This window comes from Gavia stellata, chromosome 28 (genome assembly GCF_030936135.1).
Source record: "Gavia stellata isolate bGavSte3 chromosome 28, bGavSte3.hap2, whole genome shotgun sequence".
NCBI lineage: Eukaryota > Metazoa > Chordata > Aves > Gaviiformes > Gaviidae > Gavia > Gavia stellata.
In genome coordinates, this window is record NC_082621.1 from 1,506,922 (window position 1) to 1,642,257 (window position 135,336).

General features: G+C 59.4%; 12 protein-coding genes across 12 annotated transcripts in view; 4 read left to right on the forward strand and 8 right to left on the reverse strand.

Moving 5' to 3' along the window:
- The window catches only part of ZPBP2 (zona pellucida binding protein 2), a 6,161-nt gene extending 5,610 nt beyond the window's left edge, over window positions 1-551 (reverse strand). The window contains exon 1 of the mRNA XM_059830448.1: window positions 473-551. Coding sequence (XP_059686431.1) covers window positions 473-551 — 79 coding nt within the window. The remainder of the gene's footprint in view (window positions 1-472) is intronic.
- Window positions 552-5,608: 5,057 nt separating this feature from the next.
- Window positions 5,609-40,623, forward strand: IKZF3 (IKAROS family zinc finger 3). The gene is given in 11 exon segments (XM_059830160.1): window positions 5,609-5,615; window positions 7,861-7,890; window positions 7,893-8,040; window positions 8,042-8,073; window positions 10,882-10,935; window positions 12,185-12,295; window positions 25,357-25,617; window positions 26,299-26,466; window positions 28,100-28,216; window positions 34,584-34,700; window positions 39,920-40,623. Coding segments are annotated over 11 exon segments (1,749 nt in total).
- Window positions 40,624-48,308: 7,685 nt separating this feature from the next.
- Window positions 48,309-50,315, reverse strand: LOC132319493 (retinol dehydrogenase 8-like). The gene is made up of 6 exons (XM_059830449.1): window positions 50,219-50,315; window positions 49,986-50,147; window positions 49,419-49,598; window positions 49,253-49,346; window positions 48,979-49,162; window positions 48,309-48,548 (listed from the first exon to the last, which is right to left on the reverse strand). Exons 1-6 carry the CDS (start codon window positions 50,313-50,315, stop codon window positions 48,309-48,311), a joined length of 957 nt encoding a protein of 318 aa, XP_059686432.1.
- An 898-nt stretch (window positions 50,316-51,213) lies between these two features.
- GRB7 (growth factor receptor bound protein 7) lies at window positions 51,214-54,976 on the reverse strand. The gene is made up of 14 exons (XM_059830443.1): window positions 54,831-54,976; window positions 54,543-54,687; window positions 54,282-54,438; window positions 54,077-54,198; window positions 53,865-53,942; window positions 53,448-53,585; window positions 53,266-53,376; window positions 53,035-53,133; window positions 52,446-52,526; window positions 52,257-52,373; window positions 52,119-52,179; window positions 51,921-52,008; window positions 51,438-51,531; window positions 51,214-51,360 (listed from the first exon to the last, which is right to left on the reverse strand). The coding sequence occupies exons 1-14, from the start codon at window positions 54,974-54,976 to the stop codon at window positions 51,214-51,216; spliced, it is 1,584 nt and encodes a 527-aa protein (XP_059686426.1).
- Window positions 54,977-59,205: 4,229 nt separating this feature from the next.
- MIEN1 (migration and invasion enhancer 1) lies at window positions 59,206-62,140 on the forward strand. The gene is given in 5 exon segments (XM_059830161.1): window positions 59,206-59,426; window positions 59,428-59,514; window positions 60,190-60,287; window positions 60,784-60,860; window positions 61,306-62,140. Coding segments are annotated over 5 exon segments (567 nt in total). The 3' UTR covers window positions 61,390-62,140.
- Window positions 62,141-66,233: 4,093 nt separating this feature from the next.
- On the reverse strand, window positions 66,234-69,674 carry ERBB2 (erb-b2 receptor tyrosine kinase 2). The gene is made up of 14 exons (XM_059830439.1): window positions 69,535-69,674; window positions 69,270-69,456; window positions 68,922-69,059; window positions 68,743-68,811; window positions 68,220-68,332; window positions 68,002-68,143; window positions 67,809-67,925; window positions 67,506-67,632; window positions 67,337-67,410; window positions 67,175-67,265; window positions 66,883-67,082; window positions 66,668-66,800; window positions 66,475-66,565; window positions 66,234-66,398 (listed from the first exon to the last, which is right to left on the reverse strand). Exons 1-14 carry the CDS (start codon window positions 69,667-69,669, stop codon window positions 66,234-66,236), a joined length of 1,782 nt encoding a protein of 593 aa, XP_059686422.1. The 5' UTR covers window positions 69,670-69,674.
- Window positions 69,675-73,887: 4,213 nt separating this feature from the next.
- Window positions 73,888-77,402, forward strand: PGAP3 (post-GPI attachment to proteins phospholipase 3; the record flags this gene model as incomplete). Its single annotated transcript, XM_059830455.1, has 8 exons — window positions 73,888-74,074; window positions 74,908-75,005; window positions 75,078-75,230; window positions 75,679-75,741; window positions 75,913-75,974; window positions 76,092-76,228; window positions 76,319-76,523; window positions 77,119-77,402. Coding segments are annotated over 8 exons (969 nt in total), but the record flags the coding sequence as incomplete, so codon positions are not given.
- An 806-nt stretch (window positions 77,403-78,208) lies between these two features.
- On the reverse strand, window positions 78,209-80,500 carry PNMT (phenylethanolamine N-methyltransferase). The gene is made up of 3 exons (XM_059830451.1): window positions 80,347-80,500; window positions 79,931-80,138; window positions 78,209-78,644 (listed from the first exon to the last, which is right to left on the reverse strand). Exons 1-3 carry the CDS (start codon window positions 80,498-80,500, stop codon window positions 78,209-78,211), a joined length of 798 nt encoding a protein of 265 aa, XP_059686434.1.
- Window positions 80,501-81,958: 1,458 nt separating this feature from the next.
- Window positions 81,959-83,019, reverse strand: TCAP (titin-cap). The gene is made up of 2 exons (XM_059830454.1): window positions 82,871-83,019; window positions 81,959-82,253 (listed from the first exon to the last, which is right to left on the reverse strand). The coding sequence occupies exons 1-2, from the start codon at window positions 83,017-83,019 to the stop codon at window positions 81,998-82,000; spliced, it is 405 nt and encodes a 134-aa protein (XP_059686437.1). The 3' UTR covers window positions 81,959-81,997.
- A 1,153-nt stretch (window positions 83,020-84,172) lies between these two features.
- On the reverse strand, window positions 84,173-104,913 carry STARD3 (StAR related lipid transfer domain containing 3). Its single transcript, XM_059830442.1, has 15 exons — window positions 104,881-104,913; window positions 98,936-99,215; window positions 95,932-96,009; window positions 95,564-95,641; window positions 95,419-95,472; window positions 95,199-95,316; window positions 93,982-94,080; window positions 93,145-93,197; window positions 92,203-92,295; window positions 90,677-90,739; window positions 89,519-89,614; window positions 88,875-88,954; window positions 88,370-88,474; window positions 86,935-87,028; window positions 84,173-85,030 (listed from the first exon to the last, which is right to left on the reverse strand). The coding sequence occupies exons 2-15, from the start codon at window positions 99,149-99,151 to the stop codon at window positions 84,926-84,928; spliced, it is 1,332 nt and encodes a 443-aa protein (XP_059686425.1). The 5' UTR covers window positions 99,152-99,215; window positions 104,881-104,913; the 3' UTR covers window positions 84,173-84,925.
- Window positions 104,914-105,702: 789 nt separating this feature from the next.
- Window positions 105,703-109,485, reverse strand: PPP1R1B (protein phosphatase 1 regulatory inhibitor subunit 1B). The gene is made up of 8 exons (XM_059830452.1): window positions 109,405-109,485; window positions 108,290-108,350; window positions 107,776-107,798; window positions 107,214-107,289; window positions 106,901-107,029; window positions 106,234-106,302; window positions 105,878-106,027; window positions 105,703-105,791 (listed from the first exon to the last, which is right to left on the reverse strand). Exons 1-8 carry the CDS (start codon window positions 109,483-109,485, stop codon window positions 105,703-105,705), a joined length of 678 nt encoding a protein of 225 aa, XP_059686435.1.
- Window positions 109,486-122,984: 13,499 nt separating this feature from the next.
- NEUROD2 (neuronal differentiation 2) lies at window positions 122,985-124,060 on the forward strand. Its single transcript, XM_059830447.1, is given in 3 exon segments — window positions 122,985-123,685; window positions 123,687-123,855; window positions 123,857-124,060. Coding segments are annotated over 3 exon segments (1,074 nt in total).
- Window positions 124,061-135,336: the final 11,276 nt, after the last annotated feature.

The window sequence follows — 135,336 nt, forward strand, 5'->3', positions numbered from 1 at the left end:
GGTGGGTGCAAGGTGGTGGCTGTGGGAGGGTATTGAGTCTGCAAGCCTTTTGCCCTTTGGGAAACTGTGGGCAGATGTCTAGGCACAAGGGTTTCTGTTATGAGAGCCCCCAGGAGATGTGAAAATCGTTATAATACGTATTTTCTGCTGCTCTTTCGGGCCGCGGCGGGAGACTGCGGCGGCCCTGTCTGACCGCTGCTGTCCCGGCCTCAGGCCGGGAGGGAGAAGGGCGCTGCGGGGACCAGCACCTTCCCACCCAAAAGGGGCTTTGTCGTCATCTGCTGAAGGGAGGTCCTGCTCCCCACAGCTGCTCCCCACAGCTGCTCCCCACAGGCGGCCGCGCCCCGAGCAGAGGGGTGCCCCCCGCCCCGTCCCGCGGCGGCCCCGGCCGCACAGCCGCCCTCTGAGGAGACCGTGCCTCGGAGAGGGCACCCGCTGCCGCTCCCTCCCTCGGTACCTCCACTCAGGGCACCCAAGCCCGCCACCACCGCCGCCGCCATCCCCAGCAGGGCCCCCGGGGCGGAGCGCGGCCGCCCGCCGCCCCCGGCCATGCCGCCGCGCCGCCCTCCCCGCCTCCCCCGCGCCAACGGCCGCCGCGCGGCGCCAACCGCCCTCCGCGGGGCGGGGGGGCGCTAACGGCACTGCCCGCCCTTCGCGCGCGCCCGGCGCTTCCCGCCCTTTCCTCCCCTCAGCGCCGCCGGGGGCCGGCGAGGCGGGGGCGGGCGGCCTCTCCTCGCCTCACCGCAGCGCTTCAGGCAGGAAGGGGGGTCCCCAGCTCCTCGCCCGGACGCCTCTTTTCTTCCTCACCCACACCCTGTGCTCTTTAAAGATTCTTTTGTTATTATTTTTTTGTTGTTTTTTGCTTCACGGGCCTGCGAGGCCTGTGGGCCGCTTGGCTAGCGAAGGATGGCCCTGCTCCCCAGGTGCTAGCCGCCCCCCTGGGCTCCTGTCACACCTCAGCCCCATGCTTGAGAAACTACCTCTTCCACAGTGCGTAGTGAAATTTATTTTTGACTCTAAGGTGGTGTTTCCAGCTGTGTGGGCAAGGATAGGAAACTAGGGGGGGGGGAGGAGGGAATAGGCTCGGGCATGGGCTGTGGTCTGTCTGCTGGGTGCGCTGAACCGGCCCGGTAACCGCAGGGACGGCCGGGCTGGCGGCTCCGGATCCACGGTTTGAGGTAACTGCAAGGTTTGCACGCCAGGCTGTTCTTCAGCTGCAGGTTTCTGGAGCAAGTCATTATGGGACACAGTACTTTCAGCTTAAAAACAAAAAACATTCCTGCCCCTTGCTGTGAGAAAGACTGAAAATAAGAGCCGGGCATATCCTGTTGGCTTGAAAATAAAGCCGAATGCCACATTATTACTTCAAGTGCTCGGTGGTTTTTAAGTCAGTTACATGTTTTGGAAGACTTGCTTATGACTTATAGACTTGTAAAAGTAGAAATACTTTGTTTCTAGAGTGAGTGTTATAAAAATACTCAGGAAACACAGCTGAAAGGGGAGAGGAGGGTACTTGCATTTGACCACACCGCACATCATGAGACACTCAAGAGCAGGAACTGTGGCCAAGCCTCTGGTAGTTGGCTAAATCGTATTTATCGTGCAGCCCCAGACCATGCCAGTGTCCAAAAATGATGTAATAGTATTTGCATAACAAATATGGAACCAGCCAACACAGGAATGATAGTTATTTTTGTAGACAGCTGTAAAAGTTTTAATTCACTGCTTCCATGTAAAAAAAGCACTTAAGTTACGAGTTTTCTTTAATAAAGCATACTGAAAAAATAAGTGTGAAAAAGAAGGTATCAAATTATTGATGGAAAATGCTTTTACTCAAGGCTGGTGGCATTTTAAGGTAGTGTCCCTCTCATTTCATGTCTTGCAAAACTCATTGCTCTACTAAATGTGTGCACTGCCTCATTATTTCACTTCTCCCTCTTTGCAGGGAAGCGGCCACCCTTTCTTCTTCCTTAGACCAAGATACTGACTCTCAAGTGGTTGGTTAAGGTATAAGAACTATGTCAGGGTTTTCATTTTTAATTTCCTTGAGCTGCTGAACAGGTCATAATTAGGACCACCTCAAAAGATCCAGCGTTCCCATGTGTTGAATGTTTTCAGTTTTACTCAAAGTTAACATTTCACGCTTATGCCGTATAGGCAAAATGATTCAGTTTTTAACGTGTCTGCTATAAACTAGTCATATTTCAGTCTGAACATCCTCTGTTCCTAAGGATGTTTATACCCTTTTGTCATGTAACTGTCCTACACAGCCCTTCACTCTCCAGCTTGTTAATTATTATAGAAGAGTATCTTTACTATAAAGCTTTGTCTGCAGTTTTGAGTCTTTATAAGCTTAGGCTCCTGGTCTGTGTCTTTAGTCAAATGACTCATTCCTTTTCAAGTCTATAGTATTTCTGAGTTACAGACTGGTAAGTTGTCGTTACAGATTTGTAAGCTGAGGGGAAAGAAAAGCTGGTTATCTTTAAGAACAGGGTAATGGCGGGGGGAGGATTTAATGGGACCAAGTGTGAAGTCATGTATTTATGAATTACTAGGTATTTTTGCTAACAGCCAGAAGCTCTGTCAGTAGGAAATGATGGGAAAAAAAATCTATTGTAAACTTGATCATGGTGTGAGTAGATATTAAAAAGGCAAATATTTTATCCTAGGAAATATGTAGAGGTATTTCCAGGAGTACAGGGTCATGTGAATGACCTGTGCGAGGCTCGGGAGAGATGTCACCTGGGATGCAGAAGAGAAGTTTTGTCTCTAATCTTTAAGGTGGGCGATCTAACGCAGCGATGATGCGAAGGAGGGCCATGATGAATAGAGTGGCATTTTTTCTAGGCTGGCAAACCCAGGCTCTTCTAATTTCTGCCCTTGAAATAAAAGCAGAGAGAAGACATGACTGAGTATCTGATGGTAAATGTGAGGGAAAGTGAAGATTTGAATTAGAGAACAAATCTGGCAGTAAGAGAAAATGGCTGTGAATAATCCTGGGATGGAAAACAGAAGGAGGTTTCTGATCATCACACAGTAGATTCCAGGGCTTTCTTAAAGTTCATAAGAGCGAGAAACCTTCCTAATTATTAAATGGTTCTGGAAGGGGAATACAGGATTGTCTGGAATAGCACGGAATTGGGCTTGATTATCCCAGGTATCTCTTTTTAACATTGTTTTTCCAGAACCTTTTTCCAAGTGATGAGAAAGCGTCCATTTAAGAAGCAGTCGTTGACACAACGCAAAGTAAGTAGGAGAACCACGTTTCCATGTTGTCTTGTTATCACACCCCTGAGCTACGGTAATTCGCACTTGCTGTCTTTGGTTTTATGTCTGAGTGATCAGGTCAGATCACAATTTCATTTGCCACTTAATTCACTTCCAGATTCTCAAGTTGCATGAGTATTATTACTGATTTCTGGACCCCTTTGTGGAAAACACATGTGAAGGAACAAAAATGCATTAAGCCTCCATCAATCTTCTTACCCCAAAACATTCATTCCTCAGTTTTAAAATACAGCTGAATTGCAGGGCCAAAAAAACCCAACCCAACCCAAGAGCACAATGTGATGAAATAAGTATAAAACCGTAATAAACAGCAGCTTGGGTTTACGTTTTCCTTTTTCTCTCTCTGCTGTCTCTCTGGCTCATCAGAGCTCGAAGCTGCGAACACGAACTCTGTGTTGATGCCAAAGTGCGCCAGGTACAGCCTGTTCTGCGCTGATGTTCTGTGCTGATTGGAGATCGAGGCCAACCATTACCTTTCTAGGCCTTTTCTTGGTAAATAGCTCTGGGTGAAGCAAAATGCCGTGAGTAGTGCTTGGCTTGCACGTGAAGTCAAGGCTGTGTTGGCCTGGCACAGCTCGTGCTTCCTCATGAATCGTAGAAGGGTTTGGGTCGGAGGGGACCCATCAAGGTCATTGGTGCCACCCCCTGCCGTGGGCAGGGACATCTGCGCTAGGTCGGGTTGCTCAAAGCCCCGTCCGAGCGCTGTGTGGAGTGAGCCTCCTTTCAGACTTCTGTCTCAAATGTACAAAAATTAATCGTGTAACCACCCCCGAATGAAACTGATCTTTGCTTTAATTTATTAAACAATTTTGTAACTTGATTTTCTGCTAAATAGCAATGCTATTTTGTTAAGAAAAACAGCTAACTCGACATAAGTTTTATTTTACTCTTATCTCAGTCATTTAACTTCCACATGCAGTCCGAGGGGTGTGATCTGTTAACCAATAATGCAAAGAAAGCAGCATTTCTTTAACAGTTGAGGCTGCCTTACCATGTTTACGTGATGTGTAAACAGTGCCAGGACAAACTGCACACAAAGGAAATTAACTATGTAGAAAAGAAGTTGCTCTTTCATGTGTGTGGGCATCACAGCGCACAATTGCCACACCAGTTCTAATAAAGGCTTAGACTACTTGGCTCTAAAATAAAATGAGTCAGAAGTCTGCCAACGCAAAATAGCTCTGTGTCGCCCTGCTAAACTCTCTGTATGAATAGCTGTTGTCCCCTGAGTGACCTAACCCAAGTCATGGCAAGCTTCCCCATGCTGTTTTGGGTGCTAACGCTTGCTGCAGGCTTTAAAGATGGAGAGCTCCCTAAAATGCTAAAGTATTTTTGACTGGCCATCCATAATGGGTTCCGGATCCGTTCGCAGAATGCCTTCCCACCTGGCAGCACTGAGGGAGCTGGGGGGAAACAGAGCGCGCTTCTTGTCAGATACACTTCCGAGTGGAGAGGCGAGTTGTTGACCTAGCTTGAGAGGTGGTGGGTAGCTGGGGATCTGCGTGATCGCCTGCCTGCCTTGGCCCTGAACGCGGGAGTGTGTCTAAGCCCTCTGGGTAGTGTTGGTTGCTGATTGCTCCTAGAGCTGCTCCCCTTGGTCCCGCTCCTGATGGTATCCCTGCCTAAGGACCTGCCGTGGCTCCTTTACCTGTGGAGCCAGCTCTGATGGTTATCTCCTGTGGAGTGGAGAGGGGCGTTTTCTCTAAAGCAGAGGGTTCCCAGTGTTTGGTCTTGGCCCCTCAGTGTGTTGTGCGAGAGCGGGGCTGCTCCTGGCTCTGCCTCCACGGCGTTCACCGCTGGCCCATGCCGTCTTCGAGCCCGCTGCACGCTGGCCATCGCCTCTGGACGATCTGCTGGAGGACGGCCGGGCCGGCAGCCTTCGCCAGGCAGCTGGAGGAGAGCGGGGCGCTCGGGCTGGTGTCAGCCCCCCGCTCTGGAGATGCTCTTCGCAGTCTGATGCTATTTGTCCCACGAAGATGTCTGGGGCCTCCCTCAGCCCCCCAAAACACGCGCGTCGCCCGCAGCCACCCGTGCCCCGCCGCTTTCCCTCCCGAGGGGGGCCGATCGTGCCGCTGTCCCCGCCGCGCAGCCATCGCTTAGCACCAGCGGCGAGCTCCAAGGCAGGCAAGTCGCCGGGGCCGGGGCTGGGACCGGGTCGGCTCCGCTCGCCGCCGCCCGGCGCCGCTCTCCGCCCGCCCAGCACCGCCGCGCCGGGCCGGATGTCGCGGTGCCCGCGGCGGGCGGGAGGCGAGGCCGGTGAGCTCCGCTGACAGTCCCCGAGCCCGGGCGGGCAGGTGGAGCCGGGAGCCGCGGCCGGAGCATGGAAGGTGAGAAATGACCCCGCTCTTTCCCCGGACCGGGGGGGGGGGAAGGCGCCGCCGCTCCCCCCTCTTCCCCGCCGACCCCGCCTGGGGCGCCCGCGCCGTGCTCCACCTCCCGTTTACTGCCGAGCGGCTTCTTCAGCGCTTTCTGCAAGCAGATTACAGCCTCTGGAGGAGAAATCTAATCGCGTGTTGCAATTAAACAGGAAACGAACGGGGCTTTTTTCCCCCCTCTCTGTTTAATTTCGGAAACATCGCAGCACGTTTGATAAAGTTGGGTTTTACAGCCGGCTGTATCTACTGTTCGTATTCTAGGTTTGAACGAATTCAAGGGCGTGTTGGTTTCTTTTCGCTTGTAAAACATGCATGTAACTTTCAGAGCCAGCAAAAACCAAGTTGCAAGTTAATCATGGGCTGCAGTGTAATTCGCTTTTGAAGAAAAGCAAAATTACCAGTGTTTTTAACAAGCCTGGCAAAGAAACATTGCGAAGCATCACTTGCTTTATTAGTTCAGAGGTGGATAGTCTTACTAGACTATTTCAACTCATTGTTTTAAGGGCTTGAGTTTGGATTCCACTGTGTCTCAATGACTTGAGGTTTTTGGTTATTTTAAGTTAGATGCAGTTGTCCATTTAAACATGTATTTTCCTTTGCTAAAGGTTTTTAAAGAGTTTGTATTTAAATATTTGCTGTCATAGAATCTGATTCAGTTGAGACTACTGCTGCTTGAGAGATGTAACTAATGTTTTCAAAGAATGGGTCTGGTGGCACTTTGGCACTTAAAAATGCAGCCTCATTTTCTTGATCAAGTCGGCTCCACTGTATGTCTTTGGTGGCAGAAGAAAGCTCTTTAGGTATGTCAGTAATTTTAGCCTCTGATTAGAAAATGAGCATGTTTTTGCCACTACAACTGAGATTATTTAAGAAGTCTCTTTTTTCTGTTCCTATTTCTTGTACACTTAAAAGTTAACATGCAAATAATCCTTCACGTTTTAGTTCTGTATGTGGGGATTATGAGGATCAGTTAAAAGTGCCTGAACTTGTTATCTTTGGGATGAAGTTGATGTAAAAGTGTTATACTGTGTTATCTCTGGATACAGTAACTGCCCCGTGTCTCTGTTGTCATGGGTCTTGGGAAAAATCTCAGTTCCACGGGAGCCGATGGGAAATTTGCCACTGAGGACCAAGGGGTGACACTTCTGTCCTCGGGTTTCTGTGCTCAGTACGGTCACTGACAGGGAGATGGGCACTGGCAAGTGTAGGTATCTGAGACCTGGGTCCAGGAAGCCAAAATCTGCAACCTTTACTTGGTTGCATCTCTTCATGACTAGTTTGTTTTTGCAGAGATCACAAGAACTGACCTTGTGCTGTCATTTCCATTTGCTGTACTGGGATGAACATGTTGAATTACTGGAAGATATTCTGCTGTTTTCAGAAAGTCATATGCTACAATATGAGAAAGATATTATCCTTAGTTACACATTGCTGATCAGGATTTCTTCCCAAAATGACATGTGCACTTAAAATGCCTGTGTAATTTCAAACATTACATGGCACTTAAGAGCAGCGAGGTGTTAGAGACCCTGTTACTAAAAGTGCAAAGAGTTTATTTGGTCCAGGTGCCGCCTTCAGAAAGCCGTGGAGACTGTAAATGTTGAAGAAGGCCATTCAGCGGGGAAATTAGGTAGGCTTTCTCTCTTTAATGGTACAGGGTGGGTTGAAGGTGAAAAACGTGCTGGAGTGAAGGAGGGTGACTGCTGTACAGAGCAAAGGCACTGGCTCCGCTGCGAGCATTTAGGGATAAGGCTGGGGGTGTCTACCTGTAGGGCAGGGGCCAAGGTTGGTGTGGTTTTTATTTTGGCTTGCTTGTGCCTCTCAAGACATGCAAAGACAAGGAGACAAGCTGCGTTTTCTCCATATGCTGTGATAGAAGGACTAAGAGCGTATGGGATTTAAAAAGATGTCCCCTTCGCAATGCCGTTGGGTTGAAAACTGCAGCTGGCAGTAAAAAGGCAATGTTCTGGTTTTCACTTTGGAGGGAAACAGGTAAGATTATAACAATTCAAGACGTACCTCCTGTTCTGTTGCCTACAGCTGTATTGATGATAGAAGGGTATTAGTGTTATCATTTATTTGAAAACCATCAATTTTAGGGGGGGTTAAAATACAGGTAGGCTGTTTTGTTGCTTCTATTAACTGGTCAAATACCAGGATAAAACATTAATACAGTTCTGTATTAAAACGCCGTAAGGCTTTTTTAGCAAGCTATTTGAATATTTTTGCTCACTTTGGCTATTGGCGTAGAACGCAGGATGGCTAAGGATTGGTTTCAAAGGCACATGAATTTTACTTCTGCTTTGTAAATGAGCATCGTGCGTCAGCTGCAACACACACAACGCAAGCGTCTCCTTTCCATGCACCCTAGTCAGTGGATCTCTGAAGCTTGGGAAGACTAACGTGTTCTGTAAGTGATTTCCTGTGTTGTGCTTTTCTGAACGTTAGGTAGAAATACGGTCTTGTTTGTACAGAATTGGGGATGGAAGCTTCCTAGACCTTCTTCTAGCACACTTATGGGACACAGTGAAGGATCTGGCTTAAAATACTTTGCTCGGAAAGAGACCTGAGGTTAAATATTAAGAGAGCACTAAGGCTGTAAGAAGCTGCTTGAGACTAATATCACAAAGAAACCAGGTACTGATGAGTGGATGTTGGAGGCTTGAAAGTGATAGAAAGGCTGGGATATTTCTCAACAGGAAAGAGAAATGTTATACGGTATGTCGTTGTTCTTATCTCTTCAGAAGCATTGTACTGCCCAGCAGTACATCATCGACATCATCATCGACAAGAACCTGTTATGCTCAACAAAATATAAATAAATACGCAGAGATGATTTCAGAATTAATTAGATGAGTGTCGGAGGACTGGCTGAACAGGTCCCGCTAGGCTGTCATGGTTCAGGCAGTACTGCTCTCCAGCGAGTTACCTGTAGCTGCAGTTCAGAAGTGCTCAGAACAGTTGACTGTTTGGGGTGTTGCGCTGAGCCCTATATACAGAAGCTGGCGCTGATGCGATTTACCCAACAAGCTGTAGCAATGTATGCATCCTTGGTGGAGTGACTGTGCGCTCGGGAGATGTCCCACGGAATACAGTGGTTTCTAAAGCAATATATTTATACAGGGATACAGAATTACCTGATTTGAAGCAGCCGCGTAGGGTCTATAGTTCTTCCTTTCAAGACCTCTGGGCAAACCTGGGGGAAGGCAGAATTGCTGCCATTTCCAAGCCACACCTTCCCCCCCCCGCCCCCGGCAGGCACCCTTGTTGCTTAATCCTGGGGCTTTGACCAGTTCGGTGCTTTATCACCCAAATGGGGCAACTGCACAGGATTTCTGAATGCAATTAAAATCGAAATCAAGTATTACAGAATACAGAATGGGGATTTCATTGTCTTGCCCAAAGCTTAATTATTTGCACAATTACAACAGTTTGTGTAATTTAAGTATCTATATTATTGCAGTGTAAAATTAAAATCAATATTAGAGAGTATTTTGTTCACGTACCGCGTATTTACTGATGTTTCCCCACCATTATTTGCAGTGTAAATTGGTCCGTTTGCTTCTTTGTATCTCTCTTTTCCTGGTACGACAAAATGAAACAAAGACAAATTAAGAGCTGTAACTGTGGATTTCCTTAATTTTATTTGTTTATTTTAAAAATACAGATTTAGTAAATATTTGAACTTTTTGTTATTTAGTTCCCGTGACTCTGTTTATGACACAAGGCAACGTTCTTAGCCCTAATAGAAGACACTTAATGAGAAGCTTGCATTCATGCTAAATTTGCATGAAAGGATAGGAGCTCTGATTTAATTTTAGGATACATTTCATAAGTGCTAATAGCTTAACAACTTTTTCCAGTCAGGATTTACACCCTGAAGAGCTCAGGCCGCTGCTGGATGCCTTGAACTATTAAGAAGTCCATCCTTACATGCGTTGTTTTTTTTTTTGCTGCTCTTTGCTAATAGCTAGTTACGAGTAATGGGAACTACGTGCATAACGTAACTCTTAGACCCATTATTGAGAAATGGGAGCCGAAGGCTTTCATTTAGGAGACAACAGAACCAAACATTTAAAACAGATTTGCTGGGTAGTTCTATTGTTGCTTTTTTCCCTTCCCTGAGTTTGCCTTTATTTTGTTGGACGCATCAGCCCATCCTCTATTCATGCAGTTTTTTGGATAGCCTCATCTGATCCTAGGCTTCTTTGCTGTAGAGTTAACAGAGCTTTATATTTTGACGTTGCAGAGACCACAAAAATGTTCCATATGCAGTGGTGGTAAAGATAGATAATTACGGGGTAAATGTCACTAGTGGTTAACACCTCATGGCCACTGCATGTGTATTTCTGTTATGTAACTACCAGGAATGAATTTTATGAGTCCTGGAGCTATTATTTTTTATGTTCAAAGATGATAAAAGACTTTCTGGTATGTAAAAGAAAAAAAAGAGGAAAAAAAGCTAGAGGAAAGAAAGGAGGAAGGAAGCAGGTAGCTGTGATACTTAAGAAAATCAACCCCCATACCAATGAAATCTCAAGACAGCGAGGCATTTGAGTGAATACTTATCTGGACAGGTCAGATCTGTGTCTCTGGTTAAACTCGCCAGCCTAAACTTGGGCACTGGAGTGGGAGACGTAAATACCTGCAGCTTATCTTGTGTTCAGAGCGGTCTGCTGAGTACTCAGCACTCTTGGAAACCAGGCCACATATGTAGTCCTCTAAATTTTTTTTTAAATTCCTGACATGTGATCCTGATCAGAATTTCTAAATGGGAATTAGATTTGCATTCCCAAGAAAACCAACTAAATCTTGTGAAGATTATAGGGTTTTCCTTTTTTTTTTTGGAAAAGGAATATAAAAATACCTTGTAATTTGTGCTTTATAGAAATTAACTTCATATAGAGTTACTACCACTATGCTGTGCTCACAGGGTGCAAAATGAGATGTTAAATCGAAAGTGTAAGTTATTCTGTTCTGTAATTTTTTGAAGTTAGAAAATAATACTTAATCCCTTTTCTGGGCACATGACAGTACTCAAGATATAAAGAAGTTGTGCAATGAAGCATAACAATTACTTGATATTTATTTCTTTGAGACTTTTGCTTTTTCAATTTTGCTTTCAGTCAAGAAAATGGGAATTTATAAGATTATAACAACTGTGTCATGAATGGTTCTAAATATTAAGCAACTCAGACTGCTTTTCTGTCTTTTGCAGATTCACAGGCAGGCATGGACCTAAGTAATTCTCAGGAACAGCCTATGGCTGCAGGTACTGTGCTGTTCAAGTTACGTTCTTTCACCCTCTCTTGAAAATTTTAAATTCAAATGGAGAAAAATACATGAATTGCAGCTTGTTTAGATTCTCAGGACACTGAATAGCACAGTCACAAATACAAAGATGGGCATTAAAGGCAAAAAGTAAATTCTAGAGTTGAAATAAAACTGTGGAAATTCAATATAACATTGGAAAATGATACTAAATAGAAAAAAAGACTGTGTAGTAGGAAAGGAAATGTTTTCAGAAGAAAGCTGGAAGTTTTGATTAGGGAAGCAAGAATAATGTGATTCTTTTGGTTGACTGCATTTCTGAAAATATGAAAACAAACCTCTTATGTGAGTTGGACAAGTGTTTTACTTTCTTGTTAATCAAAAAATAAAACTCTCTTCAGATCCAATGTAATATTTAGCTTGAGAAGGATTGGTTTTTTTACTATCCAACTATTAGTAAGTTAAACAATTTTAACAGCAATTTCACAATGTTGCTGTGAACCTTAAAAATTCACAGGATTGTTGAAAGAAAACACTGTCAGTTTTTTAAACAGAATACTGATCTGAAATTTACAGAAATACACATAATACTGAGTTAGTGTGTATTATGGATTTTATGAAAGAGCCTTTAGTTGAAAAACTTCACCCAAATAAATTTCACTATAGTTAAAAATTTGGCTTTATTTCAGAGAAGAGAGGCTTGGATTTTTGGGACATACTGCTGCCACAGTGATCCGCAGAAAACTTTCTGATAATGTTGATGTTTAAAAAGACGTATGTGAAATAAGCAGAGAAGTGCAGCTGGGTTCAAAGAGGCTTCCCATTAAACATGCTTGAGCAGTTTCCTGGCCCAGGGCCAGAATGATTAATATTTTGCCCAAATGAACAAAGTAGAGCTATGATTCCTTTTCCATGCTCTGAAGAGCCTGCTTGCTTACCTGCTGGCAGCAGTTGTCAGAATACATATGATATATAGAGTTACATATACTGGATTTTATTCCTGTTTTGTTGTCATTTAGAACAACCTCCAGAATAGTTAAATCTGAGCAAAAGCTTAAGACTTAGTTAAAGCTGTGCACTCTGTGTGGGAGTTTGCGTATGACTTCGGGAAGCAAATCTGTTCAACCAAGCTGCAGCTAATGCATCTATAGCAAGAACGTTGTGGGCATTTTGTGAGCAGTATTGGGAGTTTGCAGATACTGTGAGGTATTGGAGCATAAATAGTTAATTATTGGGTTTGTTTTTTTCAGAAGGACAGGAGGTTTTGACAGACTGTAGTCTGAACAAATCCCAGGAAATAGAAAGTATGGACAACACAGAAGACATGAAGGAACACAATCAATCTAATGAAGAAGCAGGAGGTAAAGTGGTGATTGAATTCTGAAAAATAATAGTTATATTTTGTCTTTTTATTCATCTGATTATGCTATGAGAGTGATTACAAAGTTTATTCTGGATCATGGCTGTGGTTTTTCTGCATGTCTGTAAAAGGAATAACAGTACAATTAGTTTAGAGCGTTTCAATGTGCTCTAAAGGAGGAGCAACTGTTTTCCATCAGGGAACCTCACATGTGTTTTATAAAGGTCACTTTTACAGGATCTATGAAATGGGGATAGCAAGATAAAAAAGCACGTGCATATGGTGAGCTCTTCTAACGTGTGTTGCAGCATAGAAATTCTTAAAAGTAGTTTGGATATGACAAATGCATGTGTTAGGACTGCACTTTTTATTAATGTTGCTAAGCTACTCTGGTATCTGAAAAATAACTTGGCAATTTTTTTTTTTGAAAGAAAGGACAAGTTACCTCAAATTCATAGGACAACTCAGCCCTGTAGAATTTAAAACTGTAGCAGTAATCCTGTGCTGTAAACTGTGGGTGAACAGAAGGTTGGTCAGTTTACCATGTTTATTGTTTAATTTGAACAGTGAACCCTTTCTATACAACTCTGAAGGAAGACACAGGTGTGAATAAAATATTGAAACAACATGTACTATTTTTTATTTAAGAGGTCCTATATAAATGTGTATTTCTGTGTATCTTTAAAAACTAGTAGGCCCTCTTCACTTAATAGATGACAAGATAAAAGAAGCAGCTCCTGGACTCAGCAATCTTACAGGCCCTCAGAGTTCAGGGTTTATATATGTGTATATGACAGAGATGTAGAGCAGGAGCCTTTGAATTTCTTCCTTCACCTGGAAGCACATAAACTGAAATCACAGCATTAATAAACATTCCTGCCAGTGAGCTGAACGTGTTCATTTATGCCAGTTCTCAACCACAAACAGTGAAAAATGCTGCCTGGTAGAGGATGTGGTATACATATACTGGGGAAAAGACATAGATTGTTTTACCAGTTTCTTGTTGCCTTTCAAGTACTGCATGTCCATGGCAGTACAGCAGTGTCAAGACAAATTATGTCTGTGGCTTTGGTTAAGAGTTTTGAGGTAGCGTTTGCGTATCACATGAATCAAGTAAATCACTAAAGAATTGTCTCTGTTTTGGTTGCCCAAGTAGCCTCGATTGTTCCCTGTAACACAAATGCTATGGCTTTATTTTGGACTAAAATTAAATGTTCAGAGGTTAAACTTTTGCATTATTAAAGATTAAACTTGTATCTATTTATTAACAAAGTACAAACCAACATAAAATACTCAAGGGAGTGCTGCACTAGCAAAAGAATCCACGAGGAGGATGAAATTAATCTCTCTTAGGTATCTACAGCACCGGTCTCTAGAACTGTACTGGTGCCTGGCCTTTCTTGACAGTCGATGGAGAGAGAGCATGCAGGTTTTCTGACCAAATTTGGGTGTCTACCTTCAGTTGAAATGCCTCGTGTCCCCAAAGTAGGTGCTTCTGAGCAGGACTGCATTTATAGTCAGTGGAGAGTAGCTTAGTATAGATGTCTGCGGTGTATAATCTAGCTTGGGCAGGTGAGTTCTGCTCTGCTTGCCCTAAAAAGAGAAGTTTAATGTTTTTATCCACAGAACATGGAAGGCTTGAGCCTTTTATACATCCAAGGCATCTGATCTCTCTTTCAGATCCCGCAGCACATAAAATATTCACAGCCATATTCCAGCTATTTGTCCAGCCCTTATGCCATTTCCACTCGCACTAAGCTCACTTCTTTCACCTCTGCTGTCCCAGCGTCCCAGCCCTTTGCTCCTCCTTGTCCCTAAGCTGTGGATACAGGAAGCCAGGGCAGGGTTGCTTTCACAAATCCAAGAGGAATTGCTCTAGCTTCTCCCCACCTCCCCATTCCAGGAGCCCTGTCTATACCGCTTGCATGCACAGCATCATGGCATCTAGCAAGTCCTTTTTCCGTTCCTTGACTGTGCCCTTCAGCTTCAGTACCATTTCTCAGGCTCTTTTCCATACATTTAAGTCAGGTACAACTTAAACACTTGTGAGAGAATGTTTATATTGATACTGCTCTTACGTACCATTCACTTTTTATATTGCTGATGATCTCTTAAGGTCTCTTTACAATTTGTTCTGGAATGCAAATACTGAAAACTTATGTCTCAAAGATAATGCTGTAAATATCAATAAAACATCAGGTCACTCTGACAGACTGCCTTACCATTAGAGCATTCATTCATTATAAAGTGAGTACAAACCTACTCAGAACGACAGTGCTCTATTCTTTGATTCTCACTGTAGGAATGAAGAGATGATTGCTGGGAGAAAGCTGTTTTAAATGTACAAAAAAGATAGCTACAGTATCTCAGTGTAAAATGGCACAAAATACATATATTGTGTTTACTTCATTGCTTCACGTACAGTTCTCTACTGTCATTCTGATACCGGAAGCAAAATAAATCTTAAATATTTAAGCACGCTGTGCGAGAAGTCTAGGCTGTGCAAGTATCAGTAGGTGCACTTAAATTTCTTCCTAACAACGCCAGTTCAGTTGCTGTTGGATACTAAAATTCAGAAATAATCTTAGCTTTCATGTCATGCCTACTGTATAAATTGCAGGTCAACGGTAGCAGCTACGTTAGTCACTGAGCAGTCCTCGCGGGTCAATAACTATCTGTCTTACTTCTAGATAAGTGAAACCACATTCTGACAGTGCTGCCCTGGTGGGAGTATTATCGTTCGGGGATCACTAACCCTGGTAAAAATGAATATGTAGTATTCTCCAGAATCACAGAATAGAAATATCGTCAGTATCGGTGATGGCTCTTGGGAAATGGATTATGTCCTGCCTACACCTGAAAAGTCTATCTGTTTTTTGTTTTTTAAAAAAAAGCTCTATTTGGCACCTTTCCAGGTGTGATCACTAATACCCTCACTGCATATCAAACTTAGAGAGAAATAATGAAAAACGTTTGTGTCGTTCTCATAAATGTTAATCGTGGTATTTGTGATCCACCCCTTTGTGAGTGAGCCATTCCACTTCAGTATCTTCGCAATTCATCGTTGATGATAGCCTGCATCACAGAAGACTCTCCTTTTCTTTTTAATCCTAAACCCCTGCATGATCCATGCCCACAGGGTTTGTTCCATCTGCTGAAGGCCGTCATAAGAACATGAGGCCACTGACTCGTAGAGTGAGATCAAGCGTTTGATAGCCTGCTTTCCACTGCCTTAATATGTCTGTAACATGTTTTTCTTCAGTACAATTATGTCTGTTTTTTCCATGTTTCGTCCAGCATTCATAGCAAGTAGTAACCTTCCAGTTTCTTGGGCTATATGTTTTTTGTGATTCTTGCATTATTAATGGGTGATGCTCTAAATGCATCCTGGGGACTTACTCTGAGACTTTGAGCAGAAGCTGGAGCCTGCTCAGATCTAGATGTTGTCTAACTCTAGCTTGGTGGAGCCTTTTATGTTCGATCTGCAGAAAGTGGTACTGTGATCCTTTCAAAAGGCTACAGGAACTTCATGAAGGCACTAAATAAACTAGCGTATAGGGCTGAAACATCATCACAACTGGTGCTCTTTTGGTATAAGAAAATCCACTTTTCCAGCAAACAATTCCATATTTGTACTTGTCCGAGCACTGGCTGATATGTTGTTCATTCTGTGTCATAACTGACGAAGGTGAGACGCCACTCAATGAAAACAATTCAACCTGCCCTATTATACACCCCTTTTAAAAGGGCTTCAACTATGATGATTGCTAAGTGTAGGGCAAACAATCAGGCAGAAGGCTATAGGAATATGTTAATTACAAGCTTGATGGAGAACAAGAGAAAAAAAAGAAGGAAAAACCCTTTTTTTGCCTCAAGGGAATGGAAGCTGCATGCTGTGGTGCACATGGTGTATGCTTGCCTGCAACCATAAAAATACACTGTTCCCATGGTGCTTCCTGTATTTAGTCTGAAAAGAGACGAGCAGCGAGACAGAGAGGGGAGGAAGCACTTGATTTCCCTTGTTTCTTTATGCACCCCCAACACTGTTACCTTTGGTGGCCAAAGTTGAGGCGTCCTTAATTTAAAAATTAAATTAAAAAAGCCACGTTCTTTCCTATGGGAGTCACAGTCAAGCACAAGTGTTTAATTATGTCTTAATTCCCTCATCTGTTGAGGCAGACAACTTTTTGGGTGTTATGAATGTTAGCTAGCTTTCATGGTTGTGAAATAAAAAGAAATAGAAGCCGCATTTGTGGTTTATGGATGCTAATTGCTGCTGCATTTAGGTGTGTGAAAGGGGGCGGTTAAAAGGCTGGAGTGAGACAGGAGAGGATGACAAACCCTCGCTTAGGCGCGTACTGAGGTTCCAGTGGTGCTGCTAGCACACGCACTTATCTGCTCGAAAAGGAAGTGCCGTTTTTTATCAGAATATTACATCTCCCAAGCCCAGATCGAGCCCTGCCGCTCATGGGACTCAGGGGTTATCTCACAACATCAGCAGTACTGTGCGGCAGAAGTTCACTTAACAGGGGATTTCTGTAAGTGTTAAAAGCAGGCAAGGAGTCTGTGCTGCTTAACCGTGTCAGGGCTCTCTGCTTTGGTGGCTATGCACAAACTGAAAGTTGCACCTGAGTGTTCTCAACAAAAGATCCTCCTGGCTTTGTTTTAGCTCTGCAGTACTGTACTATCAGCGGCAGGAATGCTGCCAAGCACGTTCAGTGACATCAACACAGTCAGTTGTGTCACCACAGCCTGTAAATGATTGACATCAGCTTGGACTACCCTGCACAATGGGTAGCCCAGAGCACCCAGGGCTGATGCAGAAACTCGGATATTCTGATTGCCTTAAAACAATCAGAAAACTGCAGCCATTTCTTATTCTAATCAACCCATTATAGTTAGCAGAAAATAGAATTTGCTTTTGACATATCCTATCGGTGTAAGCTATCAGACGAGGTCTGGAAGGAGAATGGATGCACAGTGTTATTCAGTAGATGATGGAGTCCTTTCCCTAACTTTTTAAACTGCATTTTAATTCGCTTGTTCTGCAATGTGTATCTCGGATTCATAGAGAACAATTCCTTGAAATTAAAAGCGAGCAAAATACTTATTCCTTTGGCATCAAAATAAAGTCTAGTCCAGAGTAGATGGGTTGTGGTGTGCTCCCTCCCCACACCCCCCCAGCAGGAAGTAAGTGAAGATGAAGAAAATGGCCCTAGGAACTCAAATCACATGTCATTGTAGAAAATAATCCATTTTTAGAAATAGGGGTTGGTGGAAAGGAAATCAGTTAATTAGGATGACTCACGTTTTGCCCCCAAACTAGGCTGTTCATTTGGCACAAAATGTGTGAGTTTAAGGGGCAGGCTTACTGCTGTTTGTGCTGCTGCAAAGGTATCGGAAAGCAGAAATAAATCCACACCAGTCAAAACTTTGCTAAAACGTAGCAAATAGTTCCATGAGCATTGGAATTGATGAAGCTCGGTTTCCAGTCGGGTTGTGTCTTGTTGCTGGCTGACTTTTAATTGAATTATGCAAAGTTTGCATCATGTGCCTGACACCGTATTTTACTTCTGGTACCTGAGGCTAGCTTTGCCGTATTCTCGACACCGTTTCCCATCACACTGCATTCAGGTGCTCCAGTTCTTGTTCCTGTTTTTGTTCCTTCTGCTGCTCTGCGGGAGCTGTTACAAACTTTGTTTAATTGAGAGCTCAATTCCATGTATTCTTGTTGAACAGTCTGCTGCTGCGCCTCACCTGCCAAGGGGGCCAGACACACCGACTGTTTCTCCTGATGCAGGAGCACCACCTCCAGGAGTGGTTTTGGGAGATGCAGGTGCTCCTGGGCCGACTGTTGAACAGGCCAAGTGTCAGGATAGAGCAGTTCTGAGAAGCCTTCCTCTCTGCCAGGTAGGACTGGATTCGGTGCAGAGGTCTGAACATTAACTAGGGGAACACAGAGTAGATGTATACGCTTCTATAGAAGACCAGGCTAAAAGTAGAACATAAGTATTTAATTATAAAAACCTCAATTTGGAAGAGAATGTACTTGTAATCTAAAATTCGAGTCTTGGAATCTAGATTATTTACTACTGGAAAATGTTTTATAGTCGGATCAAATCAATACACTTAGTTTTGTGAAGATCATGGTGTTCAAGCGTTTTGAGTAACATCTTAACCAAGCTCCTGTCTTCAGTTTATAGGTGTTAGAATTCCATTGATACTTATCACGTATTTCCTGTTCTTCATATTACATTATATTTTCTCTTTATATTATATTTTTCTAGTATAAAACACAAGAGTATATTGCATTGTAAGAAGGACTTTTGGGAGATGAATTAAAAAAGGCTAAAGGAAACTACACTTTCAACTTCTCGGATTTGAAGTTCATTTGAAAAAGCAGTTGACCAGAGACGATCATGCCTCAGTGGTCGTATTAGTAATAGGTCCCTTGATATAACTAATGAAGGCGATTATCTGAATTTAACATGTGGCCTTTTTCAGTCTGACTGTTAGGTCCAGATGTTCTCTGATTAACTGTCTAATTGAAGTCTGATTTAACGGTTGTGATTGTATCTGGCTTTCTGGACTTTAGGAATTGTAATTTTAGAAATGTTTTCTATGAGTGTTATCTTAACTGTAACAGAAGGGAAGAACTTGTACAGTTTCATCTTTTTCCGTGTTTTTTTTTTTTTAAAGAGGGAGACTTTAAAGATAATCAAGGTTTGAAAGGATAATGTTAACAGGTGTCATAAATGAAACAAAATTCATCTGGGATAGGCTCTGGAAAATCTGGGCACTGTAGGCCCGGGGATGTGGGATGGCATTCCTTCTGAGTCTCTGTGCAACACAGGGGGGATAGGCAGGTGAGGAGAACCGGCAAGCTATTGACACTTTTTTAAATTAAAAAAAAAAAAAAACAAAACCAAAAAAAACCCCCGTGATCGTTTTAGCATAGTACTAACCATAGTTTTCTAGCCCCCAGTCATATTGTCTCAGGTAATAACATTCTGCTTCCCCAAATTCTGTTTGTAGTGTCAGTTAAATGCATTATTTTTCATTTCCTTTCCTAAACCATGGCCTAGTGCTGCCTGGTGTTGCTGTGCAGTTGTCCTGTTTAATTCCAGCTTTGGTAGCACTCAGTTTTGGATAACATTTTTACTTCATCACTATTTCTGTAGTATAACTTCAACATATTTTGGAAACCTTTTGAATTAACATCCTAAAAAACCCACTAGGTTATTATTAGGCAGAAATTGGTAATAGATGGGAAATACCAGGTATGAAATTATAGATTTACCCAGGACTATACATCTTTATACGAAAAACCCTTGTATTTGAATAAGATCCTTTAAGAACCAGTTACATAATTCAAGTTTCCTGGCTCACATGAGCTTGCCGATGACATGTGTTTGATTTTTTTTTTTTTTGCTTGTAATTAATTGTACAACTAGATAAATTATACTGTGGTTTAATGGTAGAAAGACACTGATATTAATGAAGTAGAAAATACACATCCGAGTGCTTGGAAAATGATGCCTGGTTTGGGGTTTTTTTTCTTTCTTTCCAATTCTCAGTGCTGCATTTCAATTTGATTTGTTTCTATTTTTGTCTCAAGTCACAATAAAAACAAGGAAACTCATTACCATAGAGCATGCACTCCGCAAAGGGGAATTATGAAAGTTTCTCTCCTATTTTTAGAAGTGAAATTTCCACCAGGTGCATACTGCGCTGGTTCATTTAGGAATTACCACTCAAGTATGCTTTATACAGTATCTCAACAAAATAGATGCTTGTTTTTTGTACAAAACCGGATGCTGAACAACAGTACTAAGAAAATACTGGAAGGCACAAAGATAAAATAAAATCAAAGCCAATATGTCCAAGTAATAATTTTTAGTAAGTCAAGGAAGTGAAATCTGTGGATTTCCAACGTGCTGTAGAACAGAAGTACTGAATGTGGTACTTGGGATTTTTAGTGCAGAAGACTCTGCTTTGGCCTGTAGCGGCACAAAAAGGGCCCTTCAGCTGGGGGACGCCCGAGGGGGACACGTCCAGCGGCCTACGCGCTGGACGAGGGAGCATACGTTTATTGCCACTACATCTTCATTACTGGTGTTGCCGCTGCTGTCTAGCTGAAAGCTGATACGGCTTCTAGGTGATTGCTCCTTCCTTTGTTGGCAAACAATGATCTCATAAAAGCATGGCTGCTGTTGTAAAAAAGGGAGCTTATCACTGGAGTCAGTGGAAGAAACAAAGCCAGCTTGGGCCAAAAAGTCTTGAACTCCCTTCCCTAGAACGGATGTCTGCAGAGGTGTAGAAGACAGACGTGGAGAAAAGTTGCCTTATGTCTGACTGTGTTGCCTCTATTACAAAAAAGAAAAGACATCTCATGTTGCTACTGTGCCAATTCACATTTTATAATTCCCCATTACTGATAGTCTCCCAATTTGCAATATATACACGTATGTCATATGTAACTGTTTTCTTCTTGTTATTTAAGGAAAAAACCTTCGATATAGCATTGATTCCCCCCCCCCTCCCCCAGTTTATAATTTTGATGGGATATACTGCAAACCTCTCTTTATTCATTAAGGAATATGGGTGTTTTTTTCTTCATGACATATCTTCCCCCACAGTGCGTTAATTCCATTTTAGAGGTGTTTTTCATAAACATGCAGGATTCTGACTTTAATTTGGAAACTCCGCTGACTTTTTCAGTTTCACCACGTATGTCTGTTCCGTTTCAAGCTGGTTTAGGTAAAGGAATCTCGCGTTCTGGGAGGGGACCAACTCTGGTATGTGTACGCTAGGTTTTGGCTTTATACTGCTATTTCTGGGGACAATTTGCGGCGATAACGGTGATGAATCATCAGTTAATACCTGTCAAATCCAGGTAGTCACAAGAATCCTTCAATATGCACACGTATAGACTCCCTTCTTGTTCTTTGGCATCTGAATCCTATTAACAGCTGTCAAAACCTGGTAAACTATTTATATGCTTTCACAATTTGTTTAATTGGATAGTTAGGAAATGGCATACAAGAAAAGCTTTTCTTTTTTCTTTTTTTTCTTTAGTCTGGCTGAACATCTGTAGCATTAGGGGCTCATTATCTCTGAATTGGCATAGCAAATCAGCAGCATCATTAAAATGCCACATTAAGATGATTAAGTTTCTTTGTTATCCAGTTGACTTTTTGCATGTGCTGAGGATTTCATGATTATGACCCCACTCCTTGTAAAACACTTGAGCAACATCACCCTTTTGTGCCGTTGTCTTTAATAGCTTCTGGGTTTTATTCTTTGTGCTTTTCATAACACTACTGGCAAACTTTGCTTAACAACAGTACAAAACTTACGCTCTTTTCTCTATATTTGATGCCAAGGTCTTGGATTAAATATAGTAATTGGGGGGTTTTCCTTCTGAGACTTCCTCCTAGAGACAATGGCTAAGATAACACTCTAGCTTGTCCTAATTGTTTGCTGCTATTGACTTCTTTTTTTATTCATGCATTTTATAGAACATACACAAGCACTGTTCATGTGGTGACTCAGTCTGAAGTTGCCACCACTGCTTTATTTTGGATTTTTTCCAGAACCCATTGTTTTTACAGTGTTTCAGGTGAAACAAAAATATTACTCTGGAGTATGTCTTTCATCTTGTAATCATCTCCCCAGGAAATGAAACCATGTGCATCAGCCTTAACGCATCACACTGGTACTTTGTTGTGTAAAATCTACAACATTTTTTTCTGCAGTGTATATTACCTTCATGAAGTGCCTTAAGAAAAATAGTTACCTGGGTTGGACACCATGAATGTTTTTTTCCTCTTACAACCTCTTTACTTTCCTAAGCATACAAGAGATGATAGCACTTCTTTTTTCAGCTGGGGGAACTTTGTTAGTGTTGTTAGGGATAATCGTGTTTTTCCTCAGTTAAATTTCCCTTTTCTACTTGAAGTTACAGCTGCCTTCCTCTTGGTTAAGGCGGACCAGTCTGGAAACTCCCTAATCTCATTAAAATATGTTGATATGATTTTTAAGTGACAGATACAAACCTTTTCCGCACAGCTGCCAATCTCCTGATCTCACAGTATTCCCTGTGCGTGCCAGTACACAGAGCAAAAGTCAGGGCTGAAAAAGTAATTTGGTTGCTTCAGATCTCTGCAACCACTTACTTAATTTTAGGCTGACCTGTCCTGAGCCATCTTTTCCTCAGACTCCTTTGAACCAAAGCTTTCTTCTGTATTGCTGTCAGGAGGGCAGAGTAGACTCTAAACAGTAACAGGTGTGTTAGGATGGAAAAATTCCACCCCTTCTAACATGTATTTGGTTAAAAAAACCCTCTTCCCTAGTGGCTTCTGCTGTCTGTTGTTCTCAGTCATCAGAAGGTGACTTTTTCCGTGGAGGTTCTTCAAAGGCCTACGTGCAAACCGAAAAGCACGCGCACTTTGGTGGGATATCAGTGACAGCTGGAGTGGCGGGGATGTTTGTTGGGGGCGAGGCAGCGGTGGAAAAGCCTTGATCAGAACTCAGGTGCAGCCTTCTCTGCTGCTATAAGAAAACCCAAGTATTGCAAGCAGTCAGCATGCAATATGGAAAATGCAGAGGTAATTATTTTCCGCAGTGGAACCATAGGATGGCTTGCCTGGTTTGTGCCAGTCAGCAAGTGCTTGCCATGGGGAACTCAAACCGGCGTTCATGCATGAACCCTGGCATAACTCTGTAGAAGAGTGAAAAGCTGTGAGCCATGAACTTGTGGTGAGAAACAGTAGAAAACAGTAAAGAAGTCTTCTCAGTTGGAGCTTACAACTAGTCCTCCACTGCTAAGCAATTGCATTTGATGCAGACGAAAGGTGAGACGTTAAGTAGAAAGTGGGAATTGAAATTGTTTCTGAAAGTACCAACAAGGTGCAGCTGCGATGTGTACTTCCTTTTACCATGCTGTGCAGGATGTAGCAAATTATTTTGGAACTGCCTCCTTTTGAGAGGGAAAAAAACCAACCAACCAACCAACAAACCTTTTTTTTTTTTTTTTGAAAAGTTGAAAGCTGCTTTAAGCAACTGGCAATAATTTTTCCTTAGAGTGATGGAAATGGATGCATAAACTAATCTTGAAGGAGTCTTGATAGCAGCATCACCCTTGCACCCTCAGACATGAAGTTGGGAGCAGAAGGTAGCTGCAGAGGAAACGCTGTTTCAGTGGAAGTAGGAATCCCCGGGATGTGAAGCAGAGCTAGTACTGAAGAAGGTGCAGAGAAAAATGGCCCATTTGTAGGTGAATCTAGACCTCCCTGTGACCCTCCGAGCAAACACCCAAATGTGCGTGAGCTCCCCAGGTACCAGGGCAGTCAGTCCCAATACCAAACTCTAAAGAACATCTAGGATAGGGGGATAAAAACACACAAGATGGGGGAAAAGCCATCCTTCTGTGGATATCATCATCTAGGGAGAGCACCAAGAGGAATCGCGGAGTCTTCCACGCTACTGTGGATTCTTGCAGAGGATGAAGAAATTGTCACCCACCTGTTTCTCCCACCTAACTTCAGCCCAAAGTAAGCTAGATTGGCTGGGCTTAGTGCAAATGTTTAGGATAGAGGAGTAATTATTATCACTAAAATATAGTTGAAAATTTTGATTTCATGAAAGTATTGGTTGCCAGATCTTTATTTTTCAGTGCTGCTTTTATGTTGCCACCTCATTTTCGTTGTCACCCATTGTTTGTTCTCGGCATTTGATGTGGTTTATTACTCAGAACCAGAGCTAATACATATTCAGCAGTCCATGTTCCGTACTTTGGAGAAAGGACAAGTGATTAAGTGCCATATTTAACTGTCTAACCCTCAGTTTGAAAGAGGAGCAGGTGGCCATGAGAACAATACTTTCAAACAGGAAACTATGTATTTTATCTCTTGGTGCTTTTCTTCACTTGGTAGCTTGAGGCATAACTCAAGTTTCAGCCATAGCCTGGCTCTCATCTGATGGAAAAGTCAGCTTCAAGCAGATAAAAGCTGTCCTGTCAGTAAGGATTTTAATGCAAGTGGTGGTAGTGCTGGAGTTAATAGTGGAAAGGAAATCCAGCAACATAAGTTAGGAATCATCAGCTGTTTATATAGTGTGACCAATTTGCTTATATTTTTACATGGGAGCATTATTGTTAGTAAATTATTAGCTACTTGTTACGTTCTCCCCTTCTCATGAAATTGTGCTCATTTAAGGCAATGTCTTTGGTTTTCTCAGGACGTGGCTACAGGTCCAGGAACCTATTCAGAGGCTATAGATGCCGATCTTCATGAGTCTTTGGGTTCTTTGCCACATACTTGCAATATGACCTCGGACAAATCTTTTAACGTTTCTGGGATACATCTATTTATCAGGAAATCTGTACCCTGCTTCTGCTAGTTTTACTCACATTAGTAACCTTACGATACAGGTATCAAGATTATCGGATGCTCCTCACACATTTGAGATCTTTGGATAAAAATTGCAATTTGCAAGTGAAAATTAGGATTCTTGATTAGGCTTAACTGATGAGTATCTATACCATGGGAGCACTGGAAGTCTTATACTGGATCAGACATATTTCTTAGGCATGTTTCAAGCACCAGAGGTTCCACAGGAAGATAGAAATATCCTTTTTAATTTGTGTCTATCTGCATTTCCAGTTCACAGGAACAGCCTGAGACATTAATTTCTATAGGCCAATTGTGACTTGTGGGAATAAGTATTTTCTTCTGAATCCTGAATAGTACCCTGTAATTGCAGGAGAAGTTTGTACTGTATTATACTTTTATAATCTGTAGAAGAAAATTATCCGTCAAAGGTAATTAACAGGCAGGTCAATATTTTTAAAGGTTATCTTGCTCTGAGTATCATTAAGTGTACACAACCCATGAAGATTCAAGTCTCAACTGCATTTCTTCATCTTTGGGTATTTAAGTAAAACTTTTAGGAAGATTGATAGTGTAATTTTATGTAATTTTTGGTGATTTTTTTTCCTAAGATACTTCATTGTGCCTAAGATGAACATTTTTTCACTTTTGTGCTTTGTTTTACCTGCAGATGATGTGGTTAAAGTGAAAGGTGAATACAGTGAAAGAGAGGAGAGTGCTTTAAATTCAGAGCCTATGGAAAATCCAGAAGAATCTGAAATGCCTTACATCTATCCCAGAGAATATAATGAATACGAAAGCATTAAACTGGAAAGACATTCTGGTTCATATGACAACGTCAGGCCAGCTAGTGGAAAAATGAATTGTGATATCTGTGGATTAGCCTGCATTAGCCTCAATGTCTTGATGGTTCATAAGCGTAGCCACACTGGTAAATATCCCTATATTATTCTTGTAAGAGCTGAATACTGAAAGGATAATAATTTGTAATCTAGATTACTTATTTTTAAAAAGGATACCAAAATCAGGATTTCCTTGTTCTGTCCTTGACGCCACATGTGATCTCTAGCAAGTTACTCACTTTTCTGTGCCTCACTTTACCCACCTTTCTTCTTATCAGGATTAATGTTAGCAAAAACATGTTTGTGAGGCATTTTAAGAATTTTGGATGAAAGGCACTATGTGATTTAAGTATTTCAGCACAAAACACCAGTTAGATTGGTTTTGTGCTGCCATTTCCAGTCTGTATACGTATTTCTCTTTGTGCTACACTTTGGCAACAAACCAATAAGCAACTTGGGTTTCGACCTGCAGTAAGATAAGACCTTTTCTTTTTCTAAAAATTGCTAGGTTGTTGGAATCAGCCTCCTCCAGAACACTTCTTTCCATGGAAAAACTGTACAGTGTTTTCCATAATCGTACACGTTACAAGAAGCTCTGACACCAGAGCTGCATGTAACTCCCACTGAAGTCAACGGAAGGGCTGTGTGTGTTTCTATAGAAAGAAATTGATCCAGTATCTCATTCTTTCCTCTTCCAAAAAGGAAAGGGTATGAGGATAGCATGATACCCACATAACCATTAAATGTCCTTTTTTGTATGTCATTTTAAGGTGAACGGCCATTCCAGTGTAATCAGTGCGGAGCTTCCTTTACTCAGAAGGGTAACCTCCTCCGCCACATTAAACTACATACAGGGGAAAAACCTTTTAAATGTCATCTTTGCAGTTATGCCTGCCAAAGGAGGGATGCGCTAACAGGTCACTTAAGGACACATTCTGGTAAGTGACTTCAAAGACACTTCATGTGTTTTAGATGTGTGTCACTAGGACACTAGGCGTGGAAAATAAAGTCAGTCAGCAAAGTTTGCTCAGCTGCTCTAGTTTTGAAGAGCCGACAGATAGCGGTGACCGCTCACTCTGCCTGCTGTGCTGACAGAACCATCTCGGGACTCGGCTCCGCTCTTAATGCAGAAAGAGGGAAACCCGCTGTCATGGCTGCTTGCACAAAAGAACTCCTTGCTATTTTCAAATGAGTGGAGCTAGCTGTGCCAGCAAGCTCTGAATTGGAGGAGTGGCGCAAAGATATGCTTTGCTGGGTCTTCCTTCCATTCCTATCCTGAGCTGTTGGGATAGCTCTAGGAGCATACTCCAGGACAGCATGACTCTGTTGCCAGTTAACACCTCGCTGTTGTGTAGTGCCTTTCATCTGAATGTCTTAACATGCTCAACAAATGCCAGTGTTTTTTCTCAAGACTGGTAGGGTGTTCCATCCATTTTACAGATGGGAGAAATGGAGGCACAGAGCTGAGGTGACTTGAGTAACAAGCCAGGTACAAATTGATGAATCTTAGTTCCCCCAGTTCTGCAAGAGCCAGGTTGTGCTTACTCTTTGATTTGTGTATATCCTGTGTTATACAGGGGCCTAGAAAGAAAATGTTTATTCTAAATGATAGATGTTATCTCTGCACTGCACTTCACAGGAAAAAAAAAAGTTCAAAGTTAAAAATGAGATTATCTGACATGGATAAATGAGATTCTGATTTAATCAAGACCCAGCACAGTGGTGGTGGCTGTCCCCCACCAGCACAATGCTAAAAACATCATGCTTCAAACACATCATGTGTTTATTGTGACTGAAGTTTTAAAGTGCTGGCTTATTAAACAGTATAAAGAAAATCTCTTCAAGTGGATCACATAAATAAGTGAACAATTGCATTAGCAGTAGGGGGTATGGGCTTTTTGCACAGTATACAATGCAAGGCAAGTTATATTTGCGCTGTATGGGGATGATATTTTGCCTGGGTGTGTTAGAGGATGTCTGTTCACGAAACAGTAATGAGATAATTCAGGAAATGCTTCCAGTGCTTGTGTATGAAGCACTGGGAAAGGCTGTGTGGATATCTTGAGTTACAAACAGGTTTGCCTTAGCTTAAATGAATTAGGAATGTAATTTGCTTTACAATAAATGCCTTTGGAAATGAAATGAAATTCACATATGGTTTTGGTTTGGTTTGACTTCATTGGTTTCATGAAATTGTTGAAAAATTCTGTATGGACAGGACCTAGGGCAGGCAGTTAGGACAGTTGCAGTCTGGTTTAGCAGCGGTACAGTTGATCTTCCCTAGGGAAGTTATGTCAAGAAAAGTTGTCAGCTAGAGCGGGGCTTTAGGAACCTAACGGTAAGTCCTCTCCTTTACTGGCACTGAGCTCAGGGGATGAAGAGGAACTCTGTGTGTCCAGTGGGTTTCACCCTTATTTTGTGATGATTACAGTGCTCATAAACTTAGGAGAAATTTAAAGCATTCTCCATGAGCTGAATATATGCTGTTAGTAACAATATACTTGAATGTCAGGGATACAGTGTAGTAGTAGTCTCTTTTGGTTATTTTATACTTTACTCTTATTTTTCTAGTGGAGAAGCCATACAAATGTGAGTTTTGCGGAAGGAGCTACAAGCAAAGGAGCTCATTAGAGGAGCACAAGGAGCGGTGCCGTACTTTTTTGCAGAACGCTGGCATGTGCGAGGCTGGTGAGTTTATCACATTATGGTGGTTTGGGGGTTTTGGTACATTACAGTGCTTAAAAAAGGGTATCTGGTAAGTTGTTAATTCACAGCCTGAGAACAGTTTTTACTACAGTCATTTTCAGTAACCTAAGGGACCGTAACATCTTACAAAAGGGTCTGGTTTAATGCATCCCTCAGGCAACTAGTTAAAGAATACTTTTACTTTAATCTCTTTTTTATTTCACAGTTACTTTTAATAAAACATCTAAAATACCTTGTACGCAGCATTTCTGTAGGTGACACTCACAGTAAGTTAAATTATTCCACTTTAATGCTATTATGTGGCTTATTTTACTGGACGAATTGATGCCCATGGTTGTTGACAACAGCTGTTCACCTGTCTCTGTCTGTTTGATGCTTCCTTTTCTTTAGAATAAGAACTGTTGGCCAGAATTGGTTAGAATTTGCAGACGTTTTAGTGGCATGGATCTAGGGCATGGAAATGGGATGGTATCCCAAAGATCACTGATAGGTCAGCTTAGGAGTTAGTGAGAGGTAAGGGACGTTTTTAAGTATAGAGCTGTCTTTGAAAAAAGCTGAAGGTAAAATGTATCAAAACACAGTTTTTTCTTATTTTCATTTTGACAGTCTCAGTGCTACAGTTCTGAAAATACTTTGGTGAAAAATAACTGCCGTAATCTTTGAGCCTGCTTCACTTGAATATTTCAAATCCTAAAATGAACTTGTGTGATTTAAGTCCCACAATACGCCAGTAAGTCAGGAAAGAATTACTTTTCCCGTTCAGAGTCAGGGAGTGGTCGTGACCTCCCAAAAGATGATACGACTGATCTGGAGCAGAGCTGAGGCTACAGCTTCAGAATTCAGGTTCCCATTCTTTTGCTATGCAGCCTTAAAAAAAAACAACAAACAATAACTTCAAGGAGTCGAGCTTCCTAGATTTGATTGTGAATTTCAAGTAGAATTTTCTTTTCAAGGAAAAGGTTAAACTGAGTTTTCAGAGAAGAAAACTAAAATGTAAAAATATACTTAGAGAGATGACAATATTTACCAAGGCCCTTTAATAATTAAAAAAAAAAAATGTATTTAGTGGAATGATTATCAAGCAGAGATTCTGCAGGCATCATCACAAGCTGGGCTTGCAAAGCAGTGTGAAGACCCGTTGATAGATGATGATAACTATATGGGTACAAGAGTCCTTACCCTGTGCAGAGTGAGTAGACTGGTGTATCAGGCTTTATGACACACGCACACACAAAAACCGCCATAAAGAAACAATGATTTAACAAAGTTAGAGTTTTATAGTTTTTTGTGGGCTATCTTCTTTTCAGCAAATGACATGGGTTTTAGACCATTAGTAAAAGTAACTGGTTATCAGAACGTCAGCAAGTTTGGGGTTTCATGAGAACCCATACATATTGTAACTGTGGTTTTATGTTACAGTACGTACTCCCATGATGGCAATCACTCCGAGATGTCCACCACGTGAAAATGGAAAACATGATACCTATTATGGATTTCTGCTTTTAAATGATTCTCATGGTTTATATTCATTTCAGAATAGCAACATTTCACTTATCCAGAATCTGTTATGTAGTACTTACTGCAGTAGTACAGTATGCCTTAAATTGGTCACAGAGGAAATGTAAATTTCCAGTACGACATGATGTGGCTGTACCCTATGCCTTTAAGACCTTCGCGCTTTTAAAAATCTTGCAGTGTTTTTAGTGGAGTAGTAAGTTTTATGAAAAACAGGAACTCCAGTCTTGCTGAGGCATTTCCATTCAATTCTCTGGTATCAGCACTATGGTAGTTGACAGAATCAGAGAGAGGGAAGGCTGGAAAGGACCTCGGGAGGAAATTTAGTACATTTGATTTGTTTTTTTCCCCTAAGTGTAGCATTTTGCATTTGCGTTTAGTGAACATCGTTTTTTGATTTCTGACTATTTTCCTACTTATCCGCATCACTTTGAGTTTTGGTACCCTTCTGAAGTCCTTGCAACCTTCTCAGATGGAGCCATCTTTAAGCGCAAGCATGCTCTACATGCCATCATCCAATAATTAAAACATTGAAAAGCATCAGGACCGTAGTGACCATTCTGGTTGCTTTTTAGTACAAGGTTTGCATGTTCCAAATGTAGCAGTGTGGAAATATTTCTGAAAGAAAGGTTTTATGTAACAATATTGTTAAGAGTGTTGCTCAGTCCCTGATAACAATCTCTGGTCACATTGTTCTCATTGCACAATAACCCACCTCTCTGTTCCACTCTCCATTATTTAGTGACCACATAGAGATGCTACAGGAAGCAATGCCTCTAATTTGAGCTCTGCTTTATACTTTAGGGTTTTGTTAATGATGCCCACATGTTCTAAAAATTATACTCACGTTTACGGTGTGACAGAAACCACACTATGGAAACAATTCAGTGCAGGCTAAATGATCGTGTATTCACGCTCTGGGCTGGAAGAAGAGTATCCGCTCTCTGTACGTCTACAGAATGACACGATGGCTAAGTGACAGCACTGTTTTAGAGAGGTGGCTCGTCACCCAGCGATTACAAGAAAACATAAGTAGTGATTCATAATGGATAAATCGCATTTGCACAAAAATTTTCCTCTGGAAGTGTTTTATAAACATAAGATCACAACTGAAACATACACAGGTAGGCAACAGTGCTCAGAAGCACCACAGAGGCATCTCAGGTGGTGATCAGGGAAGGCCGTAATCAGTCGGTAGTGTTGGCTAAGTAGGAGAGAGATGGTCACCCAAGTTCAAAGGTGGTCAGGACATTGGAGCTAAACCCCATCCTACTACTGTGTAAAATACTGTTGTTTGGAGCTTGACTTTCCATGTAATTCCAGAGGCACATGCAAGAGCACTGATCATATCTGAGCAAGAGGGAAGAGGGTGATTTATTTGGTCTGCAGAGTTTCTTTCAGCATCCTTAGAGTTTTTGTTGTTTTCTGGCCATGCAGTTGAACCATCAGAAGTATTTAGCTTGCAGGACATTTCAAGAATCACAGGCTGAAACAGGTTAAGTGCTTTGGAAGTCTAGATTTTCTTTGTAACTATTCGTTTTTTCTCAGTGTAACTTTGAGCAAAGCACTTGACCGTTTCTGTCAGTCCAGCCTGACATTTATTTCCAGATACATGTTCTAGTTGGATAATTAGTTCTTTAAACTGATGTCACGATGTGCAGTGGAATCATCCAGTGGGTAAGGTAATTGAAGAGGGAGACAGGACATGATTATTTTTCTCTGTTTGAGAAGTCTTTTAGAGAATTTTGAGTGATTAAAAAAAATGTTTCCCAAATACTACATATTATTCTTGGATTGTTTAATAAGTGATCCAGAAGAAAGAGGTGGATTAGATAATTTTAAGTTAGCTTTTGGGTAGAAAGAGCAGTGTTGTGGGAGAGAACCAGTGTAACCACCTGTGTCTCAGTGGGAGCAGATACTGTTTCCCTAAGGCTGTATTATGAAGACATTGTCAAAGACCTTTTGTAGCCCATAAATAGAGATTTTTTTTTCTTTATGAAAAAATGGCCATTAGCAAGGAGTAGAAAATCTTAATGTGAAAGAAAAGACCCTCAGCGTTAAAATAAAATGGCAGACAGACATCAAGCTGGAAGATTGATGCTTACACATGTCCCAGCACTTATTATGTAGGTCAATAGTTACTGTCTCTTCAGCAATCTTATCTGAGTAAAGACTATTGTTACCTCTGCAGGAAGCCACTTGTCTGCCCTCTTGACACTAATTTAATAAAGTTCCCTTGGTGGCACATAAATAACATTGACAAGACAAGTAGTCACTGATATGCTACGTGTAGCTTCCAGTGTGCTTCTAGGGCTGGCTAAGAGGACTTACAGAACTCAGAGTGAAGTTTCTGTCAGAAGATAGAGAAAAAGATTCTGAAAATGTGAAATGAAAGCTTTGATAGAACATGAGAGCAACTCATGAAGTTAAAGATTGAGAAAAAGAGGAACTAGAATAACAAAATAAGAAAAATGAAGAAATGGTAGGGACCAGGGAGCTACTTTTATGACATGGATGAATTGTGTTTTCTTTCTTTTTTGCTTTCTTTATGACGTAAATTTTTGAATATGCAGCACTGTTTGTATTACTATCTTGTTCAGGGTAGGTATGGGCTGTTGGGGTTTTTAAAATTTAAATTACTATTATTAATGACTCGTGCAATGATCTTGTCAAGATTACAAGCTTTCTGGGTTGGGGATAGTTCAAACCTTGAACTGCAGTTATCTAAAGATGATATAAAGAGCTCAGAAAGCATATTCCTGGTTTTGGAGCATGAGAGTTAAACAGAAGTTCTGAAATTAAAAATCCCATAATGTTATTCTCAAGAATTAACTAGAGCTTCTGGCCAAAATCCAACCGGATGATTATGTTCTGCCTACCTAACTTTCCCTTATAGTTTCAACTTAATCTGGTGTTTTGTCTCACTTCATGTAAACTGTTACGTAGCATCTTGGTATTTTATGCTGGAAGCAGGTACATTTTAGCAGTTGATGAATATATTTATGTAAGTCTGTAAACATACCAGAGTCATCTGGAATAAAAAGCAGACTAGAAAAGCAGTCTGTTATTACCTTTAAGGCATTGTGTATGCATGCCCTCTGTGGGGCTGGTTATCATGTATATCACGGGGTTGCAGCCTGGTGAAACAGGACTAAGGTAGTGCTGAGTTGAGCCCCATTATCCCATCCATCCTGAGTCATATTCGTAGTTAGTATTTGTGGCATCGAGTACTTATGAAGCACTTTACATCTTCAAAATGCTGAACAAACATTAACAAATAGTTCTGGCTGAGGTTTGGTGAGTCATGGTTTGTGCTGAGTGAAACTCATATGATATCGATAACAGCAATAATAAACAAGTAAGGAGTGACTGACTTTGAAATTTATAGGGAAATGGTGCACACTAAGCTACAGAAGGATGATACGGCATTTTTGTCACTTGCTTTACTTAGCAAACTGCAATTTAAGTCCAATACTTAATAAAACTGCATTTAGCAGGACTGAAGTGATACCGAAGTGCATGCTTGTTTTCCTCCGGCATTACTTCTCTCTTTCATAGCTTATGCTTCATGTATTTAGGTATGCTAGTGCAACAGTACAATAACACAGCAGCCAGGATTCTTTCACGGTGAGATCTGACTTTTTGTATTACCATGGGAAAGTAAATCACCCTTCCTTGTCTTCATTTTCCTCTACTTAGATACCAACTCTCAAAGGCATGGGCAATCTCTTAAAACGTGTCTAGTTTTCACCACAGTGGTCCCCGATGCTGAAACTCTTAGTGCCACTTTTTAATATAAAAGTACCACTACCGATACTTGTTCTTCAGGCGAGAGCAAGCTTTTTGGGGGGAAGCCGCAGCAGTTATGTTCAGTATTAGTCTGGCGGTAGTGATATGAGGTGGCAGTCCTTCAGCTTGGCTGATCCAGCTCAAAAGCCTGTGCAGCCTCTGTGAGGTGAGAGCAAGCAGTAATTTCCGTGAAATGATGGGCACTGGTTAGCACGGCTAAAGCAGAACTCTGGAAAACGGTAAGATCCTTAAAACAGCCAGTGGCCCAGTCTCAAGGGAGTGATTGTAGGGTACATGTACTTTTCTTAAAATTAGAAATTCTGGAGGTTGTAATGAGCTTTGAAACACCTAATGCTTACAAGTGTGCCAAAGAGAAAACATTCTTAATGAGTTTTAGCTGTAGCATTTAGGAAAAAAAATAAAGTGATAATGACACCTGGGAAAAAATGAGTGAGAAGTGAATATTGAATGGTTATATTGTTTTTATTTTAGTGGAACATTGATATATTTCATACAAGTTTCTTAGTGATTAGTTAAGAAGACATCTACATATGACTGATACCTAAAAAGTGTAGCAGGAGGACTGAATGTCTTGCAGTGAAGTTTTGAAGCGCTGTGTCTGTCTGCAGGTGCCACACAGTCTTACTCAGAATAAAAAAGAAAGGTTAACACAGGTTATATCTCCATCTACGTTTTGTAACCAACCCTTCCAGCCAGTTTATTTTACACTTCCTCTTGCTAATGAAGATACTGGGTTTGTATGGTTTACGCTCTCCTTGCATGAGCTCAGGACTGCAAGATCAGTGGCTGCTTCTGTGCTTGGTTCCACTGACCGCAACTGGTGCCCAAGACACAAAGAGCAAGGACGGCAGAAAAAGCAAAACAAGTTTACATCAGATCTCCAAACTGTTTCCTCCCAGTTACTGTGGCAAACTCCGGAGATTAAACCATTCATCTCTTCCTTTTTTTTCTTTTTTTTTTTTTTACCTTTTCACCTACGTGTTTTTGTTTGTTTTTTTTTTTCTTTTCACATTTTCCAAACTAGCGAGCGTGGAGGCAAGGCACATCAAGGCAGAGATGGGGAGTGAAAGAGCCCTTGTGCTGGACAGGCTAGCAAGCAACGTGGCAAAGCGAAAAAGCTCAATGCCTCAGAAATTTATTGGTAAGAACAAAAAACCTTTTCATGTGCAACAGTTAAATATGTGCAAGTTGGTAACCTAGAGTACAATGCCTCTGCTTATTTTAAATAGCCTTCTCAAGTTTATAATCTAATCTAATACAAGAGGATATAAATAAAGTAACTTTGATTATTCTGATGTGTTTTTAGTGATCTGTTGTAGGTTTTTGATTAAAATAAAAATAATATATTCTACTAGATACTTAAACTGGATTGAAGCTACTATTGTGCTTTGTGTCTATTTGTGTAGGCAATTTATAAATATATTTTATGAGCTTCCATGTGTTGTTTTCTGTACCTGCGCATTTGAAATGTTCCCTGCTAGGTTCTTTACAGGAAAAGAACAGGAAAGCTTAATGTTGTTAAGAGTCGGGTGCTCTTTCTAGTCAGCAGGAGCTGAAGATACTTGCAGGATGCATGTGCGGAATAAGGCCTAAAGACAGAAAAGTACTGGATTTCTGTTAGTCATCCTGCTGAATTTGAATATGATTAAAAAATATCAAATCCCTTTCTTGTGGTAATTTAAGCAACAAGATGTTTCCATAGCATTTTCTTTGCATTTAATTTTATATGATCAGAGTTTTGCATGCTGGTGATCTTAAATACTAGTTTGGCAGGTTCTGTGTTTCAGTGAACGCCTGATCCTCTTGGCTAGTCTTATTTCATTAACTTGCCTTTTAAGAAAATAAAATGCAACTCTTGTGTCCTGAGTAAAGACCCGACTTAGTCAGCAGTTATATAACAGTAGTACTAGCAATGCCTTATTTGTTGTATTCTGTGTGGTTATATAAGGTACTGAGTGCTTATTTTTCTGAAAATAAACTTTACCCTCAGAATAGAGGCCTGTGTGGTGGCTGGTGTTCCCACACACGACTGGGGAGGGGAGAGGTGTGGGGCTGCGTGTGCAGGCAGGGACCGGCTGCTCTCAGACAGACCCACCTGGCAGAGGGAGGTTCTGAGGACCTGTCCCGAGCGGCTCGGACTAAGGTCCAAGCCTAGGTAAAGGTATGCTGCTAAACCATATATACATAAAAGCAACTGGATTTTTTAAGGTAATGTAGCTCTTACTGGATGTGGTGGGTAGCACTGGACTTTTGTCTATGAAAACTGGTAACTTCTGTTTAGACAGTTTAGTATGGCTTTAAAAAGGTCACGTTTTTATACAGGAGTGAAGTAACGCCAGCACACGCCATCTGAGTGCCCTTGGGTACTTAATACTGAAACTGTTGACTGTGTGACTTGGACCGTACATGTCATGCTGTGATTCAAAAAGTAATACTAATGCAAATGTTTTTAAAAATCTTTAGCTTCTTTTTTCTTTTAGCACTGAGATCAGCTTCACCCTGTCTTGTTTTATAATCGCTGCCAATTCAATCTTTATATATTTTATTAAACACATCTGCAGCAGGACGCAAACACTCAGCATACACTTAAAGTTAAGTACTAGTGTTTTTCTGGTTTGTTTTACCAGCTTACTTGTTACCGTATGGAACAGACCCTTTTTTGATTTGTGATTGTGCTCAGTAACGCAGTGGTCTGCAGATGGCATGAACTGATGCTGCGTCATGCAAGGGTTTTTGTGGAGTAGTCGGAGGACCCAGGGCAGTTCACCTAAAGGAACAAAATAACCAATTTCTGAAACTTACTGGTTTTCTAGAACCTATGTGATTGCCGTGTTCTTGTTAAGTAATGTGTGAAAAAATTACTCACTTCGGTCCCTTTTATCCCTGAGAAATACGTTTGCAAGAGCATTCTGTCCGACCTTGATTTGACTTTTGTGACTTTCTGAACTTTATGTGTAGGAGTGCAAATCTGCCAGGACAGCTTTGTGATTTCCTGGGAAATGGCGTTCTCTGAACGGGTGCTGATTTTTCATTTTGTCAGGAAGAAGGGATAGAGATGTATACTAACAAGGCATCTTTGTTTGGCTCATTTCTGTGAATGAAGTCTATTGATCAGAAAAAAACCCACCTTTATTATTATTTGAGGGCTCTACAGAGATTCATACAAGCACCAGGAGCCTTGCCCTCTTTATTTTTTCAGATCTTCATCTTCAGTAGCTACCTCGTCTGCACAAGTACAAGTCTCAAATAAGGACGCGGATCAGCAGACCGTATACTTGACTCTTAACCTCTGCACTAGGCCCCTCTTCAAAGGCTTCTCCTGCAAAGATTTTGTCCTCAGCTTTTCCTTTAGTTATAAGGGAACAAGGATTTGAATGGGAGTTTATGATTTTGTGTTTCCTATTTTGCTGTGGATTTCTATTTTGCATGTATAGGGACCAAATCTACAAACACTGGCTTTTTGTACTTCCTGGTTTGATTAATGAAGAGATATTAAAAATATATATATATATTTAAAAAATAGCCCAGCAGAATCGATAGATACCTGCACTGGTGGTAATTCACTGCTGTATAAAACACTCAGGGGTCTGTATCGTCAGCTGATGCCAGTTGAAGTAACCAGTGCAGTCAATGCGTTTCTGCCACTTTACGCCAGCCGAACATCTTGGCCCACAGACTTCTATTTCTTCCTTTTAAAAACAAGTTCTCTCTGAGACCAGGAGTAAAAATGTATTTCTCATAGTGGTAGAAGTGCTAGTGCAGTTCTGACACAGTAACAAACACCATTATCCCCCAGCGTGCGAAGTCTAATGAGAAATTGCCTGCTTTGGTTAACGCAGCGGCAGGAAGCAGGTTCACTCCCTGTTTCCAGTGTCCGCACCTCGTCAGGCTGCAAAGATCTACGTACATTTTAGAGTAAGTGAAGCACCGCTGAGCAGCACATGAGAATGTGTCATATGCTATGGCTCATGTGTGAATGTTGGAGAGGAAAGCTTTTGCATTGCACTGAGACAAAAAAAAAAGAGGAAAGATCTTCTGCTAACCAGTGGCTGCTTTGTAAATGAACAGTGGAGAACCTGTAAATTTAATTTTTAATGCAGTGTTTTCCAATAACTTTGTGGCACTTCTCCTGGTGCAGATGGCAGCTTAACTCAGAATAATCTGTTACCTTGTCCTGCTGGCTGCAAAGATAAAGCATGAACTGCTTTAGGCACAGTCCATCTTCTTCGTCCCTCGGTCCCCATATACTCCTTTCTCTTTTTCTAAATCATTGATACCAACTTTCTCCTGACTGATTACTGTTGTTTTTGAGTGAAGCACTGATCCGGCTTTTTGTCTCTTTTTGGGGAGATTTTTGCTGTATTTGACTAAGGAGAAAAAAAATAATTTCACGAGTGGCTCCCCATCCACTTGATTGCGATATGGTGCCATAGCTGACATTCTGGATGTGCGATTCGCATTTTCTGTGGCACTTCCATGCAGATTCAGCCTACCTAAATATAGGCATCTTATTGAGGTATTGAAATCAGACGCGTGCTTGCCTTGGGGTGTCTGCTGAGACAGTGTAGAGAGAGAGAGAGAAGCCATTCTTTACGTGATGCCTTTTCCTCACAGAGTATCTCAGAAATGTCGCAGTCTGGTTTACAGCCTAATTTCTTGCCCTCCTGTGTAAGGAGTCCACTTCTGATGTGCCATGGCCTTTTAAAAATGTACGGCGACATGACATGTTAACGTACATCAGACGAGCATTTGGGTATTTGCATTTCATTTGATATAACTGGTAATTTAAGGGAGACAGAATGGGCTATTGTGGGGACTTCAAAAAGCCACCAGGATAGTGGAATAACAGAATACTGTGAGAGCCTCCGTGATCATACGTTGCGTATTTTGTGTTTTACCTTATGACAGTGAATCCTAACCCAAAATTTATAGGGAGTCCTGTCTGGTTTTGCTTTTATTGCTCTCTTTTTTTTTTTTTTTTTTAATTGCAATTTGTTCACATCTTTCACTTGGTTTTATGAGTCATACAAATGTGCTATATCGTTCTGTTTCCTTCTGTGTAAAGTTGGATAGCAAGTTTTGTTGAGGGCTGGAAGCAGTTACACTCTTGTGGTTCACTAACCTTTTTGAGTGTTTTATAAGAGAAACGTGAGCTCCTGGTTTTCTGCCTCTGCAGTGAAACCTAATGAGTTTCATATACATTGAGTCATGGTGTTGACAGGTGACTGATAAACATCTGCACTATTCGAGTTACTGTAACTAAAAGATTAGTGGATCTGATGTTTGCAAGCCACTTACACATGAAACATTTGGTCTGGTCCATTTTTTTTAAAGCTATGAATGTTTTTATGTTTTATGTAACCACAGAATTCGGTTACTTATTTCTAGACATTCACCAAAAAAGTGACTGTAGTCCTTTTGGGGTGCAGTTTTATTTTGCCCTTGCACCTGGCATAGAGAAAACTAGTTGCAGTGTGTTGCCCAGCCCGCCCTCCCTTCCCTTAGTCCTTGGTAGAAGAGGTGTGAGCAGAATTTCAGGTACGCTCTCTTAGCTCTCCTCCCGTTCTGTCTAATCTAGAGCTTTCAAAGCCCTAGCACACCCAGGGAGTGTGGGTTTCACTCCCCTTTCACCAGCCCCATAGCAAGTGACCATCAATGTGGTGTTCTAGACATATATACATAGCTGCCGGTGTTAGATTATCAGAAAACCTGTGCAGAGTTCAAAGAAACCAGGCGTGATGCAGAGGAAGCTGTAGTTGCCAGAGGACAGTGGGGAAAATTGACTTCAGTGTCCCAGGACATATAAAAGAAGACTCTATCAGATGGGTGAAAGTAATGAAAAGTGTGTCAAATCTCGGCCGGCACTTGTCTTCGCTTTTTCTGTTAGAAGGGGTACGCTTCCTGGGGAACAAGTCATGAGCAGAAGGTTGCAGTCTTGGTACTGAAAATGGAGTATTTTGGTTCATTATCCATTAGCTCTTTTACAAGTATTTTCTGTAATGATTATTTACCTTTTTCTAGAAAAAAGGTGAGAGGTTAATCTATGGAAGCTTTGATAATATTCTTCCCCTTAAATCCCAGAATAATTTAAAAAATGTAATGATGATTTGTCCAGTAAGTATCTTCACCACTTCCTCTATTAAATTTTTGCTTCCAAGGCTGGACTTCAAAAAATACATTAAAAAAAACCAAAAACCCCCCTCACGCAGAAGCTACTTGTGTATATGAATGGCCTCTTTCCGCAGAGAACATTTCGTGCCTCTTTACTTTCCAGAGACTAGTGCCATTTAGAAAAGGCATCACGGAGTTTAAATACTTCTTTACCCACCCAGGTAATTTAATACCTCTCTTCTCTTGCAGGCGAGAAACGACATAGTTTTGATGTTAATTATAATACAAGTTTCATGTACGAAAAGGAAAGCGACATAATGCAGGGACGCATGATGGACCAGGCCATAAACAATGCCATCACCTACCTTGGGGCTGAAGCCTTGCGCCCTCTTGTGCAGACGCCACCGGCTCCCACCTCCGAAATGGTCCCCGTCATAAGCAGTCTGTACCCCATACCTCTGACCCGCACCGACATGCCGAACGGCAGCTCGCAGGATGCAGAGAAGAGCCATGCCCACCTAAGGGACAAAAGCCTGTCTTCCGACAGAGGCCTTTCCCCCAACAACAGCGGCCAAGACTCCACAGACACTGACAGCAACCACGAGGAGCGGCAGAATCCCACCCTCCATCAAAGCCAGATGATCCCCGCTCCGGCCCGCAACGGCCTCCAGTCCTTGAAGGATTTCCCAAGGCCGTATGACATAATCAAGCCACCTGCCATATGCCCTCGCGATGCCTTTAAGGTCATCAACAAGGAAGGGGAAGCCATCGGGGTCTACCGGTGCGACCATTGCCGCGTCCTCTTTTTGGATTATGTGATGTTCACCATCCACATGGGCTGCCACGGCTTCCGCGATCCCTTCGAGTGCAACGTCTGCGGGTACAGAAGCCATGACCGATACGAATTTTCCTCACACATAGCACGAGGAGAGCACAGAGTAGTACTCAAATAAAAGGACGGGTTTTCCAAGCTCAAAGGCTTTGTTTTAGATCGGAGCAGAGGCTTGTTTGTTTGGTTTTAATTAGTATAGAGAAATTTCTTGAGTATTTTCCTAGGCCAGTTTTTAAACGAGCGTCACAGGCAGGTGACACCTTTTTAAATTTTTTTTTTACAAATAATTCAGTGTTCTGTAGCATCTGTGCCTAGCTGCTGTGGTGAGTGGTACTGTATACAATACCAGGAGCAGAGACCGATTTTTATATGAACTTTATTTTTGTGGAAATTAAGAGCCATTTCAGATGTTTTTATTTTTTAACGTGCATTTGTTTTTATAATGTGTGCTTTAACTCAGCGCAAAAGGTTTTTATGCCCCGCTGCCAGTTTCCCCGCTTGGTCAGATGTATAGTCAGAGGTATATAGGAGGAGCTTTTTTTAGCTGTTACAATTCCGACGGTCTTCAAATGGCTAATCACCGAAACGAGGAAAATGCGCGTCTGGGAGGGATTATTAATTCCTTTTTAAAGGTTTTCCCCTAAGTCTTAAAGAGCATGGGGCCCCACCACACTTTCATTTTTCTTACCCCTCTGTTCACTTTCTTTAAAGTCACTCCCACATGATCTTACTCAGTAATAACAAAATAAGAAATGAGACCTCTTTTGGGGTTGGGGTTTTTTAACAGTATGCATTTTTGGGATACCCAGTGAGATCATTGGTAGGCTCATCCCTGCAGCCTGGGGGAAATCCTGATTTCCATTGATGGAAAGTCCTCCTTTCTGATGGGTGCCAAGAACAAGGACGAAACCACGCTGTGTGTTGTGCCCCCGCCTCGCTCCTGCTCAGCTCCAGCAGCAGAACTCCCAGCCGTGCCGCTGGGTCCGCGGCCAGCCCCAGCACGCGACGTCCCTGCGGAGGGCGTGGGGCTCGGAGCGGGAGTCACCCTGTCCTGGCAGCAGACACCGTGAGAATCTGCATACGTGAATGTGTGGGAGCTGACAGCTCAGTCGCTCTGTCTGGTTTTACGTGGGGATATCCCTCGGAGTGAAATGTGCTGTTTTGCAAAATGAGTATTTACCATTACTTTGAAGCTGGTTTTTAAAATAGTTCTTTTAATCTAATCATTGCTCTGCAGCTGTATTATTAGTCACTGAAGATATGAATTTGATAACAGTTTTGCTGAGTGAATGTTTATTCTTTGCAAAGTATTTTTGTATAATGTAGAGTTAGGTGTGTTCTGATGGGCTTTTTGCATCCATTGTATGGTTTGATATCCACATTGCTTTTGTGCTTTTCAACGTTGCCGTGCCAATATCCATGGTGATCCATCCGTTTCCGTGAGGGAAGGCTGGTGCACAGAGACCTAGGTGGAGTGCCGAGGGTCAAGAAATACAGAATTTATTCCTCCCTTTGGCCCGGGCTCGCTCTTTTGGCCTAAATACTTTCTCCCTCCCTGAATTTTAAGGTACAAAAAATAAAATTATATTCATTTTCCCCAATAAGTGTACACCTGAAGAAGGATAAATCAGTCTGCAGAGTGCTTGAGTATCTAAAGTGCTGTAGAAGTGCTAGATCCTAGATCCTGCTTGTCATTGGGGGTAAGGAGAACTCTTTTGCTACCTTGTGTGACGTTATGTGCGTAGTTATAAAAGAGGTTTAGGATCATTTCCGATAACCACTTTCCCATCGCGAGGCACGTACAGTGAGCGGGTGGATTCCCCGACGAATATCCCCTGTCATGGTGGGACAAACGATGCTGCTGTGAGCGAGGCTGCAGTTCCACCGAGGGCTTAACCCAATCGTCTGCAGACGGCCTTCTGGGCCGCAGCCTGGACTTGGAAAGGCTTCAGCCCATTCCCCACTTCAGTTAATGTAAATCGTTCAATAACTCCATCTCTCCCACTGCGTTTTCGTGGGGGAAGCGACCGAGTTACACGCGCATCGTGGCTGATGAAAACGCTCCTCACGGTTCAACAGAAATGAATAAGATTGTGCATAGTAAAACGTAACTTGTCGTTTGCACAGGAAGCTCCTCAGATTGCCGAACGTGTGACACGCAGCACCGCCAGTTTCTTTTTCATGCCGCTACCCAATCCTTGAAAACACCCTTCAGATTACTCTCCCACTCTTCGCTTACCGCCAGGCAGGGCTGCAGCCACCTACCCTTCCTTCCCAGATAAGGTGAGCAATCAACCACTGCGCCTCTGAGCAGCTCGGCCTGAGCGACGCTGCCAGGTTTTCGAAAGGAAGGAGGGAGGTTTTCGCAGTGCCTGGCCTAGACGGCACCGTTTTCCCACCGCTGCTCGGGCAGAGTCGTGATTTCAAGATAGGCTGAACCCAAAGAAGTTCCCTGCCCTGTCTGGAGTTGACGTGCGGTAACCTCGTTACAGCTCTGCTGTTGAACAATCGCATGTTGTGGAATTTCAACCCAGTCATTTATTAAAAAATACGTATATTTTTATGAGTACCGTTTATCTGCTGTGTGGTGCTCGCCAAGCGCGTGCCTGCGACTCCCTGAACCGGGGCCAGAGCCTGTCCTCGCTGCGTCCTGGGAGCGGGGCTGCAGAGCTGGACGCGCCAGCCCCGTGCGGTGCCGGGATGAGCCCCCTCCCTGTGCCTCCCCTTGCGCCAGGGCACCCCACTGGTGCAGCAGACCCCCGCCCCACGGTGCCACCCCGAGCACCCTCCCTCAGGGGCCAAGCCCCGGCTGCGCTGGCGTGGGAGGCAGGCAGCCCTGTGGGCCGTGCCCGTACGTTGAAGGGCTGCGCTCACTCTCGGGCAACTCTCCGAGCTCAGAGGAGCTTTGCAAATCGCCTCAGCTGGGAAAACGGAGGGGGAAAAAACGCTGGTATTTGCTGTGAGCCTGATCTGTTCTCCTGGTTTGGTTATTCTGGTACAAAACAGATTTCTGTTTGGACCGTTCTCTGTGAACACGCTCCAGCCAGCTGTTCCATGTGTCTTGTTTCTTGATTACTGGTGAATTATACCTAAACAGTGGGCAGCACAGTTTCTTAATGCTTTTAGTATTAAGAAACGAGCCTCTTGTGCTTGAAAGTTTATTGAATTTTTTTAAAATTTCAGTAAACTCTGGTGTACGTGAAGGGACCCCGGGTGCTGCGCTGCTTCGCTGCTCTCCCATGCCAAAGCTCGTTCCTTACAGCCATGAAGGCAGAGGCGATCGCAATGCTCAGAGCTGGGAAGCGCATGGCAAGCGCTGGCTGATGAGCAGGAGTGAGCCCAGGAGCGCCGGCCCTCAGTGGCGGGGCTGGAGCTGCTCGCGTCTATCGCCTCTGGGATCTCTAAATCACAAAGATATCATGAAGCCTGTGACCAGCCTGTAGCCGTGGTGCTTCCAGTTGGGGCTGCCGAGCTGATGGCGATGGCTGTGGTTAGCAGAACACCGACTAGTTACTCAGTGGAGTGCCGATACGCTCTGAGATGTAAAGATAATGTAGTCTGCTCCTCTAACTGCTGAAAAGTGGTATCGGTTTTCAGTTTTGGTTAATAGGTGAACAATATGGTCCAAGGAAACGTGCCCTTCTCTGACCTGGGGCTGCCGCCAGCTTTCTTTGTCTCCCCAGCAAGCTCAGGCCAAGCATTTGAGGGAGGGGAACGGCCCAAATTTGGCCCGGTAGAGCAGAAGCGATTCCCGCGGGATCCTCGAGACCCCTGCCTGAGCGTGCAGGCAGGCAGCCACTCCCAGCCTCGGGACTCACTCCCTGATGTGTCACGAAGCGCCGTCCTCACCCTGGTGTTACCGAGCGCAGTCATAGCGAAACCGGGCTCTGGTAGAAGTGCGGAGGAGCCCTGACGCGCGTGTCGGCGGTGGCCTTGGCCGGGAGCTGAGCTGCGGCGCTGGCAAATGCTTGCGGCCAGGTTTGCGCTTGGGATGCCAGGCGTCTGCAGGTGATGCCGGGGTGTGTGTGAGTGACGCTGCCCTCTCGCAGGCACGCAGGGCGTCCTCCCCCCTTGCAGGCAGCACGGGGGAGAGGAGTGTTTGGGAAGGGGACGGTGAAAGGGGCACGCGCCCCTCAAATTTCTCTCCATGCAGCCACGCTCTTGCCGCTCTTCCCGGCAACGCCTGTGGCGATCACCGGTGTCCCCCGTAATCTGCTCCCCCTGCAGAAGCGCGGGGTGACAGCAACGCTCAGCCCCATGTGCCTGGACCCACTCCCGTGGCTGTTCCAGCAGGTGTGGGGTGGGCTCAGGGTTTCCGTGGGGTGACGGAGGCTGCGCCCACCGTGCCGGAGCACATCAGTCAGATGGAAACATCCCAGCAGGCGGGGAGGGTGGAGGCTCACGCCAACCCTCCCACAGCCCTTTTTTAGCAGCTGTTTTAGCAGGTTGATGTTCACACTTGTTTCATGCTCTCCTGACACCTTCTACCACAAGAAGCTGGACACACTTGAAACACAGAAAAGGAAAAAAAAAAAAAAGAAGAAAGTCAGAGGATCCTTTTTTTCTTTTACCTTCACTTCCTCCCTAGCCTGGGTGAAACACAAGCACCAAGAGTTCTTTTCCCCTCGCTGTGACGTGCCAGGTAGCTCTGAAGGACTGGGTGAAACACTGCTCACGGCCCCGGGCCAGCGGAGGGGGCTCGGGGCTGGGGGGCAGCGAATCCCACAGCGTATCCCCAGACTGGCTTTTCCCTGACTAAGAGCTGTTTTGATGCTAAAAACCCGCTCAGCCCTCTTCTACCTGGAACCGAAACACCTTTAAAGCACCAGGCTTATAAAAACGTTCAGTTGGTGTTATGACAGAGAGATCCTTATCTGCTGATATGCTGTAATTATGATAGAGCAGAGAGGAACTCGTTTCCCCCGTCGTGTTGAAACACGCTTTGTAACGCACGAAAAATCCTATAAAACTCCGGCGGGTGCTGAACTGCATCCTCTGAGCATCCCAGCCGGCTCCTGCTCCGGCACCCGAAGACCAGCAGTGCCGGGAGGGGAGAACGGATGAGGGAGAACTGAGTCACCGCCGCCACCTCCTCCTTGTCCCAATTCTCCAGCCTTTCACTGAGTCACGCTCCTCCGCGCCATCCCGCCGAGGACCCAACGGTGTTTCGCAGCCCTCCGCGTGGGCTGGGTGGGCTGGGCGCGCGCCGGCGGCTCTGCCGGGTTCCCGCTGCCCCCGGGAGGGTGCAGGGTTCCCACTGCTCCCAACAGCCGGGGGGCAAGGCATGAGCTGGGTGTGGGGCCACCTCTGTGCTTCCTTGGGGGGCTGAGCAACAGCAGGATAGGGGCTACTGGGTGCCCCCTGCGCAGAGCCGCGTGCCCAACCGCTGGCAGCCCCGCGGCTCCCGCCCGCACGCCCTGTGGGACAGGCGGGTGCAGGCAGCAAAGCAGGGACAGGGCCGCGGCTGTCACCGGGGCACCACGACGGGGGCACCTGGTTCACGTCACGCCTGATGCTCCCCTCGCTTCGCCGGGAGGGAAGTGAAGCCCCGGGGGAGCCGCGTGCTCCTGTGCCACCGAGCCATTCCCTCCGGCGGGGTTATATCTGGCGCCACATTTGCATCGCAGCAAGCCGGCGCACCTGGGTGGCAAGCGAAATCCTCGGGGGAGCGAGAGAGCGGGGAGCGGCTGACAATTGTCACACGCAGGCTTGCCGGGGAAAGGAAAGTCCCGGCAGACAATTGTTTTTAGAAGAACCTGCTTCCGACCCGAGCGGCTTCAGCCCCTCGGGCAGAGCCTCCACCCCGGCACCTGGCGGGGCTGCAGCAAAGGGTGGGATGGGGATGATGCTCCTGGGATCCGCAGTGGTGCTCCGTGACCAGGGAGGATGCTCCCAGGCTGGAGATATGATCCTCAGCCGGTAGCACGGCCCAGGTTCCCCCCCACCGATGGAGGAGCCCCCCACCCAGCCCAGGCCACAGCAGCTCCCTGTCTCCCCCTCGCTTTGCGTGGGACCCCCTTCCCACCGCGGGCGTTGGTGAGACGGGCTGTGAGCGGGGCTGTGGCCATCGCAGCGCTGCTGCCCCCGGACACCCACTGCCCACTGCTCTGCTGAGTGTTGGGCATGATCCTGCTCCCCCCCTGCTTCCCCCGGCAGCAGCCCCATTGCTTCTTCCCTGGGGACTGGGGGACATCGTGGGGCTGGGGGTGTCTGGGGGGTCCTGTCCTCCCTCGGCCCCATTTCCCACTGCTGTGGCTCTGTGCTGGGGGGCTGAGCCACAGCCAGGGCCCCCCCCATTGCTCCCCGGGGCTGGGTGCAGCCCCGCCGTCCCTGCCCCCCGGAGCGGAGAAAGTTAGTCAAATCTGCAGAAACCGCAGCAGGGAGGGGAGGCTGCATCTCCGACGCCGCTTTGATGTCACCCCTGCCTGTCCCGCAGGTGCTGCGCCGTTGCCACGGTCCCCACCGCCGCTTTGCCATTAACTCGTGCGAGAAGGGGGGATAATGCAAAAATATTTCCTCTCCCCCCCTCCCCATCCTGTCCCCAAGGTGCCTGGAGCCAGCCGGGCCCGGGGAGGCCACGTGCGTGGCACGGGCGGGTGCACGCTGCACAGTGCACGGTGCTGCAGCCGCCATCCAACCCCTCGCATGTGGGGCTGGGGGTCCTGGCAGGGGTTTGGGGGGGCTGCACCGGGGACCCCTCATCCATGCCACACGTGCATCCCTGCACCCTCCATCGTGGGCACTGGCGAGGCTGCGGGGTGTCCCTGGCTCCGGTGCAGCCGCGCTGGGAAGCGCGGTGGGAGCCAGGAAGGTTTCTGAGAAACGGCCCCGCGGCGTTGATTCATGCCGGGCCTCCCTGCGGTTTCCCCCTGCTCTCACCTCCGGGGCACAGTCACGCCAGGCACCCACATGCGAGCGCCCTGCGCCCAGCCTGGGGGCGGCACGGGCTGCACCCCCCACACCATCACCCCCCCCCGAGCCGGAGGGGAGCCCCTGGAGCAGCGCAGGGTGCTGGGGTCCCCCGGACATGCCTGCTCCTGGTGCATGGCCTGCACCCATCCTGCATGCACCGTTCACGCTGCACCCAGCACCCCTGCAGCCCTGCACCCAGCTTTCACCATGCAACCCACACCCACTCTGCACCAGAACCTGCAGCCCCTTTCCAGCCACTGTGCACCCGCGCACCCCCCGTGCACCCTCTCGACACACCGCGTGCCCTTTGCACCCTGCTCCCATCCCTGCACCACCTCCTGCACCTCTGCACCCAGCGCTGCACCCGAGCCGCCTGCGCGGTGCCCTGTAGCCCCTCGTGCTGCCCCAGTGCTGTGGGGCTCGGTGCTTGGGGGGGGGTGACACGGTCCATCATGCAGGACCCCCCCCACCACGGGGCATTGCTGACCCCGCAGCACAGCCCCGAGGGGAAGGGGACACACACGTCGCTGGCAGCCGGGGAGGACACGGGACCAGGGCCCCGGGGTGCTGCATGGCCACGGGTGCAGGAGCCCGGGGGGAGTCTGGTGCCCCCAGGGAGCGGGAGGCAGGCGGGGGGCAGCTGCCAGCCCTTCCCAGCCCCGTCACGGCCGCTGCACTCTCGGAGGAAGCCGCTCTGCTTTTTCACCCGGCGCTGGTTAAAAATACCACTCCCGATTTTAATAGAGCGGCGGCGGGTGCTATTTCGGGCCGGGAGCAGGAAGCGAAACCCCGCGCGGGTCTCAGCCCTGCTCACCCCCCGCCTCCGAGCAGCCCCCCGAGGTGAGCCAGGCGCCCGGGCGGCTGCGCCGGCGCGGTGCCCCGAGCTGCTGGGGGCTATTTGAAGCCCAGCAGCCGGGCGCCCTCCTTCACCTTCTGGGCCTTCCAGCGGAGCAGGCGGATGGTGCGGAGGCTGAGCCGCAGCACCGCGTCGTACTTGAACACCAGCTTGTAGAAAGTGTTGGTCATGAGGGCGCCGCTGGGGTCGGCGTGCTTCAGCGCGGCCATCGGTGTGTACGCCACGTTGGTCTGGTGCCGGAAGGGCGGCCGGGCTGCCTCGATCACCCGCAGCGTGTGCTGCACGTGGGGACATTACTGTCCCCTTCCCGTTCCCGTCCCCTCCTCATCCCCATCCCGTTTCCATCCCCGTTCCCATTCCCATCCCCATTTTCATTGCATTCCCATCACCATCTGATTCCCTTCCCACACCCATCTCCATCCCACCCCATCCCATCCTACCCCCATCCCCTTCCCATCCTCATTCCCATTCCATTCCCATTCCCATTCTCCTCCCATCCCCATCCCCAGACGGGCTCAGCCCCATCAGGATGGAGCTTGGGGGGGAGAAGTTGTTGGGGCAGGACCCCTGCCCTGGTGCCAGCGGGGGGGTCACTGCTCCTCGTTAGGGCTAATTGAGGCTTCTCTAGACAGCCCAGCCCTGCCAGCCAAGGGGGGGGTGGGAAGAGGGCAGCCCCCAGCCCGGCGGGGCCACCCGCCCGCCCGTCACCTCCGCGATGTCCTCGGGGGTCTGGCCCAGGCTGGCGAAGACGTCCTTGGAGTTCTTCAGGTAGAGGTTGGTGAAGATTTCAGCTGTCTCAGGGTCGGTCTGCGAGTAGTCGGCGCGTTCAGCTTCCTCGTACAACTTCGCCTCAAACTCCGTCGTCACCGGCCCCGGCTCCACCAGGCTGATCCTGCCCAGGGATGGGGTGCTGGGGGCCCTGGCACCCCCAAACCCCCCCTGCCCCAGGGGGCCGTGCTGGCTGCCAGCCCCCCGCACTCACGCCACGTTGAAGCGCAGCGCCTGCACCACCAGGCTCTCGCAGAAACCCTCCACCGCGAACTTGGAGGCCGCATAGATGTCGTTGAAGACGATGCCTGGGCGGGTGGGGGGGCCCGGTCAGGGTTGGGGGGGGGCTGGTCCCGCCGGGGCACCCCGTCCCCCCGTACCCTGCAGGCCCATGATGCTGCTGATGACCACGATGTGGCCCCCGCGGCGCCGCTTCATGTCGGGCAGCACCTCCTTGACCAGGCGGACGAGACCGAAGAAGTTGGTGTCCATGAGGCTCTGCATGGCCGCCAGGCTCTGGCACTCCAGGGGACCCGCCATGCCCACCCCGGCGTTGCTGACTGCGGGCACGGGGTGTCAGCGGGGCATCCCCTGGGCAGGGGGGGTCCTGTGCCCCCTGCTCAGAGGGTCCCCGGTGCACAGAGGGTCGCTGGTGCAGGGTGTCCCTGGCATGGAGGGTCCCCGGTGCACGGGGTCGGGGGGTCCCTGGTGCACAGGGTGTCCCTGACATGGAGGGTCCCCAGCACTGGGTGCACAGGGGGTCCCCAGCATGGGGCATGCTTGGCATGGACAGTCCCCAGTGCATGGGGTGCCCCTGGTGCAGGGGGGGTCCCTGGTGCGGGGGGTCCCTGGTGCACAGGGGTCCCCAGCACGGAGGGTCCCTGGCACGGGGCTCGCTGACGCAGGACAGCACGGGGACGCGGTGGGAGGGGGGCCCTGGGGCTCACCCAGGATATCGACGTGGCGCTCGGGGATGCTGTCAAGGCAGGCGCGGATGGAGCCCTCGTCGCAGACGTCCAGCTGCTTGATCTCCAGCGTCCGGCCCAGCGCCGGCCCCGCCGCCGCCGCCAGTGCCCCACTCCTGCCCACGTTCCTCATGGTGGCGATGACTGGGGGCAGAGGCGGCTCAGCCCCGCAGGGGGTCTCCCCCGGGAATGGGGGGTACCCCCACCCCGCTCACCTCGGAAGCGGCGCTGCTTGTCCCGTGCCAGCCGGACGGCCAGCGCCAGCCCGATGCCGGAGGAGCAGCCGGTGATCAGCACTGTCTTGGGAGCCATGGCACAGCCGTGGCCCTGCTCCCCGGCCCCCGCCTTTAATAGCAGCTGGCCTGGTCCCAGCCCCCCCAAATCCGGGCCCTTAATTCCCCCCCCCACTAATCCCACCAGGATTTGCTGGCGGCCGCGTGGCTGAGCCGCACGTGGTGCCCGGGGCGCACAGAGGGGCCTTTGTGCAGGACCTGGGGCACTGCGGGGACACGGCGGGACACGGGGACGCTGCCAGCTGCGCGCGCTGCTGCTGGGGGGGCTGTGTGGACGGATCCCCCCACAGCCCGGCTTTTTCTTTCAAGAGGGCAAGGCGGGAGCTCTGAAAAAATAACCTTTATTCTCCTTGGTATAAAACATGTCACAGTTCGACTGGCCTCATGGGGACGTGGGGGGCGCGGTGGTGGGTGCCCTCCCCACCCCCCCAGGACCCCGCCTCTGGGGCTGGGGACCCCCAACCCGCCTGGCCCGGGGGTGAGGAGTGTCCCGCGGGGACACTCGGGGCCGGTGCTGCAGCGGGGGGAGAAAGTGCTTGAGTGGGGGGGAGCCCGGTGGCGCCGGCACCCCGGGACCCCGCGGGCAGAGCCGGCACCCGGGGTGCGGGGCAGGCGGCTGGCGGTGGAGGAGCCGTCCTTGACCCTGTGCTTGCTGCGCCAGGCTGGCCCCAGTCCTGCCGCCCCGTGCCAGGCTCTGCCAAGCCGTGCCGGGCTGTGCCAAGCCATGCCGGCAGTGCCAGGCTGTGCCAAGCCATGCCGGGCTGTGCCAAGCCGTGCCGGCAGTGCCAGGCTGTGCCAAGCCATGCCGGGCTGTGCCAAGCTGTGCCGGCAGTGCCAGGCTGTGCCAAGCCATGTCATGCCGGCAGTGCTGGGCTGTGCCGAGCCGGCCATGCCACATGGTGCCGGTGGTGCCGGGCTCAGAGGGCCACGCAGGTGCAGTAGTGCCGCAGCTTGCAGGGCAGGATGCCGCGGTTGATCTGGTGGAACTCCACGAGCTGGATGAGGTCGGCGAAGCGCGTCTGCCCGTCGTCCATCGTGAAGTAGAGCCGTCCCTCCTCCTCGCTCTGCCGGGGGGCACGGGTCAGGCCCTCGCACCCCCGGCACTCCCCGGCCCCCCCGCGCCCCCGCCGCTGGCACTCACCGGCAGGATGAGATAGTGTTTGACTCTCTGCAGGTGGCACAGGGACAGGACGAAGCCCTTGGGGTTGCGCTGGCTCTCCCGCACCAGGAAGACGCTGTGAGCCCCGGGGGGGTGTCACCGCTGGCCCCGGGCCCCCTCTGCTGCCCCTGTGTCCCCCCCCGGGTCCCAGGTACCCCCCCAAGGGCTGGGGTCCTGCACCCCCTGGAGCGCTGTATCCCCCTGGGAGCCCCAGGGACCTGTCCCCCCACCCACAAACCCCACTCTCCTGCACCCCTGGGGGCTGCAGATCCCCTGCAAACCCTGGGGGGTCCCAACCCCCCTGGGATCCCATGGCCCCCCAACAAGTCTCCTCCCATCTCCCAGGGGTCCTGCATCACCCCATGAACCGCAGGGCCCTATAACTCCCAGGGACATGTACCCACAGGGGTCCCATGCCCCCCCCATGAGCCCCAGGGACCTCGACCCCCCCTGGGGTCCCCGTACCCGTCCACCAAGCCCTGACGGCCGATGAGCTGCTGGGTGTCCTCTCGGGAGATGCGCCCGTGGAACCAGGGCTGGGTGCGGTGGATGGCTGCGGGGAGACGGGCGTCAGGCTTGGGGGGAACCCCCGCCTGGGGCAGGGACCCCCCCGGGCACAACCCGACTCTGCCGGCTGGGACCCCGTGGCTGGGCGCTGCTCACCGGCGCTGAGCGGGGAGCTCTGGCAGGCTGCTGGCAGGCTGTACCGGTGTGTCGTCTTCTTCTGGCCGTGCAAAGCAAGGAGCGGGCGTTAGCCTGGGCTTGGGGGACCCCCCCTCACACCCCTGCACCCCAACTCACCCTCCAGGCCTGTGCCTCCTCCAGGGCCACCGTCAGCACCTCGCTGGGGTTCTCAATCACCCGACCCGTGCACCCCGAGAAGTCCATGGCCACCAGCGCATTGTCCGAGACGCTTCGCTGCGGGGACGGTGAGAATGGGGGTGACCGGGGGGCTCCCTGTGGGACGGGGGCTGGGGGGGTGGCACTCACCAGGGGTGTGGGGCCGATCCAGGGGGGCTGGTTCAGCCGTGCCTGCGCTTGCTGGTAGTTGCGGTAGAGCTGCATGCCATACTGGGGGGAACAGCCCCGTGAGCTGGGGGGGTCCTGTGGGGCCTCCGTCCCACAGCGGGGTGGGGGAGCACCCGCCTGGTGTGGGGATGGGGACCTCTGCCCCCACCCAGTGCGGGGACGGAGACCTCTACATCTACCCCGCATGGGGATGGGGACACCCATTCCGCATCTATGCTGGCACAGGGATCGGGACATCCCTCTGGCACCCCCCAGCACAGGGATGTGAGCATCCCCCCAGCATCCCCCCAGCATCCCCCCAGCATCCCCCCAGCATCCCTCCGGCATCCCCCCAGCATCCCTCCAGCATCCCTCCAGCATCCCTCCGGCATCCCCCCAGCATCCCCCCAGCATCCCCCCAGCATCCCTCCGGCATCCCCCCAGCATCCCTCCAGCATCCCTCCGGCATCCCCCCAGCATCCCCCCAGCATCTCTCCAGCATCCCTCCAGCATCCCTCTAACATCCCTCCTGCACAGGGACCGGTAACACCCGGGCGGGGCCGGGGCCCACCTTGAAGAGGCGGAAAGCCGCCATCCAGCAGCTCCGGCTCTGCTCATCCTCGCTGCAGAGCAGCTTCAGGCCCTTCACGCCGCTCCGCACCTTGTAGGGCTGCGGGGAGAGGCCGGAGCCGTCACGGGGCAGCCCCGGCCGGCTCTCGGGGGGCAGAGACCCCTTGGCAGGGGAAGGCACGCAGAAGGGCTGGGAGCCCCAGCCCTGCCCGCCGGGCAGGGACGTCCCCACCTTGATGCAGAAGCCGAACTCTGTGGGTGTCCCGTAGTGCTTCTTGCCCTGCGTCACGTAGTAGATGTTGGACTCGGTGAGGTCGGCGAAGTACTGGAGGTGCCGGGGGTCCTGGGGCAAGGTGGGGTGTCAGGGCCGGCCCCACCGCACCCCCCCGGCCGTACCCCCACCCGCCCCCTCACCTTGGAGGTGCCTTTGGTGGAGTAGTAGAGCCCCGAGCGGCGCAGGGAGAAATAGAAACGCTTCCAGACCTTGCGCCCGGCCTCCCGCAGCTGCAGGAAGCCCTGGACCTCGGGGCAGCTCCCGGAGTTGAGGAAGTTCTGGGGGGAGACGAGGGCTGAGGGGCACGGCGGGGTCCCCATGTCATGGCGGGGTCCCCACGGCACAGCGGGGTCCCCATGGCATGGCAGGGTGCCCATGGCACGGCGGGGTCCCCATGGCATAGCGGGGTCCCCATGGCATGGCAGGGTCCCCATGGCACGGCAGGGTCCCCACGGCACGACGGGGTCCCCACGGCACAGCGGGGTCCCCACGGCACGGCAGGGTCCCCATGGCACGACGGGGTCCCCACGGCACGGCCAGGCTCGGTGGCCCCATACCTGGATGAGCTCGGAGTGTGCCATGCTCTTATTCGCTTCCAGGCAGCTGGACACCATCACCTCGGGGAAGAGGGACTGCTGGGGGGACAGGGGTGTCAGGGGAGACCCACGGGGTGCCCAGGGGCTCCATGGGGCGTACGGGTCCCTGTGGGGCACCCAGGTCCCCGTGGGACACCCGGGTCCCTGTGGGCTTTGCTCTGGCGGCCACGTACCGCGTTGCTCTTGAAGAGCTCGTACTTGGCGAAGTTCTTGCGGAAGACGAAGCGGCTGTCGGCGCCCGGGGGCCAGGAGCTCTGCACCTCCACCACCGACTCGTGGTCCTCCAGGCACCGCTCTGCGGGGGGACGGGGCTCAGCGGGGCGGCCGGGGGGGGCCCAGTGCCGCGCCGTGCCGTGCCACGCCACGCCGGTGGCTCACCCAGGGCCAGGTGCTGGTGCAGCTCGACCAGGGCCCAGCTGTGGTCCTGCAGCGCCCGCGTCCTCCGCACCAGCGTCTCGCAGAGCTGCCGCGCCGTCGTCCCTGCTGACGCCTCCAGCGAGCGGCACGCGCCGTCCTCACCGAACACCTTCACCACCTGCCGGCACGCACCGGGGCAGGCGTCAGGGCTGCCGGCGGGTGAGGACCCCATGTCCCCAGGGGCTGAGCCCCCCTTCCCCAGCCCCCTGCCCCCCGACTCACGTGGGAGGTGCCTTCGCGGGGGGGCCCCTGCCCCAGGGCCGGGCTGCTGAGGATGGGCGAGTTGGAGGGGCTGCAGAGCTCGGGGAAGGGGTTGGGGATGCTGGGCAGCGACGAGGCGCGCGGCTCCTCCTCCGGCAGCTGCCGGCTGCGGGCAGAGAGGGGCTGAGCTTCCCCGGACCCCCCAGCACCAGGTCCTGTGCCCCCATCCCCACACCCGTGCCCCCCCTCAATCCACTGGACCCCCCCCAGCCTCTGCGGGAGACCCTCAGCATCCGCCCCCCCACCCACCTGCTGCCGTGGATGAAGAGGGGCTGGGAGCGCTTGACCTCGGGTGGCCCCTCGCCCCTGTCCCACTCGCCGGGGACCCCCTCCTGCTCCACGCCGCCCAGCCCGGGGGGCTCCCGGAGGCTGCTCTGCTGAGCCCCCCCGTCCATGGCATTATCTGGGGGGAGAGAGTGCATCCTGCACCACACGAGGCTCCAGGTCCTTGTCCCCGGAGCAGCGGGGCCGGGGGTCCGTGGCCACGTGTGGGCAGCCCCCCTGGGACACTGCGCTGGGCTCCACGTGGGCCGCACACTGCCAGCCGCCGCCGTCGCCGCGCCTGCGCCCGCAGCCAGTGCCACGGTGCTGCCAGGGGCTGCCCACCCTTGGCACCTGCCCAGGTGGTGTTTTGCCGGCGCCCAGACAAGCAGTGAGTCAGTGCGCGGTGGCGTGAGTCAGCACCGCCCCGCCTGCCCCCGGTCCCCCGCACCCCGCGGGGGTCCAGCCAAGCCCCACACGGCTGCCGAGGGTCGGGATGTCCCCGTCCCTCCAGCCCCATCCCAATGCAGGAGCTGGGGGACAGGAGCGTGAGCCCAGCGGTGAGCACAGCCCCCTACAAGACAACCGAGAATCCCCCAGTGCTGCCACGTCGCCACTGAGAGTCTGCTGGCACCGGGAGACACTGACTGAGCCGGGCTGGGGCCGGTGGAGCCAAGTTGGGCTGAGCTGAATTGGGCCAAAGTGAGCTGGGCTGAGCCGGGCTGAGCTTTACCCAGCTGAGCTTTGCCAGGCTGAGCTGTGCCGGGCTGAGCCGCGGCAGGCGAGCGCGGCGCTGGCAGGAGCAGGAAGCGGAGCGTGGCGAGGGCCCAGCCCAGACACCTCCTCGAGTCCGGCCAAACCAGTTCTGGCGGCCGCTCCCAGCTCCACCTCACCGCGCTGGCATCCGGGCCGGGGCGGCCGCGCCGGCAGGCTGGGGGCGAGGGAGCGGGCGCCCGCGCCCACCGTGGGAACTGCCCCGAGCCCGCCCGCCAGCACGGCCCCCCGTGCTGCGGCGTCACCCCTCGCCCCCGCCCAGCCGCCGGTGGCCAGTGCCAGCGCCCACGCGGTGCCGCAGCGCTCGGGGGGCGCATGGACACCGGCCAGCGCTCCGGTTTCGGCCCCAAAATGATTTGCAACAGGGCTGTGGCATGTGCACAGGCCAGCCCTGCCACGGCACACCTTGGCACGGCATGGCACGGCTCGGCACGGCTCGGCACTGCCGGTCGCCTGGCCCAGGCAGGGGCAGGTGCAGCCCAGCCATGGCGGCACGGGGCTGTCCAGCACGCGGCACACGTAACACACGCGCGGCACCCACGGCTGCGCCAGCGGCACTCGGTGGCTGCGGGCACGCGCACGCCAGGCCCCCTATTCCCGGGATGCCACGCGGGGCCGGGTTAATCATTCACCCACCGCCCGTCCCCGTCCCGATCCCTGTCCCCCGCCTCCCGGCCAGCTCGGGGTCCAAGTCCATGGCCAGGCAGGACCGGTGCCATGACACGGCTGCCACCACCGTCCCCATCTCATCCCCGTCTCCGCCACGTCCCCATCCCTGCCCCGGCCGTCCCACCGGTGCGGACCTTCTGCTCCATCCCCGCTCCCCTGCCCTGGCTGTGCCGGAGGGGCTGGGCCGGGGTCTCCCTGCCTGGCCGGGCCCCGGGGCGAGCCTGGGGACACGGGGGACGGCCAGGGGTCACGTGGGGTGACACTACTACCCACGGTGGGACACAGTGCAGGGCCACCCCAAGCCATGCAGGGGACACTGGAGGGGCTGACGGGGGATGTGAGAGATGGGGAACCCACAGGGCCCTGGGACAGTGGCGCAGGCCTACCAGCAACCCGCCAGCCCATCACCGTGGCCTCAGGTCACCCCGATGCCAGCCCTGTCCTGGTGGCCGTGATGGGGCTCTGATGGGGTGATAATGATGGTGAGGGGACACAGGGTGTCCCTGGGGTCTGGGACAAACAGGGGGACTGGGGCCTTGGGGCTATGGGACAAGGGGAGCAGGGCCACCAGAGTTATGGAGCAGGGGGACCAGGGCCACCGGGTTTAGGGGACAGCATCCTAGGGCCACCAACATTAAGGAACAGGGTCCCAGGGCCACCAAGTTTAAGGGACAGGTTCCCAGGGTCACCAACATTAAGGGATGGGGTCCCAGGGCCACCAGAGCTATGGGAAAGGTCCCAGAGCCACCAGGGTTATGGGATGGGGTCCCAGGGCCCCCAGCTTAGGGGACAGGGTCCCAGGGCCACCAGAGCTGTATGGTAGGGTTCCCAGGGCCACCAGGGCTATAGGATGGGGTCCCAGGGCCACCAGGGCTATAGGATAGGGTCCCAGGGCCACCAGGGCTATAGGATGGGATCCTGGGGACACAGGATTAGGGGACAGGGTCCCAGGGCCATCAGGGCTAAGGGTTGGGGTCCCAGGGCCACCAGGGCTATAGGATGGGGACCCAGGGCCATCAGGGCTAAGGGTTGGGGTCCCAGGGCCACCAGGGTTATAGGATGGGGACCCAGGGCCACTAGGGCTATAGGGCAGGTTCCCAGGGCCACCAGGATTAGGGGACAGGGTCCCAGGGCCACCAGGGCTATAGGATGGGGTCCCAGGGCCACCAGGGCTATAGGATAGGGTCCCAGGGCCATCAGGGCTATAGGATGGGATCCCGGGGACGCCAGGATTAGGGGACAGGGTCCCAGGGCCACCAGGGCTAAGGGTTGGGGTACCAGGGCCACCAGAGCTATGGAACGGGGTCCCAGGGCCCCCAGCTGTGGGCAGGGGTCCCACGGGGTGCTGAGGCAGTGGGACAGGGCTCCCCGGGCCACGGCGACTGCAGGGCCGGGGCTGCGGAGGCTGCGGGGCAGCGGCGGCGGCAAGGCCATGCCGGGGCGGCAGAGGAGGAGGAAGAGCCGGGAGGAAGGTGGGAAGGAAAGGGCGGGGGCGCAGCGGGGGGCCGGGGTCATGCCGACGGGATGGGGCCGACATCCTGGGATGGCCAGCGGCCCCACGGCATGGGGGGCCCCCACCCCGGCCCCGCTCCTACCTGCAGACGCCCGCCGCGTCCCGCCACCCTCCCGCCGGACCGGGGATTCCTGTTCTCCCCGGCTTTATCTACCTGCGCCAGCTCCCGCCCCCGCCTGACATCATGCCGCCCCGGGCCGGCCGCCCGGCATCCGGCCCCCCCACACCACCCAGGGGTGCCCCCCAGCCCCCCGGCCCCGGGATGGGGCATCCAGCCTGGCCCCGTGCCAGCACGGGGGGTCTGAGCCCCCCGGCACCCGCATCCCGCGACCCCGCGGTGGTGATGGGGAGTTTCCCACAATGCACTGGGGTGACCCCACCAGTGGCCGAGCTATGGGGCAGAGCCCGGGGGGGACCCAGGGCCCTGTGGCTCTCCTGGGGGTGTGGGTCTGGCACGGACCAGCCCGGCCCCCCCGGGTCCCTGGCCCCAGGCCCTGGCGTTTGGGTTGGGGGTCCCCTGGGACCCCACACGTGGGGGGCTGGAAGGGCCCCATGGGTTGGGGGGGTCCCACGGGGTCAGCCCAGGGACTGGGGCAGGTAGGGACCCCGTGGGGTGTGGGGGGTCTCATGTGGGTCTCACGCAGGTGGCAGGGTCCCCTGGGGTTTGGAGGGGTGGGGGGGGCCGGGGGGGGGGGGCGTATGGGATGGGGGGGCAGTGGGAGATGTGGGGGTCCCATGGGGGCAGAGGGTGGGGTCCCTTGAGGATCTCCATGGGTGCTATGGGGGGGTCTCCATGGGGCTATGGGGGGCCCTGTGGGGGAATGAGTGTCCCCATGGGTGCTGTGGGGGTATCCATGGGGCGGTGGCAGCCCCGTGGGGCCTGTGGGTGTCCCCATGGAGCGGGGGGGCTGTCTCCATGGGGTGCGTGGGGCCACAGAGTCCCCAGAGGGGTCCCCATGGGCAGTTCGGGGGCTCCATGGGGGGCTGCTGAGGGCCCCATGGGCTCCATGGGGGTCCCGTGGCTCCGTGGGTGGGGTCTCTGTGGGTCCCAAGGCCCTATAGGACTCCCACGGGGGAGTTGTGGGGGGTAAGTGGGGGGTCCCACGAGGGGCAGTGGGGGACCTATGGGTCTGCGGGGATCCCCATGGGACTACAGAGTCCCCGCGGGGGTACATGGGGGTCCCACGGGGGTCGGTGCGGGTCCCAGGGGGGTCCATGGGGGTCCCACGGGGGTCGGTGCGGGTCCCCACGGGGGTCCATGGGGGTCCATGAGGTCCCCACGGGGGTCGGTGCGGGTCCCCACGGGGGTCCATGGGGGTCCCACGGGGGTCGGTGCGGGTCCCCACGGGGGTCCATGGGGGTCCATGAGGTCCCCACGGGGGTCGGTGCGGGTCCCCACGGGGGTCCATGGGGGTCCCACGGGGGTCGGTGCGGGTCCCCACGGGGGTCCATGGGGGTCCCACGGGGGTCGGTGCGGGTCCGCGCGCGCTCCGCCGGGACTCGGCGGACGGGGCTGCACGCTCCTCCCGCCAGCAGGTGGCGCTGCGCGGCCCGCCCAGAGCAGACGAGAGGCGCAGTGCTGCGCGGCCGGAAGCGCCGCGTCACGTGACGACACCCGGAAGCGGCGGGACGGGTGGCGATGAGCGGCGGGTCCGAGGTGGCGGCGGCGGCCGAGGCCGAGGGCGAGCGGCGGGTCCGCATCGTGGTGGAGTACTGGTGAGCGCCGCGCCGGGCCCGGGCTCCTTCCCCCGCTGCCGCTCCGCCGCCTGCGGGGGGTCGCGGCGGCGCCGGGAGCGAAGAACCGGGGGAATGGGGGGGGGGGGGGGCGAGGGCCCTTCAGGGGTGTGAGGGCCCTTCAGGGGTGTGAGGGCCCTTCAGGGGTGTGGGGGACCCGGAGGGGGCGGTGGGGTGGGAGGGTCTGGGGAAGGGGATACCGGGACAGCAAATGGGGGAACTGGGACGGGACGTGCGGGGTGCTGGGGGTGCTTTCAGGCATGTGGGGGAGCGGGGGGGGCGATGGGGGGCTGATGGGGGGCCGGGGGCCTTGGCGGGGGGAGTTGGAGTGCACGGGAGTAGGCGGGTTGTAGGGGAATGGGATATGGGGGGGCTGAGGGGCGTCAGGAGCTGGGTGGTGTCGGAGCTGGGGGGCTTGTGGGGAGGAGTGAGGAGGTGCAGAGGAGTAGGAGGGTTTTGGGGGTGGGGGTTTGGGGGCGCAGGGGGTGGGGGGCTGTTGTGGAGGATGTGGGGGTACAGGCAGCAGCAGGGGAGGCTGATGCTGGGGGGCTCCTTAGTTTGGGGCAGGGTTGAACGGGGATTGTCTGGGCGAGGGGTGCTGGCGGGGGGCTCCCTGCGACGAGGCCCCAGCTCTCACCCGCCTTTCCCCACACCCAGCGAGCCCTGCGGCTTCGAGCCCACCTACCAGGAGCTGGCGAGCGCTGTGAAGGAGGAGTACCCCGACATCGAGATCGAGTCCAGGCTGGGGGGCACAGGTAAGGGTCCACAACAGCCCTGCTGCGTCCGGTGCCTTGCAAGGGTCATTTTTGGGGTGTGCTGCAATTGGGGTGACCCCAGACTGCCCCTGATGCGGTGCTGGGTGTCAGCCCTCTCTTTGGGGAGGGCAGGGGGGCTGAGCTGCTGTAAACCTTGCGGTGAGGCTGGGGGCGGTTGTGCCTCGCTTGCCTGAGCGCTGCGTATCGCAGGGGCTGCCCCCCACCAAGGTCTCGGGGGGTGCAGAGACTCTGGATCCTGGGAGTCTGCCAGGAGCCCCCCGAACTCTCCAGGACTGCACTGTGTGCTCTGCCAGCCTGGTCCTGCCGTTGGGGGTACAGCCTGGCGGGTCTGGGGGTACCACTGTGGCGTTTCTGCCTCCCGGACACATGTGCTGGGGGTTGGTGCAGCTGGAACGGCTGCAGGACGGGCGTGGGGGTTGGCAGCACCATGCAGGGCAGGAGCACGGCTTACGGCTCGGCCCTGTGTGCCTTTAAGGTGCCTTCGAGATTGAGATCAACGGGCAGCTGGTCTTCTCCAAGCTGGAAAACGGAGGCTTTCCCTACGAGAAGGATGTAAGTACCAGGCCCTGCAGGGTCCTTGCATCAGCCGGGCTGGTGGCCATGGGGAGGTTTGTTTTTGCAGTAAGCTCCCCTGTGACCGGTTTTTCCCTCAGCGTCTCTGTTTCATCACCCGCCAGCTCTGCCTGAGCTCTGGCGACGCCTCACAATCCCGTCGGGCCTTGTTCCCCTTCCTGCCACTCTGCCAGGACCCGCTCCAGGTCCCGCTGTGGTATGGTGCGAGCCTGAGCCGCTGCTCATGTGGGGAGAGCAGGGACGGTTCCTGAAGCTCCTGCCTCGGCGTGGCCACGATTTGGGCCCACGGTACTGCCTGACCTCCACGCGTTGCGTCCAAGTGCTCCCAACCGCTGTATCCCACCCCTGCCGAGCGTTCCTTCCCCCACCAGAGCTCGTGGCGAGGCCGGCCCAGAGCGCAACCCCCTCCCCTCTGTCTCCTCAGCTGATTGAAGCGATTCGTAGAGCGAGGAATGGGGAACCGCTGGAGAAAATCACCAACAGCCGCCCCCCCTGCGTCATCCTGTAACCCTGCGCCCAGCTGGGATCTCCCAGCACCCGCCAGCCAGCTCCCGGCCCCCTCGGCATCCCCCCGCTTCACTCCTCGCCACCTTCGTTAGCTTCCTGCGCACCCGGGAGACCGGGGACGTCGGGGGAACGTGGGAGCGTGAGGAGACTCCTGGGGAACGCCACTGCGGCACTGGGGGCGAGAGGTGGGATGGGCAGAGCTGTGGTACTGGTGTCACTGGGCTGGCCGTGCCAGGGCGGCTGTTCTGGCCATGCCTGACCCACTGCGGGGTGTAGCTGCGGCGCGGGGTGGCTCCCCTGCCTGCCTTTGCCTTCCCCCTTCCTCTGCGCTTGCTTCCCCCCAGCAGTGCGGGGAGGGGGGGTCTGCCCTCCCTCAGCCGCTGGGGGTTTGGGGGCCCCCCACGAACGCTCTGCCCGGCCCTCGGGGGAGCCAGGCCGGGTGTTGAGGAGACTTTGCAGCTCCAGCCCTCCCAGCAGGTTAACGCAGAGGAAAAACCACTCGCTGTAAACTTTAGCGTGATTCGTTAATGATTAAAGTCTCTCCTGTCACTGTTTAAACCAGTGCGAGGGCAGCGGGGACCAGCTGCCCCGGCCGGGCATGGGAACCCCGGCTCGGCTCCGTCCCCACGGCCGAGAGGTTTACTTAATGGCTACAAACTGCCCCCACCTCCCCGTCCTCAGGCTCTCGGCTCTCACTTTCCGCCTGTAATGACTCTGCCCTTCTCCATGGGGCGGCTGAGCTGGCGGAGGGGCCCCCTTTATTCTATACCGTGTATAAACCCAACGGCCCGGTGCCAAATAAAGGACAGAGGAGAAGGTGGCCCCTCTCGTGTCCCTCGAGTACGGGGGTGGGACGCAGGCACCGAGGCGTGAAAGCGGGGTTAGATCAGGTCCCATCTCCTGCCTGCCCTGCCCTTGGTCGGTGGCCAGGTGGGATCAGGCCTTTTACCCTCCAGGTAAGCAGGTCCTGCCCTTCGCTGCCTCCTCGGGTGGTGGCAGCTGAGGCCAGGAGGGAAGGGACACGATGGTCCCCCGGGGACGGAGCTGGCTCCCCTGCCCTGTGCCAGCTGCCGATGGAGAAAGAGGAACCACGCAGACAAGCGGAGTAGAAAAAAACCCAATGTACAATTATCAAATATACATCTCGGTGCGATACAGTCGGCTTCAAAAGAATCCAGGAGGAGCCGGGACGCGGGCCCGGCCTCTGCCTGCTCTCAGTGCAAGTCCGTGTGTCCCGGCGCGGCTGGGGCGCCGGGGGGGAGGGTGGCGGCGAGGTTTGTGGGACGAGCTGGACCGGGACAGTCCAGGAGAGGTGGATGGTGGTGGAGGAGCCTTTGGGGTGACCGTGGTGGGCTGTCCTTCTCCGGGCCACGCTGGGACTGAGCTCCCTGCGCTGCTCCCAGTCGCAGTCTGAGCACCGTCTGGCTCAGCGCGGCTTGTGGGTCACCCCTGCCGGTACCCAGCTCTGGGGGGGCCCGGAGCAGCACCTGGCACGACGGGTAACCCCTCTCCATCCCCACACGTGCTGCCACGCTGTCCCACAGCGTCCTGGGCTCTCCCAGCCCTCCGTGGCCGGCATCACGCCCGTGGCGTTAGCATGGATGCCACCAGGCAGAGGGGACAGCCACTGGCCCCACGTCCGCGGCTCGCTGTGCCGTCCCTCCCCAAGCTGCCTCGGCGAAGTTGGGGGGGGGGGTGTCTCTCCACGGCCCAGCCCTACGCGGCCGCGTCATCGGGGCCGGCCAGGCCGAGGTACTCGGGGTTCTCAGCCGTGGACGTCGTGCCGGGGCCGCCCTCAGGGCCGCTGGCCTTGGGGGGGTCCTGGTTCCAGTAGTAGGGGTTGTCGAAGGCCTGGCTGAAGGGGCTGGGGGCAGGTGGGCCGGGGGGTGCCAGGTACTCGGGGTTCTCCACGGCGTGGCCGAAGGGCCCCGGGAAGGGGTGCTTGGCTTCCTTGATGAGCCCGTTCTTACCCTGGTGCCCCTTGGGCTTGTCCGGCGGGGATGGGGGTGCATGGGGGTGCCGGGGCGGGGACCGCCGCTCCCCAGCCTGATTCACGTACTCTGTGGGGACGAGGGATGCGTTAGGGGCCACTGTGGCCGGGCTGGGTGATGGGGCGGGTGGGCAGCCCCCGGGGAGGGTGCACGCTCAGCCGCCCCCTCCTGCAGGGTCCCTCCTGCAGGGTCCCACCCGTCCCCTCCCTACCTGGCATGGCAGTGCGGGTGGCCGGAGCGGTGAAGCTCTCAGGGTCCAGGCCCTCACCCTCGTCAGCCGCCAGCCCGGTGGGATCCTCGCTGTACCGCGGCAGGGCACCAGGCTCCCGTGCCGATGGGCTCTGCAGGGCCACCTTGGCCCCACCGTCCCCCTCTGGCACCTCCAGCATGGGGCCCTCCGGCCCCTCCGCCAGGCCCTGGGCGGGGAAGGGGAAGGCGGCCAAGCCCTCGCCCTCCTCCACATCAGCCGGGGTCTCTGCCGTGCTCTGGGTGCAGGAATGGACACGGAGTCGGGTGCTTGCAGCCCATGCCAAGGACCCTGTCCCAGTGGCCACAGACGGGGTCCCCAGGCAGCGCAGGGGGGGCTTTGCACCCCGTGTTCCCCCAGCGTGGACGTGGGTGCAGCCTTGCCCTGGGCTGCCCCGGCACTGGGTCACCCCAAGCCTCTGCCAGGAAAGGGGGTTCCCACCTACCCGTGTGGAGGAGATGCGGCTGCGGTAGGTGGTGGAGGTCTCGGCGCTGAAGAAGCCCTGGTGAGGGACCAGGTACTCTTCGGCGTCCACCAGGTCATCCATGTCCTCCTCCTCGAGCAGGGCCCGGTAGAAGGTGCTGTCCATGGAGCCGGGCAGCCCCGCCATGTCATTCTGGGGGCGAGGGCAGCAGTCAGTGCCAGCACCGGGGTGCTGGCAGGGGGACAGGACCCCCAGGGACCCATGTACCTGGATCACCACGAAGCGCTGGGGGTCCCGGGCCATGCGGGAGAATTCGGTGACCAGCTCCCGAAACTTGGGCCGGCACTCGGAGTCGATCATCCAGCCTGGGGCAGAGCCAGGCACCGTCAGGGCTGGGAGCGAGGTGCCACCACGGCGCCCCATCCCCATGCCGTGTCCTTGTCCCCCCCCACCGTACATTTCACCATGATCATGTAGACATCAATGGTGCAGATGGGCGGCTGCGGCAGCCTCTCGCCCTTCTCCAGCAGGTCGGGGATCTCCCGGGCGGGGATCCCATCGTAGGGCTTTGCCCCGAAGGTCATCAGCTCCCATACAGTGACGCCTGGGGGGACAGGGACAGGGGTGAGCAGTGCCCCGGGCCCCCCCTGTGCACCCCTCCCTGGCGCCAAGCCCGGGGATGGGGCCACCCCAACGTACCATAGCTCCAGACATCGCTCTGGTGCGTGAAGCGCCGGCGGAGGATGGACTCCAGCGCCATCCACTTGATGGGGACCTGGGACAGAGAGGATGGAGAGGTGAGCAGGACTGGTGGGGGGTCTGGCTGTCCCCAAGGGTGAGCATCATGGTCCCCATCACTGTCCCCGTGTCCCCAAGCCCCACCTTGCCGCCATCGGCGTGGTACTCGGTCTCATCGATGTCAAGCAGCCGGGCCAGCCCGAAGTCGGTGATCTTGACGTGGTTGGGGCTCTTGACGAGGACGTTGCGAGCGGCCAGGTCCCGGTGCACCAGCCGCACCTCCTCCAGGTAACTCATCCCCTGGGGGCGGCACGCGTCAGGCTGGCCCCGGACCCCCGTGTCCCCCCCCCCCAAGTCCCCCCGGACCCCTCCATCCTACCTTGGCGATCTGCACACACCAGTTGAGCAGGTCCTGGGAGCCGATGCAGTCCTTGTTCTCCCGCACATAGTCCAGGAGGCAACCGTAGGGCATCAGCTGCGTCACCAGCTGCACCGTGGAGGTCAGGCAGATGCCCAGCAGCCGGGACACGTAGGGGCTGCCCACCCCTGCCATCACGTAGGCCTCCTGCAGGCAGGGTTGGGGGGGCGGTCAGGCTGGGCGGGGGCCGCCGCCGGCACCACTCGCCCGCTGACGCTGCTGGCACACTCACGTCCAGGATCTCCTTGTTGGCTTTGGGCGACGTGTTCTCCCGCAAGACCTTGATGGCCACCGGGATCTTCACGCTCTCCCCGTCGGGGATCCAGATGCCCTGGGGGGAGACACGGGTGAGGGGGTGCGGAGCAGGGAGGGTCCCAGCCTGCTGGCAGCGCCCCCCCCACCCCTCACCTTGTAGACGGTGCCGAAAGCGCCAGAGCCCAAGACCTTCACTTTCTTGAGCTCCGTCTCCTTGAGGATCCGCATCTGGGCCTGGTTGGGGAGGGCCCCGCTGGGCGTCAGCGGCTCCACCAGCTGTGGGCACAGACGGGTGAGGGGGGCCAGGGCCGGGCTCCTGGCACCCCCCAGCGCTGGGGGTCCGTCCCCCCCGGAAGAGCCGCAGGTCCCGGCATCCCCACCTCGGTCTCCTGCAGCAGGCGCCGCATGGTGTGCTTCCGCTCCTGCTGCCGCCGGCGCTTGACGCAGACGACGGTGATGAGCAGGAGGACGACAACCAGCAGAGCCCCCACCACACCGGCGATGATGGACGTCACCTGGCTGTGGGACAGGAGGTAACCGGAGAGGGGGGGGAATGGTGATGGGGGGGGGTTCAGCTGGAAGGAGCCCCCCAGCACGCAGAGGGGTGGGGGTCGGGGTGGCACAGGGCACCCCAGCTCGTACCTTGGCTTCTGGTCCACGGGACAGCCATCCTCGTCCCGGATCGTGCACCTGGGGACACAGAGCGCAGCAGCCCCTCCGTCAGCAGCCCCCTGTGACCCCCTGCCCGTGCCTGGCCGGACCCCCCCCCAACTCACGAGTGGGTGCAGTTGGTGGGGCAGAGCTGGCAGACACCATCTTCGTCTGGGTACTTCCAGACGGGCACGAAGGAGGCGTCCGCCTTCACCCCGCTGGGGCACCGCCGCACGCACTGCTGCGCGTCCTTGTAGTGGGCGCAAGCCACGCACTGGTCCGCCTCCTGCGGGAGAGGGCGTGTGAGGGACCCAGGCGTCCGGGGCCACCCCCGTCCCCACCGTGTCCCCCCCCATCCTCACCGATCCGAAGCAGGTCTCGGTGCCGTTCTGGGGCTGGCACTCGGGGTGGCAGGGCAGGCACCGCGTCCCGTTGGCATGCTCCCGGACGGCTCTAAGGGGTGAAGGGACCATGGGGTGGGCACAGGGAAGGGGTCCTGGACCCCCCGCAGCGGGCGGGGGGCTCTGCCCGCCGTCCCCAGGGCTCGCCGCTCACCCGTCCAGGAGGTTGCAGGAGGCGACGCACTCCTGGCCGCGCAGGAACCGCTCGCAGGCGACGCACTGGGTCGGGCCGGGGCCCCAGCAGTGCCCGTGGGCGCAGAGGTGGAAGCAGACCAGCCCCTCACTCTCTGCAGGGGGGGGAACCTTGAGCAACGGGGCAGGGGGTCCACCGGCTGCCCCCCAGCCCCGTCCCCCATGGGTGCTGCTTACCGCACTGCTCAGGGGGCTTGTTGTGGGTCTGGAAGAGGTGCTGGCGGGGGTTGCGGAAGATGCTGCCCCAGGGCACCTTCTGGAGGAAGCAGAGCTGGGGGTTGTGGTGGACGAGCACCATCCCGCTGCTGATCTCCTGCAGGGCGCGGAGCCCCAGCGCCCGCACCGCCAGGTCCCGCAGCGTCAGCGAGTAGGCGCCGCTGCCGAGACACCGCCGGGTGAGCGCGCAGAGTCCCCGTCCCCCGCCAACACCGCGTCCCCATGTCCCCCTCGTGTCCCCGTTCCCGCTCACTTGTGCAGCACGCGGCCCCGGATGACCCGCAGGTTTTGGAAGACGCCCAGGTCCTGCAGGCTGGGTGGCCAGGCGGCGATGTAGAGGAAGCCTGCGGGGAGCTGAGCGTCACCACCCCGTGCGTCCCCCCTGCCCGCAGCCCCCGGCTGCCCCCGCTCTCACCCGTCAGCTCCTCCAGGCTCTCGAAAATCCGCAGCAGTTTGGGGTCCAGGGGTGGCGTGTTGGTGCTGGGGTCCCTGCCAGGGACGGTAGGGAGGTTGGAGGGGACAGAGGTCCTGGTGGGGGTCCCGGCAGCCACCCATGGTCTCGGGGGGGTGGCTAGGGCGCTTACCCGGTGAAGGTCTCGGGCAGAAAGGCCAGGCTGCCGAAGATCTTAGTGCAGCCGGCGAAGTGCTGGATGTTGGAGGCGTTCACGGCGCGGACGCCCTTGAGGAAATCCACTCCCAGCCCGTAGCACACTGCGGGGACACAGCGGGGCTGGGGCGCTCCGCCGGGACCCCCGTTCCCCCCGAAACACTCGCTGCTCCCGCCCCGCCAGCCATGGAGGGACCCCCCTAGGGCATGGCCAGCACCCCCCACGCACCCCTGGGGTCCCCAGAGCCCCCCCCCCCCAAGCGCCGGGGGGGCTGCTCACCCTCCGGGCAGGGCTTGCTGCACTTCTCGCACTTCTGGACGTTGTTGACGGTGACCTCCTGGCTGTTCTGGGGGCACACGAGGGTGCAGGACCCCACCTCTGTCGCGAGGTAGTTATCTTGGGGGGGGCAAGGGGAGGGTCAGGGCCGCGGCAGCTTGGCACTGGACCCCCCCCCCGCCAGCGTGGTACCCACAGGGACACTGGCTGACGCAGCTGGCGCCGAACGTATACCGCCCATCACGGTTGGGCACCGACTCGAAGGTGTCCGAGTTGTAGATGACGAGAGGGGGACAGTGCAGCTCGCAGATCCCGCTCCGGTTGAAGTTCAGGCATGCCTGGGGGGGGGGACGATGGCTGGCGTGAGACCCCAGCATCACCCCCCCGGGATCCCCCCCCGTCCCCGGTGCGCACCAGGCAGTCGGAGTGCTTGGGGCCGGTGCAGCCGGCGGCGCACTGCTCGTGGCAGCAGTCCGTCGGCTTCGTGCCCTTGCAGCGCGGGCAGCCGTGGCAGATGCTGTTGGTCACTGGAGGGGGGAGAGGGACGCGGTGGGGACGGGGACCCCGACAGCTCCTCCCCAGGGGATGTGGGGGTCCCCAGGATGAGGAGCAGAGGGGTAGGTGGGTTCCCAGGGCAGGGGTCTATGGGGGCAAGTGGGGTCCCTGGGGCAGGGATTTTGGGGGTCCCTGGGGTGGGGATTTGGGGGGACAAGCGGGGATCTCCAGAGCAGGGATTCTGGGGAGCCCATGGGGAATTGGGGGGGAAGTGGGAGGTCCAGGTGGCCGCTGGGGCCAGGATTTAGCTGGCAAGTAGGGGTCAACGGGGCAGGGACATGTGGAGGGAGGGGGGGGTCCCCAGGGATTTTGGAGGGGCCTGCAGGTCAGGGGCTTTGGGGGTCCCAGGGGGGGCAGAGCTGGCTGCAGGCCCAATACTCACGTGTCTGGCAGTCCTGCGGCCCCTCGCCCCAGCAGTGCCCCTCCGCACACAGCGCCCGGCAGTCGGGACCTGCGCCGAGGGAAGCCATAAGCAGGCGATACCGTGGCGGGGGGGGACAGCAATCCCCGGACCCCTTCCCCGGGTACAACCCACCCCCCCACCGGGGTCCCGGTGCTCACAGCTGCGGCTGCGGGTGCTCTCCACCCGGGTCTCGCCACGGAGCTCGTTGTGCCGGTGGAAGATGTCGGACCAGAGGATGGTCTCCTGGAAGCAGAGCTGGGGGTTCTGCTCAATGCGCACCCCTCCCTTCAGGATCTCTGTGTGGGGACAGGTGGGGGGGAGTCAGCACGGGGGTGGGGGGGTCTTACAGCCCCATGGGGACTCCCAGTCCTGGGCAGGGACCTGCCACCCCATGGTGACACCCAGCCCCAGGCAGGACCCGCAGCCCTGAGCACCCACCCCAGGCAGGACCCGCAGCCCTGAGCACCCTCCGCTGGGAGCGACCACCCCAGGGAGGGGTCCCCGACCTGTGAGGTGCCGCATGCCGAGCTGGCGCAGCCCCGGTGTGCCGGCGGGGCCGGCGTTGCCCACCACAGCCAGGGCGTAACGCTCTTGGAAGAGCTGCGTCCCCCGGATGATGCGCAGGCTCTGCAGCTCCAGCCGGCTCACTTGGTTCTCCGCGATCAGCACGTAGCCCTGCACCTCCTTGATGTCCTGGGGATGGGGGGACGGGGGTGAGGGGCCGGCCGGACCCCCGCCGTGCCCCCCCGGGGTGTTCCCCGCCCTGCACACCTTGAGGAAGGCGGTGTCGGCATCGGGGAGCAGGTAGGTGAGCTCCAGGTTGCCCTGCACCACCTGGCAGCCCTGGTAGAGGTGCCGCAGGGTCTCGTAGTGGCTCTCGGGGCTGGAGGGACGCAGCATCTTCATGTCAGTCCCCGTGCAGACTGTGGGGACAGAGTGGGAGCTCAGCGGGTCCCCTCGCCCAGCCCGTCCTCGCCCCCATGGGAAACCGAGCCGGTGGCGGCACCGGCCTCCGCAGGAAATGCCGCGGATCCGGCAGCGGCCGTTTATCTCCGGGGCTGCTCCCAACAGCTTCCGATGGGCTTCCTGGATCACCGCTCCCGCCCCGGCATGCAGCAAAGTTGCTCCCGCTTTGGCACCTGGCCCCGCACGAGGGACAGCCGGGGGCCGACGTCGCCCCGTGCCCACGGTGGGCATGGGGCGCTGCTGGGGGCCAGGCTGGGACCCACAGACCCCGCCGTGCCGGGGGCCAGAGCGGGGGCCGTGGGCAGGAATGCTCTGCCCACGCTGGCGGGGGGGCCACGCTGAGACAAGACCCGATTGTTGAGCGGCGACGGCTGCCGGAGCCCGGCCGGCCCCATCCCGCGGGGGGCTGCTGGCTGGGGGACCATCCCCGGGGCATCGGGGCGGGCGGGGGGTGCAGGGTGGGGGGCACGGGAGCCCGCCCTGGGCCCTGGGCCGGGCGGGTGAGTCACGGCCGCGGGTGGCACGGGGCCCCCGGCCGCCCGCTCCCAGCAGGAACCGCCTTTTCAGGTCAGGCGTGTTTGGGGAGCAGCGGTGACGCAGGGCTGGCGGGCACGGCCCAGCCCCGGCGCGCCCGCGGCCCCCGGCGCCCCGCCACCACGCCGGAATGACCCCCACACGCACCAGACCCCAGCCTAGCTCCAACACTGAGCCCAGCATGGCTCCAGCACCGAACCTGCCACCGCCCCGGCACAGCCCCAGTGTTGGCCCCAGTGCCACCAGCCCTGAGCGGCCACCGTCCCCTCCCTGGGCATGGGGCAGGGGGGCACTGAGGCACATGGGGGTCGGGCAGCCGTGCCCTGCCCTCGGCCCAGGACAGGGATTCGGCGTCCCGGTCCCCGGCTGGAGGGGGCTGCCGGCCACGCTGTGGCTGAGTGACAGCCCCCGGTGCCGGCAGCTGCCTGCACGGCCTCATGGCGGGGGGACCAGGCTGGCAGCCACCTCCCCTGCCCGCTCCAGGGCTGCCAAGCCAGGGAGCCCCCCCCAGGTATGGCCAGGGAGGGGGAAGCCCCCCGAATTTGGGGTTCAGCTCTCACCCCACCACGGTGGCCTCGGCTGTGCAGTGAAGGGTCCCCCCGGGAGGAAACTGCGCCGTCGCGGCAGGCGGCCAAAGCTCAAGGTCTGTCCTCCACCTGCCCCGTGGCACGGGCAGAGGATGCCGTGGGCTTTCCCAGGGCGAAGGGCAGGCGGGACGGGCGAGCGGCGGCGGCAGAGCCAGATCCTGGTGGGATCCCGGCTCCGTCCCGTGGGCTTTGGCCCTGCCTGCTCCTCCGGGTCGCCGGCTGGGTGCTGGGAAGGGCAATCAATGATCCATCCTGCCTGGCTCACTCTGTTGGGCAGTGCCGCTGCAGATCGCCCCGTCTGCCCGCAGGCAGCTGCCGAGGCGTCTGGCAAAGCCCATCGGCCATGTGCCCATGGGGCTGCCCTGGCTCTGGTGCTCCCCAAGCTGGGGCTGCCGGTCACCCCGTCCCGGCCAGCACACGGATCGGGCCCCACGGGCCGGGCCTCCACGGACATGCCGGTGCGTCCCCAGCCCAGAGCCAGGAGCTCCCCCGGCACAGACCCTCTGAGCGGGGCAAACCGTGGGGTGCCGGGAGCGGAGGGCACCCGGCGAGTCCCCATGTCGCTGCCCCACGACCCCGCACCGGCTCAGCCCCACCAGGCGTTTGCTTCCCAAAACACCCCAATGCTGGACCTGCCCCCCAACGCTGGACCTGCCCCCCAACCCGGGGCTGCAGGGGGGCAGCAGGGTGAAACCCCGCCGGTGGCTTTGGGGGCTGCTGATGCCCACCTTGGGGCCACCAGCCCTGTCCCCTGCTGTCCCCATCCCCTGCCAGCCCCGGCCCCGGCCGAGGCCTCGGGACAGGCAGGGCTCCCGCTCCCGCTCCCGCTCCCGCTCCCGCTCCCTCCCCGGCCGCTCTCCCGGGCTGGGCAGGGTGCGGCACGTCGAGAATGTGGATGGGAGCGACGGGGACGCACCCACCCACCCACCCACCCGCTCCGTGGGGCACCGCGCCTGTCCCAGCACCCCGCGGCTCCCTGCCCTGAGCCCCGAAACCTCCCCCGGGAAGTCGGGGTCCCCCCGGCCCCGCTTCCCCGGCCGTTACGGGACCCCTGGAAGCGGCTGCAGCCCCGGGGGGGCTTGTCCCGCTCGGGGGGGGCCGGGGCGCAGCGGGCAGCGCAGCCCCGTCCGGCCCAGCGCCTCCCAGTCCAGCCCAGTCCAGCCCAGTCCGGCCCCTGCGGGGCGATCGCGGCGCGGGGCCGCCGGGGCCGCGCTGCCCGCGGCGGGGAGAACCGGGAGGGACCGGGGGGGGGACCGGCGAGGGACGGGGGTCCCGTCACTTTCAACCGAGCACCCCCCCGGGCACGCCGCACCCCGCAGCCCGCTGTCCCCCCCCGCTGCTTCCCGGTCCGCTCCCGGTCCCCGTGCAAAACTTTGCGCAAAGTCCCGCCGCCGCCGCCGAGGGGACGCTCCCGCGGCCCGGTGTCCTCCCGGTCCCCGGCGTCCCCCCGGTCCCCGGCGTCCCCCCGGTCCCCGGTGCCCCCCCGCCGGCGTCCCGCGGTCCCGCTCCGGTCGGACCCACCTTCGGCGGCGGCGGCGGGGCAGAGGGCGGCGAGCAGCAGCCCGGCGCAGAGGCAGCCTCCGGCGGGGATCATGGTGCTCAGCGCGGGCCGCGGCCCATGGCCCCGCCGGCCGCTCCGGGAAAGTTTGCGGTGCGGAGCCGCCGCCTCCCGCCGCTCCCGGGCTCCGCCTCGCGGGGCCGCGCCGCGCTCCCGGCCCCGGGCGAGGGCGCGCCCCCGCCTCCCCGCGCGCGCTCCCGCCGCCCCGGACCCCCCCCCCCCGGAGGAGCGGGGACCCCCCCCCCCCGCCCCGGAGCTGGGGGCTGCCCCGCCGGCGGCGCACCCCGCTCGGTGCGGGCCCCCCCGGTGCCCGCCTGTCCCGGGGTCCTGCCGCTGCCCCGGGGGGGGGGGGGGGGGCTGCACCGGCTGCGAGAAGGGGGTGCGGAGGCTTCGCCGTGGGGTGTCCCCGATGGGGGGGACGAGCCCCGTCCCCTCACCCGCCCCGCTGGGGCTGTGAGTGTCACCGCTGCGGGGGAAGGGGACGGTAATGCCGCTCCCGGGTCTGGGGACGTGAGGACAGTCCCGGGGGGGGGTAGTCCCGGCACCGAGAGGCAGTCCTGGGGGACGGGGACAGTCCTGGGGGACGGGGACAGTCCTGGCCGCATTCAATGGCCCCCCAGCGAGGTGGCCCAGAGCTGCCGTTTGTCCCCCACCCTGGGTACAAGCCACTGCTGCACCTTCCCCTGCCGCTCGGGGGGCACGGGGGGGGCACCGGGACGCGGGGTCCCCCGGGAGCATGGCAGCCCCGACGGGGACCCCCCCGCCGGGCAGAGCGGGGCCGTGCTGGGGGGCCGGGTCTCCCCGCCGTGGCCCCCCCGCAGCCCCCAAGGGAGAAGCCGGCACCGGGCTGGGCCGGAGAAGGGGCCCCCAGACCCGGGGGGGGGCCGGGCCCCCCCGGTGTGCTCTGGGGTGACGGCTCCGCGGGGGCAGGAGCGGGGAGCCAGCCCGTCACCGCCACCCCAGGGGAGGGCACAGCGGGGCCGGGGGCAGCACGTCGTGTCCCCCCCCGTCCCCCGCCATTGGCATCCCGCGGGGGGGGCGGCCGCCGCGGGGGTCCTCGCCCCACGGCCCCCGCCTGGGGTCCCGCATGGCCGGGGCCTGCAGGGCCCACCCCGCGGGGGAGGCAGCCCAGGCCCCGCTGCCCCCGGGCCTGGCCTGGCCGCCGGCCCCACACGCCGCCGGGGTCCCCGCACCCCCCCGCGCCCGCAGCCCCCCCCCCCCCCCCCCCGGGACACGCCGTTCCCCGGGTGGGGGGATATATCCCATGAGCCTCTGCGGGGGTGCCCGGGGGGATATATCCCATGAGCCTCTGCGGGGGTGCCCGGGGGGATATATCCCATGAGCCTCCCGCCCTGGGGACTGTATCCCATCATCCCCGCGGCCGGCGGAGGCGCTATATCCCATGGTGCCCCGCGCCGCCCCCGTTTCCGGGGTGGGTCGGAAGCGCTGGGGCCGGGCCGGGCGGCGATGGCGGCCGGCGGCGCGGCGCGGGCCGCGCTGCTGCTGCTGCTGGGGGCAGCGGCGGCGCCGGGCCCGGCCCGGGGCTCGCAGGGGGACCGGGAGCCGCTGTACCGCGAGTGCCTGGGCCGCTGCGAGCGGCAGAACTGCTCGGGGGCGGCGCTGCGGCACTTCCGCGCCCGCCAGCCGCTCTACATGGGCCTGACAGGTACCGCCCCCCTCCCGCGCCCATTGGCTGCCGGGCCGGGGACGCGCCCCCTCGGCCGGCAGGCCCCGCCCCTTGATGAGACCGCGCCCACTCGTAGGCCCCGCCCCTCGCAGAGGCCCCGCCTCCGCACCGGGTTGCTGGGCGGGCGGGGCTGGGGCCTGGGGCCGTACTGGGGGGCACTGGGATGGACTGGGGAGCACTGGGCTGTCCTGAGGCCTGTCTGGGGTTGCTGGGCCGTACTAGGGCCGGGCAGGGAGGCGCTGGGTCCGGCTGCAGCCAGGCTGGGGGGTGCTGGCCTGTACTGGGAGGCACTGGGCCACGCTAGTTCTGTACTGGGGGGTCACTGGGCCGTGCTGGGGCTGTGTTGGGGGACGCTCGCGCTATATCGGTGGGCACTGGGCCATACTGGTGGCTATTGGGCCCTTCCGAGGTCATGCTGGGAGGCGCTGGGCTGTGTCGCGGGGTACTGGGCTGTGCTGGGCCATTCTGGGGGGGTCACTGGGCCATTCTGGGGGGACACTGAGCCACACTGGGGGCCACTGGACTCTGCTGGGGGAGGTACTGGCCTCTGTTGGGCCATTTTGGGGGGTCATGGTGCTGGGAGCCACGTGGGGAAGGCCCGGGTGCCCTGCGCAGCGGGGGACCCCCAGTCGCGCAGGGTGAACCCCCCCGGCTCCCCCTCACCCGAGCTGCGTCCTGATACTCCCAGCGCCTGTCGTGGTCTGACCACGCGGCCTGATGGTCCAGACTGGGAGGGACTGGGGGGCACTGGGTGGCCAGGGCAGGAGCTGCGCCGGCCGCCCCCTCCCACCTCTTCGTCTCCCCGGCTGCAGGCTGGACCTGCCGCGACGACTGCAAGTACGAGTGCATGTGGCTGACGGTGCGGCTCTACGTCCAGGGCGGCCACAGGGTGCCCCAGTTCCACGGCAAGGTGAGCGGGGGGGTCGGGGGGGGTGCCGGGGGGTCCCCCTTTGCCCGCTGACGCCGTCGTTCTCTGTTGCAGTGGCCCTTCTCGCGGTTCCTGTTCTTCCAGGAGCCGGCCTCCGCCTTCGCCTCCTTCCTCAACGGCCTGGCCAGCTTCGTCATGCTGCTGCGCTACAAAGCCACCGTCCCCCCGACCTCCCCCATGTACCCCACCTGCGTCGCCTTCGCCTGGGTGAGCCGTGACCCCCCCCTTCCTCTCCCCGGGTGGCCGTGCTGCACCCCACATCCTCGCTGCTCTCTCTGGGGGTCTTCTTGCAGCCCCTGTGGTCTCCCCTCATTGCAGGGCCCCCCCAGGATGACGGGGGGGGCGGTTTGGGGGGCACAGCCTGCGCTGGCAGAGCGGCACCGGGCCGGCAGCGCTTCCTGGGCGTCCTCTGCCAGAGCGCCGAGTCTCGAGGGTTTTTCGATAACCAGCTGATCAGCAAACCCCGCACAGCTCCGGTGGCCGCCCCGGCCGCCGGCGCTTCCACATCTAATTTTCGGGACACTCGTCTTCCCTAATGAGCCTGACGAGCTGCCGAGGGGGAACGTGACCCCGGCGGGGAGCTGGCACTTAGCTGCTACTCGGCCTCTTCGCCCCCCCACTCCGGGTTTCCGCCCCTCACGCGCCTCTCCCGCAGGTCTCCTTAAACGCCTGGTTCTGGTCCACCGTTTTCCACACAAGGGACACGGCTGTGACGGAGGTGAGTGGCACCCCCAGAGCCGGCGTGACCGTGGGTTCATCACCCTCTGTCCCCAAACCCGTGCTGGGGTCCTGTCGTTCAGCGCTGCTGGCAGGGGGGGACACACTGTGTGCTGGAGCCCCTGGCACTCCTGGAGCTGCCGGCACGGCTCACCCAGCCCCGATCCCGCAGAAACTGGACTATTTCTGCGCTTCGGCCGTCGTCCTGCACTCCGTGTACCTGTGCTGCGTCAGGTGAGCCCTGCCAGCGCCCAGGGGCACCGAGCCGTGGGGCCGGGCGCTGGGGACGCCAGCAACGGCCGGTCCCCAAGGATGCGAGCGACCCCTTCCTCCTCCTCCTCTCCCCCCCAGGACGCTGGGGCTGCAGCGGCCAGCCTTAATCAGCATCTTCAGGGCCTTCCTCCTCCTCTTCCTCGCCTGCCACATCTCCTACCTGACCCTCGTCCGCTTCGACTACGGCTACAACATGGCTGCGAACGCGGCCGTCGGTGAGGCTGGGACCGGGGGGGCTGGAGCCGGCTGGGGGGCCCGTGCCGGCGGGCGGGTGCTCCCCTCTCCCTGTGCCCCCCCCTCCCCAGGGCTCCTCAACCTGGCGTGGTGGCTGCGGTGGTGCCTGCGGAACCGCCCGCGCCTGCCCCACGTCTGGAAGTGCGCGGCCGTGGTGCTGCTGCTGCAGGCGCTGGCGCTGCTGGAGCTCCTCGACTTCCCCCCCCTTTTCTGGGTGCTGGACGCCCATGCGCTCTGGCACATCGGCACCATCCCCCTCAACGTCCTCTTCTACAGGTCAGTGCCCCCCTCCAGCACCCCCTCTCTGCAGGGTGCTGGGGGCCCCTTCTTAAAATGTGGGTGCTTGGGGGGGGGGCAGTCTTTCCCACAGGGCGTGGAGTACCCCTCTCCTGAAATTGGGGTGCTAGGGGCCCCTCTCTTACCCATGGGGTACTTGGGGGTTCCCCCTCTTGAAACTGGGGTGCTAGGGACCCCACTCTTGCCTGCTGGGTGCCTCTCTCTTGCCCATGCTGTGCTGGGTGCCCCCCCTCTTGAAATTGGGGTGCTAAGGGCATCCCTGTTAAGTCCATGGGGTGCTCAGTGCCCCCCTCTGTTTTCCATGGGGTGCTGGGGGCCCCTCTCTTGCCCGTAGGATGCACAGTGCCCCCCTCTTGAAAGTGGGGTGCTGGGGGCCCCTTTCTTGCCTGTGGGGTGCTGGAGGGACCCCGCTGCTGCTCCCTGGGAGCCCTGGGGTCTGGCTGTGCTCAGTGGGGGGTTTAGGGCTCCCCCGAGCCCCCGTCTCCCCACCCAGCACCGACAGCCCGAGGGGTCTCCCCAAGACTGTGGGGCTGTGGCCCCCCACAGCCCCCCCTCTCCCCCTCCCTCTCCACAGTTTCCTGGTGGATGACAGCCTCTACCTCCTGAAGGCCAACTCCGACCTCTTCAAAGCGGACTAGAGCTGCCGGGGGGGGAGCACGGCCCTTCGGCCCCCCCCGGGGTCCTGCCCTGCCCTGTGCCAAGTGAACCCCCGGCCCCCCCCGGCCACAGGCTCCTTCCCCCAGTTGCCTTCGGAGGTTTGTTTTTCTCTCTATGTCCCCCCCTGCCCCACATCTCCCCTCCCCGGGGTGCAGGGGGGGCCGGGTGCCCCCGCTGCCGCTTGCACAGGGGCCAAGGGCAGCCGAGCCCCCCGCCCCGGTCCCCCCCCCGGCTGCCGGTGCTGAGCCGGGGGCCCTCCCTGCCGTGGAGCCCGGCAGCCGCGAGGTGGCAATGGCTGCTGGGGCCGCGGTGCCGGGGGGGGGGGACGTGGGTGGCCGGGGGGGGCCTGTGTGCACGCGGTGGGGGGGCCTTGCTCAGACCTGCTGGCTGGCTTTGGGGGGTGTGTGTGTGTGTAGTGTGTGGGGCTGGAGCGGTGCCTTGGGGCTGGGGGTGCCCCCCCTCTGCCAGAGGGGCTGTGCCCCCCCGGGGATGTGCCCCCCCCTCGCCCAAGTGTGTTGTGGGATGTGAATAAAGCTGAGTTCAACCCCCGCCGTGCCTGCGTGTCACCCCCCTGCGCCCCCTCCCTGCCCCACAGGCACCCTGTGCCCAGCCATGCTGCCCCCCCCACTTTGCACCCTGTCCCTGCTTCCCCCCCCGACAGCGTACCCCGTTCCCCTTATTGTCACCCTATGGTGTACCCCATATCTGCCTTGTCTGACACCCCATTTCCCCCCCTGCCATGCACCCCCTACCCACCCCATTGCACACCCCATCCTGAGCCCCCATTGCAGCCTCCCCTCTGCCCCCCCACCTCGGTCCCTGACCCCCCGGGACCTATGGGTGCCCCCCTCCCCAGGGACACCCCCGAGGCACTGCCAGGCCGGGCCACGCAGCTCAGGCTTTATTGGGGGCAGCGCGGGGAGCACCAGGGCGCTCGGGGGCACGAAATCTGGCTTTTGGGGTGACGGGGGCAGGTTCCCCCCCCGGGGCGGGGAGCGGTGGGTCCCTCAGGCCTCCAGCGGCTTCTGCGCGTGGGCGAAGAAGACGCCGTCGACGTCGTCCACGCCGGTGCGGAGGGCGGGCGGCATGGCGTAGGAGCGGAAGTCGCGGAGGGCGAAGCCGGCGCCGGCCAAGGCCGCGCGGACGTCGTCCTCCGCCAGCGGCACCACGGGCAGGCGGGCGGCCCCCGCCAGGTAGAAGGACTCCCCCAGGGCCCCCAGCAGCAGCGCGTGGCCCCCCGGGCGCAGCAGCGAGCCCACGTGCGCCAGCGCCCGGGCGAAGGCGTCGCGGTCGGGGCTGACGGCCTCCAAGCAGAAGGCGGAGAGCAGGGCGTCGGCCGGCGGGCGCAGTGGGGCGCCCAGTGGGTCCGGCCGGTGGACGTCGATGGGCAAGATGCGCCGCAGCCGGCCCCGCAGCCGGCGCTCCTTCTCCTGCCAGGGCTCCCTGCGGGAGGCGGGCATCAGCGGGGCGGGATGGATCCCCTGGGGATCAGTGCGGCACCCGCGGGGGTGTGGGGTCGGAATCCTGCAGGGATCAACCCAGCACTCACGGGGATGGGATCTTGCAGGGATCGACCCAACGTGCACAGGGACGTGGGGCTGTGATCCCATGGGATTTGGGGACACGATCTCGCAGGGATCAGCCCAGCATCCTCACGGACGTGGGGCTGTGATCCCATGGGATCTGGGGACACAGTCTTGCAGGGATCAGCCCAGCATCCTCAGGGCCGTGGGGCTGTGATCCCATGGGATTTGGCCACATGATCCTACAGGGACCAGCCCAGCATCTGTGAGGACATGGGGCCGTGATCCTAGGGGATTTGGGGATGTGATCTTGTAGGGATCAGCCCACTATCTGCAGGGACATGGGGCTGTGATCCCATGGGATCTGGGGACACAATCTTGCAGGGATCAGCCCAGCATCCTCAGGGACGTGGGGCTGTGATCCCATGGGATTTGGGGACACGATCTTGCAGGGATCAGCCCAGCATCCTCACGGACGTGGGGCTGTGATCCCATGGGATCTGGGGACACGATCTTGCAGGGATCAGCCCAGCATCCTCAGGGCCGTGGGGCTGTGATCCCATGGGATTTGGCCACACAATCCTACAGGGACCAGCCCAGCATCTGCGAGGACATGGGGCCGTGATCCTAGGGGATTTGGGGATGTGATCTTGTAGGGATCAGCCCACTATCTGCAGGGACATGGGGCTGTGATCCCATGGGATTTGGGGACACAATGCTGCAGGGACCAGCTTGGTGTCCTTGGGGACGGGGGGCTGTGATCCCGAGGGATCTGGGGACACGATCCTGCAGTGATCAGCCCAGGGTCTGCAGGGATGTGGGGCTGTGATCCCATGGGATTTGGGGACACAATGCTGCAGGGACCATCTCAGCATCTGCAGGGACATGGGGCTGTGATCCCGAGGGATCTGGGGACACAATCCTGCAGTGATCAGCCCAGGGTCTGCAGGGATGTGGGGCTGTGATCCCACGGCATCCGGGGACACAGTCCTGCAGGGATCAGCCCGGCATACACAGGAATGTGGGGCTGTGATCCCATGGGATTTGGGGACACAATCCTGCAGGGATCAGCCCGGCATCCACAGGAATGTGGGGCTGTGGTCCCCTGGGCCACGCAGCCGTGATCCCACAGGGATCCCACCGTCGCCGGGTCACCCACCGCCCGGAGTCCCCCCGTGCCCCTCGCCCCCCCCCGCGCAGCCCTACCCGCGTCCCTCGATCTTGCAGACGTGCCGGATGAAGGGGCTCCAGTCGAAGGTGCCGGGCTCCCCCCGCGCCCAGCGCCCCAGCTCCTCCCGGTTCACCGCCAGGTAGTCGGTGGCCACGATCTCCTCAAAGTGGTCGCAGGCGCTCAGCAGCTGGTAGATGGTGGGGCCCGAGCCCACGTCGATCAGCGTGCGCCCGCGGATCTCACCTGGGTGGGGGGCAGGATGGGGGGATCCCACACCGAGCCGAGCACCGGCGGGGGGGACAGGGGCAACCGGGGGGGGGTCCCACCCTGGGAGGGGGCTGGGGAGCAGGGAGAGGGGTGGGGAACAGGCAGGGTGGGTGCCGAGGTGCTCTCCCACCCCCGTGCCTCAGTTTCCCCACCCCGCTGCGAGGCTTCCCCGTCGCCCCCTCACCGCTGGCGAAGGTCTCGGCCAGACATCGCAGCTTCCAGGGCACCACGAACTCCTCGGAGGAGAAGTCGGCCCGGGGGGGCAGGTAGTTGTTCTGCAGGTAGGCACGGGGGTCGAAGCGCTGGTAGCCCTCCCGGAGGGCGGCCAGGCTGCTCATGGCGAGGGGCTGCGGCGGTGGCCGCCTGCCCCCCAAACCCGCCTTATATCCCGGTGAGCGATGGCCCTGCCCGGTGCGGAGGTGATGGCGGCCATCCATCGTGGCTAACCAGGTTAGCGCCAGCGCCCGAGGGCCGGGGGCTGTGGCGCTGCCGGATCCGGCCCTGCGCTGAGCAGCACTGCGCTTCTGCCCTCGCCGAACTGGGGGAGCAGGAGCCGGGAATCGGGGTCCAGCCCCTGCGCCCTGAAGCTTTTGCCCCCCCCGAGATGTGCGTGTCCTCACCGTGACCCCCCCCCACCATGTGCTGCCCCAGCACCGGGTCTGCCCCTGAGTGTCCCACAGGAATATCCCACGGGGTTGGGATGGGGATGGAGATGGGAAGGGATTGGGATGGGGCTCTCCCTGGCACCTCCATCACCAGTGAGTTGAGCGTGCTGGACCTCAGCCCAGCCCCTGGCAGGAGCTGGCACCACCGACCCTGCCAGCTCCCAGTATTCCCAGTGTGCCCAGCACCCTGCGATAAGGGGCAGGATGGGACCTGCTTATGGGTCTGGGGAGAGGGATGGGGGGGGGGGGGGGGGCGGTGTGGGGTGTGAAGAGCCCGAATCCTGCCTGTGCAGGAGCTGTAGGCAGACCAAGGTGGCCGGGCCAGGCGGCTCATGGGGCGGAAGGGGACGGGATGGGGACAGGGATGGGGCCGGGATGGGCACAGGGAGGGGACAGGGCCTGGCGGTGGCCCAGGGACAGCAGGATCCAGCCAGGCGGGAACAGCTAATCTGGGCACTGGCGCTGGGTCTGTCCCGGACCCTGGCACCGGCTGGGCTGGCGATGGGGGGGCAGTTATATAAGCAGAAGGTTGGGGGGGGGGGGGTGTCCCCCCCAATTCCCCCCCCCCCCCACCTGACACCCTGCAGGACACCTGGGTCCCTCCAGCTGCCGGCAAGGCGCTGTGCCTCAGTTTCCCCCATTCCCCAGCAGGGTCCCTCTGCCCCTCAATCTTGCCCCCCCTCCCCACACTGTCCCCTGGGGGCCCCGTACTCCTCTCCCCCCCCCCCCCAATGATGCCGCCGGGCCAGGCTGGGCATTTTATTGCCGTACAAAGACCATTGTTTGTACAACTCGCAGAGCGACCCCGCCGCAGCCCCCCACCCACCCCTCCACAGCCCCCCCAGGGCACTCTTCGGCCCCAGGGGGGGTCTCAGCGCTCCCCGTCCTCGCACCCCCTTCTCTTTGCCAGGGAAACTGAGTCGCGCCCGCGCCCGGTGCTGCCAGGAGCCCCCCGAACCGCAGGCGCCCCGTCCCCACCGGCCTCCACGACGCCCGCTGTGGCGTGGGGTCCCAGGCGTGCGGGAGCCCACCCCCACCTGCCCCCACCCTTCTGCGCTGCCTCTTCGGGACGGCCGAGCGGACCCAGGCGTCCGGGCCCCCCCGCCGCCCCCCAGCATCAGCCTCCTGACCCCCCCCCGGCTCCCCCCCCAGCCAGCCCCACCATCACCCTCAGCCCCGCTGGGCCTCGTGGGAGAGGGAGCGGGAGAGGGTGCGGGGGACCCCCGCCTTGGCACCGCGGAGGTCCGGGGGGGCGAAGAGGGGCAGGGGCAGGGTGCGGGCGTAGGGCAGGAGGTGCTGGGCCAGGGGCTGCCCCAGGAACCCCACCCGCAGCAGCCCCCAGGGCGAGCGCTGCTCCAGCACCCGCATCTCCCCACGATGCTCCAGCGTCTCTCGGTGCTGCTCGTCCACCTCCCGCCGGCACCACCTGGGCACGGGGCGCGCGTCAGGGCGGGAGCGGGGCCTCAGCGCCCCACGGGGACCCCCGCGTCCTGCTCTGCCCTGCTGGGGCCACCCCACCCCATGGGGACCCCTGGACACCCCCATGTCCCACACCACCCCGTGGGGACCACCCACCCCTTGGAGGTCCCTGTGTCCCCACTGGCACTCTGGAGACCCCCACGGCCTCACCAACCCCATGGAGACCCTCCGGGACCTGCACAGCCCCGCGGGGACCACCCCACCCCATGGGGACCCCTGGAGACCCCCACATCCCTCATGGCCCCAAGTGGGTGCCCAGCCTCCCCCAGCCCCATGAAGACCTCCCATCTCCCCACAGGAACCCCTGAGACCCTTCCCGTCCCCCTTGGACACCCCCCTACCTCCCTGGAGCTCCCCACAGGAACCCTTGGAGCCCCCGAAAGCCCCATGGGGACACCCAGAGACCCCTGCAGCGCCCCACATCCCCATCAGGACCCTTGGAGCCCCCCCATAGCCCCCAGACCCTATGGAAACCCCACAAGCCTTGGGGACCCTCAAGCACCCAGTGCCCCCCTATGGCCCCAGGACACCCCACCCCACCCGGGCAGCGGCGGTGCCCCTCACCCCTCCTCAGGCCTGGTGCTGAGCTCCAGGTCCAGCCACTCGGCGCTGAAGGACTCGTGACGCCCCACGTCCTCCTCCCGCACGTGGCAGCCCAGGCGGGCGCCCGAGAGCAGCCCCCCGCTGCGCACCACCACGCTGGGCCCCAGCATGCTGCCGCTGCCCCCCGCCCGCCCGCCCCGCTTATATGGCCCTGCCGAGGCTATTTTGGGACGTGTTGCTGGCACCGTGGGGACGGACGGGTGCCAAGGGCCCCCTCGGGGCAAGCAGAGGGGGGGGCCACTGGGGACACGTGTGTCACCCCGTGTGCGTCCAGCCACGCTCAGCCCTGTGTGCCCGCTGGTGACTTGGCACCCCGTGGTGGCACCCCGGGCTGCGTCCCCCGTGGGGATGTGGGGCAACGTGACGGCACAGGCAGGACCCCCTGGCCCCAGCCCAGGGCACGTCTGGCCTTTCCCTGCCCGCCGCCGCGCTGGCACCGGCCCCCAGGACCAGCGAACACGATGGACCCCGGAGGTGTTAACGGCTTTGCGGGTGCCCGCTGCCAATGCGGTGGCGGCACTACCCTGTGCCACCTGGCCTGCGGTGGCCCTGCCGCTGCCATTGGGGTCCCATCCCAGCGTGTCCCCCCAGGGACGCAGGGACAGGCTGTGCCGGGCAAGCAGGCAGGGGGGTGCTGGCCGCGGGGCCCCCCCCCGGGCCGGGCTATTTGTAGGGCCAACAGATGGGGGCTGCGAACAGACGGGCGCTCACCGGGTGCCAGCGGCCAGGGCTCACGTGGCCGCGGCTGCTGCCTGGGCAGTCGTGGGTCTCCAGCCCCTTCCAGGCCATCGCCCCACAGCCGCGGTGGTCCCACGCCAGGGGAAACGGCCGGGGCACATTCGGGGAAATCTTTGCCCGGGGTGACCAGTGCAGATGCTCCACGCCGATGCCCAGGAGCTGCTGGTGCCACCATGGACTGGGGGACAGTGACAGCCACAGCCAGTGGCTGAAGGAGCCTGGAGGACCCGTCCTTTGAGCCTGGGGGGGCTTCGGGCTGGCCCCAGCCCTGCGGACACTCACGCCCCAGACGGGCCAGCGTTCCTCCTCGCTTTTACTCGCCCCGTTTACAAAGGGCACGTGGAAGACAACGGACTGCAAACAGTGCACGGCTTTTTATTCTGACATGTGCTGTGTCGGCATCACCCCTCGCGGGCACAGAGGGCCGGAGCCCCAGGACGGGGAGGGGGGCAGAGAGCCCGGGGGGGGACCAGCGTGGGCGCTCCCCTCTCCCCACAGCGCTGCCGGCGTGTGCCCCCGCGTGCGGGCGGCTTCGCGCTGTTTCCATTTATAGCGCAGAACACGGCACCGGCGCTCACAGGTAGAAAGAAGCTGCAGTCTCCCCCGCATCCCCCCCGCCCCACACTCCCCCAAAAGGATAAAAGTCTCCGCTTAAGGCAAATCACACTCTGCCTCCGCCTGGAGCTGCGGGCGGGGGGGGACGAGCTCAGCCGAGCCCCAAGGGGAGGCTTGGGCAGCCCAAAGCACCAGGGAACAGCCCGGGAGGGGTCCCCTGCATGGCCCCCCCCCTCCCCTCCTGCAGGGAGCAGACAATGGTCGTGAGTGGGGGACAAGGGGGCCCTTTGCCCCCCTGTGCGGAGGGGCAGAGCCTCACCTGGACAGACAGCGAGAGGGGACAGACCTGCGTCCTCACCCCAACCTGTCCTTCTCCTCTGTCCCCTCTTCCTCATCAAACTGGGGCACAAGTACAGGAGTTTGGGGGTCACAGATGAGCCCCCAACCCCTGCGTGAGGGGAGGGGGGGAGGCTGGACCCAGAGGAGGGCAGGGCAGGGGTTTGGCACGCAACAGTCAGTGGTTTCAGGGCCCCAGTTAGGGGGAACGGTGGTGGGAGAAGGAGCAGAGCACCCCCCGGCCTCATCTGAGCACTGTTAGTAGGGGGCATCCTCCCTGGGGGGTCACAGCGAGGCCCTGGGGGCCACAGGGTCCTCTCCCGGCTGTCCACTGGCCGCAGAGGAGAGAGGGTAGAGGAATGTCTGTCGACGGCAGGTCCCCACTGCTCACGGCTTGCCGGAAAGCTCGCTGACCCGCTGGCGGAGGTGGAAGGCGAACTCGAACATGGTGGCAGCCAGGCTCTGGTGGATCAGGTAACGGGGCAGGCGACCCTGCGGGGAAAGCAGATGAGCACGGAGCCGTGAGTCAGGCAGCACGGAGGCATGGCTGGGTTCGGGGCTCGGGGCTGGCCCCATCCCGACCCGGTCGTGCCAGCCCGGGCTGAGGGATGCACAAGCACCGCAGCGGGGAGCTGCCGCTTTCAAGGAGCTTGCTCCGGGGGAGGAACTGAAACGCGTTTTGATTTCTCTAAAAAAGCCCTGCACGACTCAACCCCAACCGCCTCGGCCTGTGCTCTATTATGTGAAATGCATTAAAAAAAATAATTAATCCTTGCCTCTGCGGGGGAAGGGAGCTGAGGCAGGGCTGGGAGCAGCGCCGGGGGCTTACGCAGGGTCCCAGGGCAGAGAAGGGGTCCCAAGTGCAGGCAGCTCAGGCAGGGATGGCCAGCCAGCTATCCTGGGGGGTCAGGTAGGCACAGGAGGACCCCCCCCCTTGGATTGGGGTGTTTCAGCAGGGCAGGAGGCAGAGACTTTTCCCTGGAGCAGGTTTTCTCTGCGACACGGGGGCAGGAGATTGCGAGACCGCTGGTCCAGGGGCCATTTCAGACACCTCCCTGAAACAAGCTCCGGAATGAAGCTCCGTCACAGACACAAACACACACACACGTGTGTAATTCTCACCCTTCGTCGCAGGAAGGGATGAGCCATGTGCTATAAATACTTCTTCAGGGCCAAAGGAAATAGCAAGGCAGCACAGAAGAGGGGTCTGGGCACTAGCAGAGCCCTTCAGGAAGATGGTGGAAGCAGTTGACAGGCGGGTTATTAATAGCTCGGCCGCTACGGCATTTCTTCCAGCAGCGGAGGCAGGCAGTGGGCGAGTGCTCTCCGGCCCGGGAAGCACAAGGAACATCTTTCCTTTCTAAGCCCCATCTTACACAACCAAGTGGGTTCATTATCCCTCCAAACCCACTCATTACGGCGGGGCGGAAGAGGCATCGGAGCCAGATCCATGAAGGAAAACACATCTCCAGTGCAAAGGGGCACGAGGCCGCGCTCTGCTCTGCCCCTGCTTTCGCTGCCCAGGAAAGCGCTTCTGCAAATCCTTTCGAGAGCGTTTCACAAGGCTGGCAGGAGCTGATCTACTTTGTGGGGAGGGAGGGACGTGGGAGGGGAGGGGGCCGCGCAGCTTTGCAGCAGAGCGCTGATGAATGGAGCCTTTGTGCTCGCTGCTGCAGCGCCGTTACCACGTCAACCTTCAGCGGAGGAAGAAAACGGGCCAGCTCCGCTCCCCCCATCCGCCCGACCCCAGCTCCCTTCGTGCACTGCCTTTTGTCTGGGCCACCAGCAAGGACTCGGCACGCAGCTCCACAAATAGCTCCGGATCTGGGTCATCTCATACGGCCGAAGTGCCCTTCCCCGGGTGCAGACACAGCCCCGTGCACTCCAGGGGTGGCCGTGTTTGTACCGGGGTGTCTGGGAGCAGGGCACGCAGGGGCGAGTGAATCCCCCCTGCAGCGGGTTCTTGGGAGCAGCAAGCAGCCAGACAACACTTCACATGCCCAACTATTTCGGTCCCCAAAGAGGATAAAAAAAAAAAAAAACAACAAAACCTCCTCTCCCCCAGTCCTGCACACAGAGATGCGAAACCCCAAAGCAACATCTCTGCCAGGTAAGGAAGAACGCCCCCACCTCACACTGGGGCAACTTCAGGGGGAAAGAGGGTGATTTTCAGGTGGCGTTAAACCTCTACCAGCAAAACTCGAGTCCCTTCAGGGCAGCCTTTGGTAACGAGCCGCTTTCAGAAGCAGCCAGCAGCACTGCAGCCGCTGGGAGCAGAGACCGGGCACTCAGCACGCAGCCCGCGCTACGCAGGGGATGCCGGAGCCTGCCGGTGAGCTCTGCTGGGGACGGGCTACAGCCGCAGCGCTTACGCATCGGCGAGGAACTGGTTTTACCTTCAGGTCCGTGTTGAGAATCCAGATGAATGTGCAGACCCTGGGGTTGCTGGGACATTTCAGTACGATGAATCCTCCGGGTCCGTTTTCACCCCTGCGGGGAACCAAGAGCACACAGTCAGAGCTGGGGCCAGCTGAAAAACCGTTCTCTGATGCTCTGGGGTGCACCGCACCGATCCTGCGCTAGCTCCTGCGGCAGCAGCCACCCCCTCCGCCTGGCAGCGAGGACTAGAGCCCAGGGGGGTAAGAGCAGATGCGCAGAGTGCCCGGGAAGGTATCTGCTTTGGCTGCAGGCACACGAGCAAGCACGGCAAGGCAGGTTTCCCACAGGTGCCTTGGCAGCGGTGGTGCCAGGGCTGCCGCAGGGCTGCGGGCTGAGAAGCAGCCTCTGCCTCCGGACCGTGCCAGCCCAGCCGACACCGGCTCTTCACCACGGGGAGGTTTCCGAGGCAGAAGCCTGGGGAAATAAATGGGTGCAAACAAGCAGGTCCCAGGAAAGTTGAGCGGCCAGGGAAACCCAGCGCAGTCAGGACAGGCTTGGTGCAGGGAGCTTTGTCGCTACAGCCCCCAGATCCTTCTTCGCACCATCTGATCCATCTCAGAGACGAGAGCTATGCTCACACACGGCGTCCAAATACAGATTTCCCTTCCCTGTTCAGGAACACACTATTTTTGCTGCATACATTTGTAAAAGGATTTTTCTAGGCCCTGAAGTCCCCAGCTCTTAAATAGACTGAGGCAGCTATAACGGGTCTGAGTTAAAATGTCAATTACTTTAACCAGATTATTAGGAAAAACAAAGTCAGTGCGCGAAGTGGCACAGCTGGGCCCCAGGCACCGGAGCAGACAGTAACAAGGAGTCCTTGTTTGATGAGACTAAGCCCGCCGAGATCCATCACCAGCCGGGCGAAGCTGTCCCTTCGGAAGGGGAGAGGCCAAAGACCTGCCGACACTCTGGGAGCCAGTCCATCCTGACGCAGCTTGTTTCACCCACGGGACCACCTCTCAGCGTCCGCAGCTTTTAAAGTCAGTAAGTGCCTGGCTTACGAGAAGCAAAAGGCATCTGAGAGGCTCAAAGCGAGCCACAGTCAGCTGTTTACTGCCCCTCAGAAATGGCAGCTGGCCCTGTTTGGGAATTAACTGTTACATAAACAGGATGCGGACTGGGTTGGGGTTTGTGCTGTTACTGGTCGGCACCTCCACTCCCCTGAGCAGAGAGCTGGGAAACGCCCGAGCAACACAGAACAGCACAGAGAGTTTCTTTAACAAAGGAAGAAGAACAAGGGAAGCAAGGTTTAGTTCCACAAACAGATTAGCTTCCTGCAAATGCTGCCAGAAAGACAGCAGGGTTTTCATTTAAGTGGCTCTTTGCCCTAAGCTTAAGCAAAGTGCGTGTGTCAGATACCAGCTAAAAAAAATAGAACCTGCCTCTTACCTGACATACTTGGAGAGCGGAGGCTTGAGGCTGTGCGTGGTCGACATCCCTGAGGAAATGTACCTGTCTCTTCTTCTCTCGATCCGGCGCACGTTCACGAAATCCCTAAGCAAAGAAAGGGTGCTGACTGCTTTAAAACACGCATGGGACTTTGACGGAGCAGATCCCGCTCTCCGGACTGCTGGGAAAGGCTGTGGCAGAGGTATGTCAACATACGGACAAAGCACAGCGCAGGACTGTTATCAGGGAGACCGACTGACTGAGACAGATTTTGAGCTCCGAGACTCCTGCCAGAAAAGTCTGGAGGAGAATTCAGGGGCTCCTTGCCTTTGGGAGCGTTACCCACACAGCCAGCCAGCCCTGCCTCGTTGACCCTGAGAGCTCCCAGCCAGCGAAGAGCGGCAGAGCCGGGGCAGAGCGCTCTCGCTACAGTCAGATGCTTCTCTCTGTATTTTAGGAGGGTGTTTAGGGGCTCAGTACAAAACAGACAGTGGAATAAACTGACCTTGGGGAAACGACACCGCCTGCGGCCCCAGCTGCCACATCATATGAAACGATCGTGTTGTCTTCAACCCGCTGCAAGATCTGGGACAGGGGGTAAAAAAAAAAAAGAAAGAGGAGATATTTCCTCAGACTGTGCCTGCAGGTCTGCACGTGCCAACAGCTGGGCGATACGGACCCTCCCCTGAAACAGCACCAGGATTCAAAGCAACCAGAGTGTCTTTAGCAGCTGATCTGAGGCTGGGAGGGGACAAACTCTTTGGCAGTGTGTGCACAGGTTTGTCTCCTGCCCTGGGACTGGTCCCTCTGCCTCTCCCGGGGGGGCACAGGCGCTGCCTCCGGATCCCCGCCACACCAACGGCACAAAACGCCCAAACCCTACCAAGCAAAAGCAGGCTTGGCTCAGCCGCTGGCCCGTCTCCCTGCCCACCTCATGGGCTTTTGGATGGGCACATGCATGCAGCTGGCTACCGCAGAGCATTCGGATCGTACGGATGAGCGGCGGAGATTTAACGCCTCAGTGACTCGGATCCAGCTAAGCTCCAGTAGGGCCTGGGCACCGCCGACAGCCGGTGTTGGACTGGGAAGCTCCAACTCTCCGCTCCAAGGAGCTCCTGTGATTAAGCCATCTTTGTCCGGCACGCTTACCTGGCAAGCTGCCACTGTTCTGTTCCACAGGATCATCTTCTCAGGCTGGAGAATAACCTCCTGGTAAACTGTTTCAGCAGAGCACTGCAGGAAAGCCTGAGGACAGAGCCAGAGCAGTTAGCCAGTCCCTCGCTCCACTTTGCTAAGATTATTTTTAAGGAACACAGGGCAGATCACAAAGAACAACTGGGATAACACAGGAGGGGAGCCTGGCCTGGCTTTAGCGCACACAAAGCCAAGGCTCTCACCCCTCTGCCACGGTGCTCTTGTTCCCAGGGGCCTGGAAGGCACACATGGAGTCAGAGAGGACAGGCCAGACCTCAGGTTTCAGCAGCCGCTGAAATGCTGGTGTAAGAGAGGGCAAGTGTCTGTCTGCCCGTCTGTAACACGGCGAGACAGACGGACCTTGGGGCTGACTCAGGCTGGCTCCTCTCCCACCCTCACCCCACTTTATCAGCAGTTCTGCTGCGTGCACGATTGCTTCGGGAAGTTGCTGAGAAGCTATTCTGAGCTCCAGCACAGACAACATTCATTTCTCCACGTTCCCGTGGGACAGGGGATCTTTGGAGGCAAATGGTTAATGCAGTAAAGTGGGACCATCCAGCTTTTCCTCGCGAATACAGAGCTGCTCCATTGGCAGCTCCTGCCAGCGAGGCAACATATGCACTGGAACAAAGAAAAGCCACCGCAGCACCAATGCTTCATTAAAGCGTGGTTTACAGCCAAGCCACTCCAGCGAGAGGGCACAGAGCAAGGCACTTCCGAGCAGCTCTTCCCAATGCCAGGCAGCAGCAGACGCACGCTCAGCCCTGGTCTTGCTGGCAATTAGTTGCAATTAGCCTCCTCGGTCAGATTAGTCCTAGATGCTGGGGTTGGAAGCAAGTCTTGCAGTCACCTGCTCCCACTTCTACCAGCAGAGACTGGGGCCCAGCATATTTGCTGGGGAGTTTGTCTGCCAGCCAAGGGGCTTTCCTGGAGAGATTCCCTAGAGCGTGCAGTGCAGTTCATCTGTCTCAAGCTAAGAGAGTGCGCTTTGCAGTCTGACCTGTCCTGCCAGGGCCAGGAGAGAGCGTGAAAGCTGAGCCGCGGCTCTGAGCAGAGCAGTTGCTCTTCGCCTGTACCACACGGAGTAAGAAAGTGATCCAGGAAGGTTCTTACCTTTAAAATAAAGGTCTTGCCATGGAAAGGTATTTCAAAAGTGTAAACAACATCACCAAAATCCTGGGCAAGAAATAAGAAAGTTACATTTATGTTAGCAAAATAAATCGCTTCTATCTGGGGTAAAGTCTGCAAACGCTGCGGCCGCAGGAGCCGGCCCACCTCGCCCGTCGTTCTGAAGGACCCTCCCCAGCCCTCAACTGTCCCCCGTCCCCCCACACCAGGCAGTGACCCCAGCATAGGAGCTGCACTGAGCACATTTCAGACGCACATGCACAAATTTCCATAAACAAAACAATATCCAGAGCTGCAGCAGTGATGAGACAGAAAAAGAATCCACCCCATGCCAGCCTGCAAACTCCACGTCAAGGTCAAATTCTCTTTGTAGCAAGCTACCAACACCAGGGTAAGAGAAAGGGGTTAGTTTGCCAACACTGCTGTTGTTACCTACATCTGAGAAGAGACTCCCTGGAGGGGTTAGGGATGGACAGATGATAACCTTTCATCATTAGCCCTGTGTTAAACTCTGATTAGTCTATTTAAATCCATCCCCCTTCGGATAAAGAAAACAATCTGCCCAGCTAGTTTGGCATCAGACAATGGATCACTTGACAGGGGAATTTTAAACACCAGATGAGACTGCAGTTTGCAGGACTCTCACCCCAATCGTGTTACAAGCCCACAGGCAGAAAGCAAGGATGGTTTTAGGGAACAGAGACACTGCCCCTTTCTCTCCACCCTTCAGAGAGAGAAAGGAGCTCTAGGTGCCCCAGAAAACTCTACTGTAGCTCACAGAATGAACCAGTGCAGTGAGGAAAGAGGCAGGGCAGGGCCCGCTTTGCTTTGTGTGCCTCCGTGCTGCCTGAAGCAAGAGGTGTGACTTGCAGACCCCTTTGGCAAAGCTACAGTGGAAAGATGTAATGCAGAGAGATGGCCCCGATTTACACTCCAGCACTCACAAGGTCCCTGTCCTGGGGAAGGAGGTCCCTGTCCTGGGGAAGGGGGGATGCAAACGGCTTTGGGGGTGGGAGGAGCAGTCTGTGCCTGCTCCCACGTGGGCCAAAGCTGGCCAGAAAAGCCAGACCCCCGCTTGGCTTGGTCTCCCCGGCACGCTCAAAGGCACCTTGCTGCGGAGCAAGGGCAGAAGCTGCAGCACTGGGGCCTCCAGGACCGCCGCAGGGCCAGCTTGCCTCCACTCCTCCCCAGGCCTGCAGCCACGGCTCCGCATCCCAACGCCTACCAAAGGTGAGCTGTCCGACCCTGCCTGCCTGCCGTCTAGAGGGAGGAGTGATGGGCTCTCTCCTGTCAAACAGGAAGGCAATTAAACGTCTAATTAAATAAGAGGGGATTTTACATTTAACTGAACTGGAATAGATTCCTAATTCAATCAGGTAATTGTAACGCTTGTTAATTTTTCATGTCGTAAGGAGGTTTCAAAAGCCTCATTTGTCCTCCCGTTTTTTGCTAAGCCATCCGTGCTTTCTGCCGGCAGCGCTGCCCGGCAGGTGGGGCGGAGGGACACTTGCATTGTTTTTCTCGAACTTCCAGTTCTCCTCCTGGGCGAGGATTTGGTCCACAACCTCCATCGCGTCTTTGCCTTGTTGGACGTACTCCTTCTCCTAGGAGAGAAGGGAGCATTTCATCAGTTGGGTTTGCAAAAAGCCTGAAGTGTGTGTGCAAGGCTTGCTACCCCCCTCCCAGGGCTGGCAGAGGGAAAGGGGATATCTCCCATCACCACACCACAGAAATCTCTTAATTTGGGTCACAGAGGCCTCATTTTGGAGCTCAAAGTCACGCTCCCCGCCCTGGCTTGTATCCATACACCAGCTGTGTCTACCAGCGAGTCTCCTGCCTTAACGTAAGGGTTTCCAGCAGGCAAAGGGCTATGAGATGCCCGGAGCTTCCTTCTGTGGAGGTGCCAGAACAGGGGCTGAACAGCAGCAGACCCACTTGGAAAAGAGCAGAAAGCAGCCTGTGCCCAGCCAGGATTCGGGGAGGCAGAGGACCGCCCCGCGAGCCACAGTTCAGCGGGGATGCTTGAGACAATGCCCTTCTCGGTATGTGACCGTGTAACCGGGGACCGAAGAGGGAAGGGGAGAGAGGGACAGGCAGGGCAGAGCCAGAATCACATCCCTGCGGGATGCTGCAGGGGAGAGCGCGCAGCCCCGGGGAAGTGGGTTAATGTCGGGTGTTGCCCAGAGGACCCCCTCCCACGGTGGCCACGATGCCACCGGTCCTGGGGCACATGGGGAACAGCCTGGTGCCGAGGGGCAGGCAGAGCTCCTCGGCCGAATGTCCCCAGAACAGAAGGCTGTGAAATGAGGGACAGCAGCCTCCAGTGCTGTTGGTGCTCTGCAGGCACAGCATCCTGATGGGGCCGCAGGATTGTCCGAGAATCCACAGCCCTGGATCAGCCTGAAGCCGACAGGCAGGGATAGCCGGCCTCAGGCCACGCTGCCTCTGTTTACCTGAGCTGTCAATGCCTTCCTCCCTGCACCTTCCTCATCCGACTCGTCCGACCCTAGGGAAGAAGCAGACAATTAACACACAGTTGATGAGACCCCACTTGTACAATCTCCCTCTGACCTTCTCATGGGGGACAGGCAGTGCCCAATCCCTGCACCCTATCTGATGGGAAGGGCTGTCAGTGGGGCCGACCCCAACACAGCCCAGGCCCTGCCTCCCCGAACGCCTGCGCTCCGCAGCCGGCTGGCAGGCACTGCTCTGCTCTCCGGAAGGCTGAGCACAAACCGGGTGTCAACTACACAGAGACAACTGCTCCGGCTGACGTTTCCTCGCTCCCAAGCAGGGGAGGTCTCCGGAGCCGGCACGAGGCGGTGTCACAGGGCAGTGGCGTGCTGCCAGATCTTATCCTCACCCGCTTGTGGCAACTCACCCCCCTGCCCTCATCCTGAGGGCAGCATTTTTCAAGTACTTTAGCCACAGCTAAGAGCATTTAATCCCAAGACCACAAAAGGCTCCAGTTTCCCACAGAGCTGAAGCCAGGCGTGTGGGGCTGAGCCCGACTCCGCTCTGCAGATGGCACAGAGAGAGCATGGCCGTGCCTCCCTGCCCAGGCACAGGCGCAGTGCGAGGAGACGGGAGCCCGTTTTGCAGTGTCAGTTCTTGGAGGCCCTGCCACCCACTGCTGCCAAGGGCCAGGATAACGAGACAGAGCTTGGGGAGGAGGCAATTATAGAGGTGAGGAGACCCAAGAGGAATGCCCTGAGGGGAACAAGCTCGGGAAATGAGGCGGCCCAGCTGCCGGCGAGGTGACAGCAGAAGGGGAGGAAAGCACGTCTTACCTGCGAAGGACTCTGGCGGGGAGTAGAACTGCCCCTCGGAAAGGGCTCCAGGGTAGAGCAGGGGGCCGCGAGAGGCTGCAGCCTGGGCTGCCAGGTACCCTGCAAACCAAAGCACGAGGTTTTACACACGCGGAGTCCAACGTTTCAACACCAAGGGGGTCCTGGAGCCCTCACCACATCCACCCCTACTCAACCACCTCCCAGCCACTTTCTTCCAGACACAGCTGGTCTTTTCGCACTGACACCAGCCAGCCCACAAGCTTTTCAGCTCCTATTGCCTCATCTTTTGTTTGAGACATTTTATCTGCATGGAGATCAATGGGCTCTTTTGCCTGTCAAATCCAAAGGCGATTAAGCATCTAATTAAATAAGAGCTTCCCCTGGAAGCAATTTGGAACCTGAGCCTAATCCAATAGAGGCATTAAACACTTGATCATTTTTCATCTTAAAGCCTCCTTGCAAGACCCAAACATCCTCTGGTGTTTTCCAGTCAGGCAGTGCATTTGTGATAGAGCCCCGCTTGACAAATACTCCTTCGTTTACGTGCCATTTCCCAGTCCTCTTTCGTCAGTTAAGCCTGGGAGAGCGACAAACTCCTTTGGCTGCTTTAAGAATGGGCAGCCGCACCAGTCCAGGCTGAGCACCCGCTCCCTAGAAGGACGCCTGGAAGTTACATGTGCCCGGCACTGCAGGGTAATTTGTAAAGCATTAGGTCAGACTCAGTCTGCATTTAGTCTGACCTCAGAAACCAGAGGCTGTAAAATTTCACACACCATAACTCACGCCACGCCCCTGTAACGTGTCTGTGACTGAAGCAATCCCCTCTGAAAGGTCTCCAGCCCAGATCCAAAGACAGATATGCAGAGACGGAGAGTCCAACAGTCCGCCTGGCATTTGTCCCACTGTTTCAAAACATTTTCTCCGATGCGGAGGTGAGCTTTGTTTCCAACACGTCTGGCTTCAGGATCCAGACATTGGGGAATCTGGCATGTTTTTCTCCACTCAATTAGAAAATGCTTTTTATAATCTGGTATTTTCTTCCCCTGAAGGGACTTATATACCATAACAGAATTGAGTCAGGCACTTAACGTCACAGCCAGCCTGGAGATCACTTCTCCATAAATGTCATATCTGTCAAGGTGCTGCCAAAGCAGCAGAAACCCCAGGCCTGGTAGTCTCATCTGCCAACTCCGACCAGAGAGGAGCAAAATACTCACATCGTTCCTCTTCTGCTTCCTGAGTTAGGACTTTAAAATCCAGGAACCAAGTCTCTAGCCAAGCAATGACAAACGAGACGATAGGAAGTAAATAGCCAAAAGCCCCTTTGGTGAGAAGCTGCGTGGAAGCAAGCAGAAACCACAGGGAGTTTACACAAACGGGAAAACAGCAGCATCAAGTAATCACAAAGCAATCCCCTGTGAGCCCAAGGAAACCAACCTCGGAGAAGATGACCTTCAGAATCAGGAAGGCACTGGATACCAATGTAGTGACCTGAAAAATAAATTTACGTATCTCAGATCCCTGCAAACTCCAGGCAGAGAGAGAAAAACTAAAAACAGGAAAGCAAGAATTGCCTTCTTACCGCTATGACCCACCAGTGGCGCAGCTTTACGATTGCATAGGCCAGCAGCAACACAAAAAACCGAAAGAAAGCCAAGACCTTTAAAAACAAAAAGCCATCGACACTAGTCACTGCCCTTGTCCCTCTGCCAGGTGCTGGGAGGACACAGACACAGGCCAGATCCCAAGGACCTCGCCACCTCGACAGATGGGGTCAAGGCTGCAACGGGATGGGCTGCGGCCTGCCCAATTTCGCTGAGCCAGGCGAGGGGCAAGGCTGCGGGGAGACCCCAGCCCCCCCAGCACACGGACCCTCCCTGCCCAGCCTTCAGCCGCCCCACATCTAGCTCCAAAGCTGCTTCCTCACCTGCAGCAGTCTGGGATACTCACAAATATATCAAAGAAAGAGGTCTTAAAATTGTACTCGATGATTTCATTCTCCAAGTTCTTCTGAATGCCATCCTTGGTCTGAAGGGGAGACAGGAAACCAGAAAGCTATTGAGTGCACTGATAAGAAACTAATGGTAGAAAGAACCCGGCCAAGCGGTGACCGGAGGTTAGCGCCAGGTCAGGTTATGCATCAGGCATACAAATGCCTGCCGCACGCATGACGCGGGCTCATCTGCCAACGCAGGACCACGGGAGGATACAACAGCCCATTTCACCCTCGGTTTCACACCGAGAAGCGCGAGTCGGGTAGCCAGAGCTGGAGCAGCACACGGGTACATTAAATACTTCTGCGTGGGGGCTTTCTGATACCAAAAAGCCGCTCCTTCAGCTCAGCACATCCAGCACCACCAGATCACAACCCTCACAGCCCTAAAGCCCACGGTCGTGGGGGGGTCCCACAGCCTAAACACCTCCCACTCATGCCCACCGCTTCCACACGTGGCTTCACGTGACAGACTTCAACTGTACGGGAGGAGACGCGGAAAAAAATGAAAAAACACAGGAAACTGCTTCTCTAGCACCTTCAGGAACGCACTGAACAAAGCATCTCCCACAGCTGGACAATCAAAACATCTCCCCCGCGAGGGCTCTCAGGGGTCACTCAGCAACCTGGTGGAATTTAAGCTGCGATCATCCTCGTTGTGCAAAGCACCGAGGGGTCCCCTCTCCTTTCTTCCAGGCCAGCTGGCTTCCCACGGCTCACAGCAGTGCTGAGCTGCCCTCCAGGAAATCTGACGGAGGAAGTCAGCCGGCAGGTTCAAACGCACTGGCAAAGGGGAAGAGGGAGGAGAGGAGGACATACACAGACAGACTGCAAGGAAATCTAAAAGAGGCAAAACCGCTTTCTGGGATATTGTACGTGAGCGTGGAAAAAGCTCACAGAAGCGCTCTCTTGCCTCACGCCGAGACAATCTGGGGCCCGACAGCGCTGGTACTTTTGACACCATAAATCCTGTTCTCGGGAGCCTGAATCGCTGTTTATGAGGAAGTGGATGGCTCAGGTAACTGGAACAAATGCTTCACCTTTAGGCTATTGGTTTGAACGCAGCCCAGCTGGCCTGGAAACTGGTCTAGGCTGACAGCTGTTTGATGATCTGTGAGAAACAAGTTGGTGGATCTCAGGCCAGTTCTTGGCAGCCTGGTGTCCTGGCACCCTCTTGTCAGACAGTCCAAGGACAGAAGAGGCAGCCATCGGGAAGTGGTCCCTCTAGGTCAGGGCTGGTGCTTAATATTCAGGGAGAGGGGAGCAAAGCAGTTCTGCACTATTGCTTTATCTGATCAGCAGCTACAGGACTCGTGCCAGCCAGCTTTGCTGCACTGCCACTGAAAGCCTCTTCCCCACACCGGGACTCCACTATGAGATGCTGCAGGAGGAACGAGACCCAGGGAAGGCTTTGGGTTATGATTTCTGGGAGGTGTTTTCAGTTTAAATACAGGCCACTGCGGTGAACAAGGAAGGGGAACTGTCTGAGGCATCTCTCTGTCTCTCAGAGAAGCGAGCTCGCAGAATTACAGTTCGCAGGCAACAGACATTTAACGAGGGCCAATTTGCTCAGCTTATCTTGCAGTGAAGGAAACCGTTTGATAAAAAAAGCATTAGTCATGATATAAAATCGCTGCTCTTCATAACTAGGCAAATAAGCTGTCCTAATAGCTTTAAATATGCAGCATCTCAGCTCAGGGCCCAAATATCAGCAGTTAGTCACTCATTAATGGCTACCTGCAAGACCTACGCTCCGAATCACCCTGGTGACCGCGCTGGCAAATTATCTCCCCGGGGCTGGATATTTTGATTTGTAGACAGCACCTCTCCAGAGAGCCCAGAGAACAGGGACAAGAGCAGGAGGCCAGGGTCCAAGCCGGGCGTGCAGGACACCATCGGCATCGCTGGAATGCTGGCCAAGAGATGCTTTTTCCTAATTGGGGGCAGGGGTCTCTTCAGGCTCTCGACACTGCCTGGGCAGGGCAAGGGAGCTGCTGGCCGAGACAATCTGTTAAGTGCAGTCACCACAGGAGATAAACAGGGCAGAGATAAGAGCTGCTAAGTGAGCGCAGGATCCAGTGCTGATAAATAAAGGCCAGACACCGGCAGGGCTGCACGCAGAAGCGCTGAGGTCTATCTGTTCATCTTGCCTCTCTGCTCAGGTTGTTCCACAGGAGGACATGTAGTACCTGAAACCCGTTGCCGGCACGGCTGAAACCAGTCGGGACCAGTTCAGGAAAAATAAAATAAAATACAGCCCGGGGAGTAACTCCGACCTGATGGGACTGAGGTAAATAAACTGGATTTCCCTGGTCATTGCAACAGTTGACACACTGAGCAAACGCAGCAGCCTGCACAGGTATGACAGCGCTGCGGAGAGGACCGAAACCCCCACAGTCCCCTTCGCCAGCCTCCCATGCGGTGGAGCACCATCTCCGGCTTTCAGAAGCTGAGATTAGTTGCAGTATGTTGGGGCCAAAGCTCAAAGCCCTTTTTGTCTCTGCCCAACAGCTGGGCAGGCGAGAGGAGAGTCTGTACATCCTACCTCGCTCCTCCGATGCTCTGAGAACAAGACTCTGCAGCAAAGCTGGCAGCTGCTTGGCAAACACAGCGAGCAGCTTCACTTAAGGCAAGGGGAGCAGGAGAGAAATTTGGCCAACTGCTCAACCTGGCAATTCCACGGGCCCCAGATCTCGTTACACTACAACATACAGCGCTACACGCGATGGTGTTAACGACCCTGGACAGCCACAACAGAGCCCAGTTGCAGGAAACGAGCTGGACGTTACACTAACTGCGCAGAGGTTTCTCAGCCAGCGCAAATCAACAGGGTGCTGGGAAGAACAAACAAAGACTTGGCCCAAGATTTCTGAAACGGAGCAATTAATGCGGGGGGAACTGAATTTAAAAAGCACAACTTAAAAGGGCAAAGACTCCACAGATTTGCTTCCCCCAACTTACATTCAATTCAATTATCCACAACAAAGAGATGAAGAGCAGGTCGAAGGTGACGAAGAGGCAGAAGGTCCTCCTCACATCTGAGATGGCTTTCCTCTTCTCCGGAGAGAAGTAGCAATACGGGGAGAAGCCCTGGCTCTGGGACAACGAGGTGCTGATGGACGCTATGGCTGGGAGGCTTCGTTCCAGGTCGTGCTGCAGGTCTGTCGGCTTGCTCATCCTTGGCCCAAGCGACTTGGGTCCTACGTCAGTCGGGGCAACATCTGCCAAGTCAGTGCATCACCTGTGGGGAGACACGATGGGGACCCTCAGGCCTCAGGTCTCCAGATACCCCTTCTCCTCTCCCCCTCTAAAGGCAAATATTCCTATTACCAAATCAGATCCTGTCTGGTTTATACAGTTCCTGAGGGAAAAGGCTAATACCGGCTTTTTGGGTTGCCAAAGAGCTTCCCTCTCTGAGGCGAAGACATCCAGAGCTCGCCCCAGGGCTGCCCCATCTCACCCTGGCACGCCACGTTCACCAGCGCAGGCGGGGACCCTCCTTCCCTCTTGCTCACTGCAGGGAAGGAGGAATCAGCTGCGAAAGGCTCAGAGGCACAGGGGGTCCGCAGAGCCACCAGCACGTGTCACTGGGACCCAGAGGCAGCCACCCAGAACGGGCTCGCAGCACGGTGAGCCAAGCTGGCGGCTACAGCCAGCAGCCAGAGCAGCAGATGGCAAACCCCGCGGAGATGCCGCAGCAGCAGGAAAAGGGGCCTCAGGGTGTTTCCGCAGAGGCCCACAATCCGAAAGGGAGCAGTCCCTGGGATCCCGGAGCCACCCCGAGCTCCAGCAGCCTCCTCTGCAGGGACGGATGCAACACTCCCAGGGGCTTGACATTTTGCACAAGGCAAACCGCAAAGCCTCGGGAGCCAGTCATCCCGTCGGATCCCAATCGGATCCCATCCCGCACAGCCAAGGGAGGAGCCTGCTGGCTTCAGGAGCAGGACGCTGGGTTTCACGCCCCACTCCAGCCAAGCGGAGCAGCAGGAAGGCAGCAGGGGAAAGCGCTGCTCCCAGTCCCGGCCCGGCGGCTGGCAGTGCTGGGCACACAACCCCGGTGTTGAAGTCTGAAGGCTGTTTTCACGCAGCCCGTGCCAACCATTGTATTAAAATTTTTCCTCTCCGTCAGCACTGCACAAGGAGGCCACTATGTTAATGGACCGTGCAACTAAGCACACGCTGGAGACAAACAAGGAAAGAGGATGCCAAAACAGGTCAGGCCAGGGATCTGTCAGTCCCCGGCTCTGCCACCTCCGAGTCACCCACGGCAAAGGCACAGCTACGAACTCCTATGCAAAATACTCCTGCTCAAGGACATTTTGCCTCCAAAAAACCAGATTCTTTGCTGCATTAGCTACTGCCCCAGTTCTGCATCCTCCAGGAACCGGGTGAGGTTTGTTTGTCTACAGCAGATCACACTTGGAACAACCAGGAGGCTGCAGCCACACAATGTCCGAGGAAAAAAAAGCCCCAAAACTGTGCCCAGACCTGTGGGAAGGGGCAATCCACAGGGCAGGTGAAGCCAGGGGTGCTGCCGAGCCCAACAGACGCTGGAGCAACTCCAAGAGCTGAGCACAGCCTGATTTTGGGCAATTTTGGGTCCCTGCACCAGCGGCCTCTGCGTCCCAGCCCCCAGGGAGTGCTGGGACTGGAAAGGGAACAAAGTTGGACTCCTGTCAACTCCCCGTTAGTCTCTCTCGGAGGCACTTCGGAAGGAGCTGGAAGACTTGTCACTTCGGATCAGCCGCAACGACCATGGGCCTTCGCTGCTCTGAGCGAGGGGCCCATCTCAAACTGAGAAAAGTTAAAGACATCTGTGAGCGCTAAATAATACATCACCTCATGCACGGGCTGCCTCCTCCTCTACGGCAGGGTGTCACTGCCTCCTTCCCTCAAACACCACTTTGCACTTAGGCAGCCCCCCGCAACTTTCACAGCGCTTTAAAATCACCCGGCAGACTCACCAGCCCCGCTCCCCCGACGCCAAGGCAGTGCTGGGGCCACTCTGCGGTGCCGGGGACACGGCAGAGCGCGGGGACACGGCAGAGCGCAGCAGTCATGCAGCTCAGCCAGCCTAAACCCACCGGTCACCAAAACCCAGCCTTCCCGGTGAGGTTTAACACTGCTTCAGAAGCACGCCCATCCCAAACCAACCAGCAATAACCAACTTCTGGGGAAGAACCGGCGACAAGGGCTTTACCTTCAGAGCACCGTGGGACAGAGCAGAAATATTTTAAGCCCAGATGAAGGCCTCCGACTGGGACTGCTCCCTCAGGCAAGAGAAAGCTCAGAGCAGAAAGAGCAGGGGCTGGATCCGAGCGTGTATAAATGTGCCTTTTTCTGGGTGACAGATAAATTATTGAGCGCCCCGGTGTTGTATTATGCATTCAGACATCCTCCGCAGCCTGCGCCGCACCGGCTGCCGAGCCACGAGCCGCTTTCGGGGGCTCTTGAGCGGCGCAGCTCCGACAGCCGATGTGACAGGCCGGGGAAGCGCGAGAGGCACACGCTGCCCGCAGAGGGACACCCCGGGTGACAGTAACACAGTCCGAAGGGGCACCTGCACCAGGGACCCCTCAGGGCTTCTGGTTAAAAAAAAAAAGGGGTTTTCGAGGCTCTGAGGAAAGATTTGGTTTCTTTTTGCTGGTGAGAACTCCTGTTTTGAGGATGAAGCAGGAGGCGAGAGGTGCTGCAGGGACAAGAGGTGACGCCACCCTCGGCAGTGCGCCCGCGAATCCCAGTGGGAAGCAAACGTGGTTTGCGGCGGTGAAATCCTGAGACAACACCAAGCGCCAATACCCAGCGAGTACTGCCACAGAGGTCCACGCGGCAAAACGCCGGCATCCCAGCCCAGCGCCAACGGGACGCCGGGCACCGAAACGGACCCAGGACCCGTGCCGAGGCACGTCCCGTCCCTGGGAAAGGCCACAACAGCCCCTGCAAAGCTCCAGCGTCACCCCCTCCCCAGTGTCACCCCTTTCCACTCTCAGCTTTTAAATTCAAATCACAAGCTTCTCATTAGCACACGTTTGCATGTTAATGACATGTCTTACAGTAAGAAGCCTTTCCATCTTGTGACATCGCTTCTCCTTTCCTCCCGCGCCCCCGACTTCCTATTAATGTGTCTTCGCAGCTCACATGACGACTTCAACAGCTAATTCTCATGTCACCTCTTCTGAGAGTTACAGCCTTTGCACCAAACGCTGCACCAGGAGAGAAAACGCCTGAAGAGCGAGAGGGACGGGGCCTTTTAGAGACACCAACTGCGGGTGTTTTACCAGACACTAACATGTGTCCGAGTTTCCTAGCAGCAAGAGATGCCTTTAAAACAAAAAGGTCAATATTAAAGTAAATTAGATGCTAAACCTCACTCCAAAATAACCATGAAGTGATCCAACTTCTTCAGCAAACTACTGGACAGGCCCCGTCACATTTGTGGCTGGGACTGTTTGGTTTTCGAGCACCCCCAGATGCTGCCATGATCCCGCAGCAAGGGCACGGCACGGAGCTCCGCAGCGAGCTGTCCCTAAAGCACCTTCCGGGGCTACCTCGAGCCCGTGCCTACACTCGGAAAGGTCACCCTGCTGGGAACGTTACTTCTACCTCCTGGCAGCACCGATGGCACGAGTGACAGCGAGCAGAGGCGGCAGACTCATAGGCAACAGCCACGGTAAAGCAGAGTGACGAGGGGGATCGGGGCTGAGGCTTCGGTCTGTCCATGAACAGCCACTTCTGCAAAAGGCCGGGAGCAGCCGCTGCCCGAGTTCAGTGTCCGAACATGCGCAAGCTGCAGGCACAGAGACCCCCGGGGAGCCCATCCTCTCCCCGGCACCACAGGCAGAAACAGGGAGACTCGGAGGGCTGCGCGAGAAGCACGTTTCCCCAGAGCCACCGGCTGTTTTTCCTTGCAATCCCTTTGCCCCAGTCCCTCCACCTGTGAGCCGTGCCCTAGGGAGCCGGAGGAAGCGGGCTCCTGGCGTGGGAGCCCCTCGGCACCCGGTGTGCCGAGGGCGAGAGTGGCTCAGCCACAGGCTCGCCGTGTCCCGGGGAGCAGGCAGCGCTCGGCTGTCACTTCTCCGAGCCGCTCTCTTGCTCCTGTGTGAAGCGTCAGAGGAGTGGCCTGCAAGCACTTCTGGAAGCGCTGTGGAACCCCGCAGCGTCCGGCATTTCCCCCTGGCCCTGTGTGCCGGCTCAGCTGAGCGTCTGCCCACCAAGGGCTGAGCCAGCCCCAGGGCCAGGTCCTTCTCTCCGCAGGCAAAGGCGTCCCCACGGCTGGCCCACGGCTCCCCACAGCCAGGCCGGGTGCTGCCTCCCCCCAGCTGACCCCCTCTCGACACCCAACGTGGAGCCACAGCCCCCCAACCCACACCCCTGCCCCGCACACCCTCCTCTTTAGCGCTTCGCACCACCATGTCAATTTTCAGGCGGCTTTGGTGGCAACTTGGTTGCCTGAACCCCCCAGCTGGCACCAGCTGAGACCTGGGGTCCAGCCCCCCTCCTGCCCACCCCGGGGGTCCCCCCCATTTGAGAAGGCAGCAGAAGTCTCCCTCCGCTGTGCCCGAAACCTCAGCTGCGTCTTGCCCGGTCCCGCACAGCCGCCGCCGGGTTTCGTGAGGCGCCGTGGAGCAGAGAGAGGCTTCACGCTGCCTTTCCCACAGCGAGAGAAGGGGCTCCGCGGGCTGGTGGAGAGCAGCGATGGCCACCAGCCACACACCGCCGTGCTCCACTGAGAGTCGTCCTTCCTCGCCTCTCAGCTCCGTGCTTGAGCGCGCCGGGTGATCGGACCCTCGCGGGAGGGGGATAAAGCTTAGTGCAGACTTTGTGGAGACCCCGGGCCCGCAGCAGGGGGGATAACGGCGCAAGCCAACCACTAGCACGTGCCTCCAAACCCGAGCAGCGTGGCAGCCCCCCGAGCCGTCAAGGGATGCAACGAACACAGCTTGACGAGCACCGGGGATCACGGCAGGATGCTCCAGACGGAGCCGTTCGGGTCAGCGCTGCCAAGGGACTGAGAGGAGAGCAGCGCCGGGACCCCCGACAGCCCCTCTGCCCCCCGACGAGCCCCTCCACGGTCCCGTCCTCAGGCAGGAGCGGATTCCTCCTCCCCGGAGGGGCCACAAGGTCTCCTGCACCCGCGTTCCCGAGGTCCCTGCCTGGAGAGCAGCGGTTTCATGCCTGCGATTAGACGAGGGCAAAGCTTTCGGCCGCCCGTACCTCCGCTGCCGTGAGCTCCGAATGGACGCTCACCCTCCGCACAGAGCTGCCGCCGCGGCCCGCAGGCCCCCGCCCACCCCCCGGTGCCCGGGCACGGAGCGGCTTTAACGGCGGGGGTGCCCGTGGGGGTCAGCGCAGAAGCGGCTTCGGGAGGATGCGACCGGGATCAGCCGCTGCTCCTGCCCCCGGCCTCGGGGCCCAGCGCCGGGCGGCGTTCGGAGCGAGGCCGCAGCCACACAAAGGGCTCCCGGGGAGAGCCGGTGCCCCGGTCCCTGCCGGTGAACCCGGGGGGCAGAGGGCACGACGGGGATCCCCGCCCACCCGGGGCCCACCCAGGCCTTCCCTGGGGAAGGTGCCCACGGGGGACCCCGCACCACGGGACGCCCGGTGCTCCCCGGGCCCAAAGCCTCCGGGGAGCCGGTAACGGGACTCCCAGGACTGAACCCGGGGCCCCGGTAACTGCCACACCCCCCAAGACTGAACCGGGGGGCGGCCCAGAGACAGTCATCCCCTGCGGCCGCACTCCCGGGGACGGCACCGAGGCCCCCGCCCGCCCTGTCCCCTCCGGGGCCCCGCACCTCGCCTGGGCCGAGCAACGGGGGCCCGCCGGGCCCACCGCCCGCAACGGCCCGCCCCGGGAGCGGGGCTGGGTCGCCGCCGGGGCCTCGGGCCCCACCGCCCGCCCGCGGTACCTGCCGCCGCCCGGTGCCGGTCCCCGCCGGAAGCAGACCCCGGCGCGAGCCGCTTCCGGCCCCGCGCGCGGTGCCGACGCCACCTCTGACCCCGGAAGGGGAACGCGGGGCTGCGCCGGCGCCGACCATCGCCGGCCACGGCGGGGGGGGGGGGTGGACGGGCCCAACGGGGCGGGAGGGAGAGACCATTCCCCATGGGGGGGGGGGGGGGCAGTGGGGCTGGGAGGGCCCATTCTCCAGCGGGGGGGGTCAGCGGGGTGAGGGAGAGACCATTCCCCACGGTGCGGGGGGTGTCCCTGGTGGCAGCTGGCTCTGACCCCATGGCGCTGCCCCATAGCTCTCTGCTCTCGCCCCCCAGCCCCGCCCCCCCCCGCCCCACACCCCCAGGCTGTCGCCCCCCAGACACGGGGGTCAGGGCCCCTGCTGCCCCCCCCGCGGCCGCAGCCCCCCAAGCAGGCTCCAGCCTCTCTGTACAGCCGTTTATTGCGGGCGGGGGGCTCTGCTCGATGGGGGGCCGGGGGGGGCCAGGCCCTGCCAGCACCCGGGGGACCCGGCCCCGGCTCCTGCCCCGGCAGCCGGGGGGGCGCGAGGCCTCGCCGGGCCCTCCCGCGGGGGTCCCCGGGGATGGGACCCCCGGCACCGAAGCGGGGCGGCCGTGGCCGCGCGTGGGGCCCGGCGTGGCACGGCGTGGCACGGCACACGAAGCGCAGGCAGGGCAGGCAGCGGGCGAGGGGGGCAGCCGGGGCGGCGGGGGGACGCTGGCGAAGCTGCTGCGGCCGTGGGGGGCAGCCGGGGCGGCCGGTGCCCCGTGCCCGGTGCCGGCTAACTGGTGCCCAGCGGGAAGGTGGGCGAATGGCGCTCGGTGCCGATGGGGCGCGAGGGCACCTCCGCGAAGCCGACGTGTCGCCGCTCTGGGGAGGGAAAGGCGGCGGCTCAGGCGCGGGGCCCACCGGCACCGGAGCTGCCGGGGATGGGGGGCGGATGACACCCCGCGTACCCCCGGTGCCGCCGTCCTCCTGCTCCCGTCCTGCCTCCTCCTCGTCACCCTCCGCTCCCTCGGGGTCCTCGGGGATCTCCGACACCGTCAGCGACTTCAGGTCCTCCCCGCGCTCCTCTATGCCGCCGGCGAAGGACACCTTCTGCCCGCCTGCGGGCAACGAGGGCGGTGGCCCCCGGGGACCCCCGTGCTCCGAGGTGACCCCGCTGCCCGCACCCTGGCCCGGGCAGCGCAGGAGGGACGGGACCCCGAGCCCCGGCACCCACCAGCATCCCCGGGCGAGGGGGCTGCAGCGGGTGGGTGGGCAGCCACGTCCCCCCGCCATCCCCGTCCCCCCGCCGTCCCCATCCCGTTACCTTTCCGCTTGTGTGCCTTGGGGCCGGCGGGGAAGAAGCTCCGCTCGGCTCTGGCCTGGCTCCCTGGGGCTTCTCGGGCGGGCGGCGATGAGCCGGGGGCAGAGGAAGGCACGCGCGGCACCGGAGCACCGCCGGAGCCGGCGACCAACACGTCAGCCAAGCGGCCGGGGGTCCGGCTGGCGTCAGCGCGGCCGCGGCGGGGGACAGAGACACTGCCCGGCGGGGGGACATGGCGGCCTCCGCGGCCCTGCTCAGCCCAGGGCGAGCGGGCAGCAGGTCCAGGCAGCACTGGCAGCAGCTAGTCTGTCCCCCCCTGGGCACCCACCCTGTCCCCAAGGGCTACAGGGGACAGTAGCACCCATCTCTGCACCCCTGGCCTCCGGCAGCCCCCTCCCCATGTCCTCACGGCTCTGGCAGCCTTGTCCCCATGTCCCCACATCCCCCAGGCTCCAGCAATCCTGTCCCCATGACCCCTGGGCTCCGGCAGCCCTGTCCCCATGTCCCCGCATCCCCTGGGTTCCAGCATCCCCGTCCCCATGTCCCACGTCCCCCAGGCTCCAGCAATCCTGTCCCCATGTCCCCCCAGGCTCTGGCAGCCCCGTCCCCATGTCCCCATGCCCCCCCCCAGGCTCTGGCAGCCCCGTCCCCCAGCCCACGTCCCCCTCACCAGGCTCGAGGGCGCTGTCGGGGTCACAGGCGCGGGCCAGTTCATGCTCCCCGTCATCGGCCTCCCCGTCGGAGCTGTCACCCCCGGCCAGGCCACTCTCCAGGTGGGACTGCACGATGCGCTGCACCGCTGGGGAGGTGCCGGCATCAGGACCCCGCTCCGGGCACTGGGTGCACTGGGAGCACTGGGGTTTCCCCATGGAGCCACGTGGCACCAGGAGAGGCGTGGGGGTCTGGCGTACCCGGGTGCCCCCAGCCCACCCCACGCAGCCCCCGTGCCTCAGTTTCCCCATTCAGACGGTGCCAGCCAGTACCTTTGAGCGAGGGTGGCGTGTAGGCACACGGGTTGGTCCTCTTTGGTTTAAGCAGGCAGCCCTCGCCTGAGGCGCGCTGCGGGAGGGAGCAGCGTTGGGGACAAGGTCCCGGCGTTCCCCCGCGCCGGGGGCCACCGTGGCCTCGGGGAAGCCAGGCACCCCGTGGGGAGCTGGGTACTGTGACGGGGGTCTCGTGATGGGAACCCCGGGTTAAGGATGCTGCGATGGGGGTCCCGCAGTGGGCACCCAAGGCGGACCCCCCCTCCCGGGGACAGGGACCCTGCCATGGGGATCTGGCGTTGGGGACCCTGGGGTGGTGTCCCCGTGATGGTCACGAGGCAGTTTGCACCACGGCCAAACCCCACAGCCTGGCTTGGCTCTGCGTCCCCGTCCCCGCAGCGCCGGCGCCGTGTGCCCGTGCCGGGCAGGAAGCCGATAAGCGCCTGGGACAGGCTGGGACAGGGCGGCGGGTGCCTGGGCTGGGCCCCGATAACCCCCCGGTGCCCGGGGAGCCACGGGATGGGGGAGCAGGGCTGCCCCGGGGGTCCCGGCGCCCACTCACCTGGTAGGGCAGGGACTCGTCCTCTGGGTCGGCAGCGCCGGGGAGAGAGGGGTGAGCGGGATGGGGCTGCCGGCACCCAACGGGGCTGGGCAGGTCCCTGCCCACCCCCGGACCCCCGCTCCAGGGGGGTTACCCTGCCTGCCAGGGACCTGCCACCATGTCCTGTCCCACCACCATGTCCTGTCCCTGCCACCCCATCCTGTATGTGACACCCCATGCCCTCCCTGCCACCATGTCCCGTCCCTGGCATCCCATACCATAGGTGACACTGCATCCCATCCCGCCACCATGTACCCTCCCTGCCACCATGTCCTATCCCGGACATCCCATACCGTGCACAACACTGCATCCCATCCCTGCCACCACGTCCCATCCCTGGCCACCCCGTCCTAGGAGTGACACCATGTCCTACCCCTGCCACCACCTCCCACCCCTGGAGCAGATATCCCCTGCCACCACATCCATCCCTGCCCCGTGTCCCATCGCGTCCCCGGCCGGTGCCGGTACCGCTCACCTGGGGAGGAGTGCTCGGAGAGCTGGAAGAGCATGGCCGGCGTGGGCCTCCGCCGGCGGATCTGGGGCACAGCGGGGTGTCACCGGCCGGGGACACCCGGAGTCCCCTGTCCCCTGCCCTGCGCCCCAGGGCCGAGACCCCCGCACGCACGTGAGCGTGTGCGGGCAGGGAGCATGCGGGGCTGCACGGGGGGGGCACCCAACCCGGGGCTGCCATCAGGGAGCAGGGGATGGGGGCACCCAGCTGCAGCCAGGGCGGGGGTCCCCGGGGTGGGGGTCTCTGCTGAGCCGGTGCCACTGAAAGGCGCAGTGCCCCGCAGAGGGGCCACGGCCCCATCCCGGGGTCCCCATGGCATCCTCAGTCCCTCCCAGCTCCACGAGAGCCCCAGCTCCTGCCCGGCCCCTCCGCAGGGGCTCTGGGTCCGGCGGACGTCCCCTCGGGCCGGGCACAACTGGCTGGGGGTGGCTGCACCGTCCCCCAGCATGTCCTGTCCCCTCCGTCCCATCCCTTCCCTCCTGTCCCATCCCTGTCCCTGCCCTGTCCCCCTGCTCAACTCTCCCTCTGCGGGACCGTGGCTCACACAGGGACCTTGGAGCTCTCTCGTCCCGTCCCCGTCTCTCCCCCGTCCCATCCTGTCCCCACATCCAGTCCCATCCTTCCCATCCCGTGCCCTGTCCCCTCTGTCCACTTCAATCCCCCTTGTCCTGCTCTCCCCGTCCCATCCCATCCCTCCCACCCTCTGTCCCCTCCATCCCCCATCCTGTCCCCACTCATCCCCCTTGTCCCATCCCTTGGGTCCCATCCTGTCCCCCCCCGTCCCGTGCCCTGTCCCCTCTGTCCCTCCCGATCCCCCTTGTCCTGCTCTCCTGGTCCCATCCCATCCCTCCTGTCCCACTCCGTCCCCATCCCATCCCATCTGTCCCCATCCCTCCTGCGGAACCCAGCTCACACCGGCACCTTGGGGATCGCCCATCCCCTGGTCCCCTGCCATCCCTCCCGGTTAGGCCGGGGGGTCCCTCGTCGCTCCGAGGTCACCGGCAGCGCTAGCGCTGCCGGTGACCTCGGAGCGACGAGGGACCCCCGGCGTGACCCCGTACCCCGATGTCTGCCCTCACCATCTCGACGGCGCGGGGGTCCAGCTGGCTGGGGGGTGCCGGCACCGAGAACTGGATCTTCTTACGGTCCTTGGGGTCCATGGCCTTGACCAGGCGTCACCGCCGCTGCCGGAGAGGGGGTCTCTGCCGCCGGTGCCGAGCGGAGTTCGGTAGCACCCGGGGCTCCGTACGGCGAGGACTGAGAGCGGCGGGAGGTGGAGAAGGCAGAGCCGGTGAGGAGGAGGAGGAGGAGGAGGAGGAAGGAGAGGGAGGGAGGACACGTCTCCTACCAGGCGCTGAATTATTCATCCCCCCGGGCAGGGGGGCTGAGGTCGCGGTAATGAGCCCTTGGGGAGCCCCTGAAGGGGTTCAGCCAACCCGGGGGGGGGCCCTTAACCCCTTCCCTGCCGGGGGGGTGGCCCCCGACTGCGGTGGCCAGGTGGGACGGGATGGGACAGGGATGGGAACGGCTGCCTCCACGTCAGTCCACATCCCTTGTGCCTCAGTTTCCCCACAGAGCCGCAGGCTGGGCAGGGGACAGGGGCACTCTCACCCTTGGAGGGGCAGCAGGACCCCCCCCCCCAGCTGCTCTGTGCCCCACGGGCACCCCACTCCCACCCCACAGGACAGGGACAGTGCTCCTTTGCGGGTGGGATCTCTCAGGGGATATGGCCAGGGACATCCGCGGAGACACGGGACCCCCAAAACGTCCCATCGCCTGTGTGCCGGGGCTCCCCCCCCGCAGCTGCAGCCCCAAGGACACCGGGGTGTGCCGGAGGCAGAGGACTGTGCCCTCGTCTGGGACTGTGCCCGGCTGCCCCGGCTCTGCCCCGGCTCTCCGTGGTTTTCCTGGTGGAAAATTCCACCAAACCCAAAGTTTCCCCCTGGGGAAGTGGGGGCTCAGTCCCCCCGGGCGCAGCCCTGGGCACCGCTCAGCACCCGTGCTCGGCACTGCACGTGCCGGGCTCTGCCGCGGCCCTGCCAGGAGGGACCGGGCATCAAGGGCACCTCTCCCGGCCCCACCGGTGGGGACAGCTGGGGGGTCCCCATGCAGGGGACAGTGGGGTCACCAGCAGCCGGGTTGGTGGCACCTCTCCCCTTGTGGGGCGTCCCGGACAGGGACCGGGGCGATGCCGGTGGCGTGGGGGCTGAGGAAGCCGCCTCGGAGGAGGAAAAAGGAAGGGGGTGCCGGGAGCTGGCTCCGGCCCCCGGATCTCCCGGTGCTCCAACGGCTGCGGGTGGCCGCGGGCCAGCAGCCACCGCTCCAGCAAAATATTTACCCGAGTGGCACCGTGCCATGGACCAGCCTCCCGCCCGCCCGGCCCCACGCGGCAAAGCGCGGCAAAGCCCGGCTCTGCGCGGCAAAGCTGGGCTCTGCATGGCAAAGCATGGCAAAGCCGGGCTTAGCATGGCAAAGCCGGGCTCTGCATGGCAAAGCTGGGCTCTGCATGGCAAAGCATGGCAAAGCCGGGCTTAGCATGGCAAAGCTGGGCTCTGCATGGCAAAGCATGGCAAAACCGGGCTCTGCTCAGCCACGCTTGGCCCTGCGGCACAGCGCAGCCCCACGCGGCACTGCCCACCCCGGGTGGGGACGGGCACCAGCAGAGCCCGTGTCCCCATGGAGGGGACCGCGAGGCCGAGCTGGGGGGACAGGGTGAGGGGTCCCTCGGTCACCCTGTGCCCAGGCTGGCCCCGCGCTGGGGGTCCCGGTGCCAGGCTCTGAGCATTGTCCCCATCCCTGTCCCCATCCCAGTGTGGGACCCGAGTCGTTATGGCAACAGGTTCCCGGGCGCCTTCCCGCTGCCGTTCCCGTTCCTCCCGCCTGCGAAGGCGCCGTGCGAGGGGGTGGCCGGGCCCCCTCCCTTCCCCGCGCTGCGGCAGCGGCAGCACCCGCAGCCCCCCGGGATCGGCACGCGCCACCTGCGCCTGCACCCACACAAGCCTGCACCCGCGGGTGGCACCCGCAGCTCGGCACAGGAGGGTACTGCACCAGGCCCGGCAGCCGGCACCATGCTGGGGAGGGGATGCGTGCCATGCGGCTCCGGACACACATGTCCCGCACATGGCCCCGCTCTTCGCCGGGTCAGCCCCATCTGGCACCGTGGGCACCCAGGCAGCTCCGCGGCGTGCAGGGGCAGAGCTACCAGCGCTCGTGCCGTGGCGTGCCATGCCGTGCCCATCCCCGTGCCGTGTGGCGGGGGCTGCAGCTCCACGCAGCAACGAATCCTCCTGCAGAGAGAGTAAAAATAGCAGCAGGTTCTGGGAAGCGGCGCTCGCCGCCTCGCCCCCCACCAGCGGGCACCGGCGAGGAGCGGGAGCCTTCGCCTGCCGGCGGAGCGACGACGGGGCCGTGGGGCCGGGCACGGCGGGGCCGCGGTGTCAGAGGGGCAGGGTGCTATGGGGCTGGGGACCGGGCAGCGTGGGGGGACGGGGTCTGCAGGGACGGGGCATCGTGGGGATGGGGAAGCACTGGGGCAGGGGGGACGGGGCACCGCAGGGGTGGGACATTGTGGGGATGGGGCACCGTGGGGACGGGGCACTGTGGGGATGGGGCACTGCAGGGATGGGACATCGTGGGGACAGGGCACTGTGGGGACGGGGCACTGTGGGGACGGGGCACTACAGGGGTGGGACATCGTGGGGACAGGGCACTGTGGGGATGGGGCACTGCAGGGATGGGACATCGTGGGGACGGGGCACTGTGGGGACGGAACACTGCAGGGGTGGGACATCGTGGGGACGGGGCACTGTGGGGACGGGGCACCGTGGGGACGGGGCGCCGCAGGGGTGGGACATCGTGGGGACAGGGCACTGTGGGGACGGGGCACCGCAGGGGTGGGACATCGTGGGGACAGGGCACTGTGGGGACGGGGCGCCGCAGGGGTGGGACATCGTGGGGACAGGGCACCGTGGGGACGGGGCACTGCGGGGATGGGACATCGTGGGGACAGGGCACCGTGGGGACGGGGCACCGCGGGGTCGGAGCACCGTGGGGACAGGAGGACACCGGGACACCCATTGCCCGGTCCAAAGGGTGAGTGTCGGGGGGGCGGGGCCTGGGCGGTGAAGTGGGCGGGGCCAGGGGGTGGGCGGGGCTCGGGCGGTGGGTCAGTGGGTGCCGGGGCCCCCCAGGGTCCCCCCCCCCCGGTGTCCCCCTCCGGACGCCTCGGCCCTGCGGGAGGGGGTGCCCAGGGGGCCACTCCCGGGGTCCCCCCCCCCAGCTCCCCCCGGGCTGTGCACCCCGAGCCCCCCCCCGCGCCCCAGGACCCACCGTGGGTGCAGCCCCCCCCGGCTCAGAGCCCCCCCCCGGAGCTGCAGCGGGGGCGGCCGGGTGGGGGCCGGTGCTCCCCCGGGTGCAGAGGAGGTGCCGCGAGTGGGAACACGCGTGGGAACACGCGTGGGAGCCCGGGGGGGGGGGGCGGGGGGCGGGGGGGGGCGCAGGGGCCTTAACCCCTTCCCTGCTGGGACCCCCCCCAGCGACAAGCCTGGGGCGCTGCAGAGGGGAAGGGGGACCTGGGGGTGACCCCCTCCCCAAATGGGGCTGCGTGGGGGGGCCTGGGGACCTGGCCACCCCCACGGTGGCACCCCACTGCTCCGCTGCCAAGGTCGCTGCCCAGAGCGGCTAGGCAGCACTGGGGGGGGGGGCACCCCCTCTGTGCGATGGGGAAACTGAGGCACTGAGCAGTGCTGATAGGACTGGGGGGCTGCAACCCCAAATCCCCACCATGATGGGGGGGCTGCAACCCCGTAACCCCACTACGATGGGAGGGGGACTGCAATCCCCTGTCCTCAGCATGACGGGGGGGCTCCAACCCCCGCACGATGGGGGGGGGGGGGCTGCAACCCCGTATCCCTGGAAAGATGCAGGGGCTCCAACCCCGGTGCGAGGAGGGGACGCGTCCCCGTATCCCCGGTGGGACGGGGGGCTTTGACCCCACACCGCCGGCAGGACGGGGGGGCTGGTGTCCCCAGCAGGGTGAGGATAGGTCCCATCCCCACACCCCAGCAGGGTGGGCAGGGGGCTGTGTCCCCATGTCCCCCTGGGCTGGGCCTGGCACCCGTGCCCTCGCCAGCCGGGCCATGCCCATCGGCGCTGCGGCACGCTGCCGGCAGATGTCATCCCCGGTGCGGCTGGCATGGCGGTGCCTGGTGCTGGCATGGCGGGGCCCAACGCTGGCATGGCCACCCTGGTGTTGGCACAGCCGCGCGGCGAGCGCAGGCCTGGGCACGGGCTCAAGGGCTTTGGCACGGGGCGGACGGAGCGGAGCCGGAGCTGGAGCCATCCCGGTTGGCAGCCGCCAGCTGCCGGCCCACGCCGAGCCTCGCGCCTGCGCCTCAGGGTGCTCCCGGCCGGGCTGGGACCGGGGGCTGCCATCGGGGCTGGGGTTACTGGGGCGTCCTGGGCCAACACCCCCAAGGTGGGCACCCACCCGGGCAGGGGGATGCACCAGCTCGGTGGGGTCTGTGCCCACGGAACGTGGTGCCGGGGTCTGCCTGCGCCGGGGAGGGTCTGAACGATTAAAACCTTGGGAGGGACATGGGGGGCTGCAAGTCCGGCAGTCCCCAGGAGGGTGGGGGTGCGGCGGTGAGACCAGGAGAGGAGAGGCACCCCGGGGGTCTCCTCTTGCTGGGGGGACGTCAGTGGCGGCCATGCCTCAGTTTACCCACCTGTAGCACGTGCCCTTCACAACCCGAGCCCCTTCCCCAGGGAGGTGGGACCCCAGGGGACCCGAAAGCCCATCCCGGTGCCCCCGTGGAGCCCTGTCGGGGGGGGCTGCAGGCAGGGGCTGCCAGCCCTGCTCCCCCCCACCCCTTCCCCATCAATGAGACCCTCCCGGGGAGGGGGCCCGGCCGGCGCCCGGCCGCCAGCACAGCCCAGTTTGCTGCCTCCATTCCCAGAAGAAAGAATAAAGTTAAAACATCTGTTAATTTATAAACCAATTTAACCATGACTGGTTAATAAATAGCTACCAGCTGCCAACCCCCACCCTCCGCCCGGGCGAGGGGCGCGCGGGGAGCCGGGGACGCGCAGCCAGCCGGGCTCGCGCGCCCTCCCCGCGGCCCCCCCCGTGCCATTGTCACTTGGCCCAGTGGGGGTGTCACCAGAGTCCCCCGGGGATGCGGCTGCACCGGCCGCATGCGGGGCAGGCGGTGGCTGCATGGCGAGGGCCCGGGGTTTGCCGGGGAGAGCCCAGTGTCCGCGGGGAGGGTGGCACGGCCACGGCGTCCGGTGCGGGGGGGTCCCGGCAAAGGGGGGCGTGTGTTTGGATAGGAGTGTGTGTGTGTGTGCAAGCACGTCTGTATGTGCCACAGATGTGCATGTGTGTGCATCCATGTGGGCATGCATGTATGTGCACGGGAGTGTGTGCATGTTTATGCGTGTCCATGTGTCTACGCGCACCAGGGATGTGCATGTGCGTGTATGCGCACAGGAGTGTGTGTGTGTGTGTGCATGCGTGTATGCGCCAGGGATGTGCATGTGTGTGCGTGTGTGTGTGCCAGGGAAGTGCATGTGTGCACAGGAGCGTGTATGCGCATGTGCATGCATGTTTGTGCGTGCGTCCATGCACAGGAGCGTGTGGGGTGCCCATGCGTGTCCCTGCCCCAGCAGGGCCGGGCGCTGAGGGGGGGACTCCCCGTCTCTCCTTGGGGAGCTGCTGTCCCCCCGGGGTTGGGGACCGGTGACGCGTTCCTTGGCGTGTGCCGGGCCCAGTGTGGAGCATCCTCGGTGCATGTGGATCCAGGACGGATGTGGACGGAGAAGGGCCTGGCCCCGGTGCTGCGGTGAAACCAGGGATGGGCACGGCGAGGGCGCCGGGTGGCGGGGTCCCCACTCTTGCCCCCCAAACCCCGCTCCCAGCCCCCCGACCCCTCTCCCCCTCCGAGGGCTGGAGGGCGCAGCAGGGTCGCAGTGCCCGGGCACGAGCCCCTTCCCGGCTGCGCGCCCCGACACGTGTCGCAATAGTAATGTAATTTGTACGTTAACAATGGGCAGCTTGAGGTTTATATTTAATTACAACGTTTGCACCAACCTGAACTCACCCTTATTCATCAATAATGCATGGGTTTGTGTTTATCGCTGCTTAATTAATCTGTGCTTACGACAATTAAAGGCTTGCAAAATCCCCAAAGGTGGCGGTGGGGAGCGGCTGCGCGGTGCCGGCGTGGTCACGGTGCCAGCGTGGTGGTGGTGCCAGCGTGGTTGTGGCGGTGGTGGTGCCGGCGTGGCGGCGGTGGCCGGCAGGAGCTGGAGCAGCTGCAGAGCGGGGTGCCCCCCCCCCAGGTACCCGCATCCCTGGGGGCCTCCCCACGCCAGGAGGGGCCAGGCACCTCCCGGGCGAGGCGAGAAGCTGTGCTGCGGTGGGGAGCACCGTGCACCCGCTCCCCAAGGGGACCCCGCTCCCTGCCTCAGTTTCCCCAGGAGGAGGCAGCTGGGGCTACCGCAGCCACCGGCGCACAGAGCCACCGTGCCCCCGCCGGGGATGCGCCCTGCACCCCCAAACCGCCCACATCCCTCCTCCCCATCGCCTTTTCCTTCGTTTTCCCTTTTCCCTCCCTGTTCTCCGTCCCCTCGCCCCCTCCCACCTGCCGGGGCCGGGGGTGCCGGTGCCCCCCGAGCCGGGCAGCGTGGCCAGGCCGTGCCAGGCCAGCTCTGCGCCTTTAAGCGCGGCGTGGCGCGGCTGTCCCGGATCAGCCGGAGCGCCTATTAAAATTTTATGCGAAGTGTAAATGGGCCAGGTCTCCAGCTTCCCGCTCCCTCCGAATGATTTATTACTTGCAAATACCACAGAACTAATTAGTATAGTAATTAATTAATACGAATTTGCATATTTGCATGTGCAATTAGTGCAGTGGAGTGATTACTCTGAAAATGAGAAGTTGGGCTTGTCAGATGGTAGTGTGAACTGGAGTGGAAAAGCCTCGTGCAAATGAACCTGGGCGGCGGCGGCGGCGGCGGGCACGCGGCGGCACGCGGCGACACCGGCCCCACGCCGCGGCGGGAGGGCGCGAGGCCCCACGCGTGGGAGACGGGGGGGCCCGGCCCCGGGGACCCCTCCAGCCCTGGCCTGGCCCTGGGCCCCTGCCATGGGGACCGCTCCATCCCTCGGCCATCTCCATGGCGACTCGCCGTGCCAGGCGCATCGCCATGGCAACGGGCCGGGCCACGCAGCCTCGCCATGGCGACTGTCGTCATCGGCGCCCTGTCGCCATGGAGACACCCCCCCCCAAATCCACTCCCTGCCGCCCCCCCCCCCGATGGCTCGGGGTGTTGGGATGGGGGCCCCGCTGCTCCCCCAGCTGGGGGTCCCCAAAGCCACCCGGGATGCGGGATGAGGGTCCCCAACGTCCCCAGGGATGGGAGGCCCCAGAGCACCCCAGGATGGGGGCGAGGGCCCCAGAGAGCCCGACACCGGGGGCCCCCCCAGCGCCCTGGGGCTGGCAGGGACAGCCGAGCCCCCCAAGGGCCGGTGGCCCGAGGCCCCCCCAGGGCGGGGGTCTGGCACCCCCAGCCCCACAGCCATGAATCTGGCCCTTCGCCTTTGTCCCTCTTGCCACCCCGGTCCCCCCTTGCCCGTGGCCCCCGTGCCCACCCACCCTGCTGAGGCCTGACGCCACTCAGTGCACTCCTGGGAGGGCCACCGGCTGCCTCCCCCCCGGTTTGGGGACATCATGGCAGAGGGGCGCAGGCGAGCGGGGCAGGGGGGCGATGGAGGGCGATGTGGCTGCGGGGAGCCCCCGCCACCCCCGCACGCCACGTCCCCCTGCCATCGCGCCCCACCGGCTCCCTGAAACGGGCCCAAGCGGACGCCATCTGCCGCGGGGGGGCCGGGGGCCGGTGCCAGCAGTGCTCGTTCAGCCGCGCCGTGCCCATGCCGGTGGCACCAGCGGGCTGCTCGCCGGCCCCCTGAGCCCCCCCCGACCCGGCTGGGGCAGCCATGGGGGGGATGCAGCGGCCACAGGGGTCTCCTGTCCGCTCCTGGGCTCTTGTGACATCACAGTCCAGGCGTTTTGATGTCACAGTCCATTTTGACCTCAACAGGGCAGCCTTATGACCTCACCAGCCGCCAGCTCCGCTGGTGGCACAACGGCAGCCCCCTCCCGCCCCGGATCCCGGGCCGGGGCCCCCCTGTCCCAGCCCCCCCACTATCCCCAGAGAACATCTGACCCCGGCAGGGGTGAACCCAGCGACTGCGGGGTGACGATGGGGGCACGGGGACACACACAAATCCCCTGGGGCCACCCGTCCCCCCACCCCGGGACCCTCCGTCCCCAGCCCCGCATGCAGCCACAGCTCCGGCAGTTTCCCACCGGACAATTCCCGGGGTGTCGTTTGCCTAATTAACAGCGTGCGTCTGAAAAACCGCGTGACAAGCCCCCGGCCCACGAGCGGCAGCGGGTGGGGGGTCCGGCTGCCCCAGGGGCAGGATCCGGCCAGGGCGGGTGAAGCAGCCCCGGTGAGGGCTTCACTTGGCACCAGCACCGCAGTCCTGGGGCCGCCACAGCATCTCCCTGTCCTCCTCTAGCGAAAGAAAAGAGGGTTCGCTAAAAGCCCCCCCAGTCCCGGCTGAGTCAGGACTGCCCCTTTCCTCCCTCCGTGCCTCAGTTTCCCTCCACCATCAGCTTCCCTCTCCCAGAATCCCTGACCCGCCCATGACCCCGCAGTCCCCATTTCAGGGACCTTTAGGGACAGGGGGACGGGCAGGGCACCCACACCCCCGTCCCCCAGAGACCCCCCACCCACAGATGGGGCCCTGCTCACCCGGTGACTGGAAGATGCCCAGGGATGGGTCCCACGAGGGAGAGCAGCTCCGGGGACCCGACCCAGGGCCACTTCGTCCCCGAAGGCTGCGGGGATGGGGACGGGGACGGGCTGGGCTCCCGCTCCCGCCGCTCTCCTCCCCTCGGCTGACATTCCCCGGCGGTGGCTCCGCCGCGCGTTAGCGCATCCATCTCTCCCCAGCCTTCACCTCCCAGAAATATTGCAGCGCGGAGCCGGCTCCATCTGGCAGCGCGGCCCCCGCCTCCCCCCGCCGCCGCTCGCAGGGAGACGGCTTCTCCGCTCGGGCCACGGACAGCTCGGCCCCACCGAGGGGAGACGGGGACCCCGCTGTCGAGGGGGGCCAGGTCGGGTGCCCCCCAGCCCACGCTGGGGAGGGACGGCGTGGCCTCGCCGAGGCAGCCGGCTGCGGTGCCACGCACCGGCCCCATGCTGGGGATGCGGCAGCCGGCTGAGCCCCGGCAAACTCGCTCCACGCGGGGCCTCCAGGAGCCGCCCTGGGCCCAGCTGGCTCCCAGCCGGGTCCCGGCATCACCCAGCGCCCAGCTCCCACCCCCAGCTCTGCCGGTGCCGACCCGCTTCCGTGTCCCCGCCGTGTCCCTCCGGATGCCACGTGTCCCCCGCCACCCACCTCCGGGATGGAGCCGCCACCGTTCCAGGCAGGGTCCCCATTCCCATCCGTCGCCTGCCTGCCAGAGGGAGGGAAGGGACACGGAGGATGAATTTTGGAGGAGGAAAGAGCTTCACGCACCAGCCAACCGTCCGGCTGTGCCCGCCGGGCAGTGAGCCCCAGGGAACCCGGCTGGGGTGGCCGGGGACCGGAGGCAGCCGTGCCAGGAAAGCCGGTCCTGGCACACGAGGAGCTGCAGCAGGATGGGGACCAGAGACGCGGGGTCGCCAGGCCCAGCTCCCCCAACCCCGACCTCCCAGGGCAGGAGAAACCCCCCCACCCAGCCCCTGCGCCCAAAGGACCAGCACCCAGCCCTGCCCCTGCTCCCACCCTGCTTTCCCCAGCTGTGCCCGCTCCTGGGTTCGCCCCGACCTCGCCTCCTCCTGCTGCCCAGGGCAGCCCCATTTCCCCAGGGGCCGGATCCTGCTCATACAGCCCCCGTGCCGTGGTGCTGGGAGCCCCGCTCACCACCCTGGATGAACACCCCCCGCTAAAGGTACCCGGGAGCGGGACGGGGCTGCCCCTGCCCCGCTCTGCCCTGTGCCATCACCAGCCGCGGCAGAGGGGACAGCACGGGGACGGCACCGGGATCCCTCCTCCTGTCCACGCCGCGGGCCATGTCCTGGCACAGACCGGCCGAGGGCCCCGGGCACCGCCCCGGCCCCGGCACAATGCAGCGGTTTGGGTTTTCATCTCCCTGCTCCCCTTTCATCTCCTCTCCCCGTTTCATGTCTCCACTTTCTTCTCCCTCCAAGCGCTGTGCATGCTGATGAGGCTCACGCCCGCGCCCACCCTTGCCGCTCGCCGGCTGCTAATTAGGCTGTAACGGATGCACCGGGCCAGGGGCTCGCGGCTTCCCCCTGTCCCTGTCCTTGTCCCCGCACAGGCCAGCCTGGCCGCTCACGCCGCAGCATCTCCTTGGCCTCGGCCAGCCCCGGTGCCCCCGTGGGTCCCCCACGGGCTGCAAGCCTGGTGCCGGGAACCGGGGCGCCACCGGCTTCGCTGCCCCGACGCCGGGGGGTGCAGCTGGGCGGGAGCGGGGCCGTGCCGCCCGCCGAGGACTGGGGGTGCCCTGGCCTGGGAACCGAGGGCGGCGGAGTGGGGACTTACCCAGAGCTGGCAGGAACGGGCAGTGCCGGCGTGCCACAGGCACCGGGCGAGGGTGCGCTCCTGGGGCACAGTGATGCCCGCCCAGCACCCGCCTGCAAAATGAAGATGGCAACAACAGAGGGAGCCGAACGGTGCTGCGGGGAAGGGCTGCCGTGTGCCGGGAGGCTGCCCAGGAATCGGTGCCCCGGCGCGGCACCGGCACCGGCACGGCTGGGGTGGGCCCTGCCTCCCCGCAGGCCGGCTCCAGCCCAGGTGCCATCTGCTCGGCCGCAGCCGTGAGTGACAGTCGGAGGGTTCGGCAGCGGGAGCGTGCGGGGGGGATGCTTGCCGCCGGTGGAGGCCCCTCTGTCACGTGCCAGCCCCGGCACCTGCACCGGGGGAGTGGGCGACGCCGATGCCACTGGCACAGACCCGGCGGCCGGGCACGGCCAGCCCTTTGTCTGCGTGTGGGCACAGCCCCGGCCCCCACTGCCACCATGTCCCGGCCGTGCTCACGCCACGGCCTTGCCACTCTTGCCGGCGGTGCGTGACCAGCACGTGCTGGTGTGTGGCACCCTGCACCCGCTGCCCCTTCCCCTGCCCGCACCCCTCGAGACGGGCAGGTCCAGGAGTGCGGCGCTGGGTGATGGGATCCGGCTGCCGGGGACACAACACACCCGCGATGGACTCCCCGGCCCCGCTGCTGCCCGCCGCCGGTTTGCAGGCACGAAGGAAATGGCAGCCGCGATTTCTGGCTGCACACGCACCGCAGCGGGGACAGATTTGGAGGCCGCGGGTGACAGGGCGCTGCCGGGCCGGGGCGCAGGGCCGCGGCAGGTGAGGAGGCGCCCGGCAGACAAAGGCCTCGCCGGCTGCGCCACGGCATGGCCAGGCCTCCGACACCGACACCGTGGGACCTGCATCGGTGGGGGGCTTGGACCCCGTGTGCATCGGGCAGGGCGCGCGTGTGCCTGTGTGTGCAAGCGTGCGTGTGCGCGCACGTAGGTGTGTGCCGAAGGCTGGCTGCGTCTGTGCGCGCTGGGCTGTGCCGCGGGGCTGCAGAGAGAGACTGGCACGGCTGTGCGGCCGAGGGGGTGCCGGTGGGGGCCACGGGGCGGCGGGCAGCCGGCGGGGCCATGTGCCGCCCGCGTGGGGACCCGCGGCCTCACAACCACCAGCCCTGCCCACGCCCGCACCTGCAGCCCCCTGCCCGCGTCAGTGCGGCCGAACCGGGCACCGCCACCACCACCGCCTCCCCCGGGCCCTGCCCGGCCGCAGCCCCCAGCCCGCGCCAGGCCCTCGGCGCCGCAGCCATCCCTACTCGGCTGGTGGCTGAGGGTGGGGACGGACCCGGGCGAGCCGCCGCGGCATTTTGCGGCGAGCCGCAGATGCCAGCTCCCGGTGAGGGTCCGCTCAGCGTCTCCCCCCTCGCCCTGGTGCCCACCGGCCGCCCTCGACACGCTCGGCCCGGCCGGGATGGCCGGTTTCCCCCACCGCCCTGCCGCTGGCTCCATTGTTCAGCGCGGCCCCGCCATCGCCTGCATCTCGCCCGGGTCCCATTTTGCGGCGTGTAGGCAGAGCTGTAGATTTGGAAGAGGTTTTTTTTTTTGTTTTTTTTTTTTTTGAGTACAGAGTGACAGATGGCGAGTCCTCCTTCCCCAGAGAGACAAATCTCCCTGAATGCAAGCGCATGTCAATCATTAGCTCTCATGTGATAGCTCTCGCGCATGACGTGCCAACCATATGGCACTGGCAGCAGAGCTGGTACCCCCCTTTGCTGGGTAGAGATGCCACTCTCGCCTCCTTTTGGATAGAGGACTGCAGGAGGCTGGAGCACCTCAAGGAGCCGCGTCCCGGTCCCAGAAGATGCTGGGAACAATGAAATAAGAATTCCTCCGGTCCGCCCGAAGGTGAGTTATGTAAGAAGTGGAGGGCTGGGAGGGCAGCGGAGGAAACTTGAATGGAGAAAAGGCAACTTCCATGTTGATTTTGTTTCTCCGCCACGTCTCGCCCTTTTTTCCCCCGGCTTTCGTTCTCCCCCGGCCCTCGGTCCTCCCGCTCCCCGCCGGCCCCGCCGACGGGCTTTTCTCGCCCCCGGAGCCCCCCCCGGGGGGGTTGGGGGGGGTTCGGCCCCCCCGCCCCCCCCCCCCCCCCGCGGCTGGGCGCGCCCGGGGCGGCGCGGTCCCGGCGGGACGGAGCGGGCAGCGGCGGCCGGGCGGCATCAACGAAATCGGCGCGGAGCCGCCGCGCCGCCGCCCCCGGGGGCCCCGACCCGGCGGAGCCGCCCCCCCGCTCCCCCGCGGCGCCCCCGGCCCCCGCCCCGGGCGGCGCCCCCCGCCCCGGCCCCGCCGCGCCGCCCGGCCCCGGGGGCGCCCCCGGCAGCGCCGCCGCCCGCGACCCCCGCGCTGCCCCGGGGGGGGCCCCGGCCGCGGCCGCCCCCGCCGCCCCCCGCCGCCCCCCGCCGCGCCGCCGTTCGATGCCGCCGCATTTTACGGGCCGCGCTCCGGCGGCCGGGGGGGAGCCCCGGGGCGGGGGGGGGGCCCCGGGCGGGGCTGACCGGGCCGGAGGGGGGGTTACGGGGGGCGGGGGGGGGGGGGGGGCGCGGGGGGCGGCGGCCGCGCCTCGGCGCTCCGGCCCCGGGACGGCGGTGGCGGGGCCGCGGCCGGGGCCGCTCCGCGCCCGCGGCGGGGAAAAGTTGGAGGCGTCGAAGAGGGGCCGGCGGCACCGGGCCCGGCCCGCGGGGCACGGCGGGGCGGGGGGGGGGCACCGGCCGGGCCGGGGGCGGGGGGGCGCCGCAGCGGCGGGCGCGGGGGAGCGGGCGGGGGGCCCGGGGTGGGGGGGGTGGGGGCGTCGGGGGGGGGGCGTCGCCGCGCCCCGAGGGAGCCCCGGTGCCCCCGGGGGCGGGCGGCCGGGGCGGGCGGCGGCGGCGGGCGGCCCCGCGCCCAATTCGTTTTCGCCGTCCCCGGCGCGGCGGAGCCGCTGGCGGGGGGCGGGCGGGGGGGCGGGGGGGGGGCGGCGGGGCCGCCGGTAACGCCTGGCTCTTTGCCCCCCGCTGCAGCCACCATGCTGACGCGACTTTTCAGCGAGCCCAGCCTGGTCCCCGACGTCCCCAAATTCGGCGGCTGGGCCGAGGAGTGCGAGGAGGATGCCCGCAGCGAGAAGGAGGAGCGGGCGGGGAAGGGCTGCGCCCTCCCCGAGGAGCCGCCCGAGGGGTCGCTGGGGGAGAGCAAGGAGGAAGGGGAGCTAGGCGGGGACGAGGAGGAGGAGGAGGAGGAGGAGGAAGGCCTGGAGGAGGCGGAGGGCGAGCGGCCCAAGAAGCGCGGCCCCAAGAAGCGCAAGATGACCAAGGCGCGGCTGGAGCGCTCCAAGCTGCGGCGGCAGAAGGCGAACGCGCGGGAGCGGAACCGCATGCACGACCTGAACGCGGCCCTGGACAACCTGCGGAAGGTGGTGCCCTGCTACTCCAAAACGCAGAAGCTCTCCAAGATCGAGACCCTGCGCCTGGCCAAGAACTACATCTGGGCCCTCTCCGAGATCCTGCGCTCGGGCAAGCGGCCCGACCTGGTGTCCTACGTGCAGACTCTGTGCAAGGGGCTCTCGCAGCCCACCACCAACCTGGTGGCCGGCTGCCTGCAGCTCAACTCCCGCAACTTCCTCACGGAGCAGGGCCAGGAGGGCGGCCGCTTCCCCGGCCCCAACGCCTCCTTCGCCGTGCACCCCTACCCCTACCCCTGCTCGCGGCTGGCCGCGGCGCAGTGCCCCCCCCGCCGCCGGCCCCGGCGCCCACGGGCTGAGGACACACGGCTACTGCGCCTCCGCCTACGAGAGCCTCTACGGCAACGCCTCCCCCGACTACAACAGCTCGGAGTACGACGGGGGGCTCAGCCCCCCGCTCTGCGTCAACGGCAACTTCTCCCTCAAGCAGGACTCTTCCTCCCCCCGACCACGAGAAAAGCTACCACTACTCTATGCACTACTCGGCGCTGCCCGCCTCCCGGCCCGCCGGCCCCAACCTGGTCTTCGGCTCGGCGGGGATGCGCGGGGGGGTCCACTCCGAGAACATCTTCCCCTACGACATGCACCTCCCGCACGAGCGGGGCCCCATGTACGAGGAGCTCAACGCCTTCTTCCACAACTGACCCCCCCCGCCCCGCCCCGGGCCCCCCCCCCCGCCCCGCGCCCCATCCCCGAGGGGGAGGGGAGGCACACACCGCTCCCCCCCCGCACCCCCCCCCCCACCCGCGGACCGGCCCCGGGGGCCCCGCCGTGGGCTTTGGTGCAATATGGGGGCCCGGCCCCGGCGGCGGGTGCCCGCGCCCCGTGGGGACAAAGTGCTTTTTCGGGAGATTTCCCCCCTTTCCTTAAATTATTGTTATTATTTATTATTTGGTTCGTTCATTATTACTACCACTATTATTATTACTATTATTATCACCACCATCATCATCATTATCAGCATCACCACCATCACCACCATCATCATCGTTTCCCCGAGCGGGGACGCCCCCGCCGCGGCCCCGGCCCCCCCGGCCCGCTGGGTCGAGCCGCGTCGTTTCCTTTTTAATTCGTTTGAATTTAATTTTCCGGACACATATATACACATTATTTTTTTTCCCCCCCTCCCCGCCCCGTTTTGAGCCGTCTCCCCCCCTCCACCCCCGTCCGTCCCCCCCCCCCCTTGGACCCCCCCGCTGCCCCGGCCCGTGGGAGCGAGAGGAGCCCGCGCTGCGGCGCGGAGCGCAAACTTTCCGAAGCAATAAAGAGGCGAAGGGAGGAACCCACATTTCTATCTATGCAAGCGGGCCCGGCCCGGCGGACGCTCCGAGATGCACTTTGCTTTGGGGGGGCCCCGGCCCCGCTCCCGGCCCCGGGAGCTCCTCTCGCAGCGCGTGTGTCAGGACGTTTTTTACCTGTTTTAAAAACTTGAAACGGAAAAGAAAAAAAAAAAGGAAAAAAAAGGAAAAAAAAATGTTAAAAGAATCATCATCATCATCATCAGCAGCAGCAGCAGCAGCAGCGGCCCCCCCGCGGAGCCGCCCCGCTTCCCCCGAGCCGGCGGGGCCGGGGCCGGGCGCGGCGGGGCAGCCCCCGGTGGGGCGAGCGGGGCTCCGGGGGGGCTGGCGGGGCCGCGCCCCCCCCGCGCCGCCCGGGCCCGGCCCCTGTGCCTTGGCCCCGGTTTGCCGCATTCCTCCGGTCGGGAGACGCCGTAAAGCCGAGAAAACGCGCTTTTCTTTTTCATTTTGTTGGGGTTTTTTTTTTTTTGGTTGTTGTTGTTGTTGTTGTGGAACCTGCCCGCCCCACCGTCGAGAAACCAGCATTTTTAGAGACCAGGGAGGAGGAGGAGGATTTCTGAGAAATGTTTTCAAAACGAAAAAAAAAAAACAAAAAACAAAAAAGTTTTGCAAAAAAAACAAAACAAAACAAACCAACCCCAAACCCGCCGGGAAAAGAAAAACAGAACAAGAAAACAGACCCACCACCGGTTGTAGCAAAGGGGACCCGCCTGTCCGACACCAGAAGTGCTTTCGTGGTTCTGTTCCGTTTCAGTTCGGTTAATAAATATTTATGGCCAACGATATGCAAGAGCCCCCCCGCGCCGGGAGCCGCTCCCCGCTCCCGCTCCCGCTCCCCGCCGCCCCGCACGCTGCTCGGCGGCGGCGGAGCGCGGGGGCGCGGGGCCGGGGGGCCCGGCCATACTGCATGCACCGGCCCCCCGGGGCCCCCCCGGGGCCCCCCCCGGCCCCGCTGGACGCTCGCAGCCCGGGCCCCGCCGGGGCGGCCCCGCCAGGACTCGCCGGCCGCGAGGAGCCGCCGCCGCCGGGGCGATTCGCGGCGACCCTGTAATTACCGAGCGTCCTTCGACGGCGATTAATAAATATTCAATGTTGACCCCGCCGCCTTCGCCGCTTTCCTTCCGCCCCGGGGCACCGGGGGCACCGGCCCGACCCCCCCCCCCGGCGCCCGCCGCCGCTGCCGGGGCCGCCCCCGGTACCTCTCGGCGGTGCCGGTGCCTCCGCCGCTCCCGCCGCCCGAGTGCGCGGCCCGCGGTGGGGCGGCGCTGATATAACGCGGCTCTGCCCCACGGGTGTCCCCCCCGGGACCGGGGAGGCGGTGTCCCGTCGCCCCCCCCGCCCCGCCAATAAAGGCACCGGGATCCGGAGCGGCGGCCCGGCTCGGTCCCGGCCCCGCCGCTACGGGCGAGCCGCGGCGGTGACACCGCTCCGGTCCCCCGGGAGCGGTAGCTCGGAGACTGGTGCCCGGAGCCGGCACCGGGCCGCGATGCCGGTGGCCCCGGCGAGGGTGCCCGGTGGCGGTGGCCGAGGCCGGCTTCGTCCGTAGCGGCGCCGGTACCCGGTCGGCTCCCGGCGCGGTGCCCGGTGCCTGTGCCGGCTGCCGGCGCTGGTGCCCGTCGGAGCCCCGGGAGCCCCGGCGCGGTGCCCGCTCCCGGTGCCGGTGTCGGTTCCCGGTGCCTGGCCCCGGTGCCAATGCCGGTGCCGGTTCCCGGTGCCGGTGCCCGTCGGAGCCCCGGGAGCCCCGGCGCGGTGCCTGGCCCCGGTGCCAGTGCCGGTGCGGGTTCTCGGTGCCGGTTCCCGGTGCCGGTGCCCGGTGCCGGTGCCCGTCGGAGCCCCGGGAGCCCCGGCGCGGTGCCCGCTGCCGGTGCCCGCTGCCGGTGCCCGGTGCGGAGCTGTCCGCCGTGGCGGTGCTGAACGGGCTCTCGGGCCCCGCCGCGTCCTCAGGCGAACGGGCGTCGGTCTATTTACCGTCCGCGCCACCGGGGCTCATCACAGCCCGACGGCCCCGGGCTCCGGGCAGGGTTGGGGACCGGGCTCCCGGTCGCGCGGTGCCACTGCCCACGGGGATCACGAGGGGCCGGTTCCCCGCGGGAGGCGGTGTGCGCCGGGGCAGTACCGGGGCCGCGGGGACGGAGCCCCGGGTTCCTCCCGGGAGAGGCCGGGGGGACCCGCGCCCCGCAGCCCCGCGGCTTTTGGGGAAAATCTGGGCAGGTTTGGGGCCGGGGCCGGCGCCGCCGGGGCTGGAAACGGGAACGGCTCCAGCGCGGCCCCGACGTGCCGGGCCCGACCCGGGAAAGGGGGCGGCGGGGAACAGGGAGCGGGGCCGCCCCGGCCCGCCGAGCCGCTGCGGCGGAGCGCGGCCCCCGAGGACCCCCGCGACCCCCCCCGGCCGGGCCGGGCCCGCCGCTCGCCGCCGCCCGCAGAGGAGCGAAGCCTCTTCCGACGGCGCCGGCCCGAGCAGCCTCCCGGGAAGGGCCCCGTTTTGCCGGGGAAAAGCCCCGGGCGGGGGGTCCGTGGGCCCGGGGCTCCGCGGGGCCGGGCGGGAGCGATGCGCGGCCCTTCGGCCGCCACCCGCAACCGGCGGCACCGGGGCCGCGGCCCGGGGATGCGGCGGCGAAGGGCGGATGCCCCGGCGGAGGGGAGGGGGACGCGGAGGGGACCGGGGACCGCCGACATCTGCTCCCGGGAAGGGCCCGGGGCTGTGCCGGGGGGGGGGGTGGGCTGGGGCCGGGACCGCCGTTTACGTTCAATTCCCGGGATTTCTGTTTCCCCGGCCCCGCCGAAGCGAGGGGATGCGGGAACCCCCCCGGTTGCTCCGGCACGGACCGGCCCCGCAATGCGGCCCCGCACTCGCCGCACGGCCCCGGTGCAAAGCTCCGGTGGAAGGTTTTGGTGCACGGTCCCGGTGCGCGGCTTCGTTGCAAAGCTCCGGTGCACGGCCGCGGTGCACGGCTCCGGTGGAAGGCTCCGGTGCGCGGCCCTGTGCAGAGCTCCGGTGCGCGCCCGCGCTGCTCGGCCCCGGTAGAAGGCTCCGGTGCCCGGCCCCGGTGCCCGGTCAGCCCGCACCGCGGCCCCGGTGCTCGCCGGCGGCTCCCGAGGAGGGAGGCGGGAGGTCGGGAGTTGCCGCCGCGACCCGCGGGGCTCTGCGAGGGTTTCGCGTGATCGTGGGATCAAAGTCACGTCGGGGGGGTGTGGGTGTGGGGTGCGTTACCGGCGACCCCGACCGGAGCGGGGCCAGCAGCGGGGGGACCCCGCGGTGGCGGCTTCCCCGGGCTCAGCCCCCCTATTTCAAGGCCGGCTGAGATGGGGGGGTGGGTTTCTCCCCCCCCCCCCCGCCCCGCCGCCCCCGGGGCCCGGCCCGGCCCCTCTCCCGGCCCGGCGGAGCGCGGCGGGGGCGCGGGGCGAGCGCCAGCTCCGGGTCGCCGCTGCCACCGGCGAGTGCCAGCCGGGGGGGGGGAGGAGGAGTCATTGCTTCAGTTTAAATTTCATGGCATCTGTTCATTATTATACAGTGCGGATTTTTATATGGACAGCTAAATTAAAGACAGATTTCTGCCAAAATTGCAGATACCATAAAAACCGGAGGCTCCCGGCGCTGGGCGCTCGCCGCGCTGCGGAGGCGGCCCCGCTCCGGGGGCCGGGGGCTGCCCGGGGGTCGGGGGGGGGTGTTGGGGGGGGGGGGGGGTCTGCCCCCCGCTCCGTGCTGTGGGGAGACCGGGGCGCCGCCCGGGGCGGGGCGGGGGGGGTCCCCGCGGTCCCCGGAGCCGCGGGCGGGGCGGGCCGGGCTGGCAGCGGTCCCCGCCGCACCGGGGGCTGCCGAGCCGCCCCCTCCCCCGCCCGGGCTGCCAGGCTCCATCGCAGAGGAGTTAAAACAAGGACATCTGTGCCTGGAATCGCTGCGAGGCTCCAAACCTGCCAACGCCTGCTGGCACCGGCCGCCGGCAAATGCTGGTACTCCGGAATGCGGCACCGCCCGCAGCCCAGCCCGGGGGCCCCGGCCCGGCCCCCCCCCCGCCGCAGCGCCCGGCCCGGCCCGGCCCCGGTGGCTGCGGGGCTCGGGGGGGGCTCGGCCCGGCCGGGCGGGGAGGGCGGCGGCTGCCCCCGGGCGGGGGGTGTGTGTGTGTGTGACCCCCCCCGGGCAGTGTCCCGACCCGGTGGGTGCACGGAGCTGCACGTGTCCCCGTCGTGCCACCACCAACCCCAATAAAGGGGCTCTCGGAAGCCCCGGCCCTCACTGGGATCTGGTGTGTCCCCCCCCCAGCTCCGAGCCCTGTCCCTCATCCCCGGCCGGGGTGCGGAGGGGGGACACGGTGCACCAGAGACCAGGTGGGGCCCCCCTTCCCTTCCCTTCCCTTCCCTTCCCTTCCCTTCCCTTCCCTTCCCTTCCCTTCCCTTCCCTTCCCTTCCCTTCCCTTCCCTTCCCTTCCCTTCCCTTCCCTTCCCTTCCCTTCCCTTCCCTTCCCTTCCCTTCCCTTCCCTTCCCTTCCCTTCCCTTCCCTTCCCTTCCCTTCCCTTCCCTTCCCTTCCCTTCCCTTCCCTTCCCTTCCCTTCCCTTCCCTTCCCTTCCCTTCCCTTCCCTTCCCTTCCCTTCCCTTCCCTTCCCTTCCCTTCCCTTCCCTTCCCTTCCCTTCCCTTCCCTTCCCTTCCCTTCCCTTCCCTTCCCTTCCCTTCCCTTCCCTTCCCTTCCCTTCCCTTCCCTTCCCTTCCCTTCCCTTCCCTTCCCTTCCCTTCCCTTCCCTTCCCTTCCCTTCCCTTCCCTTCCCTTCCCTTCCCTTCCCTTCCCTTCCCTTCCCTTCCCTTCCCTTCCCTTCCCTTCCCTTCCCTTCCCTTCCCTTCCCTTCCCTTCCCTTCCCTTCCCTTCCCTTCCCTTCCCTTCCCTTCCCTTCCCTTCCCTTCCCTTCCCTTCCCTTCCCTTCCCTTCCCTTCCCTTCCCTTCCCTTCCCTTCCCTTCCCTTCCCTTCCCCACCCTGTGACCCCCATCCCGGGCTCCGGCCCCATCCCCGCAGCCCCTCCGGACCCCCTGGCTGGGGGTACCCCGCTGCCCACCCGCATCCCGCCCGGGTCCCTCCTCCCCCTCCCCGTGTCAGGCGGTGGCTCATTTCATATGGGAAATGTCCATTTTGTTGCTACTTAAACGCTGATTTACGGCGGCTGCATCCCAGCCCTGCCTTGGCCTGCGTTCATCCCATAATCTGCCCATTTCTCTTGGCAGCTCCGGCTCGGCCGGGCTCACCGGAGGTCTGTGCCGGGCGGTGGGAGCACCCGGCCCTCTCCCGCAGCCCCCGGGCCCCGGTCCCGCTCCCCCCGGCAGCCTGGTCCTCGTGCTGCTGCTCACAGCTGGATCCCATCTGCTTCGAGCGGATCCCGACGGCCCCGAGACGGCAGCGCCGGACGATGCCTCCGGGAATGGGGGGGACCCAAGGCCCCCGAAAGGCCTGCCTGGGGCCGCGGGGCTGGAGGGGACACGGGCAGGGGATGGGGACACCGAGCGTGTGGCTTCGCATCACCCCGGCACAGCCAGGACCCCCGCTCCATCCACCCCAGGATGGGGCCGGTGGGATCCATCCATCCATCCACCCGGCAGGACAGACAGCGCCGTGCCCGGACAGACCCCATCGGGGCATGGCGGCAGTGCCGGGGCCTGAGCCGAGGTCCCGGCCTGGCAACCCCCGGCGGTGAGCAGCATCCTGGCCGGCGCGGCCCTCCTGCACGCTCCTGATTAAATTTTACCCGACTATAAATCTTTTTGTTAAATGTAATTGAAAAACACACCTTTGGAGTCATCACATTAACCCGCCATCCGCTTTATTAGAGTCGTTAAAGCCTTTCTCAAGGTAGCGCCGGGCGGATCGGCCGGATTGTGCCGTAATCCCGGCAAAGCAAACAAGTTCGGAGCAAAACTAATTACATTTAGAGCAGCTGTGATAATAATCCTAATTCAACCCCATTTGGTGCCTAAAATCCGGCGATCCGGCAGCGAAAGCTGGGGCGGGGGGGGCGGCCGCGGCCCATCTCTGCCCTCCGGCTCGTCCCCCGCCGGCAGCGGTGCCGGGGCTGGCGGCAGCCCTGGGTTACCCCAGAGCCTGGGGGGGTCCCTGGGGGGGTCCCTCGGGCTGGGGCGGGGTCCCTGCCCTCACCCACCGGCCCCCAAAGCCGCCCTCCCCATCACCCTGCCCCACCCCGTCACCCCTCGCCGGGTGCTGCCAGGGCCGTGGCTCTGCCCTGGTGCCCGGGCGGTGGCACCGTGCCCAGGCCCCCCCCCCGTGGCCTCCCCGGGGACGGGGGGGATCGGGCGGCCGCAGCTGGCGCGCGCAGCCGTAATGGCCACGGCTGGGCTGGCACATGGGCCCCGCGCCTGCGGGCACGCGGGCAGGAGCAGCTTGTGCGCGGTTTGTCCTTGACTAGTCCCCACGCGGCCGCCCCTGCCTGGCGCTGCCGCCCCGGCACAAAGCCCTCCGCCGCCTGCCCGCAGCCGAGGCCTCCCAGCTCATCACACGTGTGACGCCAGACTTTGGCCAGCAGCGGGGCTCAGCGCCATAGGCCGGGCAGGGCAACCCGCTGCTTTGCTCCGGTGGGAAGAAAATCCTCCGTCGGGAAGAAAATCCTTTGGTGGCGACTCCTCTCGATGCCGGAGCCGGTGGGCACGGCACCGGCAGCACCGTGGATGCGGAGCCGGGCAGGACGCGGGAGGTTATTTGCATCCTCGCCGTTACCTTGGGGAACGTTTGCTACAAACGTATATTGGAGCTTTTTTATTAAAGTTGCCAAAAATTTGTGTTAGCTAATGGCTTCTTAATTCTGCCTAAAATGAGAGAGGGAAAATGATGCCATTCATCTTGTATTGGTTTGAAATCACGTCTGACAACTAATCGATCATACTGTGGGACATTAACTCCTTTGGATGGGGGCCCAAGCCGGCTCTCGCCGCGCCGCGCTCCCGCGCTGGATTCATTTAACTACTTTACTGCTGGTATTTTGGCACGGGGCTCGGCGGCCTGGGTCCTCTCCGGTTGGGGCCGCTGAATTATTTGCCTTTCTCCGGATACAGCTGGCACCGCGCGCCGCATCGTCCTCCGCGTGCCGCCGCCGGCGCCCTTCACCTGACCTTCGCCCCCCCCCCCTCCCCGTGCTGCGGGGTGCCCCCCAACCCCATGGGTCTCCCCCACCCCCATGGGTCTCCCCCATTCTGGGCATCGCTGGGGGATTTTTTTCCGGGTGCGGGCAGGGGTGGGCTCCCGGGGAGACAAAAGGGACACCCTGGGGGGGACTTCGACGGGGGGGGGGGGGGGGGGGCTTTGCTCCCCGGCCCTGCAGCGCCCCCGGGTGACCCGTGCCTCAGTTTCCCCATTGCTCCACGGGGAAGGGCTCAGCTTTTGCCCACCTGCCCGGTCATTGGGACAGGTCCCCAGGGCGAGTGTGGGGGGGGCTGGTGGCACCTCAAAGCCATGAGCAAAGGCAGGGTGGCCCCATCCCCTACGCCCCCCCCCCGCAGCGAACGCCGCTCACCCACCCGCTGGAGCCCCAGGAGCCCCCGCAGAGCTGCGCCCCCCCGCGCGGGGCCCCCCGGGCACAGCCGAGGGTGCTGGGGACACCCGCACGCCACGCAGGGCCGGGTCCCGTCCCCCCTCCGTCCACCGCCACGAGTGGGGGACCGGGGGGGGGGGGCACCGCCGGACACCCCCGCGGGGAGCAGCGCCGCCTGCGCAGGGGCTTATATACCCTTGGTGGGCGGGGCCAGGGGCGGGGAAGGCTGCGATTGGTGAGCGGCACAAGCCCTGTGAGGGGATTGGCTGGAGGCGTGAGTCCCGGATGGGGATTGGCTGAGGTCTGTCCCCATCCCCGGGAGCGGGGTGGTCCCCGCGGGCCGCTCCGCCGTGGGTCACCTGCTGCTGGGGACGGCGGTGTCCCCGGGGACCCCCGTCCCCGTCCCCGTCCCCAGGGTGCACGGCCCGGCCCGGGGTCACGGCCCGGCCCGGGGTCACGGCCCCGTGTCCCCCAGAGGGTCCCCGGTGGCACCGGGGTCGGCGGGTGCCCACAGAGGGGCCGCAGTGGGGCCTGTCCCCCCCCCCCGAGCAGCGGACCTGGGGACAGAGTCCCCCCGCCCGCCCCTTCTGGTGGCTCCTGGCCGGGGAAAGCCACCGCCGCCCACACGTCCGTCCGTCCGTCTGTCCGTCCACCCGTGTGTCTGTCTGTCCAACCGCCCGCTCGCCCGCCCAGCCTTCCCCCTGCCACCCTCCCGCCTGTCACCTGTCCGTCCACCCACCACCCGCGCGTCTGTCCCTCTGTCCAGCCGCCCCCTTGTCCCTCTGCCCGCCCGTCCGTCCGTCCGTCCGTCCATCATCCCTCTCCCCGGCCACTGTGTCCCCGCTGCGGTGAGGGGCCAACCCCCCCGGTGCCGCGGCCGAGCCTGGACCCGGCCCACCCGGTTGGGTGATCTGGGACCCCCCCCTCGGGTGACACCCCTGTTGTGGGACCTAGAACCCCCCCTGTGACCTGGAACACCCCCTGTGACCTGGAACACCACCCCCTCCACCCCCCCCCCCGTGCCCTGGAACCCCACCTGTGACCTGAAACCCCCCCCGTGACCTGGAACCCCCCCTGTGACCTGGAACACCCCCTGTGACCTGGAACCCCCCCCCATGCCCTGGAACCCCCTCCGTGACCTGGAACCCCCCCTGTGACCTGGAACACCCCCCCCCCCGTGCCCTGGAACCCCACCTGTGACCTGAACCCCCCCCCGTGACCTGGAACCCCCCCCGTGACCTGGACACCCCCCCCCCCGTGACCTGGAACCCCCCCACTGCTGACCTGCACCCACCCGCCGGGTGACCTGGGACCCCTCTGGGTGATCTATACTCCCCGTGTGTGCCCCCCCCCGCGGGTGACACCTTCTCCCTCTGTGTGGGTGTGCACCGGGGGGGGGTGTGGGGCGGGGGGGTGCGCACCTGTCTACACTCGCGGCTGTGCTGTGCGCTCACACGGGGCTGCACCCCCCCGCTGTGGGAGGGGCCAAGCAGGGTGTGGCACGTGTGGGTGGAGCCAAGCAGGGTGTGGCACGTGTGGGTGGAGCCAGCGGGGTGGCAGAAGGCTCTCCGGGGCCGGGGGCTGGATCCACTCGATGCTCCCGTTGTCTCCATCACCCCATCACCCCCTTCATCCCCATCACCCCCATCATCATCACCCCATCACCCCCTTCATCCCCATTGCCCCCTTCATCCCCATCACCCCCATCATCATCACCCCATCGCCCCCTTCATCCCCATCACCCCCATCATCCTCATCACCCCCATCACCCCCATCATCCTCATCACCCCCATCACCCCCTTCATCCCCCTCGCCCCCTTCACCCCCATCACCCCCATCATCCTCATCACCCCCTTCATCGCCATCACCCCCTTCACCCCCATCACCCCCTTCATCCCCATCACCCCCATCATCCTCATCACCCCCATCATCCCCATCATCCTCATCACCCCCATCACCCCCTTCATCCCCCTCGCCCCCTTCACCCCCATCACCCCCATCATCCTCATCACCCCCTTCATCGCCATCACCCCCTTCACCCCCATCACCCCCTTCATCCCCATCACCCCCATCCTCCCCATCCTCCTTTCCCCCCTCGCCGGGCGCGGGCGATAAAGACGCAGACCCCGAGCGTATGTCAGGAATCAGTGCCTGTCGCAGGCGCCTAATCTGTTTTTCTAAGCCGCCCACGAGCAGCGCGTTAGCCGAATTAGGCCGACAGCTGCTACGGGTCCTCTCCCCCTCCGCGCCCGCGCCGCGACGCCTGCCGCAGATGCCGAGGCCGGGAGCGGCGGGTACCGCCGCTCCCGGCCTCGGCATCTGCGGCAGGCGTCGTGGCGTCCGCCTCGCACCTCCCGCCGCTCGGTGCCGGCACGCGGCGCACGAGGCCCTCGAACCTCACCGGGCACATGGCACCCATCGCAGATCCCATGGGAGAGGGCGCGGGGTACAGGCGTGTGCATCCGCTTCTGGGTTGTTGGTGTGTGGGGTTTTTTTTTTTTTTTTGGATAGCAGTAGAATGCAATATGCAAATGAGATGGTTATTACCGCAATGTTCGTCAAGCTGAGCTGAGAAGACATTAATAGCCTGATGAATATGCATGTGAATTTGTTAATTAAGTTAATTATTCTGCTGAAAATGCATTCGTCTTCCAAGGACATTTTCCCAATGATTTTTACATGCTTCAGTCATTAGTCATGCTATATTTTATCAGGGAAATGAGTTTGCTTAAGTTGTAAAAAAAAAAAAGCAAGCAAGAAAGAAAGAAAGAAAAAGGAAAACGGGAAAGGAAAAAAAAAAAAGAAAATGAAAAGGGAGAAGAAAAGGGAAAACAAAGCGCGGGGCAGGGCAGGGCCGGCGGCTTCGGGGGGGAAACTTCGGGCAAGAGCTGGGGCTGCAGGTGGGTGCAGGTGGGTGCAGGTGGGTGCGGGCACCCCCCGCCCCCCCCCGTCTCCCCCCTTTTTTCCCTCTGATGACAAACTTTTTTTTTTTTTTTCCCAGTGCCAAATTTCCAACACATTAATTAATTGTTGTAGCCAATTAACTGTAGTTGTGCAAATGAGTTTAGCACTAATTACCATGCAGTGCCTGTAATCAC

Excerpts from the sequence above, each read along its gene's own strand:
- LOC132319493 (XM_059830449.1), bottom strand. The coding sequence starts at position 50,315 with ATGGCTCCCAAGACAGTGCTGATCACCGGCTGCTCCTCCGGCATCGGG. Across the intron at positions 50,148-50,218 it reads CAAGCAGCGCCGCTTCCGAG|TCATCGCCACCATGAGGAAC; the intron begins GTGAGCGGGGTG and ends CTCTGCCCCCAG. Across the intron at positions 49,163-49,252 it reads GCGCTGCGCTTCAACGTGGC|GATCAGCCTGGTGGAGCCGG; the intron begins GTGAGTGCGGGG and ends ATCCCTGGGCAG.
- GRB7 (XM_059830443.1), bottom strand. The coding sequence starts at position 54,976 with ATGGACGGGGGGGCTCAGCAGAGCAGCCTCCGGGAGCCCCCCGGGCTG. Across the intron at positions 53,377-53,447 it reads CCACCAAAGGCACCTCCAAG|GACCCCCGGCACCTCCAGTA; the intron begins GTGAGGGGGCGG and ends ACCTTGCCCCAG. Across the intron at positions 51,361-51,437 it reads AACACTATCTCATCCTGCCG|AGCGAGGAGGAGGGACGGCT; the intron begins GTGAGTGCCAGC and ends GCCCCCCGGCAG.
- ERBB2 (XM_059830439.1), bottom strand. The coding sequence starts at position 69,669 with ATGAAGATGCTGCGTCCCTCCAGCCCCGAGAGCCACTACGAGACCCTG. Across the intron at positions 67,633-67,808 it reads CAGCAAGCCCTGCCCGGAGG|TGTGCTACGGGCTGGGAGTG; the intron begins GTGAGCAGCCCC and ends GTGTCCCCGCAG. Across the intron at positions 66,801-66,882 it reads CAAGCCCCCTGAGCAGTGCG|AGAGTGAGGGGCTGGTCTGC; the intron begins GTAAGCAGCACC and ends CCCCCCCTGCAG.
- PNMT (XM_059830451.1), bottom strand. The coding sequence starts at position 80,500 with ATGAGCAGCCTGGCCGCCCTCCGGGAGGGCTACCAGCGCTTCGACCCC. Across the intron at positions 80,139-80,346 it reads GGCCGAGACCTTCGCCAGCG|GTGAGATCCGCGGGCGCACG; the intron begins GTGAGGGGGCGA and ends CCCCCCACCCAG. Across the intron at positions 78,645-79,930 it reads TGCAAGATCGAGGGACGCGG|GGAGCCCTGGCAGGAGAAGG; the intron begins GTAGGGCTGCGC and ends CGCCTCCCGCAG.
- TCAP (XM_059830454.1), bottom strand. The coding sequence starts at position 83,019 with ATGCTGGGGCCCAGCGTGGTGGTGCGCAGCGGGGGGCTGCTCTCGGGC. Across the intron at positions 82,254-82,870 it reads AGCACCAGGCCTGAGGAGGG|GTGGTGCCGGCGGGAGGTGG; the intron begins GTGAGGGGCACC and ends CCCCGTGCCCAG.
- STARD3 (XM_059830442.1), bottom strand. The coding sequence starts at position 99,151 with ATGAGCAAGCCGACAGACCTGCAGCACGACCTGGAACGAAGCCTCCCA. Across the intron at positions 90,740-92,202 it reads GGAAGTTCGAGAAAAACAAT|GATTTTGGTGATGTTGTTTA; the intron begins GCAAGTGTCCCT and ends TTTCTTGCCCAG. Across the intron at positions 88,955-89,518 it reads GAACAGTGGCAGCTTGCCAG|ATCTTGCAGCGGGTTGAAGA; the intron begins GTAAGCGTGCCG and ends CCCCTGTCCCAG.
- PPP1R1B (XM_059830452.1), bottom strand. The coding sequence starts at position 109,485 with ATGGACCCCAAGGACCGTAAGAAGATCCAGTTCTCGGTGCCGGCACCC. Across the intron at positions 108,351-109,404 it reads ACCCCCGCGCCGTCGAGATG|ATCCGCCGGCGGAGGCCCAC; the intron begins GTGAGGGCAGAC and ends GCTGTGCCCCAG. Across the intron at positions 107,030-107,213 it reads CACGCCACCCTCGCTCAAAG|CGGTGCAGCGCATCGTGCAG; the intron begins GTACTGGCTGGC and ends GCACCTCCCCAG.